We start from the raw sequence: 142408 nt of genomic DNA on the forward strand, positions 1-142408 counted from the left end.
AAGCTTAACAGGATTGGAACATCAGAGGTACCACGTAAATTAACTCTGGCAGCATAAAAGGAAGTAAAATTGCACCTGTGACTAGTTTGAAGTTCCTCGGTTTGGTAACATCACTTTTTTCAAGGTCTCTCTAAACTCTTAATTTTTTCTGAATCTCAGGAATACCAGCTTTGACACTCATTATGTAAAGGTGAAAGGAGAGAAGGGAAAATTGAGTTGTACTGTGTAGTTCAGAGAAGGAAAATTGAAGTCACAGAACACTTCAACCAAATGTCATTATAGTTAATTACATGAAGCAGAGAATCATTCCATACCCATTCCTCTCAGTAAAAATACAGCAGATTAAATATCTTTTTTGCTAAAATAATTTTAACTGGTAAACTCTTATGTAAGATGGGGGGGGGCAGGGTGAAGACAGAAATCAGAATCTGAAAATGCAAGTACAAAAAAAAAAGCACAGCTAACTACTCTATGTCTATCCACATTTGAAACCCAGCCAGCAGCAAGTAACACCCCTCAAAAGCATAAATTAAGAATGAATCATGCATTCACATTTTAGGCATCGAAATGCATGGAGGCACAGGGAAAGCCATTTCCTTCCTGCAGCTGCAGCAACGTTATCAGGACTTTGCCTCTTAAGCTCTTCCCTTGTTCCCTGCCCCTTCCAGCCCCTCACCCAGCCAGGACCAGGCAGGGACAGGAGTGATGCTCACGGTGTATTTCTGTGGGAATGCTCGCCCGAGGGGTCACTGTCTGTACGTGCCCAAGATGCAACCCGCGATCTGTGAGCTGGTGTCGCTTGTGCTGGGCAGTTGGGTTTAAAATGTTTGTGCCACGCACAAAGCAGTAATTTCTTTGGCAAAGAAAATTCTTAGCAGTGCGAAGGGATTCTGTCACGGGCATAGGCTGGCGTGTGGCGCTACAGGGAGGTGAGACCTGGACAGTTACTTGCACAGAGCTCCACGCATCTCCATGCTGAGCCCGGTGGCTCCGCAAGCAGAACTCTTGAGGGCTGGCACTGTGCCCCTGCCACAGGTCCCCAGCGAGGCCGAAGGGCGTAGCTGAGGGCTGGGGAGATTCACAGGGCAATTGGCTTTGAATCCCAGACAAAACCAAGAATGACAAACACAATTACATTGGAGGGATCGCCCCAGAGTAATGCCTTGCACTATATATTTGTTTTTAACCTCTGCAAAGAAAAACACAGAGGGCAGTGTCATGGCGGAGACTCTCGTACCTTCTGTGGGAAGCGGACACGACTGGGCGCCTCTCTGAGGTGCACAAACGTGCACAGCGTGGGCAAAACCCAGGAAGAACTAGAGGTCTCTGTGCAGTTTCAGGGCTACCGTGTCATTGGGATCACAGAGGCTTGTTGGGGTAGGTCACCCATCTGGAGTACTGCAAAGGATGAACGCAAACTCTTTAGAAAGGACAGGCAGGCAAGGAGGGGGAGCTTTTGTGAGTGACAAAGCAAGGGAAATGCACGGAGCTCTGCCTAAGGCTGGATGATGAGCCAGCTGAGAATTTCTAGGTAAGGATGAGAGGTCAGACACAGGTGGCGACATGCGTGTCTGCTACAGATGCCCTGCTCAGGAAGAACAAGTAGATGAAACCTTCTTAAGACAAGTGGAGGAAGCCTCATGGTAGACTTTAGCTACTTTGTTATCTGTTGGAACAACGCAGGAGAGCGTCAGCAATTCAGGAGGTTTCTAGACTCACTGCCACAGGTGAGCTTCTGACACAAGTGACCGATGAGGGAAGGTGTCCTGCTAGACCAGACAAGAACTATGGATGTGAAAGCTGGGCACAGCCTTGGCTGTAATGACTGTGATGGTGGAGTGCAGGAACCTGAGGAGAGGGAACAAGGCCAAAAAGCAAGATCACAGCCCTGGACTTCAGGAGACTGGACTTTGTCCCATTCATGGATCTGCCTGGAAGAATCAGGGATAGTGTCTTGGAAAGAAGAAGGGTCCAGAAGAGCTGGTTGATTTCCAAGGATCTCCTCTTCCACCTTCAGGAATGGTCTAGCCTCATGTGCAGTAAGTCAAGCAAACATGGCAGGGGCCTGCACAGATGAACAAAGAGCTCCTGGCTAAATTCAAACATTAAAAAAAAAAAAAAATACAAGAGGTGGAAGCTCAGTCAGGTCACCCTAGAAGCAGAAACAGGGTTGAAAAAGCCAAAACCCACCTAGAGTTGCATCTGTTGACAAATAAGGGCTTGTGCAAGTACATGAGCAGCTAAAGAAAGACTAGTGAAACTGTGGGTCTGCTGCAGAATGGGGCAAGGGATCTGCTGAGAAAGGATAAGGAGAAGTCCAAGGTACTCAGTGCTTTCTTCGCTTCAGTCTTTGCTAATAAGAATCATGCTTCATTAATCTCAGGGCCCTGAGATCAGTTGGAAAGTCTGGATGAGTCTAGATGAAGACCTACCATCGGCACAGGAGGTTCAGCTTAGTAAACATTTAAACAAATTGGATACACAGAAGTCCATGAGATTTGATGTGATGGATCCAGGAGAGCTGCGGGAGCTGGCCAGCATCATTGCGAAGCCACTCTCAAATAGTTCTGAAAGTCATGGGTGACTGGGGGAGGTTCCTGAGGACTGGAAGAAAGTACATGTCACTCCTATTCTCAAGAAGTAAGGGATGGAGGATGTGGGAGGGCTTGGTGCATCTGTCATTGCCATGGTTAAACCACAATAGTCATATAAGGAGAAGCTAAAAGAGCTGAGGCTGTTCAGTCTAGAGAAAACAAGCCTCAGTGGGAGCTTATCAATATGTAAAAATACCTGATAGGAGGGAGTAAAAAATACTTTTCTCAGTGATATCCAGTGAAAGGACAAGAGACAACTGATACTAATTGAAATGCAGGAATGCCATTTAAACTTAAGAAAAAAACTTTTTACTGCAAGGGTGGTTAAACTCTGGAATGGGTTGCACAAGAAGGTTGTGGAGTCTCCATCCTTGGGTTCTGAACGTGTTCAACTAGACATGGTCCGGAGTAACCTGCTCCAGTTGACCCTGCTTTGAACAGGGATGGACTAGACAATCTCCAGAGGTCCCTTCCAAACTCAACTGGAGTTGAGTAAATTCTGGGACTCTGGGAATAACTGAGACTAGAGGTGGTTCAGAAAACAATCTGATCCTCCATTGGCCTTGCCCCTGTTACTCAGGAAACCTGCCAAGATGTGGGGTTTGCAGCATTAGAAAAACACCATCTTTCTAAGCCTTTCAAATGGGAGCGCAGCTGCTACATCTGACTGAAAGCCTTCAAAATTGGGTGAGGTAATTGCAGAATTTGTTTACAAGCATCCTAAAGTACTGTTTCTCTAAAAAGATCCATCTAATCCTCTCCTCACTGCACAAAGACAAAGCCATTTATAGGACTTACGTGAAGGCGGGAGTCCACAGAAAAGCATTAGTTCAACTCCAGCATAATTCCTGATTTAGTATGAACAATTATGCTATTGAAAACAGTGAAGTACCTCTCAGCTCTAGCATTGGCCGTTGTTTCCAAGACTCTGGCATCATCTCTCTTCTAGTCTGGAAAACAAATTGGCTGTTGATGAATTTCTGAATGCTAGAGATGGTGAAGGGTACTTCTGGGTGAAGGATACTGAAATAGTGATCCAAGCAGATGCCCATGGTCTGGAGGCCAGGTACAATCTTTTGAATGCTCACCCCAGCTTGCTTCACTCTGAGCTTAAAAAGAAAACACGGACAATGCGTTATAATTCAGATCCAGTTTGGGTTCAAACCAAGCTGTAGCTATCACTGTTCATAGACGTACACACGCTTAGCCTTGCTATGCCACGTGGCTTATTTCTGAGCAAAGTTTCTGTTTTATTAGTGTATTACTGCAAAGTTCTGAATGAGTGTCCTTCATAGCAAGACAAAGCCCCCAGAAAGGAATATTATCCAAATGCTCTTCCATATCAATTCTTAAAAACAAAACAAGCCAAAAATATTTGCTATTACCCTTGCTTGCACTTGTGTAGGGCTAACAAATAGTCCTACAGGTAGCTGCAAGAGAAAATTAGATACCAGAGCACATCCTGCATGCCAAAAAGAAAATAACTGTGGCATACAACATTGGCAAATACCAATTTTCTATTGCATGCCATGGGTTACCTTCTCTTAATCATTGCTGTGTAAAGGTTTAGTCACTCTCTTTAGCCTGCTGACCATACACAGGCTCTTAACTCCTGCAGAAATGTCCACCCTGCCTTCGCTGCTTGTCATCAGTTATTGAGGCTCTGATGTAGCTACCAATAATGAGTGCAGGACTTGCCCTTTTTCCACGCTAGTAATTTTATGAATTATGCAGACTGGGTGTCTTGAAAGGTTTAAAACTCTGAACTTTGTTTAATGTAGACAGTGGCATGAAGCAGACTATGCGCTCTGGAATCTCTATCAGTCAGTGATGCCAAAACATGTTTCCTGAGTGGATGTAGTCAACTTTCTTCTGCTGTCCTGTTCTCAGCTTCTTCTTTCTCTGCTCTTGTCTTAAGCTAATATTTGCTGCACAGAATTGGGAGCAAGAGGAGCTGTGGCTTGGTGGGAACCCAGGCTAGCTGGAAACCAGCCACAGGGCAATGCCTGCCAAGAGAAGGGCAGTTCCATTGCTGCAGAGTACGTGTGCACAGGAGAGGAGACCTGATCCTCCCCCAGAAGATAAAAGAGATTTTTGGGTCCAGTTCCTACTAGATGGGGTTGCATGCTGCCCAAGGCAGTAGGTAGCTAGACTTTCCTAGCAGAAGCTTGTAAGAGAAGACTCAGGAAGCAGACAGAGCTTCAGTTGCCAGCAAAGCCTTACAAAAGCCTTTGGATACATTAATAACTGGGAGGAGAGGGTGGCTAGCTGCAAGTACAAAGCCAGTTTAAAGGATTCTTTGTGACTTTGGCACATCCAAGGATGGGAAAGTGGCTACAAACCTCGGAAAATTCTGCTCTGTGTCTGGTAACAGATAGATTGCTGCAATAAACCTTGCTGGCATGTCTGCAGGTGTTTCAACATGGTAATCTCAATAAATTCAAAGGAGATCCTATCTGAAATGATCCAGATCCAGTTAAGAGTGACTTTTATTGCATGTCTCTGTACAGAGCACTTCTGCAAATGAGCGTGCACCGTACACAGAGCACACACAGCAGTGAACTGCAGGGCAGTCAAAACAGAAGAAAATTCCTGTATGGTTTATGCAGACTAAAGCCCTTACCATATGCTCGTCCTACCTCTTTGTCAAAAACCATATGAAAAGGAAGTCCATTGCAAAATGTTTTTGTGTCGATCCAGAGGCTCTTGGGATAAACAGGATCAAATCCTCTCAGGAGCTTACCTGTGGCAAGATAAGTGTGTAGTTTTTAATCAGGTTGCACCTCATAAAACCAGTCTGCATTACTTCTTAATGCTCAGTGAGGCAGGACCCTATCCCATAATGAGTGAAAACAAAGGAAACAGTGTGTGGGTCCAGAAGCATGCATACATCTGTGTGAAATGCTCTGCAGTTTAACACGCAGCTGATTAGCAACTGATCTGGGTTGGCTGAGAATTTAAAACTTAACCACATAGAAAGCACAGAGCATTAGATGCATGAAATTATGTGGAAACAATAAGAACAGACTAACAACTGTAGAAGTTGCTGCTCTATGAATCTGCAGATGTCATAGCAATATAACACAGCTACATCCCACAAAAATGTACATAAAAGTGGATGTAATATACTTTGTTAGCTACTAAGAAACACTTATGGAGAAAAAAACCCAGCATGATCTGGGCTTTAGTCTCTTATACAAAGAACTCTAGTCCATGGCACAAAGACCAAATGACCGTTCGGTTTCTATTTCACTTACCCTGAGGGTTTTTTCAGAATGGTCACAGACCTACAGATCAGATTGTGCTTGCTAGTGAAAGATATTTTTGTAAAATGAATAAAATGGGTAAAATAGTCAAAAGGGCTCATCTGGCTGAAGCACCCAAAGCCTTTGATCTTCACAGCATAAACTTGGATCCTCCAGTAACCCACACTAATCAAAAGGATGATTATTTCAACTGACCTCTTTCCCCCCGAAGGTGGCTATGACAGTTACTCTAGTAAATTCTGCTTGATAACAAGTACTCAAGTCACTTAGGAGACTGGTGAAAAAGATCACAAATTTAGGACCCAACTTTTAGACTTTTTACTGCTTCAAGGCAAGTCAACGTGGATTTTTCATTTTTCAAAGTCTGGCTCTTGATAACTCTTGCATTTATTGTTAATAGATTATTAATTTTTTTAAGTAACAATGCTACTCTAAAATTTTATTTTTAATATATATTAATTTCTTACTCAATATATCTGCCCCTGTAATGCATGTGGAATTGCACCAGGTGATAGCAGGTTCCATTTTTCACTCCTCCTAGAATCCAGACAGCTTGGCAAGAGTGAGCTGGATTTTCATTCCTCTTGGGGAATCAAAAGATCCTAACTGGAAAAAACCTTCCACTTTATGAACATATATAAACACATAATACATAAAGGTAGAAACAGAGATTACTAGATTAGCAGTAGATTTTTGGTAGTGGAGGGTGTGCTTCAGCTTTCAGAATTTACTACAGCTGATGACTTTGGAAAGGAGTAGCAGCTACCAAGTTAAAAAAACACTCTTTTAAATTCATCCTCTTAGACCAAGTGACAGAACAAGGAAGTATCAAATGTACCACACAATGACATTTTACAAAACACTTTTCAGAAGAAAACCCTGTTTAAGAGACAAAAGTGACAGGTCATATTCCATTTATGTATCTGTCATCACTAAGCATGCTTATTACTGCAATTGTTCTTTGATTACCAGCATCTAACCGAAATAAACTTAATCAGAAACGTTTTGAAAAGACGCAGAGGAAATATGAATGATAACTTCAAAATGGATGGGTGGGTGGAGGAAGGGAGGCTTACTGACTTTCTTACTGAAGAGACTCAGAAATTATGACAAGCTCCATCTGAACGATCTCTCACCTTTTCCTAATGTGATTATTCCTCTTATTGTTTTCCAGTGACTCTTCTTCACAGGACAAACAGAGCTTCCTCTGTCTCCAATTGTATTCTTGGCTTTTTCAAGATCCTGTTGAAATAAATCCAAAGGGAAATGCAAGGGTATTTTTATTTTAATCCTATTTTAATAATACAGTGATAATGAATACTAAAATACCTCTTTATTAAGTTGGTTCTCAATTTGTTTTACAGAGTCAGCAAGATATTGAGGTGAGGAACAAAACTCATTTCTTTCCTTGTATGAAAATACAGGGTTTTGAGTGACAAGAAAAACAATATGTTCCTTTTTCCCAGTTCTTTCTTCTTCTTCTTCTGTTTGATTGACTATTTCCATTGAAATCTCAATGTTAAAAAAATCCAAGGCTGCTGCACCGATGATTCCTGAAGAGGAAACAAAAGACAAAAGTATTGCCAGGAACAAACTCTTTCCATTTTCCCTTTTAGAGAGCCCACAGTGGAATTTCACTGTTTCAGAAATCACTTTTCCAAAGGACTTCTGGGAGAAGAAAACAACCTATGTTGTTCCTACTACCATGAACACGGTAAGAATATGTGCATAGGAGATAAGCTTTAAAGTTACTGTTTCTTTTGCCTTGTCTGATGATAAATGCTTCTTTTCACTAGCAGCAGCTCAGCAGGATATCTGAAGAATGTGTCCAAACAGTCATACACAGCAATAATATGAGTTCCCATTAACCCAAAAAGTGCAGGGGTTCTAAAGAAATTCTGCTATAACAATCTATTTCAGTCATTGCAGAATATTTTCTTTTGAAAGGAAGGAATTATCTTTCATGAAGATGCACAATCAGTTCTCTCATTTCTGCTTAGCTATTAGGTGAAATACTGGACAATGACATGAAAAGCTCTGCCTGAAATTCCAAATATTCTGTGCTTCAACAGGAATATGAAATGAGTTTTGACAAAGGGGGTAGTTTTGGTACTTCTAAATTCAGCAGCATCTATGAAAGAAAGGAATATCATCAAGCCTTACAGCTCTTTAACCCTTGCATGAGTACAACCATGGAGATCTCTATAAATGCTAGTAAAAGATTCAATTTTGATCAGGGTTTAGTAGCAGTTTTGCAGATTGCATATACTACAGGCTTATTTATTACAGGATGGATGGATGTCTTCAACTATAATTTGTATTTCACTGTAATTTAAAGAGCATGAGTCACTGAGAATTAACCAACAGACACAATACACACCGTGAACTTTTTCTTCCAGGAAATTCTATAGGAGTTCTATAGCAGGAATGGACAATTATGACCTGGGTTGTCGTATCACAGACTTTGACTGAAGCTACTGGGAGCTAGGAGTAACCAGGCAGTAGGGAAATACTGAGGTCAGATGTCTGGTGACTGAACTCTACCAGGCTTCAATTCCACGGCCAGTCCTCATCTGAAAACAGATTCTGAAACCTGAGCAAAGTCTAACTGCAGAAGTATGATTACTCTGAATATGTACTGTACCACCAGCTCATCTGTACTCTGCATTCCATCTGATTACCTGGCACAATATGGCACAGACCTCTTCTGTCTGAATAGTAATGTAAATGCATTGACCCGTCTTCATTCTTCTCTACTCGAAAAGATGGTGCATTCATCTCCTGAGGAAAAACAAGCAAAACCAAAACCTCAGTATCTTTTTCTGATAAAGAATTCTGGTGAACTCCACTTGTACAAAAGCATCCCACGTCTTAATAAAAGAAGCAGTAATATGAATAAGCTGAAAAACAGAAAATTAAATATGCTCACCTGTGAAGGAAAATCTGCTATGCATTAGAGCCAATGTACCAAATAATATCTAATATTGAGGTCTACTCAGAAAAAGTTCTTTTAAAAAATTGTCTTAACATTTTGGAGTAATCTATTTCAGAACATAGGAGAGCCTGTTATGGCATGGCATCTTTCTTCATTATTCATTCATACCTTCTGCTGCCAACTCTGGCAGAGTCCGCCCATATCTGCTCAGTACTCGAACTTGCCTGGTAGGAAAGGGAGAGGTAGCTGTGCAATGCGTCCAGGTTCTCTATGAACTCATAGAGATTCCCACCCAGTGTCCTCAGCATGTGGTCATAGCCTGAGCGTTTACAGAACTCAAAGAAATACTCTCCAAACTCTCTCAGAACCGCGTCGGCGGGAACACCTGGCAAAATAAAGATACTTTAAGGAATAAGAAAGGGTTGGAAGTTCTTGAAATGCTGTCAGGTGGTTTAAGAGTAAATGCAGATCTGCAACATAGGGAGGGCATTGCAAAGAACACAGAAGACTAAAACATGAGCTGCAGTCTCAGGCTTGACCCATGATGGTGTATTTTTTGAGGCACGGTGACACATACCTAATATTTTGCAGGCTTTGTCAATGAGCTGCATTGTGATCTCATCTTTGTAAACCTCAAAAGTCAAGAAAGAATCCTGGACTCCAGCCTGCAGCCTGCAACAGAGAAGGCAATATTCTCGTCTCAGCAGTGCTCTAAATATGATGTGCTTGGGTGACCCTACTGGCATTCATTAAGCACTGTTTGCTACTAACCCACTCCTCAGCCTCCTTCAGGCGTTATACTGGAACGCACTACTTCCCCTGATGGTTTGAGAGTGTTGCTTTGACATGGCTGACTGGTGGTGTCCACCTCTCCGTTTCTGCTGTTTCACCTTACATATTACAGTGAACTCTTCCAAGGATTAGGGCATCATAATGCGGTGTGCTAGAGCAAGTGGAGTCGCAGTTTGTTTTCTGGTCTGCTGGCTTGTCATTCAACGTGGCCAAAATATCAAGTGTTTGGGTCTCCACAGACCTGACCAAAAACTTGGTGGATTTTGGTGTTTGTTTTTTTTTTTTATATTGGCTTCAGTGGCTATGACAGGTCTGTATCTAAGTATCATTTATATATCTTTATATCTTGGAAAGTACTATGTAGCTTACAAAGACAAGACAAAAGCAGAGAAGATAATGTATTTAGCCGCTTTCCTAAAAGCACTGGAATCAAACTGACTTGATATCAGGGATGTCATCTTTTCAGTGTAATTACTTCTTGATATTGTCACAGTGAGATGGTGACTCCATTGCACAATTGTCTATAAGACTAAATGTCACCCTTAATTATCTGATATAACAAATTAATTGGGACAAATTAGTATCAGAGTATGATGTGTTACAAGGTAAGAAACTCTTGCTTTTGCCCTGCTAGTTACTTCTGATAATTACTTGAGATACACATTGGCTGCCATTTGCCGCTGAGAAATTACAGTCCTCCGCTGCTAAATTCCGGACCATTTTCTTTCAATACACAACATTTATTGGGAACATATTACCTTAATCTTTCCCACGTTTCTTCACCATACTTTTCAACCACCAAAGACTTCAGGCATGTATTTATAAATCCATACTGCAAAAGCAAATACACCAACATGGAAAAGCCATACTGATTTTCAAAACGCAGCCCGACCATGCCAGCTTTTTAAGATTCCACCGCTAATGTTATATTGCAAAAGAGAAAGTAATGATGTTTGACAGCCATTATGTCTTTCAGCGAACAGTGCAGCGTGTCGTGTCTCGCAGCGTTTCAGGAGCACTCAGCGGAGCAGCCAAACGCTCACCCCCGCCGGGCGGAGCGGGGGCAGCGGGGCCGGGGGTCGGCAGTGGGGCCGGGGGGAGCAGAGGGGCCGGGGGTCGGCAGTGGGGCCGGGGGGAGCAGAGGGGCCGGGGTGCAACAGGGCCAGGGGGGAGCAGCGGGGCCGGGGTGCAACGGGGTGGGGGGGGGGGGGGGAGGGGGCAGTGGGGCCGGGGGTCGGCAGTGGGGCCGGGGGGAGCAGAGGGGCCGGGGTGCAACAGGGCCAGGGGGGAGCAGCGGGGCCGGGGTGCAACGGGGGGGGGGGGGGGGGGGAGGGGGCAGCGGGGCCGGGGGGAGCAGCGGGGCCGGGGGGAGCAGAGGGGCCGGGGTGCAACGGGGGGGGGGGGGGGGGCAGCGGGGCCGGGGGGAGCAGTGGAGCGGGTCCCAGCGGCTGGCGCGGCGCAGCACCGGCAGGTAAGTTGGGATGTGCCGTGACTCTCATGTTTTGCGGTAGCACGGGCAAACCCTGCCCTCCAGGTGGGTGGGGGGTGGGGGGGTGTTAGGGGGATAACCCTCAGCAGCACTATCACGGCGGCAGCAGCCGGAGGGCGGTGCGGCCCCGACCCCCCAGAGCAACGCGGACGCGCAGCACGCCTGGCCCCCGGGGCCGCCGGTCCCCGACAGGCGCCGTCTCTCCCGAATGCCCTCCCCCGCTGCGCCCCCGGCGGCTGCCCGGCCCCGACCCTGCCGGGCCCGGCCGCCCGCCCGCCCGCCGCCCGCTCACCATCCTGCCGCCGCCGCCCCGCCGCGGGCTCCCGCAGCCGCCGCCGGCTCCCGGCGCGCCCGCCCCGCTGCCCCCCCGCTGCCTGCCCGGGGGGCGGCGGCACGGCCAGGCCCGGCCCCGCTGCGCTCGGCGGGGACAGCCGGGGGCCGCGGGCAGAGGCGCTGCCGCCGCACGGGGACTGCGGGCCGGCGCGGTTCCCGGTCTCCCTCGGCCGCCCGGCTGGCGGCAGGAAACGCGCGTTGTCGGTAGTAGCTGCCGGTGCGTGCTGCGGGCATCGCCTGCGATGCCGTCACATCAGCTGGCGGCGGGGCACGGCGGGTTCCCGATCCCGGGTTCCCGATCCCAGGGCCCCGCTGCCGGAGCCTGCGGGCTCCCGGGGCCACCGGGGCGAGCAGCCCGGAGGGGACAGGAGAGGAGCGTGCCCCTTGCCAAGGCTTTCCCCGAGCCGTGCGCCGCTGCTGCGGGCCTGCGGGCAACAGGCGGCGCAGCCGGGGGCAGGGGGCTGCCGGCTGCCCAGGCTGCGCCCCGGCGGTAGGGGTGTTAGCGGGAATACAGCGATCGGTTCTCGGTGCGATGAATTCGTGCGGTTTAGAGCCCGGCACAGTTATTTCCCAGGTTTGTTTTTGGAATAATTTTTTGTAGGTCACTTTCGGGAGTGACTCCTGAGTGGATGCGGGGGAGAACACTCGCCCTCCCTGGGTAAAGATGAGCTCCCGTCCTCAGTCAGCGAGCAGGCAGGGGCAGCCCCGTGGGTGACGACAGCCCCGGGCCCCCCCCCGCCGCCGCTTGGCGCAGGGGCTGCGGGACGGTTCGGGGGACCACGCTGCGCCCACCCCCTGTGCCAGCCGGGCAGGGAGGGTTTTTCTCGGGCCGTAGCAATTCCCAGCCACGCCGCTCGCCCCTGTCCCCAGCCTCCCGGCCCCCACGGGTGCCGTGCGCGTTCGGGGGGCGCCGCCACGCCTGGCCCCAGCCCCCCGCCAGCCCCGGCCCCCCGTGTGTCCCCGCAGCCTCTGTGCTCCCCTCAGCCTTTCTGCCCGCAGCCGTTGGTGACTCCCGTGATAAACAGGGTTTCTTCTCCAAAGCTGTCCCCTCAGCCCGGGGCGGGAGCCAGGCCCAGGAGAGAGCTAACCGCAGCCCGTGCGCCTGCTGCGCTCCCCGGGGCCGTGCGGCGGCCCAGCTCAGCACAGACGCGCGCAAGCCCCTCTGATTCCTGGCCAATATCAAATATTTATTTCAACATACACCTGCCCGGCTAGGTTAGCCAGCGCTCCAGGCGCCCTGTCTCTCGGCCTGCTGTCCGTACTGCGGCTGTGAGGAGCGCCCGTGCCCGCTGCTGCGCCAGAGGTGGTGCCGAGCCCCCTGCCCCACGGCCCCATAGAGCCCGCAGACCCCAGACCCACAGACCCATAGAGACCCCAGCCCGCAGACCCATAGAGCCCGCAGACCCATAGAGACCCCAGCCCGCAGACCCATGGAGCCTGCAGCCCCATAGAGCCCCCAGCCCCGCTGAAACCCCAGCCCCGCAGAGCCCCCAGTCCGCAGCCCTGCAAAGCCCGCAGCCCCATAGACCGCTAGCCCACAGCCCCATAGAGCCCCCAGCCCCCTGCCCCGCAGCCCCATAGAGCCCGCAGACCGCAGCCCCCAGCCCTGCAGCCCCATAGAGCCCCCAGCGCCGCAGAGCCCCCAGCCCCCTGCCCCGCAGCCCCATAGAGCTCGCAGACCGCAGCCCCAAGCCCTGCAGCCCCATAGAGCCCCCAGCCCAGCAGCCCCGCAGCCCCCCAGCCCCCCAGCCCCATAGAGCCCCCAGCCCCCTGCCCCGCAGCCCCACAGCCCCCCAGCCCCATAGAGCCCCCTGCCCCACAGCCCCCCAGCCGCAGCCCCGCCGACCGGCGGCCCCTAGGGGGGGCCTCTCCCCGCCGGAGCCGGGTCCCGCCGCCCCCCCCCGCCCCGCCGGCCGCGGCCGCGCTGCGTTGCGCGCAGGTGTGCGGCGCCCCCCAGGAGGGGTGAGGGCACCCTCCTTCGAGGTGCCTTAAAAATAGCCTGTCACTTGCAGAGCTGGGCTCGCTGCTTTCCGCAGCCTGCAGAGTAACTAAAAATAATCGGCTTCGGAGTTCATGGCTGTCAGTGCCGTCACCACAAACGTAACTCGCTGTGAGGTTACAGGGGGAGTTGTGTGCAAATTTTACCGCATTAATCTGCTGTTGATATTAATGCAAACAACTTGACACTAGAAATGACAAGAAAATAAAGCTAAAGGAAGTGGAAGCGGAATAAACACAGCATCATCTCAGAATTGTGAGGGTTTGTTTATTGCCTTCAATTTATAAATTAATTTCTATTATATAATTTTCAGTTTTATAAAACCTGGATCACTGGAGGGATCAGCAAATCAAATAAGTACTTTAAATAAAGTAAGCATCCTCTCTTCTAGTACTTGATTACCTTTTCTTTCTTGCTGTATGCGTGACACCTAAATAAGCAACCCAATGATTTTTAGTAACAAAGATTAGCAACTATCTAAAAGGCTTGGAGACGCAATTCAGATAAACTGTCCAAAATTCAAATTAATGCCTGTATACTAAATCTATATTGCACAAGGTAATTCATACTGGAACTGAATTTATCATTATTGCTTTAGCCCTTCTTTGGTTAGTGACTTAATCCTACTATTTTTTCTGGTCTTTTTGTTGTTATGAGAGAAAAATTGAACACAGAATCTTCAGGTCTGGATTGTTTGTGTGCAGGTCGTTGGGCTGCTCACCCTTCACAGTCCCTGGCCCATGATGTGCCCTCGGACACCTCTGTCATCTCTAGCTGGATAACAGAAGCCTTCCAAGTAAGAGAAAGAAAACATAAGAAAAATTTATAACACACTTCTGCTGTGACTCTTTTTAAAATGTCTCTATTTCTTTGGCACAATGTAATCAGTGCTTCCTAGAATTTTGAGATCAGCAGCTATTCCTTTCATCAAAGACAGAACACCCTACCCTACACATTTCTGTATCTCAGCCCACTCTGTGTAAATGAAGACAACAATACTCCCCTTCCCAATCTGTTGCTGTGCTCCAGCGACGGTGTTTATGGTCTCTCTTGGCACAGCGTATTCCAGTCCCACAGTCTACACTGGACCCCACTGCAATGGTCTGGCACTGACACAAATTGCCACCTGCTGCAGGGGCAGCAGAGCAGGTGTATTTGGGTATGTAAAGGAGAGGATGGAGCAGGATGTCTTTAGTTTCAGCTGGTTTCTTTCTTCCCAGAACTCATAGGGTGGATGGGGTAAGTTCAGACAGAACCGCGCATTGGTGTTCTCCTGGGCTCTATCCTGTGAGGCTGAGTCTCACCGTGAGGGCACAGGATACCTTCAGTTGAAGTATGTCTGAAAAGTCCTCTGTGGGCTTCACCTGTGCCCAGCCTACCCTTCCTCCCATAACCAGCTCGGTGTCCAGTGCTGAGGGTGGGGTACGCTACTCATCAAGTGCATTGGTCCCTTATAAATTGCTAAAAGTGATGTGTCTGGAGGCCAATCAGCAGCCTAAGGACTGTGCCGCAAATCCTGTAAAATTCTGCAACCTTGCCAGCAGTTTGCGAGCAAGTGTGTCTTATATTTTTTCCACCTTTGTGGCAAAAGACCTGTTAATTTGGAAGGGGGGTGCTGTGGCCTTGCAAAAAAGATACTCATCCATACCTGACAAAAATAATCACATCAAGAGCCAATTTCCCCTGGCCTTTTGTTGTGCTCATACACAGCTAGCACTAAACAGCATCCTTGAGCTCTGTGCAGCTCAGCAAAATAAATGGGCTAGCTGCAAAAACTGTAGATGCTGTTTTTTTTCAATTAGATGAGAAGTGAAAATATGCAGTAGAGCGATTTATAACTTCTGGTTTATAGCCTTGGAGAATGCAGCCATAGACTTTCATAATTTGTGTATGCAAAGACATCCTCCTTTTTTCTTCTTTTTCTTTCTGTTGCGTGATTATTAGCAACAATGCAAAGCCATATGTTAGTTGCCATGGTGGAGGGGCTGCCTCCATAACCGTCTGAGCAGAGCACATTCTAAACATTGCAGTCTGGAGTCCAAAATACCACAGCAGTAACAGAATCCGTTCTCCAAGTGGTTGCTAGCACTCTCTCCTGCTGAAGACCCCTAGGACGCAGTGCTTTTCAGCATACTTCCTTCAAACACAGCCCCACATCCGTTGTTCAGATATCATGTGTTCACATTTGTCTTGAATTAGCCTGCAGTGACTTTTTAGTGACTCGAAGAGAAAAAGCATCTGTCCTTCTACCAGTGGGAACCAAAAAGGAAGTTTTATATATATGTATTGGTAGGCTTCCAGTACTTCACGCTACCAAACCATGAGGACAGCTGATGTAGAGTCTAGATTGGGAATAAAAATAAACACAGAAGATGTGCTGCCCTGCATAGTTTGGATGGCTCCAATTTTTGCAATATATACTTAAAACCCCCAACAGTTATATTTGAATTCTTATTAAAGACCCTGGGCAAAATTAAAATGTTGTTAATGTAGACCAACTCAACAGCAGTGAAATTGTACTAGTGCAGCCTTCTACCCTCAGGAAAGTTTTCAGAACCCCAGCTCCTCTGGTCATCTGTTAAGCTGAGCTGGAGATGGGAGGCTGGGTCAATAGGATTTCAATTGGCTTTGCAAAACTGTTGGGAAAAGTTACTGGCTTGGGTCCAGAACCTTTTCATAAGTGTACTTTACGGCACTGATGGGGAGGGAATTGAGGAAATGAGCGATTTGCTCTGAGAATTGGATGGGCTTTAGCTTTGTTCCCTCTCTCCTGGCTTTCCACAGGTGCTGCCATGGAGTTCCTCAGTCCCTCTGCCCTGGCGCTTTCCCTCCCGGGCACTCATCTCCTCTGAGCTGGGGAAGTCAGGGCTGCATCCATGAAAACGTGTGTCATGCAGAGGAGAAACAGGCCCTGTGGGTGCATCTGGTGCGTGAAAATTTCTGGTTAAAGTCTGCATGTTCCTGTGGTATTTTCTTCAGCTTGCCTCTGGTGTCACTACTGACATTCAAGAGCTAGCATCCAGTATCTGTTTTCTAAGTAGAAAATAGCTCATTACTTGTATTTTTGCTTCTGATTGCTAGTTAATGAAATTTGTTCAAGCTTTAACATCACTGCAACAAGCTACAAAGAATCATTTGTCTTGATTGCCTGGGCCAGGCTCGCTTCTGCTGCAGCTCACAGACGGCTCAGTTATCCAGGAGACTGGAAGAATGCAGTCAAGGATAATGCAAAAATGGGTAAAAGTCAAGGCTCATCCATCTTTGGCACTGTACTATTACATCTGCATTGTATTCCGAGCCACATAGCTCAAATGTATTAGCATATGGAGCTGTTTGGTTGCTTCTGGTGTCTTGTTCCTTTGGAAAAGCAACTACAGATTTCAAAGTCCTTGCGTCAAATGAAGAAATAGCGTAACAGCAGCTCGTGCAGGCTGCGCTGTTAAACAAGGTTGGGTCTGAGGGGTCTGTGGTATATTTCTCTTCCATCCCACCAGCAGCCCTTCCCGGCGCTTTGAAAAGAGGGCCTTTCAGGTACTACTCCTGTCACCTAGCATCTGTTGTGTAACCCAAAAAACTCCAAGGGCCCACCCAGTTCAAGAACCCAAAGCAATTTAGCGGCACATCCCAAATATTGTCAAACCAATGAGCGGTAAAAGATGGCACTAGCTTTATTTGGCTTTAATATTGTGACAAATTGCTGCTTTACTTTTGGAAATAAAAATCCAGCTACCCTCCATTGTGGCCCATTAAATATTTGGGTTTCTGTTCTTAAGGGGTGGAGTCAGGTTTCCTGTGGCTGCATGTCTTAATTAGACCTGTAACTGTTAAATTCCAAATCTAATTGAATACGCTGATGGTTTTACTTTCCTCTTGCCTGAGTTCTGCCCCAGCCTCTGTCACATCCAGCCTTATTCAAATCAAACAGCTTTCTTCTAGGGAGCTTTCTGCTTGGCTACCTTTTCCCACCAAACCACTTCCCACAGATGCTTTCTTGGTGCTTTAAATGTAACAATCAGCTTCCCTGCTGCTTTTACTCCCCTGAGTAATATTTTGCAATAGTATTAATTACACAGCATGCTTAGATTTCTCATACCATTATTAACACATACATGTTTATCTTTCCTTGTTTGAACTGAATCTGTGAGCTATATGCCATGTGGCATCTTTGGCTGGAAAATACCTGGATTCATTCTGTGCAAAGATGAGGTTCAACATCCTTTGTCGTTCATAGGGACAAACTGTTCTACAGCCTTAGGGGAGGGGCACAAGCCCAGCATGGTCTCAGTTTTCAGAGCACTGCAGCTCCCGTGATCCGCAAGAAGGACTGGACCTGAGCTTTGACAGTGATGCACTTTGGGAAAAGGAGGAGGTATACAAAATATTTCCCTTGCTTAAGCAAGAGAAGTAAAGTTTGTAAATAATTAGGGAGTGCTAAATAGGGAGTAGTAAACTGTCTTGGAAAATCTAGGTGGAAAACTGTGATGGTGATACGAGAGAGGTCCAAAGGGCTGAGAGAAGTGGCTAAGGAGCTTCTTCTTTGAAACTTTGGAGATTTGTCTAGTAGAAGGGCTATTAACCAGGAGTTTTTAAATGTCCAAGCAAGGATGGCTAACAAGGAAATTTAAATTCTTGTGAAGTGGAAGGAAAAGGAAGACTGAAATAATGAAGTGCTTGCCTCCGTGCCCAGTGTGTGCCTGTGGGTCTTTAAAGGAACAGTGGGATAAAGGCTCCTATTCTTCCTGCAGAGGGAGAAATGCCATGATCAGGAGCGAGCAAGGCAATAGGTGCTGGCTGGTTGAAGCTTTATTTTTTGTAATGGGCTCTGCAAGGGGTAAGGGCTTAACTGGAGAATCACAGTGACTCGCCTGTCTGTGGTAGGGTGAGCTGGTGGGATAAGAAACTCAGATACAGACTAGCTGATAGCAAGTAGTAAGAGGTAGCTGAAGGTAGCCTTGTGTTTTCTGCATCTCCACCTACAACTGTAATCTCCTTTATGATCTCTCCTTTCGAAACTGTAGGTGTTGGTGATGACCTAACTAGCACCTGACTCGCCAGCCATCTGTCCTTGGAGGGCTGGGTAGGGATGAGGGCAGCTGCATCGTGTGATGGGGGAGTGGCTGCCACCCTGGCAAATCCCTTCAGAGAACCACCCAAAAATCTCCATAATTGTCCTTTCACCCTTACACCACCCCCTCCATCCAGTCAATGATGAACAGACTTGAAAGGCATGGTCCGTTGAGATGATGTGTAGAGCAGCGAAGGGCTAAGCTCTACACTATCGAGAAAACCAGAGAAATGATCACTTTGATGCACTTTTTTATGTTTATTGTGTATTCTATCTCCCCTGTGTATCTCTATATAATGAATTTATATCGTAATGCAGGAAGGTCCTTCCCCCCCAAATCAGAACAATATAGCCAAATCAACTAGCATTAGCTCAGGCTGGCTACTGAAAATGCACTGCACCTTTTTTCCCCTCTGTATAATGTACCATGGCTGTCCAATAGCTTTCACAGGTTAATTTGGGGACAGTAACGGTCTTTGTTCTGGTTTTGGATTTGTGCTTCGTTTCACACTGATATGACTACTGGATATAATACAGCTGAGCTTTTGAGGTTTTCAATATTAAATGTAGAGCTACATATGTTTGAGATCTCCAGCAATTCCCGTTGAGATTGGTTTTTCCTCCGATAATTTGTTTTGCCAGATCCAGTGTCTTCCATTCTTGACATGGACCATCTTGGTTTCATGAAAGCTGGTTCTAGATAGCGTGTCTTTGGGTGAGGCTAGGGAATAAACATCTCTCTTATTTTAAGATGAGTTATTTTGCTGAAAGGCTATTTTGTTTAGAATAAGAATGTGTATCTGTGCCCCTCTCTAGTTCACCTGAACTAGTTCTGCCCAGCTGGATGAAGCAGTTTAGTTGTAGCTACAAAGAACTTGATGAAGACTGTAGAAGCAGCCCCAGAAGCAGGATAAATAGCTTGAGCTCAGCTCTAGGCCACTAGTAGGATCAGAACTGGCCAGTTAGTGCGAGCATGTCCCATGCTCCAGTGTAGATTTCTCATACGCTTGGAAACTGGCATTGTCCTCACGATGGACGTAGCAGAAAGCTGCCCAAATCAGGACATGTCATCGACCTTTTAAGCAAATGTTTGCAACTGCAGCTAACCCGTTACTGCTGTGTGTGTGCACCAGCTTTGCTCCTTTTTTTTCCTGACCAGTACTACTGCATTCACTGCTGAAAGCAAGGGAAATCCAAGCCTTGGTCTTTGATGGAGAGCGGGAGCAAGAGCTAGGGTGGGACATGGCTTTGGAATTAGTGAAGTGGGATGATGTGTAAAACATGTAAAACAGGAGTGGTACTGTAATATGAATTACAGCTCAGAGATGCAATGCTAACTTTGGATGCATGGAATAACACGGAGATAGCAAACACTGTATTTTGTTTGTGTAGCCAGCGAGCACACTGTAATTTGTTTGCGTGAATGTAACAGTTTCAAAGTGTGCAGGATCACCTTGCTGTTTGAGTCATTTGTCTTCTCTGCTGCATGCACAGCAGTGCCTACAGCCCCTCAAGGAGCGTGCTGTGGCTTCGCTCACTTCCTTTGTTGCTGCTTGGTTAGTTTCCCCCTTTCTCTTTTCCCTTCTTTTTCCTACCCTGACAGAATGGCTTTCTGGGAAGGGGAAAGCACTGCAATGCAAGTAAACCGGCTCCAAATGAACCTTGACTGGGAAAATCTGTGCCACACAGCATAGCCATCACAGTGTGCAGTATGTATCAGCTGCTAGAAAAGACTGCCAGGCTGGTGAGGAGCCTGAAGGACCAGGCATCCTCACAATCCTTTGCCAGTAGCAGTGTTTGGGAGAAATAGATGGAAACTAAGTTGTGAATTAGTTTTAAAATGTTGATTTATTTTTGCTTGATGGGCCTGTACACTGTATAAAGTAAACATCAGTTACCAGAGTATGCCATACCAGCTCTCCAAAGCCTCACACAAGTTATACTTGTAACGCCGGTGAATGGTGGTATCCACATTTTCCTAAGGGAAAACAGAAAAGCAGTGCAACATGCACTAGGGTAGAAGGGAGATGATCCAGCATGTAACTCCAGAGCTGCTGGCCATCAGAGCTATACTCTGGACTTTCTTTTGTTAGCTGAAACAAGCAAGTACAAATGTAAAACTGGAGAGATGTGAGTTTCTAACTGAGAAGCACAACCACCAAGCAGCTAATTGGGAGGAGGCTAGCTCCAACTTGTCCAGCTGTTCTGTCCCAGCAGCTTGCCTGATGGTGTAATACATTAAAAACAACAGTAATCCTGCTGTCCGGTAACGTGTATAGGCTAGTTACTATAATCTTAACTACAGCTGAAAGCAGCGACACAGGAAGGAATATCACAGGTAACGCCAACCCAAATCTATAGCAATAAGCCCTCCAAAGGATTGACCATGGAGATGACAGACTCTAAGTTACGTTGGCTTCCACTGCTGAGCAGATTTCTGCTGCCCCGGAGCCAACAGCTTCATTCCCCGTTTTGCCCTGTGGAAACATCCACTTCCATGCAGTTTTGTGTATGGAACTTGCTGGGCCTTCTAGGGCAACACATCTTCTCTCACCTCACCTCTGAGTATGGGCATTAAAGAGAAGGTATCATTGCCTGCTTCCACACCTAAAGTGAGAGAATTTGTAATTGAGTAAGAAATATTAGACTACCTTTTGAAGCTGTTTTTCTAACGTAGGCTAACATCCTCAGCTAATATGCCTTGCTTCCCATGCTCTGGGGAAAAGAGATGGGAACAACGATGGACTATTCTGATGCCAAAACAGCACCTGGCCCTGAGCAGCAGGGTTACTGCTGCCATGCAGGCTGCCTGGGCTTTGGGCTCTTCTGACAAGCACTGCTTATGGCATAAGCATCTGAAAATCTGTCCCATGTTCAGGATCATTCCTGTGACCCCTGCATCTTCTTGTGCATTGCAAATATTTCCTTGCGCAGTGCTTAAACAAAGGGAAAATGAAGCAGAGCTGTTTGAACAGCCATTCAGAACCACAGCACTTTGCGGTCAAAGCAATCCTAAAGAATCTTTCAAATCCATGCATGCCACCAAAATATAATTAAGATGCAGGATTACTCAATAGAGCTCTTGATTCATAGGACTAGGACTGATGAGCACCAGGAAAGTAATAGATTTTATTGGGTAATCTGTGTGTTTGGACGCACAATCCTTTAAGCCAAGTCATTCTCGTAGGCCTGGGAAATCCTTGAATGACAATTTCTGCCATTGCCACAGAGAACACAGAGCAAAATCCTCTGCATTCCGCCCATCTTGTAATACCAAAATACAAAAACCTGTGAGTAAAAATCCTGCTCTAATGGTTAAATTCCTGCCAACCTAAAGAAAATGTCTTCTTTTTTCCTTTATGGCTGCAGAAATGAGACCCTGGCTGAAGCTCCCATCAGCAATGAGACTGATCAAGCACTGCATGCATCTGACAGCCAGCTTGGCACTGCCTCGCCACACGCAGCAGCTGGGCTCCAGTGGTTTTAGTATGCAAGTAGGTCTGAAAAACATATTAATTTTTAATTAAATGTTTAAATATCAAGTTTAGAAGGTCTCCTTAAGGCGTGTGTCAGTAATATGTGTGCTACTATGATTAAGGAGGTAGGTCTTAAGCTATGCACTGTTGGTAAGCAAACTAAAACTCTCTATTGAGAATAAAGAAATGTATATATACATGTGTAGATGTGTGTGTGTGTGTATATATGTATATTTTTAAAGAAAGACATCTGGCACAAGTAATGTCTTTGCAGTAGTGAGAGCCTCCTGCCTTGCTCCAGTTTGCATTCGGTGCTGTGGCAGTTTCAAAGACCTTGATGGCCGGGGCAGCGGCACACAGCAGGAGGAAGTCACAGATGTTGGTGCAAAGAGTTTCGATCGGAAGGGAAAATCCTAAAAATAATGTCATAAGCTAATGCTGATACGCATGGAAAGAGCTCAGCAGTTACATAAAGGATTGGTTGGTCTGGTGTAGACTTCTATGCAGGGAAGGCTGACTGGGATATTTTTTAATTTATTTTTTTTTTGGTGTCAAATATCTAGGAAAGAGGGGAGAAGTAGAAGACATGAAGAGTGAGACAGAGCGTGTTAATGGTTTGAGCTGTGCAGAGATATGACTAGAAAATTAATCTTCCCTATGGGAAGAATTGTATCTATTTCACCACAGGGTTTTTTTCAGCTATTTAGCCCTCTTCAGGCTGTACTGGCTTCCTAGTGAGTGTTTTAAGAGTCTGGCAGAAGGTATGCAGAGCCAGACTTTGATGCTCCTCTCTTCTTTCTGGATGCTTTCCTGCAAATACTGAAAAGCAACTCTGGAATATCATAGAATTTCTTCTCATAGGCATCTATACATATTTCCTTGTTAGTAAGCACCATATGTCACTCTTTAAACAGCCCAGTACTGTATTTACTGAGACCTGAGTGTATGTGGTAACACCACAGCTCCTGTATATGATGTACCAGCTATACATTACACACAACTTCAATAAACAAGTCACTTTTAATCATTTCTCCCCCATTCAGAAATGCATTTATATATGTGTTCTCCTGCCCACGGTGAAGAAGTGTTTGAAATATGTTATTAAGGGTAACAGATGTATTTGAATAAGGGCTTTTTTTTTATGTCTGACTGTTCATTGGGATAAGTCTTTGAAGTCAGGGCAATTCCAAAATGTGAAAGCAGCATTAAATAAAAAATAATGATAAAAAAAACCCCAAAACCAAAACCATGCCACTCTCCCTGAGTGAAAATCTACAAGGACATTAATCACCCTTTTAACTAATTGGAAAATTCTTTAGACACGTTTCTGCTATGGCAACTGGGCCAGAATTAGGCTGATTGATGGGGCTTGTGAAATCATCTTTAGGACTTTCCACTTTGATCAAAAATATTCCCAACTAATAGTCCAGCTGGCCTGGAGACAGAGCGAGGGATGTCTTCATAGATCCTTGGGATGTGTTAAAAAATGCAGTCTTTCTTTTAGCAATGTAAGTATATGTAACTCTTTGGTACTTTTCCAGCTACTCACTTAAACTTGACTATGTATTGAGTGCTAGGTGTGAAAGAAATATACATGTCTTTAAAAGCTAACAAGAAAAGGATTTTTGTTTGTTTAATTTAGAAACTGGCGTTCTGCCTCGGGCTTTTTCTAGTTGCTAATAGCAGGCAAATTCAATCTCTTGCTAGGTCCTGAGAACAACTAGAGGCCCTGAGTACACAAGAGGACAGGATTTACACCTTTCCATTTGGCTGACTCTGCCTAATTTGGCAGAAGAAAAATCGTTGGCATTCCTGCTTTTAAGAAATCCGCAGACTCAATGAGGTTTGCTGAACTGTTGCCTGATGTCTAGGCGTTGCTAAACTGTGATAGCATTTTGACAATGAAATGGTTAAATTAGCACAAGCATTGCTCCTGTAATTTTTAAGATATCTTGGGACTATCCCAGAATTTACTTGTTTTTATTTTCCTGAACAATCTGGTACTAGAGACAAGGTTTGAAGTTAACATTCATCCCGCATCTCTTTCACTAATGCACACATTTGTTAAATTCTTGTTCTGCTAAGATGCCCGCTTGATTTGAAAATAAGATAAAATTGGAAATCTTTGAGGAGAATTCTTGAAGGTCTTTAGGGAAGGTGAATGCAAATCCCTTGCAATTAATTAAGAGCCTTCTTAGGGACAGGCAGATTGATGGCAAGGTCACAAAAGCACACTGCCTTTTTGGGGGGAACTCTGGTGCCTAGTTCAAAGATTGTGTTTTAGAAAATGGAAAAGAAAAAAAAAAGGAAAACCTGCTCAGTACCTGTGTTTGGCTGGAAAGCACTCGGAGCCTGGATCTGGCACTGGACATGCTAAAAACGGCTCAGGAGGTCTGAGACCTGGCTGCCAGGCTTGTAGGTCAGCTTGGGCTTGGTTGGACCCTCTAGAGAGCAGAGAGAGCAGCAGACAAAGCCAGGCACTGGCATACCTTGGCCTTGCCCCGCTGATGGCTGCTGCTGGTGGGTGCATTTTGCAGAGGGCTGCAGGAGGGTGGTGGTGGCCCTTCCTCTGCTAACCTGCTGCTGAGAGGCAGGGGAGCTGGAGCCCTCTGCCCAGGGGCTGCCAGCCCCCCTTGACCCCACCGGGAGGACTCAAGGCTCCAGGGGGAGAGGGGCGTCTGGAGAGAAAGCCCTGCTGCCTCCCAGTGCATCGGTGACCTGGGTGCCAGCATCCCGGTGGTACCCTGACAGCCCTCCCTGGAGGGGACTGGCCCTGCCACTGCACCTCTTGAACTTGGAGGAAATATTTGCCCAGTGACTCAAGGAACAGGGGCTGGAGCCTCTGCAATCACCACTGTTTTTTCACAGGCAAATAGGAAGTGTTGCTAATATATGTGTGTACATACAGTTGTCCTGCACATCGGAGTCGTCAGAAATACCCCTCACAATGGCCTTTCAAGTAAAATTGAAGGAAATGGTAGGTAATATTGACCAAAAAATGAAACTGTATCATTTTGAAAATTGTCAAATACTGTGATTGGTTTGTATTTTCACCTCCTTTTTAATTTTTATACTACAGTTCTGAAACCAACAGAAAGTAATAAAGCATATAACTAAATCCATATTATTGGTTGAAAAAGGTTTCTGATGATAGCATGTTCCTGTCCCTAGATGTTATAATTTCTCAATTAGAAGAACCAGAAAAGTAGGTGAGGGAGATTATACTTCAGCAATTTGCAGGATTTTTTTTATTCCTCCACTCCCACCTAGACATGTCAGGATCCCATTGAACTAAGAAGAAAATATATTCCAGAAACAATTCTTATTGCCTGTCTTAAATTTACTACTAATATTTTCTCTCCATACTGAAACAGAAGTGTTTTACAGATTCAGATTTTCTTTACAGTGGTATCAAACTTGCTGTTTGCTCAAATTAAGGAACATCATGGATATGTGCAATAAAATATTATTTAAGAGTGCTCATTTGCAACGTAGGTCATTTGCATCTTTCAATGAATTTCAGCTTAGCTCATTTGAATAATATTGCTTGGCTTATGCTATATGGGAAGAATCTGCAGACTTTCCAACACCATTTTAAATCAAATTAGTGATTTCAGTAATGACATGAATAAAACATCCCCTAGCCAGGTAGCTGGAGCCAAACAAGCCTTGAGATGTGGCCACAAGCAATTTCACTCCCTAGAAAGAATTTGGATCAGCAAGAGACAGTAAGAAATGTGATTGCCAACCTGAGTATCACCTGGAAAAGCTATTACTGTTTGTTCAAATATATTTTTTTTAATTTTTTAATTTAAATTTTTTATTTAATTTAATAAAATTTAATTTAAATTTTTAATTTAATTTTATTTTTTTAAAACAGGCTTGTGTGAAGTACGTTAGTAACAATGCACTTTTGTTAATATATGCTGCATTTATATTAGGAAGATTTTGCCATACATCTGATACACCTATCCTGGGAGAATGGTCTTGTATACAGATTTTTATTCTAGTGTATGTAGCTCTTTATCCATTATGATCTTGGTTTTTTCTGCACTTTGTATTATAATGTCTTGAGAAACTGTAGCCATTTCACGGGAGTGGGTCTGTGCTACCCAGTATTAACATACCATGCCCCTCTTACCAGGACATTATTTATTTAGGTACTTCCTGAAGGTAAAACAACTAACTTATTGGCATCAAAAGCTTATCCTTACCTTGCATCCATGTCATGACAGTTCAAAAAGCCAGGCTCACATGTGGACCTCATTTACCCAGCCCACTGGACTCTGCATGAAAGACACATGCATACGTAGGTGGTCTCATGCATGTTCACAGCAGGTTCAAGTTATTTAGTATGTGATTTTTTTTTCTTATTTGCTTTAGGCCTCCCTTCAGACTGAATGTCCAAGAACATAATCACATTCCTGAAAACACACCTTCCTTCATGCCACACCTTCCCCATAACCTGCCTTATCTACAATTTGCGAGCTGTTTTGTAGAAGAGTGTCTATTTTTTTGTGCTTGTCTAGTGACGGATGTGAGTACTGTTTGTTGGCCCTTAGATAACAGTGTTGTAAAGGTAACAGCAGTAACCTTACAGTTTAAAGAAGCATCTTGTCTGAATTTATTGTCATTGTATAAAATTTGTTAAAAGATCACTTTTTGCAGTGAACTCCAGCTTGTGAGTTGAAAGCTGTTTAATGGCTGAAGGACAGTTGTGATTTTCATGGATGTTTCACAATTTTTACGACGGTTGTCGTGATGTGCTCAACTGCTTGGTGGTCATGTGCCATTACCATTTCACAAACACCTTTTGACTACTGAAAGTCTTGCTCTGTCTACCTCCAGGAGTTACCACTGGCACAACTCTGCCAAAAAGGTGTATCCAGGGGAATAAATGCACCTAGTTTGCTTCAGGCCAGTTCTGCTGGGTAAGTTCAACCAGCTGACAAAAGCAGGCTTGCACGAACCAGCATGCTTTGTCTTGGGCAGATAGGGAAACAGCAGCACAATTCCAATTTATGGAGCTATGGGAAGAGGCAGGATTTCTGGGAATGCCCATTCCAGATGCCTGGCATCTTTAGCCTGCAGAGCCACGTCTGGAAGAGGATGTTTACTGGCAGCCTCTAAAATAATGACTGTTTTCTGAGGCTACAGTCACGCGGTCATTGTAAAAATGGCTTTGTGGCACTTGAAGACGTCCATTCCCACCATAAAGTGGAAATTACTCTCTTCCTGGTACAGCTCAGATGTCAGAATAAATCAGCTGGGCACTCCTCACGTATTACAGCAGAAGGGCAGCAGGTTAGTAAGTGCCAGTAGGAGTGATGTGAGTTCCCCCACCTGACTTTCCACTGGAGTTTAAAGACTGATTTTTTTTATACAGTCTTTTATGCTATGCAATAGGGCTGTCTGTACAGCTGCTGTGGAGCAATGACAAACACCTGGATGTCAGTCACACCTTAAACTGGCACAGCTGCTTCTCCAGTAAATACCTGACCAAGACTGAAGATTAGTCACTCTGCTGCACAAGGCTTTCTACGGCAGTGTGAAGGACCTGGAAAATATGCAAACTACAGCCAGCTAGAGACTTCTCCAGTGCATTGTAATTTTTAAAACAATGCATATATTTTAGAAGGAGGAAATTCCCATGTGGGAAACTTAAAGAGTTTTTACCTGAATCTGAAAAGGCCACAAATGTACAGGCATTTTAAGTATGCAAGGTGACCAATTCTCTGTCACTTAGTGAACAGGAAACGTCAAAATAGGTGAGGCATGAAAGTCAGTAACAGCCACAAATAAAGTAATCTCTGGTGAGTATAACTATGAAAACTCTGAAACATGTTTCTCCCTCAACTTTCAAAGCAACTTCCTCCAGTCCCAAAGACACTGAATTGGTACTAAGAAATGAGATCTCCTAAGAATAAAAATTCATCAACCATCTCAGAGCAGACGTTCTCCAGGACCAGCATCGTGAGTGCCACAGCAAAGAAGTGAGTGCTACCAAACACCTACATTACCCACCTGCATCTGCCTATGGTGCCAAGAGCCAAGATGGTTTTACTACTGAAGTGCCTCAGTAAATCTGGAGCTTCTGTTTTGAAAGAAAGTGGTGTTAGCTAGTCCTGACAAAACTCGCCCCATTCGCATTCTGTCTTCGTATTTAGCAAGTTACTGAGCTTCATTTGACAGATTGAATCATGAAGGATCTGTTGCACATGTAGGTAAATAGTTTCAAGGAATAATTACTTTTGGTGTGGCATTGGTTTTGATCTTACTTCATTTTCCAACCGTTTTGTTGAACTGTCTTTTCCTACTTGATTTAAATGGCAGTACTCTCAGAAACCACTTTCCCACGTGGGTGCTTTATACACCAAGATCAGGTCACCCCTAACCTTTTGGCAGGTGTTTGTACAGTATGATGGTACTGGCGCAACCTTTTAATTTTACTTGGGTTTGTGCACAATATTTTCTTCCATGGTTTGCACCAGAAACTTTTTTCCCTGAAAATTTGCCTTGAGTGTTTTAAAGATGGCTTTTTTAGGCCTTCTTCTGACACATGTACACATTTGTTCATCTCTAAGAGCAGATTGTTGTGATGCAGTAGGAAAAATTTCTGAACCTGAACCATTTGTCTAACCTCACCATTGCAGCTTTCACTGTTGACTGCAACTGCTGTAGCATGATTATTTTTGTTTTGTAATGTGAGCACTGCACAAAAGATTTGCTCCAACCAAATCTCCTGTCACGCTCCTGAAAGCCTGTGAAAACTCCCGACTTGGCAGTGAGGCAGCGGTCTCACAGCTAGAAAATGTGGCTGTAACAAGAAGTCTGCCTTTTCTCAATGCAATAGCATCCCCTGTTCTAGCAGTAGCACTGTAGTGAGGACACAGGCATTTATACAGGTACATTGTACTGCTCTAGTCCTTGTTTGACACAGTTAGGGTGCAAAAGCAGCTGATGGTACAGTAATTACAGCAATTGCTGCCGTAAGAGAAGCTGCAGTGCTGGTGAATTACAGGCCATCAGTTTGCTGGTGTATTTTGCAGCCATATTGTGTAAGATGACTGTCAAAGGCATGCATTAGAGATTTGAGTTTGCACTTGAACCCAGACTTGACTTAGTCTGTTAAGGACTTCATTATTATTCGATGTGTTATTCCAACAATCTCGAAGTGGGTCAGGTACTGAAAGGGAAGCCGGTGCTGGTTGGACAGCATTAATGTTGGTTATTATGTGCATTGTCTGGTTAGACCTGTTTTTAAAATGTGCCACTACATGATGCGCTCATTACAGCAACCTCATCATCTCCTGCCAGTCCTCAGCACTCTGCCTGTAAACAGTCCACTCTGAGCCCGCCAGCGCTAGGGGCAGATCTTGTGCAACAAGTGGTGGGGGAGTCTGCTGATGGCATGGAAAGTGATACACAGAGCTCTAAGGGAGAGCATGGGTTAAGCTGTGCCCGTCAGCAAGGGTTTTGTCTGTTGTCAGGTCAGTAATAGAGAACATAGGGTAGAGATAGTACCTCGACACCTCTTTTTCTTCCTGCTTGCAAGATAATTTGAAAGTGCTTCAATCTGTTTTAACTTTGAAACTGTTGAGCTGTTTAGACTGTCATATTTTAGCATTTACTCTGTTTGTGGTGGCATTTAAATACAACAGAAATTAAATTTGAACACAGCCCAGCCAAATGTTCTAAGCAATGAGTTTCCATGAGTGAACAAGCAAATGACTTTATGCTGCCTGTTTTCCTTCTTGCCTTGCCACTCCACAGCCTTTCACTGTACCCACTGGAAAAAAAAAAAAAAAAACAAACAAAAAAAAAACCCAACCAAAAAACCAACAACCCTGCCCCCTGATTCCGGGTTTTAAAAGAAGAGAACTCACTTTTTCCCACCACAATATGCAAAACTCTTTGGTTTCTTTTTTTCTGCAGTACAGTGAGGTCAAGCCCTGAAATGCTTGCTCCTGTGTTTGCAGTATTTAGGTGTTCTGTGGACCAGGATGTGGTCATTCGGTTTCCTGCTGTGATAGAAAAACTTTTTTTTTTCCTTCTTTATGCTTGTGTATTTCAGTGGTGAAATACTACTGAGGATCGCAGGGATGAGGGAATATGTAAGGAAGACCTGAGAATATGTATGTATGATTCCTTGGAAGTGATGTTTACTTTAAAAAAAAAACACAACTTGGTTCCTGGCTTTGGTGGAGCACAATCAAGCCTTACGAAGGAAAAAGTCACCATTTGAGATAAAGAAATCATATTCTCATAGGTATAGAGAGAGAATTTCTCTGCAAGTTAAACAAGAGCCATGTTCCACTTTTAAAGGCCTGATTATAAAAATGTAATTTTAGATTGATTCTAATGTAATGTACTCTTCACATTCTTCTAAAATTTCTTCCACCCTTCAAATGATTAAGGTAAGTGCTAAATCAGATTACAAGAACAGTGTTTAAATAATTAAAATTTGTTACCACCTTCAAGATAAACATGTCAATGAAAAGGGTCATCCTTCTTGCACTGAGATAAAGATGGCAACATATTGCTCAGGTGGAAATACTAAAAATGGATTAGCAGGCACCTGAACAACTTCCACTATTATTTAGTGATAGCATCAATACCTAAAATCAGAGGATTGATAGGACCTTAGAAAAAAAAACCACCATGAAATGAGTGCTTTGGATAATGCTGAGCTCTTCCCTGCACAGCACAAGTTATTTTGGGGGCCTTCACACCTCTGCATGATGTTGTGGTTGGTCGAAGATGAGTTCAAGGCTGCTGCAACACACAGATGTGAACTTTCCAACAAGGGTGATTGTTCTTCTGCACAACTGTTACTTCACTGCCGGACCAACAGAAGAGATACATGTATGTGAGATAGCTAAGATGACCCAATTAAGCAATGGGGTGGCTAACTCTTATGCTAAGCTCAGTTTCTCCACCTGTCTTCCTTCTGGCTGTAACCCACCTAGAGTTAACATTATAAGCACTTAACAAACCTCTAAATTAGTTCTCAGTGTAAGTTCAAAGACTAATTTTTAGCAAAACTTCATTTTGTACATTATGCATGGAAACAGAAAATTTGCACTAAAAAAATAGTAATTGTCTCCACCTTGGACAGTCACAGAACAGACCTCAGACTTGAAGGGAGGAGCTACGGATGAATTTCTGTATAGCAGATGCCCTCACTGGGTCATAAATCTGCACAAAGAAAAGGCTCAGACTGCAAATTCAGCTTTTAGTAATAAAGTTACAACTAGCGATACACCTATGCTGCCGTGTTTTGGCTGTAAGCTCACAGTGTAAAATAAAGCTACTTGATGTGAGAATTGTGATCACTTGGTAGGAGAGTGATTTTATTTTTTTTTCAGCATGGTGTGCCAGACTGAACAGTTTCTAAGGGCGAGTCAGTGCTTTTCTGGCTTTCAAATTAAAATGTGCATTAGTAGCAACTCTAGATGAAGAGAAGGCAAGAGGCTGGTGGTCCAGGGCTGCTATAAGGCATAAGGCCAGCATCAGGAAGCACAAAAGCAGTAATTACAGAAGTTAATCTAGAGCAATCTGCAGTAATGGATACAGTAAGAGTTGTTTTTCTTCTTTCTTGAAAGAAGAAATGCCACTTCCTCAAAAACAGTTTGCGGAGAAATTTTGGTTTTTGAAAACAGCACTAAATTTGTTGAAAAGTACTCTTGTAACATTTCAAAAATGAAAACTCTGTTTCAGTACAAAATTAATTTTTACCTCCGTTTTGTAAACTTTTTACAGGAGTCAAAACTAAATATTTTCAAATTACTTGATCTTAACAGTCACAGAATGGAAAAAAAATATTAACATAAGAGGTTGTCTTCATTTGGCAAAGGAATTACTTTGGAGGAGAAATAAGATTTAAATTATATTGAAATGTGGAAGCCATATTCTTCATATTAACAAATGGCAATCTTTCCCTTCTCATCTTATCTTTGTTTTGTCTGCATTTTGACTATACTGTAATTTTGGAAAGGCCTGGTTCATACTGCACAGTCATGTTGCAATCATTGTTTATTGTGTTGCTGTTATGTAACATCTTCTCTAGGTGTGTACACCTAATTCTGATCAGGACATTTAAAAAAGACTTATATGAGCATGCATAGTCCCAACGGGAAGTGGTTGTAACAAACTCAAGAGACAAAAACGGTGAAACTACTCTTACAGTTGCTTCTGTGCCCTGAGGGCACATGCTACATAAAGACACCTGCAGGAAAACAGTGATGATAGAGGTAAGTGGAGCTGGATGCAAAACGTGCATCACAAGATGCCCTGCTATTAAGAGGACAGTTTAAGAGTCACCTAAAAGCAATTCTCTTCCGGGCTATGCCACGTACTTCCTCCGGGGGATCTTGAGCAAGGCATGTCTTGATCTAGATTTGTTTCATCCACTACATTTTCAGTTAGTCTCCTGGTGACTGGGACCTAGATTGTTTTCTGGCTGACCAGCCTAACTTTCAGAGGCACTATGCTGCTCCTAACGCATGGAATTTGACATTTTCAAAACATTCTTCCCCTTTACAGCAACTGCCTTTTCCCGAATGACCTGCATTTAAGCCTGGGCTCTTATAAGCGCTGCCTCAGGTGGTACCCTCATTTCTCAGGCATGCATTGCGACTAAAACACAAACCATAAATAAATAAAAATGTCTTGCATCATGCCATTCTGCCGCGGAGGGCTACGCCTACCGGTGATATGATTCAGAAGGGCAGAATTGACATCCGGGAGACTTCAAAGGGTAACAAATAGGAAAAGGCACAAACTGCCTTTTCTTTTTTTAGCTGTGCACAGCAAGGTTAATAACAGGTAGCCAGAACACGGGGTAGTCTGGGGGCCGGCCTGGGGCGATGCCCCGTTTTCCACAGGCCGCATGCTGCTAGGCCCACTCACGCTTCCCCCCCGTGGGGGCTGAAACCCGTGCTTTAACCCTAATGAAGCATCTGCCACAAGCCCAAGGAGTGGGATATCCACGGGGGGTCGGGACAGGACGACACCTGCCAAAAAGTCCCCACACGAAGGCAGCCGTGCCCGCACCAAGCGCCCCGCAGACAGACCCGCCGCCCCCGGCCCCACCGCCGCCCCTGTCAGGTGGCACCGCCCGCCCGACTTCGCCACGCCCACCTCCCCGCGGCGTCGCCCTCCGCCAATGAGCGCCGCCCTCTCCTCCCGCGCGCCTTCCCCGCCCTCCCCGACCCGCCCTCCGCGACGGTGACCGTTCGGAGCCGCCCGTCGGAGAGGAGCCGACCGATTGTCTCGCGAGAGCAGCGGCAGCCTCGCGAGAGCGGCGAGCCCCCCCCTCCCCGCCCTCCCCCGCAGCGGCGCTCCGCCCCGCGGCCCTCCCGCCGCCCCCGCCCGCCGCCGCGGCCGGATCTGTCTCTCGCTGGCTGCTGGCTGGGCGGTGGGAAGGGAAAGGAGAGGAAGGGGGGGGGCGCTCGGCCCTGCGCACTGAGCGATGTTTGTCCGCCATCGCGGCGGAGGAGGAGGGTGAAGGAAGCGCTGCCGCCGGAGCGAGGGGCCTGCGCCGCCGCCTCGCCCCTCGCCGCCGCCTCCCCCGCCGCTCCCCCCCCCCCCCCTTTGGCCCGGCTCGGCCCGGCTCTCCCGCCCTCCGCGCAGCCCCGGGGGCCGCAGCCCGGAGTGAAGGTCGCCAGCGGCCTCCCCCGCCCGGCGCCCGGCCCCCGGCCCCGCTCCCGGGGTCTGCCGCCCCGCCGCGCGTTCCCCGGCGCCCCTCCAGACGGGAGGCGCCGCCGCCGCCGGGCCCGAAGATGTCGAACCTGAGCAAGGGGACGGGCAGCCGGAAGGACACCAAGATGCGGATCCGAGCCTTCCCCGTGAGTACCGGGCCTAGGCCGGGCCGAGCGGCCGCGGCAGGCCCCGGCCTCCTCCTGCCGGCAGGCCCCGCGGCCTCGCCGCCCTGTCAACCGCGCCGTGTGCCCGGGCCCGCGGGGCGACCGGGCGGGCCGGCCCCGGGCAGAGGCGGCCTGGCAGGGGGCGGCGGGTGCGAGCGGTGCGGGGAGAGCTGTCAGCCGGCCGGCGGCCCCGGGCACCCCCGTGCGAATGGCGGGGCACGAAGGGGTGTGTGTGTGTCTATGGCGTTGGGGGGGGCACACGGGGACGTGCGGGAGCCGCATCCCGGGGGAGCGGTGCTACCTGCCGTGCGGCGAGTGGGATGTGGAGGAACTGGTCCCCGCGATTATCGTCTCCCTCATCAGTCAAGCAAATCAATTATGAAAATCCACGTACGGCATTGGGAGGAGGGGGGGCTGGTTTCTTTGTTTTCAAGGAAAAGGCCTCAAAGAAGGAGTCGGAGGTTATACGCCTACATCAAAACAAAATTAGCTAAGCCTTGTGTGGTGGGGGGCGGTATTTATTTATGTCTTCTGGAGAGTTTCCTCTTGGTGAATGTATTTCACTCCCTGCTCCGTGAAAGAGGCTATAAGTCGTATGATTGTAAGATTTAGGTGGCATAATGCCAGCTGTTGAGAAGATGTTACTATAAGCATGTTGGCATAGGTAACTTTCATGCGTGTTTGGTAGAACCATGAGCATGCCATCCCTTTGACTTACAGAAGGGAATGAGCCAGATTATTAATTTAAACTGCTCTAAAGCTTGTTGTGTTTTGACAGTTGGTTCAATTAAAGCTTACAGCAGAATAACAACTACAGTACTATTAATGATGTTGAGGAAGGGGAGAGAAATAGAAAAGCTTCAGCCTGCCAGAGGATGGCCAGGAAATGTGTATGTGTTCATTGGTGTGTACGTTAAAAAGCAAGATACCTAGTTGAGTCACTGGCATTTAAGGTTTAGTGTTAACTTTTTGATGCTACATCTGATCCCAGTAGCCAGTAGTGTAGAACTAATGTGCCTTGCCTTTACGAGAAACTGGACATACCTGTTTATCTTATTTCACTGGCAAGGGATATATCAATATATATGCTTCATCAAAACTCTCGCTGGTGAAATTAGAGAATTCTTTATATTCTCGAAAGCTGACTTAATCGTAGCAATCTGATTTATGCTGTTTTCCTCTTTCTTTTAATCATTGACAGTTGCATTTAGTGGTAAAAGTCAAAAGAAGAAAGTGGGCTATGAAATTATGAATTTTAGCTGATGAAAGGTTTTTGATCTCCAAATTGTATTTGTTTCTTAATACAACCTTTTTCAAGAATGTAAGTTTTGTTAGGACGTCTTGGATTGTAGGAATAAAGAAAAAGACTTACTGCAGCATGGCCAGGGCTTTACTAATAAGTAATAGGAAAACTTGTACAAAAGTAAAACATTACATATACAGCATGTATGTTTTATAACAAACTACGCCAGAAATATAGCAGTCTTTTAATTTGGTAAACAGATTCATGTATTCCAACCATGAATATGTAGATATGGGTCAGTCAACAAAGGCAGACTTAACAATGGGGTAAACTTTACTTTTTTTTTTTTTTTTTTTTTTTTTACTTTTTTCACCACCTTTGTAAATGAGCATATGAAGTCAGTTTGGGGGTTGAATTCTACTCACACAGAGCCCTGCTCTTACATGAATATTGTCATCAGGTTTTTTTCTTCTGAAGCTACTTTTGCTAGCATTGTCTTTCTCTTCAGTTGCTTAAGGAATGTCCAGGTTAAAAGTTTTAAAAAATCTAAAAATTACCTTCTGGTTAAACCGCAGCACTCCCTAAAATAATTCAATAATAGCCATCAAGGCCTACAGATCTTACATGTTCGATGACATCTGTTGGCAGCAATTTTTCAGGTGTTCCCTTGAACATACTTTCTTTTCTAAGACAATTTGTTGACAATCCTGTTGGTAAAGTGTTTATAGAAAAGAAGCATATACTTGGTTGAGAGATTTGGAGGGTTTTCTCAGTCATAATTGCAGAAGGCAATAGCTGTAGTTTGTACAAAAATCTTAACGCAAAATTTGTGGAGGCCTAAGTGGTTGTATAGCTTTGGTCCTGCAAATAGAGCCAGTGACTGCCAGTGGGATTATTCATGTCAATGAGGTTGCATTTGTGTGTGGGATAGAGTCTATATTTAGACAATGTACTGTTCGTACTTCAGCTACTGATCTTCGCTCTTTTATCTCAAATTTGGTGGTTCTGCTTTTCAGTTCTGAATTAAAAGTGCTTCCAGAGGTGACTTTGTAGGCTGCTTCAATTTGTCGTCTTATTGATTGTCTTTCCTTAGCAGGTCTACCTGGCTTAGATAAGTTGGCTTCTTGCATGGATGTAGCAATTTACTATTATATTAAACTAGAAATAGCCAAATCGGAGAGGTAAGGTTCCTGTAACGTCACAATATTATGGTAACCCATCCATGTAGGTTCTGTCTCTTTAATATTTTCTATTTTTCATAATATTTTTGAAATTTCTGTTGTTGTATTTTACAGTAGGTAAAGGAAAGGAGAAATAGTAATTTGCAAAATACTACTACTACTTCAAAGCTTCTTCTTTTTCTTCCTTACTAGAATTTAAGTAGAAATTGACCAAAACATTTGAAAACTACCAGTGTTGTACCAAGAGATATTAATGTTTTGGAATTATTTTTATTCTAGATCCCTTCTTTATTATTTTTTTGTAATTGGCAGCAGGTTATCTGTCATCCCAAGTGTCCATTCATACTTGCTAGCTCCTGGTATGTGCCTTGATGTGTTTTTTCTTACTTCAAGGGCGATGACTTTGAGTACAAGGCATACTGTTTTGCTGAAGTGGGTTGTAGACTAAGCAAAAGTAGTTGAGGAAAGTAATTTTCTGTACATTTAATCCATTCTTCTGTTCACAGTAGAGAAAAAAATGCATTTCTTTTCCCAATTTGAAAATTTAGCTTACTAAAAAAAAGTTTTCTGTGTTCTCTTGTTGGGCTTGCATTGAAGATGGTGATTGATAATCATTGTATCAGAAGTAGTCCAGATGAGGATGCATTCTTTTTTGAGACTTCAGAGTTGGGCGGGCATTTTTTCAAATCTAGAAAGAATAATGGAAATTTTTAGTGAAAGTTTATTGTATATTCAGTAGAGAAACTGATGAGCTTAAGCTTGTGGAGTTAAGTAGCCTTACTTACAGCTGTAGAAGACTTCCATTGTGCTACTTTCAATAACCGCTTATGGTACTTTTAATGCCTTCCTAATACATAGTTGCTCTGTATTTATGTAAGGTCTATCTAGATAGCATTTTGAGTTATTATTTGAGTGTTAGAGTAGTTAAAGCAAGAAGTGAAATAGTGTAAGAGGGCTTTTGAGTGAGCGTAGGTTTGTTTTTCTTAAGCAGTCTTTAAAATTTCTTGTTTCAAATTCATACACAACACAACAAATAGGAATATGTTGTATTTGGACACTAAAAAACCCAAAATTTCTGAAATCTCAAGTAATTGTCAGTGATTTCTGTTGGATATAGTTTATAAGTTTTTAAATCATTTGGAGGAGTGCAGTAGTATTTTTTCTGAATACACGGTATGTGTGTTATGCAAAAATGCAAGGATGATACTTCTACAAGACATGAATTAATTGCACTTGTTTTGGAGAAGGATTGTGGTGGTTTTCTTCCTTACCCTGGTTTGAAGTACTTTCAGGGTCTCAGACTGGCTCTCATTGCTTAACTCTCAGTGAGCCCATTACTGCTGGCTAAAGGAATACTTTAAAAGCTCTCAAACAAGCTTGCAGCAAATCTAATTTTAAAATTTAGTTGATTTGTGAAAAGTGGTGCCAAAGAATGCTAGATTTGTACTTCAAACTTTTGGAGAGATGTGATGTTTGTAACAGCAATCTAGCGTGTATAAATCACATTTCCTGAAAATGTATGTGAACTGTTCTGTGTGACTTTAGTTAGTGGAAAATAGTAGCCCTAAATGTGTTTTGATGAAAAAGTGGTACCAAGTAAAAAATGCACATTTCTTACAGAAATAAATAGTATTTGAGAACTAATTTTCAAAATTCGTACAAGTCATGTTAAGCTGTGTTGAATGAACGTTTTCGCAAGAATTCATCCTTCTCTCATTGCAATATGTCAGTTGTCACCATAAAATTGGTTGGTGAGATCTTTCTGGAAACCAGCATGACCCGATGTAGGTTATTGGATTTGATCTTCATGGTTGGGTATTTGGGTGGTTTTTTGAGTGCTTGTAATCATTTTCATTTCCTGCAGAGATATCTTTCCTCTTCAGAGCATATGCCAGAATTGCCAGTTCTCAGAACTATTCCAGTGGATCAGTATTATATAGTTACATTATGAATTCTGGAAAGCGTTTAGAGAGATCCTACACATGCACTTGTAATAGAATGAATCTTTCAAGTGCGTGTATGTGTGTGTGTATATATATATATATATATATATATATATATATATATATGAAAAAGCTTCACTGAATCATATTATTGGCAATACTTGTGCCCCAGAAAATTATCATTTCATCCAGTCTTATGCAAAAAGGCAGACAGCGTTTTACTTCTTTCAACCCCATTTATCACTTGATGATACTTCTTCCTCAAATAAACTTCTGTAAACCTGAAGTAAATGGCTTCAGCTCTTCCATGAGAAAGTATTAAGACTTCTATTTTCATTGCCCCTGCTCCTTTCTCCTGAGCTGTAACAGCCACTTGTTTTAGGCTTTATGTAGGCAGAAGGTGTTTTTTTTTTCTTTTTTCTCAGAACGCTGGCTGCTTCTGTGGTCTGTTTTGAATCTTGGGGAACTGATGATGCAAGTTGAGATGAGGTTTGTTAAATTTATACTTCAACCTGTAATGTGTAGATCTATCAATTCAAGTAGTTGATGTAAATTTCGTGTCTTACCTGAGCATCTTACAACAGATAGACCCTAGAAAACACATTTAATTGTATTTAAATATTTCAGCATTCAGGTTCTGTAGGCAATATATGTATTTCTGTTTTGGCTTATAACCCTTGGAGTATGTATGCTGTATTAGTGAGTGACTGGAGAGGCATGGTGGGTGGGATGAGGATAGAATTGTAGGCTTTTTCATCTCAGATTAAAATCATGTAAAGCCACTGAGTGCTGCAGGACCACCTGGTTAACTTAAGTTTTTACATGTTTGTCTTTGTAAATCTTGATACTTTTATAAAAGTAGGTTTGAAAATATAAAGCAATCTTAGCTATTAACCCATATAGTATATACAGCAGCAATAATGTTCACAACTAAAATTTTAGTAGGTTTAAAACCTAGAAATAAAACAAACCAAAGAACTAAACCACTGCTTATCTTATTCAAAGGAAGGAGTTGTTGTTTTGGTGTCAGTTACAGAAAAATACAGAAATACTGGCTGTTTACTGGACAGTTAATCTTATGAAGGCCTTCCAGTTTTCATAGATTTATTTTTTTTTAAATGAAATATTATGAGCAGACTGAATGCCCTAATACTACATTTAGAATTTTTAAGAGATGATAACACTAATTCCAGGATAGACTTTGAGTAGTTGTAGGTGGTTTTTTGTTTGATTGGGTTTTTATAACACAGTGTACATATTATGTTTTAGTTGTGGTCTAACCTAATCTCATTAGAATTTCTGAGTTATGTAGATGTTCAGGCTTCAGTTGCAAATTTTCTTGGTTTTCCGTGTTAGTTGGGTCCTCAGTTCTGAGCAGTCATTTTTCCAGTTAGAATTGAGTAGGTGTCTCTGCATGGAATTGGAAAGTGTACTGCTGTTTGCAGTACCTGTATTTGAAATTTGCTTGATTTTTGTGCAAGAGTATAAAGTAACAGCACTAGGATTCTGTTAATATTTTTATACTGGCTAATTCAGTCTGAGTTTTTCCATGTGGCTGGGTATGTTTCTTCACCCCCTCATTCTTGTGTTGTATAGCAGTACATTATTAAACAGGATTTACTGTTTTTTCCTTGGTAGTGGTAGTTAAAGGGGCTTTATCAGGGTTGCTGTAAAACTGATCAAGAGTTTTTGGTGTTCTACATGAGGAGTTATAATAATAGTAACATAAAATCGAAGTTTTTTTCTAGAAAAATTATTACAACTTTTCAAGATGTTTCTTTTTTTAATTTCTTCTGGGCAGGTAAAAACGGCATAAGTGGCAACATTGCTCAGAATTTCAAATACGTATTCTGAAGTCTTTGGCTTTGATCTGTGGGACAGGTAGTCTTAGTGCAGGTGCTTTTGAATTTTCATCACCATGACTGATCTGCAGTGTCTGGTAATCTCTGTATGTGGTGAAAACATTTTGTGGTATGACTGGGACAGATCTTGAGATAAATTTGGTCGAGTCCATTCATAAAATGCACAGTGATTCTGTTACAGTCCAAAATATGTTCCTGACCTTGTGTGTATGATCACTGGATCTTTGATTTCTAGTGGGTACACGTGAAAAACCAACTCTTGAGAAGCAGGGAGCTCATATTTCTCATCCTGAGTCGGTTTTTTGTGGAAACAAGTACGAAAGTATTGTAGTAGAAAACTAGCATGGCCAACCATACTTCTTATCATGGTTGTTTTAATTTTCTGAAGTTCAGTTAAAGCCAGTAGAATTTTTAAATCACAAATGGTTCTTTTGTGAAGGTGCAAGTACTAGCATATTGGCAGAATACTGTTAGATGACATAAAAGAACTTCTACATCTGCATTTTTAACATGTGCATTTTAGGGAAGGAAAAAAGTGTGTTTAATACCAGAGTACAACAAGGAGGACAAAACTGTAATAAACATTTACATTTGGATGGTGCTTGCTGTGGAGTTGCTTAGGTTCTTCAATTAGTTGTGCATAAAATTAGTGTCTGAGGGCTGAAGCTGTCTTGCTTGTAATTTAAATAAGGTATAATAGTATGCAAAATGTATGCAGATACTTGCTTTATTTGTTTATGATTATGGATGAGGAGCATTTGTGGAAATGCCAATTTTTGGTTTACTACTAATGAGAATAAACATAAATGAAGACAATAATAATTTAGATTATACATATGAATGTTATAAAACTGGATTAGCTTATATCATCAAAAATTCGTAATGTTCATTTCTTCTACTACCTGTGGTCTGAGAGTACAGGCTGTGCGTGTCTGTTCCTTACTTTTTGCATGTGAAGAATCTTTATTGAAATAAATACTTTCTCTTTACTTTCACGCTACTTTTGGTTTTAAAATGTTGGTAGCATCTGAGTGGATCTTTTTTTTTTTGTTATAGGTGTAGATATAATCTTCCTGTGTAGCTCTGGATTTATTTTTTTCTGTTGCAGTCATTTTAGTGATAGTCTTGTTCTTCCAGGCACTGCTGATTTGTGCATCTGATCATGGTGTATTCACTGTATGGTGCAAAAATCCCCCAGAGAAAGGTTCTTGTCAGCATACAGTGGTATTGATTATTTGTAAATGAGTAAGTGATTTATTAAGTGTATCTTCCATCCCCTCCATGAAGTAAGCTGAGAAAAAATGATTATCCTTTATTGGCCTCTGTCTACCATAAAATTTAATCTTTTATTTACAAATTCTCAATTTGATATGCTGTTATTATGGAGGAGGAGTTGTCATCAAGCCCCCAAAACCTCTGAAGACCCTTCTGCGCCACCCCCACTCCCCCTTTATTCCTTCATCCCCCTGTAAATTGTTCATTGTGTTCCTTGTTTTGAAATAGCTTCAGGAAATGTGTCTACAGTCTAGATAATCTGATAAGTATTTCATAGAATTTCTCTTTAAATAGTGTTGATTTTTGAACATTTGTAAAATATTGACCTACTTGCAGGTTAATTGAAGGAAAAAAAAAACCAAACCCAAAACCAAACCAGAAATAATTCTTGTGGGATTTGCACTGAAGTTGAGTGGGCAAAGAATGGGTCATCTGTGGTTCAGGGAAGCTTTCTGAATCCAGACATTGGGGTGGGGAAGTTAATGAGCTAAAGGATTTTTTTCACTTGGAGAGATGATACTAGTGAGGAGACTCTGTGCCTTCCACAGAAGGTACAGATGTGCAGTACAGCATTGCTCTTCCCCTTGACAGTTCTTAACTGAGATTGAGGCACATATTATTCCGGCATTATAATGTTAATATTATATAAGTCATCACTAGAAAAGATCTGCCAAAAACCCCCATGAATTTGCCTCTTATTAAATTAATGCTATTTCTTTCTACTTTGTAGCATTAGGATGATGGTCTTAAAAGTAATGGAAGTACCATGACATACCGCATCGAAAAAGTTTTAAACAGTTTTGAGTCAGGTAAAAAATAAATAAATAAAAAACCTGTTGGCTTATAGTTAGGAATGATAGCAGTAGCAGGCTGGGATGTAGTAGTGCGGCTTCTGCAGACAGTGACCTGTCATCTGTTACGGCAGTTTCAAGACAACCTACTGCACGTTACCTGGAATGTTGCAGTCCCACACTTGGGTTTCAAAAGGAGTTTGAGAGCCAGGGACCAAAATCCCACTGAAATTTGAGAGTTCCAGCAACTTTTAATCTTTGCTAGTAAATCTTGTGAGGTTATAAGCAAACAAACAACTTCCCTTTCTGCTGTTCAGTCTTTAATAAATTGGAAGTAATTCCAGTGGAAGGGGAATGAGCCACCTTCGTTCTACTGAAGCGTGAGAACCTGCATGTGGCCAGTTATCCCAAGTGAGCTGCTTTGAGGAAATCTGCAGTCGAACTTACTTTGTTGCAGTTTGCTCATAGTCACATAGTCCTCAAGTTTTGAAAAAACTTGTCCTTGGCTGTCCTAAGATTTTGTTGCACTGGAATGCTAAATGACTTGTGTGAAATTTTTAGGATCTGGCCCTTGTTTGTAAATGGGAAAGGCGTGCCCAGTAGTTTATAAAAAAATGTTGTGCCACTGTTTCCACTGTCTGCTGCTTCACCTTTGACAAGAGCCTGTTTGACAGCTACAGGGACACATCTGAGTTCTTGAAGTGCAGAAATGTCTGTCTCTCCCTGTGCCACCTAGACCACCAGGATCCTGCTAATAGATGAGAGAAATGATTCACTCCCAGAAATTCAGCTCTTCTTCATTCCATTTCTGCTGTTCTAATTAGCTTCAAATATTTTAACACCAACTTTGGGATAGAAACCTGAAAGTGATTGTATTTCTTTCAGGAATTGATTTCGTGCTGCTACACAAGCCTTTCAGATTTTTTTTTCCCCATAACTTTTATTTGAGGAAACTTGTTTTAGGATTGCTACTTCTGAAGTGAGTCAAGAGGACTCTGAACTTCTCATTAGTCTTCAAAATACCAGTATTAATTTTTATTCTTTTGGGCATGAGAGAGGAAGTAGGTAGATTTTTGGTGTCAAGGCTTTGTATTTATTCCTCTGTTTCATTTAGAATGGATTTTTGAGTTAACTGATCCTGACCTGATACACTTCCCCCACTCCCCACCCCCAGCTGTTACTTGCACCCTTAAGCAATCAAGACAACTACTGAAACAAGCCAAAAACTTATCTCATGTCTGAAAATGCTTCTGATACCTTGCAAAGTTAAACGTGAAAGGTCAGACTTCTTAAATTGTAAACTTAAATCTAGACTTCAGCTCTTAACAGTTTCCAATTTAGTAAGAGAAGCTTCAGAAGTATAGATGGTTCTTCCTTACTATTGTTAAGTTGAAGTGTTCTTAGGAAATAAGTAGTTTCATTATAGGTGTTTTATAATCCTCCTCCATTTTCAGGCACTATAGTAATGAGCGCTGTAGAAATGTCATTGAATGTTTCTAAAAGAACCTTGCTTAATAATACAGGCAATGTCACTGTTTTGGCTGTACAAGCACTTCCATTCTATAGCAGTGACAACTATCTTTTGAACTAGAACTTCCTATATTTAGCCTCTTACCAATTCAGTTCTTCTAGAAGTTTAAACCAAACCAGTTAATTGTTATATTTTAAATAAAACTTTTTTAAAACAAGCTTCATAGCCTGATGGCAGGTGGGTAGAAGTTGTACCATGGTAGGGGGAGATTTACTCGTTTACAGGTAATGCCTTTTGGTATTTGAAAAGGCTTTTATTTATATTTGTCTGCAGATGCTGGGGTGTGGGGGGGTGCAGGGCAGGGGTGAAGGTAACTTAAAAACTTGGATTTCTGTAGTTTTAGTTAAGTACTATTCTGTTGTCCTTTTTGGGCAAAGCATGTATGTAATCCTAGGATAAAGTCCCTAGTGTAATTAGTAGCGTCTTTGAAAGTTTATGTTGAAAAGAAGTTAATTTTTGTCTGTTTTCTTTGTTTTTCTCCAGTATCCAGCCCTGCTGGAGGAAAACATCCTAAAGTCATTGCTCACTAAAGCCATGAGTATTTCAAGGCGTTTGGGTCTTGTGGGAAATAACCAATAAGACAGATAAGTGTGTAAGAGGCAGAGATAAGCTTGTTATACATGATCTTAGGTACAGTATTTACTGACTTCAGTTACCCTATTTTGTTACTTAACTTACTGATGCAGCCTTTATGCAGAACCTTAAAGATTGGTTTCTGTGAATGCATATATATCAGTAAGTGAATGAAAAATGAGGCTGGTGAACTATCATTCATTTTTCATTGCCTTACTCAGACAAGTAATATTCTGCTTTTATCTGTATTAATGAGAGTTTTGTTTTTATCTGTATTAATGAGAGTGACTGTTTGAAGGTGCAGTTTGTAAGCTGAGCATCATAAATTGCAAATTGAACCCATATGTTCATTTATACACAGTATAACATAGTTTGTGGACTACTCTTAACAGACCTGCAGGAGAGGAAAGAGATTGATAGGTCTTGTCCCCAGACTTAAACGTGTCAAGCAAGAGTCTGCATCTCTAATGGAAAAATTGAAAGCATGGCAAATTGGAGAGTCTCAGTGGTATTAGAGAATAGTGAATACACATGGACCTTCTTTTTGAATGAAGTAGGTGCTCTTACATGCTATGCTTCCGCTAGTTACTGCTGCCTAAATATGTTGTCTTTGACAGGTTGGATATCTGTGAAACTGTTTTATGAAAGACTGTTGACCTTAGTCTTTATGTATATGAAGCATCTTATAGTTGCTCATTAGTAGTTACAAACACTTAATATGAGTTAGTGTTGGGAAGGTGTGTGAAGGTCTGTAAATGGAAGGATATCTGTGTTCACAGAATCAGCACTGTGTCAGTTTGACTTTCAGTTTATATTTACTTGCCTGCCTCTCTGGATTGTCTCCATTGTTTTTGCATTTTTAAAGAAATTAAAAAGGTTTAGATTATTATTTGCCTTGTGTTTATTCAATACCTGATGGCTGCTCAGTTTTACACAGTTCTTAGTCACAGCTGAAATGAAATAGGTGTTTGGGAGAGTTGTTCTCATTTTTTTTGCCCTTCAGGATATTATGTGCCACAGATTTGCAAGACTGAAGTTGAGGAGGGGCATTTGGGAAAAGTGAAGAAATTGTATTAAATAGAAGTTGAGATATAGAAAAACTGAGGTATGTTAGCAGTTCAGGATTAGTCTCATTCTTCTGAAATGGTTCCTAAAATATTGGAAGAGAAATGAGTTTCTGATCTTTCTTCAGATTTGTTCAGTCTTCTATACATGTCAAAACTGTTGCTGCAGTAGGACATTTTCTGTTAAAGACTTGTTTTAAACTGTTCATATAGAGTGTTAAATTGCTATTAGATGGTAAAGTTTCTGTCAGGTCTACCTATAATGCAGACAAATGTTACCTCTTGAGAGGAGGAGCAAATCTGTTTTTTCCGGGGCTTTAAGTTTACTAGGAAAGGAAGTTCTTGGAGGATATTATAGTTTGCTGTAAAGCTTATCAAAACTAACCAACCATACCCCTTGCTCTTCAAGCCCCTACCCCAAAGCAGCATGCACTTTGTGATGAGCTCAGCAGTGCTCTAAGACAATGCCTTGAAGGTAGACTAAATCTGTCAATCATAATGTAGGAGGTTCAACTCCCATCTTCTAAGGAGCAATTATGTTTTAATCTACTTACACCTCTTCTGTTCCATGCTGGCAGAATAGCTTTTTGTGGCTGCAGAACCCATTTAAGCAAAATGGAGAAGGAAAGGGTTTTGCCTAAAATCCTGCAGCTCTTGGGTGTTTCAACTGACAAAGAGGATTCCTTTTTTGATTTAATTGAGTGTTCTGCTTGCTTCTGCTGAGTAAAGCCTGACAGAGCTGGGAAGGAAAGGTGGATACTGCAATTCTTGCATTTCTACTACTGACTGTTTATTGTGATAGAGCCCTGCCTATTCTACAGAGGGTCAAGGCTTCTTTGAGGTCAGGCTAGAGTTGATTTTACTCTTGGCCTTTATGAGATTACTCTCCACACTGGTTACTCAGCTCATCTTCTGAGCCTGGAATGGAGCATGGTGCAGGCCATGAATATTCCTTGCAGGAAGAATCTCAAGAGGCTTAGTGTAGAGGTTGCCCACCCAGACAAGTGTGAGGCTTGGATGTCAAGGCATGAATGAAGAATAAAACACAAATATTAAAAATGGTGTCAACATTTAATGTTGTAAATGATAACTGGCAGATGCCATAAGCAAACAAAGGCATAGATTTCCCCACCACCATACACACCCTCTGAGGGAGTATAATAAATAGTATAGTAGGCATTTCCTGACACTCCTAGGACATGTGGGGTATACTGGATCAACATCTTCAGTTGTTACAGGTCACCTAGGAGCAAAAGCCAAGTTACTAGGATCAGTTTTGATAGCGCATTGCTGTGACTTCCCTGTGACTCTTTCAGCAGATAGCCAAAGTTGAGTAAGCTGCAGAAGAACAGCAGTAGGTCAGGGTGCCCCTTACTTTCTTCATGCTCCTTCTCTTAGCTTACAGTCGTGTTTTTTGGTCTGTAACAATCAATCTATTCAGATAACGCTATTGAGGAATTTTGTGCCTGGTGGTTTTGGTAGTTTAGAGATCGGTTGCTTTTATTTGTGTGTTGTGGAGTTGTCTGCTTTGTGACATACTGATGTTTCTTCAGCAGTGAGGTGTAGCCAATGCATCTTCTTCCAGATATGCTTATCGCTATACAGTGATGAAAATCTCAAAATTCAGAAATGTGAAAATGGAGCTCTCCATTTGTCATTAACAAGAGTACATTTTATCAGCTCTGTAGTTGAAGGATCTGTAGTTCCATATATTAATAGGCCATTTTTCAAGAGATATTCTTGGTGCAAACACTAGATAATATATCTTTGTCACTGTAAATTCTTGTCTTTTAAATTAACAGTATTGGAAGGCCTTATAAAAATTCAAGTAGTGATTAATCTCTGAGGGAGGAAGTGTGCTGCTCTTGCTCTTTTCTGGAGAACCTCAGCCAAACTTCACCCAGAATGAAGGATCCAGGCTAAGGATGCTGAGTTATTCTGTAACAGGCTATTTAATACCACCTTGATGAATGCCCTTTCTTGAAATCAAAGTGAAGACTATTAGTTTTGACAGCCTTCCTTGCCTCTTGGACTGTGGGTCAGGACCCCTGTGGTGGCAGTTTTAGATGGCAGCAGTCAGCCCTTGCTCGTTTTATCTGCTGAGGGATAGGAAATGGTGGAGTGAGAACAGACTGCAATCACTAGATGCAGATGTTTACTCCCAGAGCTGCTGAGTAACTTTAATTGTCAGTATCCACTTGTTTCCTTCAGGGCAGAGCGTAAACACTTGCATTTTGTAATTTCAGTCAGTTCTTGCTCCAGTGCTCTGGGGTATTAGGCCTAAAGGGTGTCATGGAAAGGAATGAGGCAGGTCATGGTTGCGTTTTTTGAAAAATTTGAGAAACATTGCCGAGCGGTAATAATTTCCAAATTGATCTCTTTCACCTGGTAGTGTGTAGAATAGTGATAAATGCTCTGCAGCTAGTCTGTAGAAAAATTGAATAGTAATGTTTGTGACTTTTTGAGGTAAAAATACCCTGCAAGTGTGTTTACAATATGTTAAAATTTCTGAGGATTAACAGTGGTCTGTTTTGGTTTGAGGTCTTTGTGAGAACTTTATTGTCCAGAAACTCTTTGTGCAAAAAGGATGAGAAACTGTGTCTAGTCACCAGTCCTGTGAGTACTAGTTCATGTGCTTCCTGTTTCTGTTGGTTGGTACGCCTCTGTGGATACTCCTACAGAGATTCTGTAGGACATCTATTACCTCTTCCTCACTTCTTTCTTACCATCTCTTATTCAAGAAGACTAAGTAGCTACTTCCGATAAAAGTAAGCTGGTGTAAACTGTCAAGAATTCAGGAGGTTCTTAAGCAGTTACAGAAGTAAACTTTTCCTACAATTCATGGTACTTCAAGCATGTTCATGTAAGTAAGAATAGCAAGTTCTGAGTGTTAAGGGCAAAACGACCAACTGACAAGAATATGAAATGAAGTTGCATACAAAGGAGACAGTTGTAAAGGGTAAGTTGTATAGAATGGAAATTACACCAAAAAGTATTTAATTTTGTGCAAAGTAATCTCGATTTCGAGCAGTAGGTCTGTTTGATGTTCTGCATGAATCTGGGAGTTTTAGCATTGTTCTTTGTAGTAGGTACAATCTGGGGAACAAATGTCTGGTTCCACTGGTGACAAGCAGCATTTTGTTGCTCACCTTTGTTATCCTGCAAAACATTTCAGTTGGAAGAGTGATACTGGCAGTTTTAATAGGTCACACTTGGTCAGGGAGCCCTGGTTTTCTGGCTTCCTTGGTATACAGGTGTAATGTGTATTTCCAAGCACAGAATGATTGAGGTTGGAAGGCACCTCCAGAGCTTATCTTGTACAACCACCCTGCTCAAGCAGGGTCACCTAGAGCCAGTTGCTCAGGACCGTATCCAGACAGCTTTTGAGCATCTCCAAGGATGGGGACTCTATAACGTCTCTGGGCGACCTGTGACAGTGCTTGGTCACCCTAACTGTTAAAAAAAATAAAAATCTTACTCCTCGTGTTCAGAGGGATCTCCTGTGTTTCAGATTGTGCCCACTGTCACTGGTCCTGTCACTGGGCTCCACTGAAGCCTGGCTCCCTCTACTGTACACCCTTCCTCGAGGTATTTATATACACTGATTTGATCCCCCTGAGGCTTCTCTAAGCCAAAGAGGGGTGACTCTCTCCGTCTTTAGTCATGCAAGAGGTGCTCCAGTCAGTTATCTCGGTGGCCCTTCACTGCACTCTCCATTATGTCCATGTCTCTCTTGTACTGGGGAGCCCAGAGCACGCGTCTCACCAGTGCTGAGTAGAGCTCTTGACCTGCTGGCTACACTCCTCGGAAGGCAGCCCAGGATACCATTAACCTTCTTTGCCTCAAGGGCCCATTCAACTTGATGTCCAAGGAGAGTCCCAGGTTCTTTTCTACGAGGCAACTGGCCGGGTAGTTGGCCCCAGCATGTGTTAATGCAGGGGGTTGTTCCTCCCCAGGATGTTGCCGTTCCCTTTGAACTACATGGCTAGAGGGGAGAGAATGATATTTTGTATGATGTTATGTGTTAATACCAAAACTACTTAAGTTTAGCTGTTTGCCCCTTTTGATTTAAGGAAGGCTGATAAAGTTATTCAGAAGAGGTGGTGTCTGCAGTGTAAGCCTGGGGGGGAGGAGAGACTGAGAAGTGTATTTAGGACTGTGCCTAGCGGTGTCATGCTCTTCAGGTGGTAACAGCAATAGATTGCTGACAGTGATTGTTTACTCAGTCTTGGAGCTTTTAAGAGGTTAGACAAACATTGTTAAAGAAAGTGCCTGCAAGTGCCTGATCCTGCACTGTGGCAGTACTGTGGAATAAAGGACCTTTTGAGTCCTTTGCAGACTTCGGTGAAACAATTGCACTTTAATGTACACTGATACTTTAGTCTTATTTCCTCAAGATGTACTTGTGCTACACTTCGAGTTCAGATGTTTTGTGTTCAAGCTGCATATTTGAATCATTAGCATTTGGGCAGCGGTTTCTGGAATTTTTCCAACTAGCAGATTCTTACAAACAGCTATCTCTTCTGCCAATAACAGACTTGATCTCTCTCCCATTCCCCAAGAAAGGTAATGTTCAGATAAACTGGAGTAGGTTAACACATTTCCTCTCTTTGGTCACTTGCTTGGTATTATCTTGGTGAGTCTGTGTGTAAACACTGCTGAAATTATTTTATTATTATTATTATTGCTTCTGAAAGCTTTTCTAAACCCGGGTGGTTGGGGTTTTGTTTTGGTTTGGTTTTTTTCCAAAGCACCAGCAGAAGCAGTAATCTAGTTTCTGCTTATATCTATCTGCAGGAATAGAAGGCATAAAGAAAGCAACTGTATTACAACTGGAGTTCACTTTTAAATTACAACCATTAGAAGAAATCTGCAAATGAGCATGGAAAAACATTTGGGCTTTGATTCTATATTCATATTTGTGGAAGTGGATGCGTTTTAAATCTGCGTCCAAGCCTGACTTAAAGAAGGGAGATGAAAAGAGATGAACCTGTGAGTTAATTAATCCAAGGGTAGATGTAGTCATTGCATTTCTTCTGTAACTTTGAGGATAATCATGCAGGAAGACCTCTTCTGTTCAAAAGCTAAACAACTTTTCAGCAGTGGAAAGGAAATAATAAATTTTTGTTAAAGCTTTGCTTTAGTTGCACTTACTGTCCAAGAGAGTGGCCATTATTTAGAGTATAAGGAGTCTTTGCTTTGTTAGAAAACACTGTTGCAAACACGGTAGCTATGCTAGATCTTTTTGGAAGATAGCACTCTTCTAACTTGATACCAGGTAACTTGAACAATCCTGTTCCCACAAACCCTCAGAAATCTAAGTCAGTAGCAGAATAGGAAACTGCACCGAGAAGCAGAGTCCTTCATGCTTAATCTTAAAAGGCAGTAAGTTTTTGTAGTACTATTTCTAACGTGTACTCCTTATAAAATTACCTTTTATGGATCTTCCTTGTGCTTTCAGAGCAGCTGGTGGTGAGTTGTTAAGTGGTAGAAAACTCTGTGTTGATGTTTGTATTCAGTGAGTTCGGAGCAAATAAGGTTACAAACATTCCTGGTTTCTTTATATATATATATATATATATATAGCATTTGGATTCAAGTATAAGAATTGCACAGTTCACTTTTAGCTTTTCCTTGAACAGATCTGGATTACTAGAGGTACTGCTTATCTATAACATACAGAAATGTTTACCAGCTGACCAACCCAGAATGCTGTAATACCTCTTCAAACTGGCAGTGGGTGGTTTGCCTGTTTTATGCAGATCATACTTTTTTTTTTTTAATACAGTGAGCAATTAAATTGCAGTTGAGATTAAAAATGTGGCATGTTGGCTGGGAGATTTTTGATTAGCAAGGGAAGAAAAAGGCCCTGGGAAGTGTTGGTTTGAATCTATGCTTTGTTTGAAAACAAAACCTTTTTTTTTTAAAAAAAAAAGGAAAACTGAAAAGCTTTTACTTGGATTGCTGTCCGCAATTCTAAATGGTTGCCTTCATTATCAGTACTTGTAAAATTGCTTGTTCAGGAAGGCTTTAGAAAATAATTTCCCTGAAGAGGCACCAATGTAGCAAATGCAAATTAAAAGATAATAACTGACCTTTCAGTATTATACATAGTAGAATAACCAAGTGAGAGGGAAAATGTTCCACCATTTTTCTGTTACTTCGAGGTTTGGGGAGATAGGGAGCTAAGAATTTTTGAATGTGTTTGTGATTTTTTTTTTTTTTTTTTTTTGTGTTAGATATACAGTGACATGAGTTTTGGGCACATACAGATTAGTAGGCTTATGGATCTGGTATCAGGAGAGTGGAAGAAGCAGTGACAGGATTATTTTTATCATTAAAATCTTTGTACTTAACCAAAATGCCACAAGATGAGGAGGATGGAGGAAGATCTGTCTTGTTTTGATTTTGTTCAGCAATTCAGTTCCTCCCAAGGCACTGAATGGCTTATCTTTATTATGAGGTGTACTTTTATAAATAATGCCTAGAAACTTGATATTTTGAAATTGCACGTAGAAATGTACTTTGAATGAAAAAAGTTCTGCTGATTCTTGTGTTTGATTACAAATGCAGGCACATCTAGTCTTCCATGTCTTTCCTCTATTCACTTAGTGGTTTCTGGGTGGAAGGGGAGGAAGAAGAGAGATAGACGAGTGCTGGTCATGATTTTCCTCTATAATGTCATACCACTATTCTTCAGTCTTTACTACTTTCAGATCTTATTTTCAAAGATTCTTTGACAGTATTGGTAGACTCGGGGTTATTTTTTCTCTCCACAGTAATTCTGGGAGTAGTGGCTTTTTCCCTTTCTTCAGCCTTTTTCTTTAGATATCAAATACTAGATCAGTTCCTTTTTGTATAAACTATATGAAACCAAACTTTAAACAATGCGTTTTAAACCTGGTTCAATTAAAAAGTGGTGGGTTTTTTTTCAGTTGGGTGATAAAACTTCGCTAAGTCACAAACTTTAAGCAATACTGACATCTGGTATTTTGTTGCTGTACTCATTTGCCATCCCTGAATCTGCTTTATCTCCAAAGCATCATATTTTGAAGCACCTTTGCATTGATAAAGCACAATTGTAAACTGATTAAGCACTGGACAGTAGAGGACAAAAGTTGGTTTGCTATTGAGACTGTTTCTTATAGGAATTTCTTTCTCAAAAATGACAGCAATAAAATTTCAATTTGATGCATTTAGTGAAGTATTTAGTTTCTCAGTAAAAGATCAAGTGGATGCATATTCCGCTTAGTGCTTGATGCATATCCTGTCACAAGTTATTTAACTGTATTTATGCAATGGAAGTATGTTCAATACAGATGTTTATTTTGGATGTTTGTGAGCGTTTTCAACACCACCTGTAAATATTTAAATCGTAGACACATAATTCTTTGGCCATTAGTACATTGCTGTAAATAAAGAATACCTAGTTAGCTCAAGCAGATGAGTAAGTGAGTTTGCTAACTCTGTTTCAGGCATTATTATCTCTTATTGTACAAGTAATCAACTTGGGGTATGGTTAAGCAGATGGGTGTTGCTGTATGATTTATGAGGTGCTAAGTAGCATGTTGGTATGGGAGGAAAGTTAACTGACTGTCTTTGTTAATGCTGGAGGAAGAGACTCATGGCCACGATTACCTGTCTGCCTACCTGCACAGACTCTGGAGTTGTTCTGTGCATTTGCAGGTCTGGAGGAGAAAAGCATTAAACTTTTACAATTATAATTTTCATAACTATTTCTTGAAACGCCTACTAGTTTCATAAATACTGTTCTTCTGATAAAGTTTGAGAAACCTTGTGGTAGTGGAATCAAGAAAATGTGGCAGAAGCAATTACTGGTCCTGGACTTGTTTCTAAAGATAACTTTCTGTAGTGGTCTTTCTTGATTCCAAACAATAATGTGTTGTTTTATTTTTACAGATGACTATGGATGAGAAATATGTGAACAGCATTTGGGATCTTCTAAAAAACGCAATCCAAGAGATCCAGCGTAAGAACAATAGTGGTCTCAGTTTTGAGGAGCTATATAGGAATGCATATACAATGGTGTTGCATAAACATGGTGAAAAACTCTATACTGGGCTAAGAGAAGTGGTCACTGAGCATCTAATAAACAAGGTATGTAATTTTATGAATTAAAATTGAAGTGTCTTAAATGAATTCTGAATAGTTATTTAAATGACAGAAAAAATTACTTCACTATGTTATGTTGTCTTGTGTTGAAATTGTATTGCTACCCTCAAATTGGTAGCTTAGAGCTAACATCAAGCTTAAATGACTTCATATTCCGGATACTGTTTGTTGTAAATTACTGATGGAGGGCGGACCACAGGAAGTATTTAAAAGTGTGTGATGGGAAACAACTTTAGCTGAAGCATAACTATTGAGAGCTGGGAATTTTTGAAAAAAGATTTGTGGTATTTTGGGACTTTCTCAGAACAAATTTTGGGTTGTTTTCCAGTCAGTTTTTCATCTGTGAAACAAAATAAATACCGATGTAAGAACCTGTTTGTTATGGGCTAATGAACTAGTTCACAAGTTAATAAGAATGTCATACTGGGATTATGCTGTTTAAAGAAACAGTAGACAATGTAGAGAAACATGAGCTCAGCAACAACAGAAGTCCCGAGTAGTCTGCATTCTATCATTTCAGCCTTTTCAAAACCATATAATTCAGTCAAAATGACATTCATAAAGTTCTTACTTCTGAAGATGTATCATCTGAAAAAAGGGCTCTTCATCTCTGTTAAACCATTAAAGCACCTCTTCAGTCTTTGTGAGGAAAGTTTAAGGTTGATTAATGAGTATATAATTGGAAAAAAAAAGTTAAAATTCACTTTTTATGAGTCCAGGTAATATTTAGCAGTATTAGAATCCTATGTCTAGGGAAGATGCTTTACTCCTTGCAGTAACATCCATACCTCTCCATCTTTGAAAAGAGACTGGCTCTGGGTCCAGGTGGAATATCAGGGTTTTGTCCTGTTAATACATTTAAAAAGGAAAGCCAGACACCATCATGTGTCTTGGATGATTACTTCTGGCTGAATTAGCAGATGGGAGGTTTGTTTCTATATAATGCTTGGAGACTGCAATGGCAGAGAAGTGTGTTGTTTCTTTTTGAAAATCTTTTTAGTTTTCAAAGGTGTGGTCTAAAGAAGCATAGAGTATTTTTACTGTTTGCGTGAGAAGAAACATCCTGTATGAATGGCTCTATTCTATAACTGTAGTACATCTGTGACTCTTGAACACTTCTTTCATTATCTCTGCATTCATAATCTGTACTATTAATATAAAATGTGGCAAATGGCTCAGGTTTTTTGTGTTTTGTTGTTGTATGTGCCTGTGTTTACAGTCTGTACTTAATAATCATGACATTAAACTTTTCTTACTGGGCTTTAGTTTGTCCTTGTTTGAGGAAAGTGTCTTATCTTTGTTCCTAGCGATTCTGTATATTAAAAATTATTGATATATAAAAATAAGATTTCTAAAGTGCTAATATTGGTAAACTAGCAGAAGAGCAGAAGATCCTGTGAGTTAGTACTGGTGCTGCACTGGCTGAGAGGGTTACACAGATACCATTGTAGAGAAATGCCTTTCTGGCACTTAATGCTATTGTATCTGATGCTTTAAAGAATAAAAAATCAAAAGACTTCTCCAATGATCTAATATTCTGATTTTTAATGTGATTAATCAAATTATGTGAGTGGGTAACAAAAATAGATGACCTAAAGTTTTTTAAATGAAAAGCCTGACTCCTGAGGTTTTTTAGTTAAATGCTGTGAAGTTAAAATATAATTATTCAAATGTCTGATTATGCTGTCCTAGAAATTAATCCCAGGAAAAGATTTTTAAAAAAAAAGAAAATTTGACTTCTGTCAAAAAGTTCTGCGCAATAAAGATGATATCTGTAGGCTCAAAGCTACTCCTTGTCCTTTTTGATGGTTTGCTTAGTGTTGTTACTTTGAGGCAGTTATAGATGGAAGTACGGAAAAAATGGTGCATTGTTTCTTAAGAATAGGATCAGTTCTGTAATGGCATCTTATGATTGTGCCATTAGTACTTCTTGTAAGATAGATAAAAAGAAGGTTTTGTTTAACTTCACATTTTATATAACAGAAATCTTAGAGGAATCTTGTATTTTCAGTCTCTCTTTCCAAGAGTAGTTCTGTTAAATGTTAAGTAGCTAATTAACATAAATGCTCTCATCACAAGTCTTTGTAAACTTCTATTCAGAGAATCAATGGTGGATGCTAGAGTTTAGAAGAGGGGGATTTTTCCAACTGAGGTGTTGTCCATGAAATCTGTTAACTCTTATCAAAATGAAAATGTGTAGAAATTAATAGATTTTTAGTAAACGACTACGATCAGTTCAAGAAGAGCTTCTGAGGAGCCAAAGCCAAATTTTTAATTGCTGAAATCCTTGAAACAGAATTGCCATTTGCTGTCTGTATATGCTCGTTATCTTTCTGCAATAAACAGATTCCTGTAGTATTCCAGTCATGCCGGTTAATTAAGAATAGGTGAAAAGACTATGTAGAGGCAATGTATTTGTTCATATGTTTTTACAAATAGTTTTCAAGCTTGGAAAGTGAAAGATTTTATTTTTGGCATGGCATAGTTTGAGTTATATTTATGCTTTATGCTTATTTAATTACTAGATGAAAGTTGTGTTTACTCAGCATCTTCATTAGAAAGAAACAAAGCACCTTGAAGAAAATTATTTAACTTCTCAACAAGAAAACTTAATATTTTGTATTGTTTTTACAGCCTGTTTAATTCTAAATAAAATGATAGGTGCAAACATGATCAATACAAGATACAAGCATGCAAGCAAGTATGCTTGGTTTTGAACTTGCAGACCCTAATGGCTTGTAGTTACATTTACCAGGTTCTGGCTGCTTGATGAAGGCAGTAGTAAGCCAGGTAGCTTACTGTACATCATTGACAGGAGCCAGCTGTCTTGAACTACCTTGGTTTTACTATGGGGTAAGGATGTGCTAAAACTTGCCTTTGCCTGTGTACTTGACATCATTATTAAAGCTGTAGAATTGAATTTAAAAATACCATTGAATAAAAAGTACTGTAACCTTTCATCTTAATTCAAGCATTTAATTCTTGTACATCTGGCACTTGGTTGACTTCTCCCTTTCTTCAGCATTCTTATAGCTTGATGTGGACGCTCTTCTTTCACAGTTTTCGAGCCTAGCCCATTACTACCTCACACAAATACTGTAAAAGTGTTTTTAAAAAACAAACATAAAAAGCTTGGTTTATAGCTGTCTAAACCAATTGATGATAAGCAGCATCACTTGTGTTAGAAGTAAAATATCTTGACATTAAAAAGTTTGCAGGATAATATTTTTAAAATTCCCTTCATTTTTATGAACATTTTATAGGCAGGGGTCCTCAAACTACTGCCTGCCACTTCATCTGCATGCCGGCCCCCTTTTTAAAAAGTTTGAGGACCCCTGGATTAGTGAAATCTAACCCCACAACATGCAACATAACATGTATACGTTCTGTAAATTGTGTGACAGTTATTGATTGGTGTGTTGGCCAAGCCCTATACAGGTCTGTTGTTTTTTCTGTGCAATGTACATCAGAGACTGAGATGTAAAGGACTGTCCTGAAATTAAATGGGCTGAAACATACTGGTTTGGTGAAAAAACGATGAGGTGCTTGGGTTACTCTCATGTCCTGTAAGATTTCTTGGTCTTGCTGAACACTTAACATTACTGTTTGTTGCTGGTGTGCCAGAATGCCTTGTGACATGGTGGTTGGCTGATACAACGGGTAGAGTTTGATAGTGACTGTGCATGCTGTTTCAGAATAATAATGAAGGCAGGCATGCAAGAAAACCTTCCGTGAGGTGGGCCCAGAGCCAGGTAGTGTTAAGTGCAGAAGGAATTGCATGGGCTGCTGGTACAAAAGGTCTGGGTTGAAAGCAAGCGTATTTATCCTGGGTCTTACAAACATGTCTAGGATCCTTGGCCAGTTTTAAATTTGCTGTCAGTGTCACAGAGAGAAGGGGAGAGAGAAGATAGGAATCTCCTACAGGAGTATGAAATTATTTCTGTAAGATCTATGCAATAGGAAGGAATGACATGAGGAGTCCTGTAGGAGACATAATTAGTGAGCATTAGGGTGTACTGTCAGCCTGACAAGGTATGAGATGTTAGCTGTCTTTATCTTTCCGTAATGATGTTTTAAGATGATCCTGTGCAAGTGTGCAGTTACATGGAGGGCAAAAGGATGTGAGAGAATTGCCAGAAAGTAAATGCTATTCAGAATCATTGGTAATCTTCAGTGGGATTTTTTCTTTCAGCAAGAGGGTAGAAGCTGCAGGGGTGAACAGACTTTTCTGGTAAAGTCATAGTTAAATCTGTTAACTTAGTTGGAACTCTAAGAATTTAGAACACTATCTTTGGACTTCTGTGAAAGGTGAAGAAATTCCTTAAGGACTGAGACCTTGAGGCCTTAATTCAGAAAGTGCTGTTCTATACTGCTGCTCCCCACAGAAGGTTCTGGCTGTCCTTACAGTAGTGGAAATTATGTAATTGAACTATTAGTGCTGCTGCATCAGGCCAGGCACTGTGAAAGAGAAAATACTAGGCTATAAGTCTGCTTTTTGTGCACTTAATAGAGAGTTATTGAAAAGTATTGCAAGCTTATGCCAATAAACTATTCTTAAGAGATTGGTAGGGGAAGGTGCTATATTTCCTTAAGAGCTATATCCAGTATAAAATACAATTGAGTCTGAAATTATATACAAGATTTTATCCTTGCAAATATAAGACAACATTATGTAGATTGTAAGGCTGCTAATTTATTTTTGAGACTGTATATGGACAGTCCTATTGAAGCTGAATATCTGACAATTTACTGCATAACTGCAAAGATTTGTCATAGAAATCACTGCAAGCTCAGCTAATTGAAACTAACATTCTGCTGATAATCTTTGAGACTGAAATTTTCTTAAGGCTTTGGAAAAGTAGCAGCTGTGTCTCTGAGGGACTTCCTTCTCCATAGAAGAGTGTGGATATCTATGGGTTTTTACAAGTCATTCCACCAAAGTGGTTTGACTCTGCGCCTTTGCATGGCTAAGATGTTTTGTGCATTGTGGTAGTTTTCCTGTAATACTGTTGTATTCGTGGCCCATACAGGGAATGTGTTCAATGCTTATTAACTGGACAGCTGTTGTAAGCAATAATTTGGTTGGGTTTTGCAGCAGCTAAAAGAACAGCTTCCCAAACCTGTCTACAGCTTAAAATAAACCTAGGAGAATGTCATTGAGGAGCTTCGCAGAGAGACTCTTACAGTAGTTTTGTTGTACAGCACCCGTTCCTAGATGTAAAACACATTTCTAGAAAGCCACATGGCATATAGTGCAGAGCAGGAGTGGTACAGATCTGAGCGTTCCTGTGTCTGCCGGGAACAAGTCATCATTGCTACCTGGTGGCAAGCACCCTTTTTTTGCTACCAGTTTATGGGATTTGGCACTGGCTGGTTTAAGAGGATTATTGTGATTGATGCATGTGATTATAAAAGCACACTGCCTCTGTGTTGTAAAAAAAATAATTATATATATATATAAAAATATTTGATCCTTGAAGAGTTCTGTGATGGCCTCATATACCTGGGTAAAATTGATTAATTCCTACCCTGATTATCTGCGCTTGTAAAGTAATCAGGCTTTTAAGTTTGCTTGGGTAAATTTCCTGGTGTGGGTGATCTACCAAATCCAAATGATGTTTCCAGTGTTTTTCCATATTGACTGAAGAAGTGAAAGCAACCATGTCCTGTTTGTTTCTTTTGCTCTGAGAGATTGTGTCCCCTCTTTACAAGTACAGCTGGTGAAGTTTTTAATGCATGCTTACATTTAGCTAAAATCTGCATAGGTTGGATGAGAACAGGGCACACATTTGGGAGACCAAAGGGTAAATGCTGATCACTATCAGAAAGAGCGAGGCAGCTAAGCAGTACTGGTTGTAACTTATAAATGCGTGTTATGTTTTCCAAAAGCAAGGAGGAGAGGCCTTGCTGGGGTCTGGGGAGTGGGGTATGTGAAGGTTTCAGAAAGCTTTGAACAACCTACAAGCATACCTGTATCACCTAGATTCAATAACAACATGAATATTCTGGGGTTATGTTTCCACAGCTTCTTGAGAACAGGTCACTGTGTTCCTGTTACGCCATGCTACGTTTCTGGTTTGCTCATCTAAGTTTATGGAGTATATATAATCATGTGACAGACTATGAATTTTTTGTTAATGCTGGGTTTTGCCTGATTACCTCATAAAACTTAAATGACAAAGCGAAGCCTGTCAGGTGGTTGCATCTGATGTTGGTGCAGCTTGTGGCTGCTTGTCAGGTGTGTTTTGTTTTCCTCTTTGAATTCTCTATCCTGAAATTTACGCTATTGTGCAAGTATAAATGCAGATCTATAAATGTAGAAATATATTCTGTTTGGTTACAACAGCAGGCAGAAAGTATTCTGTATGTTATGTCAAAAGTCAATTCACACATTTTGTTAACCCTGGAATAATTTTTTTTTATGTTCCTTCAGGTTTCTTTTACATGAGTTTAAAGCTAGAGCACTGCAGTATATGCCTATTGCATATACGAAATCAAAATATGAAACTGAATGTTCTTTTTTATTAGTAGGGAGTAGCAGTGTCAAAGAAATAAAGCCTGAAGTTGATGGGACAAGTGAGGCAACTAGCAAATACATTCATGAAAACAATGATGACTTCCTTTTGTTCTCTGAAGTCTTGATGATTGTGGACTATTCGTATAAGAGTCTGGTCTTTACCAAATGATTGTTTCCTTTCAGAACTGTTGTTTGCTCTAACTTTATACTACCTCAGCTTGTCTTTCTAAATGTCATCATGGCCGCTTTTTCATCTGTACTTGTTTCTGTTTCTAACAATTACCGGTACTACCCTATATTCTGAAATTACTTGTTACAGTAAAGTTAACATTAGTTAAAACACTATAGTAAAGAAAATTAAAGCTTTGAGGATTTGTAAAAAAAATATTTTTAACATTTGGGATTTCAGGTGTTCCTTTGAAATTGAATATCCATGTTTATTTTGTTTCTCTTGGTTTTAGCCTGATTTTTCTTACTTGTGTGAACTCTTTTTTTTTTTTTTTCCACAGAAGTGAAATACGAGGTAGGGATGGTCAGCACCCAGGGAAAAGCAAGAACTTGTTCATAATGTTCAAGTTCATAGAGAAGCAAGGAGGGGTGGGGGGTGTTGTGTTTGGTGGTTTTTTTTTAAAAAAAAAAAAACAAAGCTTGTTAAGATTTAAATGATGCAGGAGAAACTGACGGATTTCTGACTTCTTTTTTTTTTTTTTTTTTTGGCTTCAGGTTAGAGAAGATGTGTTAAACTCCTTAAATAACAACTTTCTACAAACACTAAACCAAGCATGGAATGATCATCAAACAGCAATGGTGATGATTAGAGACATTCTGATGTATATGGTGGGTATCTTCTCTTTCACATGTTTAACTTGATACAGTAACTTGTCTTTTGACAAATGTAAGCAAATAAGCTGGAGGAGTAAAAAGCAAGGCATGCTTACCAGTTGTCTTCCTTAGACTACTGTATGTCCCTTATTTTGAATTCCCTGTGTGCATGTGAAACTATTGTGGGCGTGTGACAAATTATAGTTGGACTCTTCTTTCAAGTTATCTCATTACTGCTTGAAAAAAGGCTGAATTTTGCAATTCTTAAAAAATAAGCTAATAGGACCCATTCTGACAGGTTATATATATATACTCGCACGTTTCGGTTCACGTAGTAGTGGCTTGTTACTGTGAAAAGCATGACACTGTAAAGTCTTCTCAAACTTCCAATATAGCTGTTCTTTAAGGTTAAAGGTTTGAAGGGGATAACTTCGCTTAGGCATAGTCTGTGTCCTTGAATGTTACATTCTCATTGAATCCTTTGCTGTTCATACACTGCCTGGGTACGAGATTAAGCAGTGCGCATAGATAAGAGTGCGATCTGTGGTTGTAATTTTAGATGTAAAAAAAGCATTCCTTACCTGATACCTAACAGAAAAGGTCTTTTTTGAAGAGAGTGGAGAGGGCGTTACATTCTTGTGTCTGGATTGTGTTATGCTTTAGGTGGTTGGTATATGTTTAAATTCCCAGAACGGTAGGCATGCTCTAGGATGGAGGAGAGTGTATTTATTGCATAGCTCCTAGCCAAAGGCTTTAACTTCAGAAGGAAAACAAATGTGTTGTGACACTGTGGGGGTTTTATGTAAAATCTCCTCCCCCCCCCGCCCCAAAATAGCATACTGAGGATAGTACTTCATGCAGTATTATACAGTGAAGGACAGATAATGGTAGTGTGCCTTTTTTTTGTCAAAAAAGATGATTAACTGAAATTGTATGCTTATCTGCTGAACAACTGGAGTTAAGATCTTACCTGGTAGCTTTTAAAGATCTCATGCTATGAAATTGAACCTGTTTGTATTACCTGTGAAGAAATCCTCCTTGGTTAATAAGCTACTAAAAGTTAAAGAATTTGGAATAATTATTGTAGTGACATAGCTTAATTGTTTGGGGGGTTGGTGGTTGTTTTTTTAATGGATTTACTGACTTTTGCGCTGTAGATTGTGTGGGTTTTTGGTGGGGTTTTTTTGATTTTTTTTAAGCTGGGAAAAGACTGCATATCTAAAGATAGAGGGCTGGATAAAATGTGGCACTTAATGATGTGTGTATCTTATCTTGCCAAAAGGAAGATTGGGATGTTATTTTGAAGATGTACTGTCTTTGCTATGAGAAATCCTGGAATTGCTGATCTGTTTGTAGAGGACAAATACAAATCAATGGCTGATAGCTGCATCTGGGCAAATTCAAGAATAGGTAATGATTAGAATAATCTACCAAAGCTAGTGGTGAATTTTCAGAAACGTTTGAAGATGGAATCCAGAGCTTTCTAGTGGAGTAGCCGTTGTGTTTTAGCAAAATACTATGTATTATTTCACTACAGGAGGTGCTGCATGCTCCAAGGTACATAGGTGGTGAGAATAGATAATGCGATGTTATCTGCTGCTCTTGAATTCAGTAACTCTTTGAACTTTCAAACAATGTCAGAGAAAGCTGGCTTATCGGCTGGCCCTCTTTTAGTATATTGACCAGTATACTGAGGACCAAGAAGTCTCCTCTTTGTGGAAGGCTTACATGCTTCAGTTAGCACTTCTGGGGGTAGATGAGAGCTCTTTTCTAAGTACTTTTTGTGCTCAGGAGAGCAATGTCTTGACTTTTGTTTGAAGCTTGCCAGTGCTGTTAGAGCAGACAGCCTTTACTTTTCCACCAAAACTCCAGGAGATGGAGACCTGCAGCATTCCTCCAAGTGCAGATTGGACTTCATTGGGTTTTAGTTTAGATTCAGAATATAATCGTAAATAAGTAAACTTTAATACTTCTGGAATTATATATATGTCTTTCATGTGCTGTTTCGCAGTTCCAGGCAATTTCAAGTGGCTGTTCAGTCGAGTCCTCCACTTGACTGATTATTTGCCTCCCAAAGGCTTTTTATCTTGTACCAAAATGAGACCTAAAGAAACAGAAAAGATATATCTACAATAACATGTATTTCTACTATAATAGTAAAAATAGAATACAGTTTTCTTTCAAGATGCTTGTATAAACTTGTCAAACTTAAGGAGCACTGATGTCTGTTAAATATCTATAATGTAACATGGTTTTTCTCATTATACATTTACTCTTTTTTAGTTCGAACTATCTAATGCAAGGAGCTTATACAATGGGCAGGCTGCCTCCTTTTCTTTGATGTAAAACAAATTGTCATTAGAAAATATGTGCTTTGATTACATATTACATATTTACATATTTAAAGTATAAGCAGTGATTTAAAACAGGACTAGTGTCAAAGATTTGCAGTTTCACTTTTTTTGTTATTGGGGTGTCCTGTTGATTGAAACGTAATTCTGTTTGTTGGAAAGAGACTAAGAGCAGAAAACTTCTAGTCTTGACTATGTGTTAATTCAAAAAGCTTGAAAAAGCTGCTAGTACCACTAAATTATAAAGCAGAGGAACATCTGGTAAAAGACGAGACCTGACTGCTCTTCAAAGAAACAATTTTCAAGAACTTTATAAAATAAGGAATGATTTGTTCTTTATGATGTTGAGGCTGAATAAAATGTAGTTCTATAGTAATATGTTTGTCAGAAGTTGTTAATACCTTTTTATTCAAGCACAACTAACATGATTTACATAGTGTTTTATCTTAAAAAAAACTCACTGTATAAACTCAGTTACCAGGCATTGTTGATTCATATGCTTGTGTTCCACCAGGAGAAGTATATGCAATTATAATATATTTATTAATAAGGGATAACCCAGTCCTTCTCTTATTTTGTAGGCCGTCCCAATTACTTACCCATCAGTTTCAGGAAAGGTACCTGTTGGTATCCAGCAAGCCACAATGTGACATCAGTGAAAGTAAAATATTTAACATCCCCTTGAATTCTGATCTTCCTCTCTGCAATTCTTGCTTCAACCTAGTGATTGTACATCTTAAACTAAACTACATTTGTTTTAATGCCGTGTTTGTTTTTCAGCTTATATTCACCCATTAACTCCCATATCATCTATGTCAAAACACTGCTCCAACCCACCTTAATATCTTTCCTCTGTTTAATTTTGCCACTTCTAAAATAAAAATTAATTCAATTAAGTCTTTTTTAGAATACATTGTATATTTTGTACAATGAGGTTTGTGCATTATTGTATTTATTGTTTGAGTTTTATGGCAGGTTTTCACTTTATGTGCAGAACCTCTTCCACAAGACACTTGTAAAGCTTCCCTTAGCCTTGCATTTTTAAAAAAGCGTATTACCTTGTCTCTTGTATTGTGGTTGCTGTCTGGTAAAGTCTGCTTGGTTTCAGGTCTGTTGCAGTTCTAGTGTGAGGTTTTGCAACCTTCAATTGCACAGTAAAAGCGTGTGTAACTTTCTTGAGATATTCCAGTTTCCACAATTGAATTTCAAGTTTAATAGCTCCACTGCATCTTGTAGTATATGTGCACAATGTCTCCTCCTTTCATTTTATGTTTAGGCTACAGTAATCCGTGCCAGAATAGATGTAATACTGTCTGTAAATTCATGGCGCTGTATGCAGCAAGCAGTGAGGTCATGTCCTAAGCACTAAGTCAAGTCATGTACTAACACGTGTTGACGTAGTGATGTAATGTACTGCATTTGGGCATATCTGAAATTCAGTTTCACTTACAGTTGCAGTACAGGTAAGTGCACATATGGTAGTTTTTATTTAGCTACTGTATGCAATAGTAGCAGTGGAGGTGCAGTTGTTTGTTCTTCAAGCTCCATGAGCATGAATATTCTTGGAATGTCTTGTGGAAACTAGTCTAAACTGGATTCTGTGGTGACCCTTCTTTACTACTTGTACTTGCTAAATTTAAAGCAATTTCAGGTATGCAGGCACAGCAGTCACACCCCTGGCTGCATTATAGGCATATGGGTAGTGCCAGTTAAACAGTCAGTAGCGAACAATGACCCCGGTGAATACAGCTGTGTATTTTGCAGAGGGCAGAGCATTCCCTTCTCATCTGTGCAGTGCGTAAAGCCGGTGTCTTGATTTAGGCCAGCACTGACAGATCAGCTATGTGAGTTTTGTCCTCAGGGCATATGACTCTTTGCTCATGGTTTACGCACAAGGTGGTAGGTAGAAGTGTTGTTTTTATTTCCAGAACTAGGATCAGAGACACTTGCGTTATAGGTATACATAACGATGTCTGAAGGCTACATCATCCAGGCAGTGCATCCGTGCAGAGATGGGCAAAAAGCAGTTGGTGATATGTTACAGTAGGTAACTTGCTTTAGTTGACAGCAGAGTTATTCTGCAGTGTAAGCAGCATTGTAGTTTCTGAATAATTGCTGTCTGAAACTCCACCCTTGTCTCCTGAGAGTTACTCTTTAAGCACCTGCTGCTTCTCCCTGTGGGAAGTGATTGCTGTTCAGTAGCATGTAGCCCTGTCAGTCAAACCTGTTCCCAAATGCGGCTTCCTGTCTCCACAATTATTTTTTTTTAGGTTGGGAGAGCTTGCAGTAAACAGTGAAAGTGATCTGTTACCAAGGGTAAAGCAAATCAGCCATATCAGAAACATTAATGCTGCTACCCTAACTTGGGTATTGTAGAGTGGTCTGGCTTACTAAAGAGGCATTGCTGTTCCGTTGAGAAGAGTTTCTAGTGTAGTTACTATTTCCTAATGGCAGTGTTTAGCACTGGCAGAACAGAAGCTATGCAGATGAGTCATGACCATGGCTTTAATCCATTTTGATACCCTTCTGCCTGTGCTGCTGAGACCTGAATGTTCTTCAGCAATAATATATATGTGTATTTTTCTCCTCAAGTTATAGAGTATATTAGACACTACTTTTTAATGTTCTTTCATCTCTTTGAAAATGTATTTTAAGCTTCTCATGCATCAGAATCACATTTACTTCTGTTCTTGATGCAAGTATGCAAATAAGGGAGTGAAGTAAATAACCCTGTTTCTAAATAACAGGAAGAAAATAGTGACATATGGTGGTCTAGATCTTTGCAGTGTGTTGCTAAACTGACTTCATGAGACCAATTAGTAAACTTTTTGCTTTGAGGCAGAACTGAGCTTGCTTCATGAGCCACTGAGTAGGCATATCTGACCTGTTCCCATCTTGTTTTTTCATTTAAATTAAGTGCTGCCGATCTGAGGGAGTGAGTGGGAAATCATTAGTGAATTGTGGAACATGGTGTTTCTTTCCTCTGGTCATTGAGTGTCAATCTGGCATGTAATTAGTATATAAATAATTTTGCCGTGTAAATTTAGCTGCTAAAACACTGAAGGGTATGGAGTCTGTTCCTCCTGATTTTTTTGTAATTGTGGAATTTATATAAACTTACAATTGTGTAATCTTTTTTCCGTAGTCTGAAGCATGCTTTTATTTTTTTAATGCTTTCGTTTTCTAGGTGTTTGAGCACAACACTCAGAATTGAAGCCTAGTTAAAGCACTTAAGTAACTGATGGAACCAGTGCAGAAGCTAATCTTTATACTCAATATCAAACATTGACCTTCATCCTTCCTGGAATTTGATTTTTATTTTGTTATAGCTATGTAAATTTTAGGAAAACCTTAGCACAATCAGATCTGTCAGTGGGTACAAAACTCTTTTTAACTTTTTTGACTATCATCGTCGTGAGGCTTAAATGGCTGTAAAGCAGTATTTTTAGTAATTACCCAAACTGTTACATTAAAGGAATGTATTATACCCTGAGGGGGGGGGGGGGGATGATAATTGCTCATCTCAGAAAAAGTTTGTAAAAACTCATAGTTTTTCCTTCTTAATGTTTCAAATGGTGTTACCTAGTACAACACTACTGGATATTAAGTGATTACGCTAATTTTCTGTCTGTTTAGTAACTCTGTTAATAGTCTTCCTTTCTAGAAGGTTGGTAAGCTGGGAGAGAGGAATAGAAAAGGGGAGACATTTTTAGAGCGTTTCTGTCAATAGCAGTAAGAAACTCAAGTTGTCTGCTCAGCAGTGTCTCAGTCAATTCTGTATGTTGGTGTTTGAGCTACACAGACTTGGAATAAAGTTCTGAGGATCAGCCTTGATTTGTAAACATAGGCAGCATGGGGCTAGTGGGTAGCTGAGGAGCTTAATCCTTCCTATAGACTGAGATCATGTATGGAGGTAGAATTTAAATCCATATTGAAACATTAAAAATATTCTTTCTTGCCCCCCTTCTTTTTTTGGGGGGGTGTGTATGTGTGTGATTTTAATAAAACATAACCAAGGTATCAAGATACTTGCTCAGGCTGATTGAAAGTGAGTTTGTGGGGGTGGGGGCTTCAACAGAAGTCCTTATGTACAATTTTTGCACTACCAATCCATAAATGTTTTGGTTGTAACTGTTCTCATTTTGGCTTGACACTTCCTTCTGTTCATCTAATGATATTTCAGCAAATTCCACTGAATATTGGGGGACAGCTGACTGTCTAAAATTAGTAGTAGGAAGATTCATGGGAGTTGGGGAAAAATTAATCAATTTTTCCTGAAGAACAAAAAGGGGCAGATGAAAGGGGTTTGAGTAGGTGACTAAAACCTCTCTGAGATGGTGCCATGAGTTTTGTCAGTATATGGAGATTACCCTGCCCCCAAACAAAAAAGTGGCTTAAATGCTGTGTTTACACTCTTAAGCAAAGTAGACTTTCTATGTAAAGGAAGTTTTGGAAAATGGGACTGATTTTGAATTTTGAGGTTATTCATAATTTCTTTCTATGAAGAAAGGAGAGAAGTTATATTTGTTTATTTTTGTACAGTGGAAATATGACCAATCTTCTGCCATTTTTAGTAGCAATGTGTGTACTGAATTTAAAATTTTATTGCTGTGTATGCCTTCCTTGTAGGACCGTGTGTATGTACAACAAAATAACGTGGAAAATGTTTACAATTTGGGCTTGATTATTTTTCGAGACCAAGTTGTACGCTATGGCTGTATTAGGGATCACCTGCGGCAAACTCTGCTGGATATGATTGCAAGAGAAAGAAAAGGAGAAGTTGTAGACAGGTAAGATGTTTGTAAGTGACATCTTTTGATGTAAAGAATGCCAATTTACATGCCAATTTTTAAAAGTGAATCAAGAACCTATAGAAATAAATCATTACTTAAAGCTGCATTTCTGATCACAAGTAAAATTTCTTCATAATCTGGAATAACATATTTCTTTGTACATTTAGGTTTAGCATAATGGTAAATGGGCAAGCTTATTAATGTATCTTTTAATATCTATCTTGTATTTTTTAAACAACTTTTGTTAAATCTCTCCATTACTGCTGTGTGTCAGAGCATTTGGTTATAAAGCAGAGTTTTGACAGTTCCTTGCCTCTTGCTGCCTTGTATTTCCTCTGTCCTGAGAGGCTGTTTAACATTCTTGTACCTGGCTTTTTTATTACTATTTTTGAAGTTTTCTTTTTTAAATCTGTTTCCCTTGCTTATGTTTTGATTTGTCTGTTTCTTGATAGTTCAGTTGCATCTCTGAGCTTTTAAATCTGATACTCGTGTTCTCCAGCCAGTTTAGTAGATCTGGAGTTTTGTGCCACACGCTGCAGATACTGCAGTTGAAGTAACTTTGAAAATTTAAAGTTTTCTTGTGTATCTCCAGTTTCAGAGCAGCTGTTGGGTGTGGAGATACATAAACTCCATGCTGCTTTGGCAGCAGTTCTGTGACTGAGATTGCCCAACATGGATTTATGAAGAGAATACTCCTTGGCAACAGCTGTGTATTGTCCCCTACTGCCAGAAAGTGGAATTTTTTTCTTGGATGCAGTTCTTTTGTTTTCACATTTTATTGATGTATTTCTATGCCTAAACAAATGCTTAACTTGCTGATGCATTTTCATTTTGTGGCAGTGTTTTGTTTTAACAAAAAAAACAAAACCCAAAAATAGCCAACAAAAAAAAAAAGCCACCCCAAACTTTGCACTTCCATCTGTGCAGTTGTTTTGAATTGCTCAATTCCAACTTTCATGTGCAGTTTTCAGTTTGCTTTGAAGTAGTATTTTTGGTTAATTTCTCTTATGTTGAAATATATTCTTAATAGTTTTCTGAGTTAGTAGAACTTGAGACCTGTTTTTCTATCGTTGTATTTAAAATATTTAATAAATATTGTCAGCTCCTTAGTTTAGAACAAAAACAATCAATCTTCCTCCTGCAATCTTCTTGAAAACTTGTCATGTACCAAAACATTTAGGATCGGCTTTTTATTACTACATTTTCTTAAGTTGATATTATGTTCTGAATTGTTATTCTGCTGTGTACTCTTTGTCTTCCAAGCATGTGGATTTCTCAAGTTGTTAACAACTTACTTTTTGGCAGAGGCGCAATAAGAAATGCTTGCCAGATGTTAATGATTCTAGGTCTTGAAGGAAGGTCAGTCTATGAAGAAGATTTTGAGGCTCCATTTTTGGAGATGTCTGCAGAATTTTTTCAGGTACAGCAATGTTGTAATATCATATTTGAAATGTTATAACTGTCTGGAATTGGGAGAATTGGTGGGGCTTTAACTGCTGCTTATTTGATCAGTATGTCCATGTCTCTTAAATTACAGAAAAAAATTAATAACTTGGGGGAAATTTTACAGAACTACAATAATTTGAATGTAATTTTGAGCTATGGGTGCCAATAACTTGTAAATTAATCATCATGCTACTTTTGTGCCTGCTTTGGGCTATTTCATGCAACTTAAGTCTATCCCTGCACTGTAGCCATAGTCTTTGAAATCACGATATCATGAGAGGTTCGAACAGTTTCAGGCTGGGAATGGAGAGGGCAGACTACCTGTCTAACTGCCTTTGAGGAAGCTGTTTCCTTCATAGTTTCTACATTTGTGAGTTACTTTTTCGTAACAAAATGAAATGAGTCAAAGAAGTCAAGTCTAAGTGGCTATCCAGTTGTTGTCCAGATGCTGAATAATGCATTTTAAATATTTCCTAGACTTTTTTTGTGAGGTAGTTTCAGGAAAGAAGGCACTTGAACAGTGGTTGAGTGTAATCAAGCTGATCTACTGTTGGAAATTGATAGGAATTGTAAAAGCATGTTAAAAGATACCTAAATAAGATAATTTGTTGGCCTCCCAATTCTTACGCAGGATCAACTGTCTGTCATACCCTCTGATCTCCAAACTTCTTTGAAGATCAGAAGCATATATTGCACAATCATTTAAAAGTCATTGTATTCTGTTTTTCATTGATGCTACATTAAATTAAAAAAAATAATTACTTCGAGGGTTTTTTCTTAGCTTTGCTTTAAAAAAAATCTTCCTTCCAAAAGACTATGCTGACCAGTATGGACAGAAACAGTTTGATGTGAAATAATGTGCTCAGCATTGTCACTAATGAGAATGAGAACTGTTGATCCCCACAACTCATAAATATGCCATAAACTGGTATTTGAAAGGGACTTTTGTCTCTTCCCTCTCCCCATCCTCCTGTATTTCTTTGAACCTGTGGCTAAAACTCTGGTTGGTAACTGGAAACTAGGTTGGCTTAGGTTGTTCTAGTGCAAAAAATACCATGTTCATACTGCTTGTACCCCCTTATGTATGTAACACAATTAACATAATAGAACCTTTATTTTGTGTTAAGCATGTATGTAAATCTTGGGGATATAATCATCTTACTTGTTTTACATGCTGGGTTTGATTTGAACTTGCTTATAAATGTTGATCTGAAATAACTAGTATGTATCTTTTTTCCCCTTTAAAAAAAAGTCTAAAGTATTAATTTATGTTAATCACAGATGGAAAGTCAGAAATTTTTAGCTGAAAACAGTGCTTCTGTATATATAAAGAAAGTAGAAGCTAGAATTAATGAAGAAATAGAACGGGTGATGCATTGTCTGGATAAATCAACAGAAGAACCAATTGTGAAAGTTGTTGAGAGGGAGCTTATTTCCAAGCATATGAAAACTATAGTGGAAATGGAGAACTCTGGGCTAGTTCATATGCTGAAAAATGGGAAGACAGAAGGTAAGACTGCATCCTATGGGAGACAGAAATGCTTACGATACTGCTTAACTGTTTTTAAATATAGGATAAGTTGAGCTTAGTGTTTGTGCTCCTGTGTAATTGTAAAAATACTTTAGTGGCTCTGTTTTGCAAACATCTGAGATTACTTCAGAGACTTTTATAACAGAGCCTGTGTGTATAACTTGTTTCTGTTTAGTACCAGATACAGGTACGTACTTGGTAAGCCAAGTATCTCCTAAGAAAAGTAGGAGCCTGTTATAGTGGTCTTTATCACCTTTCTTCCATGAGCCGTTTTATTACTTTCATTCCTCTAGTATGTAGCTGTCAAAATACATTGATGTTTTTGGCCCACAGGCAGTCATTTAAAAAGTGCTAGTGTAGATGACTTATTAAATGGAAGTATTGTAGGACCTCTTCTTGGGAAGAGGGCTTTATTGCAGAAAGAGTCAGCTGTAAAGGATAAGCAGCTTATCAAAGTGGTTAAAAAAGAAGAGCTTGGCTTTATTTGGTTTTCCCTAATAGGGGTTAATGTGGGACTGACTGAATGAAACTTACTATGGAAAGAAACAGAACATAAGTTTCTAAAACAGAATAATGAAGAGAGTGATCGTAGTATCTATATTTAGAAATCAGTGCTCATGCTAAAGCTGTGAGAATGGGGAACAGACTTGTTGTTTAGATGAATAGCCTTTGTTCATTAAAGCACCTTCACAACCTACTGGGTAGAGTGACAGAAGTGAGCAAATTTCAGAAAGAGAATTACTGTATTGAAAAGAAAAGTGATGGTACTATACTTTTTTCTCTTTAATATCCAGTTAAGATAGCCTTCAGGCTGAGTGTACAAGGATGTTGAAGGGTATTCATAGGTGCAGTAATGAGTTTAACTTTTGTAGGCCTTGAGTTTGATTTAGTTAAATTTAGAAAGGAAATAGTTGCTGCATTGTGAAGATAAGATTTTACGTCAATGTACAAAGATGGACTGCTTTTTCAGAAAGCCATGTTTAACCTAAGCCACTTCTCATTATTTTAGATGGATGAAACAAAGTCATATAAGATTATGTGGCTGACTTTAAGATAAATATTAATTAAACTCCGATTTTTACCAGGTTTTGCTTTTATTACAGAAACAAGCATCTCGTTAACATTGTCCTATTTGCTTTAACTTATATTTTACTTGAGAACTTTTAATACAGTATTTGATTTTGGGGATGATAATCTTAAAAGCTATGTTCTTAAATATCACTGGAAAACATAATTTTGCTGAAGCTTTAGGCACGCTATCCTTTCACACAGGCTTCAACTTTTGCTGGCCTGGGGATCAGCAGTAACAGATTCCATGCTATAGACAACCTAGAATAATGGAATACAATCTTTCAATTTTCTGGCTACTGCAGTCAGTATGTTTGGGGTAAAGGAAAGGGGACATCAGAAGGTGCTAGCGCCTGAGCTGTTTATGGGATGCTTTCGGTGGCTCAGGTGGCTGAACTTTTACTGCCGCCTTTTGCTATGAGATGAATGAGTTACAGAAGTACAACAGATGTTATACTGTATATATATCATGTATATATATTGCATTCTGTATATATATGGAAGTGGAGGATGTTCTGCATAATATCTCGTTCTTGTTTCCAGACCTTGCTTGCATGTACAAGTTGTTTAGTCGTGTGCCAAATGGTCTGAAGACAATGTGCGAGTGCATGAGCTCATACCTGAGAGAGCAAGGCAAAGCACTAGTTTCTGAAGAGGGAGAAGGAAAGAATCCAGTTGACTACATTCAGGTAGTTATATATTTGAACTTTCCTTTCTTCCATCTTTCCCACATTCCCCTGAGTAGCAGTTATGATTGATGAGATTGATGAACACACCGCATGACTGATAAGGTAAACCTTAATATTGATTCCAAAGGGATTATTATTATAAGATACATTAATAGTTTTGTTTAAAATGTACATTTTTTTGTGTTTTCAGACATGTTTAGGACTCTTACCTAAGTTGCTTGGAAAGTACATGCTCAGTTCTTGTGCTTTTGATAGCTGGTTTTATTAAACAACATATTCAGGCTAATTACCTAACTTCTGGGAACTTTTTGGATAATCCTAAATGATAGTTGCCTCCAGAGTGAGTTCTACATCCGCTGGCAAATAGCTTTATAGTGTCCATTTTGTTTAATTTTATGTGATGTTAAATGTCAGTGTTTATTGTGACAAAAATCACAAGACAGTATTTCATGGCAAGATTAACTATGACTGAGAGGTGAATGTGTTACAAATCATAACAAATCACTTGCTTCATTCTTGGTCACCTGGAGAAACAGACCACTTCTGCGTGTTAAAAGATGTAAGTGTTCTTCCTTGTTCTCCAGCTCTCACGAAGTGATGTGTACCATTAATTTATCAAGATCAGAAAATATACTTCAGGAGTGTTTGTCGTGTGTCATCTCCCGTGGTCTCCGAGAAGATGGTTTTAAATTTGTACATAAAATTGTTAAATTCATTGCACTTTAAGGAAATGCTTTTATAGCTGGAAGATGTTTTATACTTAATACAAAAATGTGTATTCATTAAACATTTGTTTTGTGGTTTTTTAAATGTGTAGAAGTCCTTGTTTCTGGTCTTTATGAGAAACAGTGCTTTATGTCTGTTATCTCTGCTGTTTTGTTTGAAATAAATAACTTTGCTAGAACTGGTTACTATTAGAAGAAGCCATTTGAGTATAAAAACTTTTCTTATTGGATTATTAATTTTCTGGCAATGCTGAAGCAAACTTCTTACCAAGCTTGGACAAGAATCACTTCTCCAGGGATTGTTAAAAAGAAGAGAGATAGCCCTGTGAAATTTATTAGGCTTAATGATTAAGGGCTGTTACATAATTTTTTTTCTTGGTGGTATGATTTATTTTTTTAAAAGAAAAAAAAAAGCAGCAAATGATGTGGAAAATAAGTGTGTGGATTACTTTGAAGTAGTTTTCACTCATTTTAAATCCTGGTGGACCTAAAGGCGTATCATAAAAAATGTAACTGAGAATGAGTTAAAAACTTAATTATGAAGATGCTATTGATGTTTCCCACTACAAAGGCAAGTAGCATAACGAAGCTGAAGACTTCTGGCCATACTTCATGTGCTTTGGCAGATCTCATCCACTCAGTATGCACCCTAGCCGTCTGATGAAGATGTCAAGGGGGAGGGATTGATGATACTTCATTACCGCTAAACCACCCAACAGGTTTATCCTCCACTTCCATTGACATGAAGGAAGAAGAGAAAAATACTTGTGAATTAAGAAGCCATCTCACTCTTCTCACCTTGGCCATGTTCATCTGAATCTTTCAAGGACTTAAATAGCAGTAAGAAGACAAAGAAGCTACATTATACCTCCAAGAACAAAACTTCATCATAGTCCAGCACTGGTTCTGCAACGTGACATCACCAAACCCTGAGCATAATTAGCGAGTTAATTGCAAGAGCATTGCCAGGGGATTAGATTTAAAACTTCTTAAAATAATTTGAAGGGATGTTGAAATGCTGTTGTAATTTAAGGTACTAACAGTTTCTCCTGTTTAACACCAGGTTGTTCAGATGGTGTACTCCTGGAGAGGAGACATAAGCTAACCTTGGTAAACAGAGAGATAGTGGGATTTACTTTGCATTTAAAATTTCTAATACGCATTAATTAGCCTGTCTAAAGACCATTCCTTTAAGTGAGATGGTGAGTTCCTAAGAAACATTACTACTTCTTTGAGTAATTCTTGAATGGCTTCTTTAAGTAACCACATATAAACAAATTTTTAAGAAACCAAGGATTTAAGACCATTTAACCTGAACAGTTTTTCTGGGCAATAGTTGTTCATGATAAATATAACTCCTGAATGAAATTTTTAAACACCATAGCCCACCCCAAACGCTGTCTTATTTATGCCTAAGCCCTGTGCATATCATACATAATTAGCAAGGTGCTTAGGTGATTTTAAGAAGCTTCCCTCTCCTGCACTCGGTGGTTTTAACTCTGAGTGAAGATGGTACAAATCCTAAAAATGATGTTAAGCATCTGATGCTTTAGCTCAGAGGAAGCGGTTTGGTTCAGGGCCATGAACATGACACTGGTAACTGGAGAACTACTGCATGTATCTAAGTTTCGTGCATTCACAGTGACTCTTAAAGATTAGTAAGAAACACATGGTTAAATAATGCAGAACATGTCCATAGATTGAAAGTGGGGGGGGGGGGGGGGGGAGGGGGGGAGGGGAAAGCCTAACATGTTACATTACGCTTGTTGTCGCAGTGTATTTGCTCCTTAGACTTGTTTAGTAGCTCTAGGGGTGAAGTTAATGGGTGCTTAGCCTCATCTTTCCCAGATCCTGTGTTTATTATAGTGACTTTGTCTATGCTATTTGAAATAGACACGGCTTAACAAGTACAACAGATACCTCCTCTAAGTTGTGTAAATCAGCCTGTTTAATAAAGGTGTTTAAAAAAATGTTCTTACTCTTTGATTAGCCTATCACAGAAAACTGCACCAGTATTTGACACCAATACTTTAGCCAGTTTATCTGAAAAATGACTTGTATAAGAGATTTATGGCAGCTATATATATTTAAAATTTTGAATACTTTCTACATAGAGAGCTTTGCAAAATCTCTGACTGTAGTGTGGTTTTCTCTATGACTTCATCTATTATTACTGTTTTACAACTTGCAACTTCAAATCAGTGAGAAGTTTCTGCCTTTTTTTAAAGGGTTTGCTGGACTTGAAGAGTCGGTTTGACCGCTTTCTTCAAGAATCTTTCAATAATGATCGACTCTTCAAACAGACTATTGCGGGTGACTTTGAGTACTTCCTCAACCTCAACTCTAGGTCTCCAGAGTACCTCTCATTATTTATTGATGATAAGCTGAAAAAGGGAGTCAAGGGAGTAAGTATAAACAAAATTAAAAGATCGTGCTATTTCCAGTGTAAACTTGTATGAAATGAAAGTAAGCTACTTTGCTAAGAATCATTTTTATGATACAGTAATACTGCCTTAAAAAAAAAAGAAGCATATGTGACACATCTGAGCTTATAACGCTTCATACAGCAACATCTCAAAGATGTTGTGTGGCTTGTCCCCCATATCTGAAGCAGTATACCTGCATTATTTCTGGCAGATGCCCCCTCAAAAAAAAAAATAAATTAGGTTGTAGTAGATTCTGCAGATCCCTTCCTTCAAAAGCTTAAATATAATTTCCTTAAATATATTCTTATAATTTGGCAATTATTCTCAATACCTAGTAACTTCTTTTGAAAATTGATTCACTTGAGTAGGGGAAACAGTTTGTCTTTGCTTCTTTTTACTGCTTTTACATATCAGAGGACTACTACCATATCTGTCTCTTGTAGCCTAAGTACAACTGTTTCCTTCAGTCTTGCCTCATAGCTTTTTTTCATGATTTTTTTTGAGGTATGGCACCCAGAACTGGACAGGATGATTCAGCTGAGGCCTCAGTGGCTCTGATTAAAGCTGAATATTATTGCATGCATCTTAATGCTTTGGGACTCAATATGTTCTATTTATTTATAAAATAAGTAATCGTCGTATTTGTTGTGGCACTAGGCAGGCTTTGCAAAACGAGTCCTAACATTTAAAAGCTTTCCTTCAGAGCTAACTTCCAGTACTACTGACTGCCATCTGTGCTTTTTTAAAAATACTTAAAAACATATCCAAGAACTTTTACTGTATTTATCCAGGCATTCTACCCATCCTTTGTCTCCCTTCTCCCTCACAATTGTTTTTCCCTGTATTTCAGATCTATTCCTTTCTCTGCTCTGTTGAGTTTGTGCACTGTTCTTTTGGCTCTGTAGTTCACATGTTGGACCAGTTTTGTTGGCTTCTTTATTAGGCTACTATTAGACTATATGCTTGCTGTGAATTACTTTTAAGTATTTAGGTTGTATAAGACACTTGTGCTGAAGGTTAAAACCAGCAAATTATTTATTTTACAGCTAACAGAGCAAGAAGTAGAAACTATATTGGATAAGGCAATGGTTTTATTTAGGTTTATGCAAGAGAAAGATGTCTTTGAACGCTATTACAAGCAGCACTTGGCAAGAAGACTTCTTACAAACAAGAGCGTTTCAGATGACTCTGAGAAAAATATGATATCCAAATTAAAGGTAAGTCTGGATACTTTTTACTTCATTTTTTCAGCAATAAGGTTTCTTCTGTTTTTACATAAGGGTTATATAGATAACGTAAATCTCGACTGCTGTTAAACACAGATTTGATTTTAAATCCCCAACAGAAAATATGAAAGGCTTTTCTGAATAATTCTGTAAATACTGGAAAGCACTTGTGGTGAGAAAGCAGTCTAGAAAACAAAGCTAATTTTATTTAACAAAGCTAATTTATTTTTTTTTACTGAATTTGTTAAGAATTCCCAAGTGAAGACAGCTCTGGTTATCCTAGTGACTGGATTTGCAGACAAGAATGTATTTTGTCCTAGATTTTCTGTCATTCACGGTAGAATTCTTTTATTGCATGCCATAGTTGTTTTTTAGTTGCCTCCATCTGCAGACTACTGATAATGTTCAATTCCTTTTTGATTAAGTACTTTGAGATAGATTGGGGAAAAAAAATAATCTTCTCATCAGTGTCTGGAAACGTGTTTTCCTGAGTTGGTTAAATTTATTGATAAAATAGCCCAAGAGATTGAGAAGAAAGTAAAGCCTAAAGGTGAACAGTCCTTGAAGCAAGTTCTAATGCAGCTTCTTAAGTGGCATGATTAATGGTTATGGAACTTCTGAACCAGAGTGATTTGATCCTAAAATCAAACCTTTAGTGATCCTTATTTCTGACCTTCATATTCCATCAGTGAGCAAAGCCTGTTTGCATCAAATTTCTCCAAATTACCAGTATTCATTCCAAATTATTGGTATTAATTTCGTCCCAGTTACTTCTCCGCCTCTTATAGCCTGGTGATTTAGAAGGCACAGGACATATATTTGCAGGATGAATCAGTGGACTGGAATTGCTCTCTTTATGGATTTGCACAGCAATTAGGATGCTGAAGCCAACATGCTTGCCTTTACTGTTATCTTGTCTTAGAAACAGGCACAAAGTCTTGTATGTGCAATTGAAATGCATTTGTTTGTGCGCATGTATCTGTATGTGCATATGTTCCTGATTCTCAAAAGGTCTGGAAATCTCTACATGGCAATCTGCAGAAAGCCATTAAAATTACACACTTTAGGATGACGGGGTTTTTTTCTGATACAAATAAAGGTTATCTGTCTTTACAGTATCATGCTAAAAGAAAAAGCAGGTGAAATACATTGGCTTGGTAAGCTTTCACAGACTTTTTTTTTTTTTTAAGATGAGATAGGAAGCTAAAAAGATATAAAAAATACAGTGATGGAGAAAAGAGAAGGAAAGCAGGTTTGGATGTGCTTAGGGTTAGATCCTTATATGGAATACAAATGCTAAGTTCTGAAGGTAATGCAAATGGGAATCCCAGTAACCAAATGTACAGTAATAGAATTTTTGAGATTTATAAACTAACTCTTAGTTTTGCAGTTCACATACCAGAAGCTCTGTTTTCATAGTGCTGGCACAACAAGTTATTTTGTGTATTTTCAGACTGAATGTGGATGTCAGTTCACGTCTAAACTGGAAGGAATGTTCAGGGACATGAGCATCTCAAACACGACGATGGATGAGTTCAGGCAACATCTTCAGGCAACCGGGGTAAGAGCATGGGGTTCTGTGTGCTTGTCCTTTTACTTCAGCACAAACCCTAGACCTTTATCATGGCTTGTGGGTTAAAAGCTCTTTGGAATCTGCACATGGAATGAAGGATTTTGTTAGCATGCTCGGATTGTATTTCTTCTGCTGTGTTTCTTATCATACATTGATAGTATTTCCAGAAATACAGAAGTCAGTTCGAAGCTTGATCGACAGCTTGAGTGGTGCCGATTTACTTCCATAAAATCCTATTTCAGCTCCTCTTATCCCTGCGTTGCTCTGAGCGGGCCCTGCAGCGGGCGCCCAGCTCGGCGGCCCTTACTGCTTGTGGCCGGCAGGGGGCGAGCTGTGCCCACCCAGCTGTGCCGGCCGCCCCTGGGGCCAGCTGTGCCCACCCAGCTGTGCCGGCCGCCCCTGGGGCCAGCTGTGCCCACCCAGCTGTGCCGGCCGCCCCTGGGGCCAGCTGCCCACGCTCATGGGGGTTTCCAAAACGCCATGTTACCAGCAAAGTTTCTCATTCTTTAAAAGTAGTCTTCGTTGCAACCCATATTTTACAATAACAGCAAGTAGAAAGTATTCCGTGCTGCAGGGATTGGAAAAACTTATCACCTCACGTTTAACTTTCCGGACACAATTAATACCTTGATAAAACCAGAACTGCGATTTTATTCAAAAGCGCCAAATATGGACTTAGTTGTTCAGTCGGGAAGTGTTACACCTTGGTGTAAAAAGTGGGTGTCTGGAATCCTGCATAACGGAGAGATTGCTTCAATTTTGAGGTATTAGTTTGCTCTGAACACTTTTTTCTATATTGATACTCAATAGCGCTTAATAATAAATAATAAACAGCTAAGTAATTCTATGTCTGCCGGTAAGTAAGTCTGTATATCAAGCGTGTTTGAAGCAGTTTCAGGAATCTGAATGCCAGAAATGTGTTCATGGATGTATTCTGTCCAGTGTCCCTGGTTACACAGGGTGATCTGAAATCTTTGCTGTTTTGAAGCAGTCGGCTGAAATCTTTCTCATCAGCATACTGTGAGTCATCTTGAGAGAAGGAATGGGATCTCCTCAAAGTGGTTTCAGAAAAGGTTGTAGAGGATATGGACAGTTACAAAGGTGTTTGTGGACAGGCAGCTTTACTACTGCTTTTTTTCTTTATAATGTTTTCCTTCTAGAATGCCTGAAATATTAATTTCAAGAAAAATTTGCTAGAGCACTGCCATTTTTTAGGTAGCATGTGGGACTTGTATATGGTGTGTGTGTGTTAATGATTAATGTACTGTACATGACAGTTTTATATTGAGTGAGTTAATAAATGATGTCTCTTATCTTCTTCTTAGCTATGTACAGCTAATAAAATGAATTTAAAATGTTAACAGATACTCTGCTAGGCCTTATTTTAAACTTCATCTTATTCTTGGCAAGGGACCAGCAGTTCACCTGATGATTGCCTTTTGGGCAGCCTGATCATGGCCTTTTAATGAAATTTCTGGAGTACTTATTTATGATAGAAGTGAATATATTTCTATTAGTGTCAATAGTATTTGAGAGGAAATACAAACCAGAAGATTTTGGCAGGTTTGTGTTACTGTTAACTTGCTGGTGATGTTGTGTTTTATATGAAATAGTCCGTTCTACTCCTTTTTAAGCCTTGTGTGTACCTTGAATATGTATGGTACCTTCTAGGTGAGTTGGGCATCTGCTCTTCTCTAAATAATCCTACCTGCAAAGTTGCCTGCTTGATCCTATAGCCAAAGATACAAGTAGTGCCAAGGATGGTTTGCTATCAGTGAGTGGAAAGCTCAACGCTAGTGAAAGTCCAGGCTAATAGATAATGAGTAATTTCTACAACTGTGATCCTGAAACTTCAGTTTGGAGTTTTGTAAAGATTAGATCACTTCAAGAGACTTTCCATTAGTTCATACCGTTTTTACACTGAAAAGACATCTTGTAAAATAAAGTTGTTCCAAAACTTCTTCAAGTCACAAACTGCTCAGCACTGTGTATGTGTGGTGTGAGGCATTCTCAGTTAGTGCTGTGTTCTGCTCTGGCTAAAACACACAAAAAATTAGGAAGTGGTTGCCATGTCAACTAAGATGTTTCAGTTCCAGATAAAGATACTTTCTGTATCTTTCAGTCTGCATTGATGACCCTTCCCTACACTTTGGCTAGAGGGAGAAGACTGTTGAAGCTTTTGGGTTTTTAGGTGATACACAGATCAACTAGTTTTCTGTGTCGAAATGGCTGTTTGAATTTCTCTTGTAAACCTTATGACACTGGTGGTATGAAATTAGAAGCACAGCAGTAATGTTGGCTACAGAGCAAGCTTTATATTGGTCTTTACACACTTTGGCAAATTGTTCCTCTTAAACCTTAATGAAATTCAGTCAGAGTGATTTCTGTGTGAATAGTCTGTTACTGGGCTGCCTAGGTTTTTCAGAATTTTGCTAGGCACAAGTTTGTTAATGCACACAGGCATTCAACACGCACAATACAAAAACTCTTCCATAGCGCATGGAAATGCTACTCTGCTATTTAATAAGGAAAGTTTCTGAGTTCATATGACAGTTTTTGATCCTCTAAAATATAACGTACTCTTATTTCCATGTGTCCTTTGAAGGTATTAGTTACAACCCGTAGAGCTGAAAGTAGTCATTTTTAAGTTTAATAATATTCAGCTTAGTTGAGATACCTAGTGGGGATTATGCCTCACTGATGTAATGTTTACCAGATGTCTATATATTAGCATTTCAGTTGCAGAATGTTTCCTAACTGGTGCTGAATATATATAGTAATGGCAGTCTTCAGGGAAAGTAGCTAGGTTGTGCATGTACAAGTGACTGTTTACATTGCTGTCCAGAGGTAAACTGCAGAAAAAGTTTCCTATGGTTTAACATTGTATATTTAGTATTTACTCTCTGCTTCCAGAAGGTAAATTTATAAACAGTTGTTTTGAAACTGATGCATTTAGCAACCTGGCTTTGCTATATGTTGTTAAAAGCCTGATTAGAAAGAGTTGTTATATGTATTGTGAGTTCTGTTTATGATCACGAACATTTCATTCTTGGTTAAGGATGTATTTTATTAAACTCTGTACGATCTTAAATGCTAGAGGGGAATGATGTGGAGAATTTTTGCTGTACCATCTACTCTGATAATGAACTCATTTGTCTGGCTTTGTAAAAATGTTTATAGATATGTCTTAATTTTTTTCTTAGTCTGTGAAAATTCTACACATTCTACACTGATAAGAAAAATGGTGAAACATCATCCTGTTTTAAAATAGCGGCTGTTTTCTTCCAATTGTTCTTAGGTCTCATTAGGTGGTGTTGATCTTACAGTGCGGGTCCTCACAACAGGTTACTGGCCTACTCAGTCAGCCACACCAAAGTGCAACATCCCTCCGGCTCCCCGACATGCTTTTGAAATATTTAGAAGGTATGTATTAAAACAGATTTGTAGGTAGAGGTTTTAAGAAGAAACTGTCTGAACTTAACTTACAGATACATTTTACCATTAGAGTTAAAGACACGCTAGCATACCGCTCTTTTTCGGTTCATGTGAAAATAAGAGAATGCAGTGATCGCATTATGAGGCTTGAGGTTGGAGCTTTTAAGCTCTAACTCTAACAAGAGTTATTGTTTTGAAAAAGCAGAAGTTAGAAATGTCTCAAGAGTGTCCATAATGGCTATGAGAAGTCTATGTAACTGTTTAAAGCAATTTCCTGTTAGATACACAGTGTGAAATATATATAAAATTTTCAATTCAATTATATTACAGATTTTATTTAGCCAAACATAGTGGGCGACAGCTGACACTCCAGCATCATATGGGTTCTGCAGATCTCAATGCCACTTTCTATGGGCCCGTTAAAAAGGTAAGGTGTCAAGATTATGAAAATATTGTCTCTTTTTTTTTTTTAAATGTTAGCAAATACATATTTGTAATAACTTTAGAATTGTGTAAAATAAAAGCTTACCCATTGATAATAGAAGAAATATGCCTTCCCTTGGCTTTGTAGTCTGATTCTTCCTTTGTAGCTGTTTTGTTTTCACTGTTTTTCCCCCCAGTAAATCTAATCTGGATGCATCAATCAGTATCGTTCTTTGTTAACCTCGCAGAGAAATAGCAATTTTGATCTTAAAGGAACCTCAATGGTTTGAGTGTTTGTGGGGGTTTTGACTGTGAATCAGTCAAAAGTGAAATTAAACTTGTTTCTCTTTAGAGTTTGTTAATGTGAAAGTGCTGTTAAGCCAAGTTCAGCCTGCTTTTCATCTGCACAGTGCTAGCAATGTGAACAACATTTTTTTCAAACATGAGAATCTTAGAGGCGTTTAGAGGTACAATGTTTAGTGTTTATGTCTATAAGAAAATAATTTGATGGTGATTTAGACCAGTTTTAAAATGCTAAACTGGAAGTAGTAATGGCGTGATGTTTAGGAATGTATGACAATGCATAAGGAAAACAAAATTCTTACAACAAAGTATTAATAATGTGCATTTGTGAGGATGTTCAAATTGTATTACTGTAGGGTAAATATTTTGATAATTTTAAAGGTAAGAATGAGAAAACTGGAGGGTGGGCAAGCAGTGGAACAGGGGCCAGCCAGAGAGGTGGTAGAGTCTCTGTCTTTGGAGATGCTCAGTATTTGACTGGACACATCTATGCATCTTGCTCTAGATGGCCTGGCCTTGAGTAGTGACTCACGCAAAGGTGGGACCTACAGAGGTGCCGGTCTCGGGCACCCTGTGATGCCAGGACAACTACCGGAGAGACATTCTGTTGATGTCACCAGGCATATACTAGTCTGTCCCTTGTGTAGACAGGTCTCCTAGATAAATATTTTGCCATATAGCCTTTGTCTTACTGAGGTAAAATATCTTGCAGTGGAGAATAATCTAATAGTAGTTTTGGAATTTTAAAATAGGAAGATGGCTCAGAGGTTGGCGTAGGAGGTGCCCAAGTAACTGGCTCAAATACACGGAAGCACATATTGCAAGTCTCCACTTTCCAGATGACGATATTAATGCTCTTTAACAACAGAGAAAAATACACATTTGAGGTAAGTGTTGTGGTTTTCTCACTTGAACGTAAATAACTGTTCTAGGCACGCTCTTTTCTCTTGAACAGACCTTTGAAGATCAAGTACCTCTCATTCTATTTGAATGGGGATCAGGCCAGTAAATACAGGAAGCAGATCATTAGCAGTGCACCTGGGAAGCAATCCTAAGTAAGGAAATTATTTGGGAACAGAAGTTTTCAAAAACACAGAAGAGTTGTGTGATTTATTCCTAGGCCATACAGCTATGGAGATGGGTTTGTCTCCTGGCCTCTTAAACACTAAAGTGCTTAAATTGGCAGGCTGGAGTGAGCTGTGGGATGAATCAAGGAACTGTCATCCTTTCTCTGAGTGGGTCAGCCAGAAAGGACAATGAAGAATGCCCAGATAGATTCTTAACAAGGAGACTAGAAGGGTATTGCTAGGAAAGGTTCAAGTGGTCAGCTGATAGACGATGATGAAGGCTTTAGGAGTAGTGGAGGAGGATCCTGTAGTGTGAGGTTTGAGGATTGTATTGTTAATGTCAATTAATATTCTCAGGTTTGGCATTGTCTTCTGTTTGAGAGAGCATTGGCAGCCTTGAAAAGCGCTATGGGTGCAGTTTGAAATGGAGTGGATTTCCAGGTTTTTTTCAGCTACTTTTGACTGTGCTATGCATAGTAATCATTTTGCCTTTTTGTTTGGATTTTGTTTTCAGCTTATTTGGCATACTTCTGACCTGTTAATGAAGAATATTTCGTTGAAACAGTCTCAGTTGGGATTAAGAAAGGCAGGGTTTGATAAGAGGCTCTTAGTAAAATACTCGTAGTTCAAAAAAAGATTATTTTAGAGCACAAAGTCCTGTGTGTTGTGAAATTTGTTACAGGAGCATTACAGCTTTGAGTACTTTCTCTGCAGAATACTGGGGGGGTGACAGATGGACATGACTTAACAGCTTATTTTTTCTTGAAGTTGATGCCGGGCTGGTGGCTACCTTATTCCACAAAAAATGTAGGCTTTTTAAGTAGTAGAGCCTTACCTGTATATGAATAAATAATACTTGCTAGAGCAGTGAAAAATTATTTTTTTAATATATGCTTTAAGTTACAGTTTATATTACTAAGACCAGATGATAGAGCAATGTCCATGTGCTTCTAGGTTGTGTTTTGTTCAATTCTGGTTTGGGAGTTCTTTTACTCTGTGTCCCATTGTAACTAAAAAATTAAGAAGGCATATTTGTTTTGTATGGTTTCTTTGGTGAAGTGTCTGGGAGTTGTCTTTAACTCCAGCCAGGAAAGCTTATGAAAACTTAAGAGTAGAATGAATTTTATCTTTATTCTTTGGTTATTGAATACATGATTAATTGCTGAGTACTGGGCAACTGTTATTTCTCTGTCATATCAAATCAGTGCTTTTACTGCAACATAACATGAGAGATGACTTGTGGTGTGTGCTTGTGTAAGCATAAAACTGTCTGATATACAAGTGTTTCTGCAGGTTCACAGCTGAACAGATTAACTGGAAGTCGCTTCAGAGTTGAACAGATGTTGCTGTTTTGCATTCAGTGTGATTATTAATTGCAAACTTGACAAGATCTACACAATAATCGTAATAGCCATTAAGCCATGTGATTGAGAGAAAAATGTGATAATGATGATGCAAAAATTATGCATAAGATGCTGCAGAAACTTAAAGGATTATTGGCATAGCAAAATTCCTTCACAAAAATGTTACGAATTTACTGTATCCCTCCCTGTACAGCAACATTTATATATGCAAAAAGAACTGGTGGCCATATGGGTCTAGGTTAGTGCTACTTGAATTTAAGAGGAAGGATCTTCATACAAGCCTTCAAACAATGCTCATTTTTTCGAAGAATTCAATTTCTTCAAATCAAGTCTCATCTAATACTCTAAATATTTTTCTGTTAGTTTACAGTACATCTCGGTGTTTAAAAAGGTGAAATGCACAATTTTTTAATGATAACATGGAAAATAAGGGGCACATTTTTGCTTCTTTCTTTAGGTTTAACAAATGAGAAATACATATGCAACTGTAATAGAAATAAAGTTGTTGAATAATTCCACAAAAATGAGAGATTAGAATTTAAAACCGGCTTAACTGTTTTCTTCTCTTTTGCTGATCTCAGCTTTGGAAGATAGACATGTTGAAATCTGTAAATAGAAATACAAATACTTCCCTTTTTTGTCATTTCAACAAGATGTCATAATGCTTTTCCTTGTAAATTTCTTCTCATTTTCCTTTTAATAAACTTTTTTTTCTGGTGTAGAACCAGACAGAGGCAGTTCCATACCTAGAATCTTCTCTTTTATAGCCTCCAGATAGAGCTCACTTGGCAATATTTTTAGAACTAAGGTTGTGTAATCAGTACTGCTCTTGTGCACAACTCTAGTGTGGTCTTTAAAATAAGACATTTTGGTGGTGGGGAAAAAATGTGTGCATTTTTCACTGTTACATCAAATATCTATGTAAAAATATATTTTGAAAAATTATATGCTACAGACTGAAGGAAAGAGAGCACAGGAACATCTGTTATCCCCGTTTACATTCACAGCTACACTTTTTTTATCCAACTTGAAGTTTTTGCCTGCCTCTGAGGCAGCATATTGCAGTGCAGTTCTTCCTGTGGTTCTTGTTGTAAAGCTAACTTAGAAATTCTGAAACCTAAGTGGTTCACATAGATTGGTGGCTGAGTTAGAATGCTACAGAATGAAGTAAAATAAACACAGAAATCCGTAGTAATTAGTGTAAGGATGTGTAGCATCAAAAAAGTCAAATTCCATTTTAGATCTTTGTTTCACTTTCATCAAAAGCAGAGTATATCTGTTTCCTTGTAGAAGTAATTTAGTTTTGAAAAGATTAATTTTAGGTGTTGATAAAAAAATCAGAGTTTGAGAGCCTGCATGTCACAGGCATTACATCAGTAATAAGCTGGTTTTGGTTTGTAACCTTGAGGCTTTACATTTACCTAAGTCCTGTAATCTAAGTGTCACCTTCCTTTGGTTTGTTTAAATTTATGCTGATCAGTCCACTTCAGTAAGACTGTTTGTTGTGACCATGTGGAGGATTATAGTGTTTTGAGGTTGTGGTGTTGTTTTTTTTTTTAATACTACTTTGTGCTGGATCTAGGAGAAGAAAACAGTGTGAAGGTGAAAACTTAAGTAACAAATGAAGAAATAGTAACTTTTCTGTGAGCTACTTGGAAAGAAGCATTTTGATACTAGGAAATAGTTAAAATACATGGATACACATCACTTGAAATATTATGCTAAGAATACTCATAGTTAAAAAATGCTTTATTAGTTCCCAATCATCCATAAGCAGTATGTATCAAAAATTCTGATATTTTTAAATTTTAGACTTACTGAATTTTTTTTATTTACCTCATTCAAATGAATTAGAACTTGTACCAAAATCACATTTTCACATAAAGTCAATGTTGTACATGTGATATTGGGTCTGTAGTTGAAAAGTGAGGCATATTCCGCCTTGGTGTCACAGAGACCTAGTGAGATATTGTATATGAGATGCGCTGTAATTAATTGCAGAGTCCAAGTAGAGGCCAGTACATCCAAATTATTTTTATTGCATGTTGTCAGTGGTGGATGACCACAGAAGAGCGGCATTTATTTTTCTGGATTGATTTTTAAAAAACTTGAGCACACCCAAGAAATAACATAATTTAATAGAACCTGGTTGTACTCTGACGTTTGATTTTTCTGGTCACAGTTCAAAGAACTTTTAACAAGTTCTTTACAGTTCTTTACAGATCGTAGCATTTTGATCACTGGGAGTTGTTACTGCTGTTTTTAGCCTGAAGGTCGTCGGTATGACTTGTGTGCCATGAGAACTAGGAACTTACGGGGGCAGTGTAAGAGCTGGACGCTGGCCTTGGAACTGAAAGTGGAGAGGCCGAGAAAGTGACAGCTCTTGTGGACAGTTGTGTGTCTGTGAGGTTTATTTTTTCTATTTAGTAGTTTGATCTTCAGCTGCTAGAGGTCCCTCGAGTCTGAACGGGAATGTGAAATCGGAGATGTCCACAGTTTCCTCAAAGTAGAAAAAGGAAGAGAATAGAGATAAGGCTAAAATGAACTTCTAATGAATGGGAGCTCGGTAAACAAGTTAAGTTAGAGGAAGCAGTAGTAGTTGGCCTGCTCCTAGAGCATGTTAAGAGAGCATGTTAAGACATCATTCTCCATCTAGTATAATCTGATTACTAACTCATGATCACTAGTGACTTACCTAACATACAGCTTGCAGCTGAACTCCTAAGTATACCGACAGAGATGCAAAAAGTTATGTACATGTTTTTACAAACATTCTTCTTCAAAGTTCATACCATTTGATGCACTATGATATTTGGGGTTTTATTTCACCTGGAGAAGTCCTAGCCAAGGGCATCTGGGCTGTAAATAAATTGTTTCAGGTTATTCAGAAAGGAGATGTAATTAATCAAGAGCATCTCTATCTTACAGTGGCCTTGTTTGCTTCCGTTTGTAAAGATTTTATTTTTAACAGTGCTCCTGAATGTAAAAACGTTTACACAGTTTGTCAGAAATGCTCATGAACAGCGTGGATGTTTTCCATCACTGAATTACTTAAAAGGTTTGTTTTCACTCTGTTCGGCAAACGTTGGAAGCAGTGAACAAATCCTTTCAGCCTTCTCAAAAATGACAGTGACATGAAGCAGCTGGTTATTCATTCTTCTATTTTCAACTCAGGATGACTGTTTACATGATGGAATTTACTGCCTATGCATTGACTCAGGTGGATCATTTTGCATATTATGTATTGAGACTGTGCTACTGAATTAATTCTAACCTTTCAAGCCCTACAGCTGCTGTCATAGCAGTAGTAGTTTGCACACTTGAAGGTGTACATTTAAGCAGTCAGTGCTGCTGTTTGCAAAACATGATACTTCTGCTGTAGCCATAAACTAACTAAGATATCTTTCTTTAGGAAATTCAACAAGAAACAGATATCCCTGAAAGAGAACTGGTTAGAGCCCTACAGTCCCTTGCATGTGGCAAACCAACACAACGTGTTCTCACAAAAGAGCCTAAATCAAAAGAAATAGAAAATGGTCATATATTTACAGTGAATGATCAGTTCACATCTAAACTACACAGAGTCAAGATTCAGACGGGTAAGTGAGCTTTATATTCTACTGTGTTGGAGTCCTAAAACTGCCTTAAAATGTCAAATTATCTTTTGCAAGATTGATGTCTATACATGTGAACAAAAGAAAATAGTATTTTTTTGTTGATGATCAGTTGCATCAAAATGAAAATTTAAATACTGAGAAAAGCGTGGAAGTCATAGTTAAGCCTTTTACTTTACAAAATTTGTAATTATCTCTTAAAAGGAAATGTTGAAAGAGAAATAAAACTCAGTAAAATTAAAAATATGCTACTGATCGATTTAGAAATAGAAACATTGCCTCATGAGTTGTTGCACTGCTGTGAAACTGAGTGATGTTTTTAGCCCATACAACAGTAATTTGCAAGTGCCAGGTAGCTATAATGTATTTGGGCTTAACAAATAAGAAAAACGGGTTGTTACGATACAACTTTATTAGCTTATAGAAATGCTGGTTTGTCTTGTGCATAAGTAATGTTGATACCTTTTGTCTGGAAAACTCTCTGGAAACAATTTCTGAGTTGTAGCATTGCTGTGGATATACCTTCTAGAGCGCTGGAAAATTAGTTCCGAGTTTTAGTACATCTAGAAGTATTCTCTGACTTTGCAGATCTCAGTACATAAAATACACAGCAGCACTGGCAGTGTTTTAAATGCAACATCGGTGATTCATGTGCTGTTTGTCACACGTGATATAAGTTCTGTGCATCACTCTGTTCAGGGATGTAAGCATGTAAAACCCGTTAGTACCTACTAATTACATTACGTTGCGTGTGTCCCTCTGCGTGAGTGGTAGCTGGGCTCTCCTCAGGCGCACGCAGAGCGCTATGATGGCAACAATTTGCCATGTCTGCAGAATTTTTCTGGTGAGCAGGGGCGCAGCAGCCAAATGAGGATGTTAAGAAACCTCTCACCAGGACCCAAGGCACTTCCCTGGCATAATCAAAAGTAAATTCTGTGACATCTATTCGAGGTTTAGTGGAATTCTGCTTTTTCATTTCCACTCCGCAAATGTCTGTGAATGGGGAATATGACTGGGGGCTCGGCATGGTTTCAGAGCAGATTTGATACTTGTGGTTTTATTTTTCTGTATCTCTTTAAAAGTGATAAATACTTGGGGGTTTTGAGTGAAGAAGGGTAGGGGGCAAAGTGGTGTAGTGGTGTGGGGGGAGGGCTTGATTATGACAGCTCTTGGGTGAAAGGGTAAGAAAAGCTAGAATAAGGGCAGAAATAAAACATAAATAGGAGAGCAGAATACAAAGAATGTAATGAGTTGGAGAGGATAAAGTTGGACTGTTTCTTCCAACTGATGAACTTCCCAAGTATGTAACTAGTTTCTGAAGTACACTTTCAATCCTTTTTCTGTTTTAATTAATAGATTATTTGTTATATTAAAGGGAAAAATATTTAATGGAAGCGGGGGGGTTGGTGGTGCCAGTAAGCAGATTTGCATACTGTTCAGATTTTAACATAGCAATAATTAAATAACAGATTGTTACCTTGTCAGTTGCTATCAAAATATGCCAGAAGGTGTTAATATGTTCTGGTGGCTTTTCATTAAAGAAATCAAGTTTTAGAATGTCAAAACTCAGGAAGATAGAACTTGATGTCTAGATGAAATAAGTAGTGAAGCTAACACACAATGAAATTAATTTTATTTTTGCTAACATGCTTTACATTCTGCTTCTTTTCTTTAAGTTGCTGCCAAACAAGGAGAATCTGATCCAGAAAGGAAAGAAACAAGGCAGAAAGTAGATGATGACAGAAAACATGAGATAGAAGCTGCTATAGTTCGGATAATGAAATCTAGAAAGAAGATGCAACACAATGTGCTAGTAGCAGAGGTATATTTACTCATATGATATGGGCTGGGGAATTCTTCTTGCTTTTCCTGTTAATTCATGAAAGTTACACAGCTCTCACTAATGTGATTCTGAAAGGCTTTTGAGAGATGCTGTATTAAATCCATCCTTTTGTTCTTTCTCCCTGTGTATATGAAGACATCTAAATCCTTACCCATCAGTTTAGGCTGTACCATTGGGTGTATCTAATTTTCATTCCTCCTTTTAGTGCTATTATGATGTTACCAAATTCCTTGAAATAAGTTGGCAACAAAAACCATTGTACTTAACATTAATTATTTTCTGATTTGATCTTGTTACTGACTGTTGCGTCCAGGTTTGAGCGGTTTGAGCTCTTAGCAGGGAGGTTTGAGCTCTTAGCTGCTCTTAACTCCTAAGTTCTGACAGCTTCAGGGATAGTTCCCATTGTCCACTTTTGAACCCCCTTCGGGCTCTGCAGTTGAGAGCATTCTCAGGTTGGGACCATGCCTCTGTGGAGGTCAGTACTTGGAATCGTACCCAGGGATGAGCAATCAACTCATCAGGGGCTAACAACTGTCAGCAGTTTGCAGACTGCTTCTTATGCTTCATGGTTGTAGCCAACCCTGTCTAAATATGTTTTTTTCTGACTATTTGGTTCGGTTAGGCCACTTAATGATCTTACTTGCCTTGTGGTCTTATATTAATTGGTTTCGATCTTATGTTTTAGGTCACTCAGCAGCTGAAGGCCCGATTCTTACCAAGTCCAGTTGTTATTAAAAAACGTATTGAAGGACTTATTGAGAGAGAATATTTGGCACGAACACCTGAGGATCGCAAAGTATACACTTACGTAGCATAAAATGCGTTCAGAAAATTTGATTTATTCTTGGACTATACTCTTCGCATGAACTGGGAAGTTCTTTTAAATCATTAATATTAAAGACGACCATCTCTTCTATTAAATTACAGTACATGTTCTAGACCATTCAGATCAAGCCTTTTACTCCTTTTGAGAGTTTTCAACATCAATTGATTGAGCTTCAGGCTTTTCAACGTTATCCCTGTAGAGATCATCCTTACAATACTTCGGGAAAATGTGAATGTGCCGCGTTTGTTTTCAATACTGTATGAAAACAGAAAAATAAAATCAAATTTAGAAAATACAGCTCATTTAAAAAAATAAAATTGTTGGAATTTCATATCCCCAGATCTTCAGTGTTGATGTAAATGTGTTTCTGTAGTGTTGCTTAGCACTTCGCGCATTGTATAAGTTGGGTTTAAAAGAAACCACAACTGGTAAGGCAAAATTCCCAGTTATATTGCTCTGCTTCAAATGTTTCTTTAACTAGCCATGTTTAATTTAAATATTTGGTAATCTTTTGAAGACCCAAGAAGACAACTTGAGCATGTTTCACTCTTCCACCTGCACTCACTGTTCCAACAACATGATTTAGGAACTTCTGGGGGCTCAGAAAAGACCGTAATAATTTTGGCTTTCCCTTCTGTAATTTGAGTTCTTCTAAATTAAACTCTATATTGATTAGGTTTGTTCTGGTTTCTTTATAGAAAAAAGGAGAAGATTTTAGTGTGTATAAACTGTATAATAATTTTTGCTGTTGTACTCACTGCTGATAGTGGATTGTACAGGGCGATGTTTTTATTTCACTAAATGTAGACAAAATAAATTTAAAATAAATGGATTTAGTGTACACAAACAACTAATTCAAGTGTTTTAGAGTACAGGGTTGACAATCTCTTGGAACTAAATACTGTCCCCTGGGGAAACATACTGGGATTATATTTTGTTAATAAACATCATATATGGATCTGTAGCCCCAGGGCTTCCCATCATAAGTGCATATTTCAGGAGATTAAAGTGAAACCAGTGTGCACTATTTGTTTTTAAAAATGCATTTTAAATGTGTGCTGGTTTTGGCTGGGATAGTTAATTTTCTTCATAGTAGCTGGTATGGGGCTACGTTACGGATTTGTGCTGAAAACTGCATCGGTAACAGAGGGATGTTTTAATTACTAGTGAGCCGCACTTACAGTCAGGGCCTTTTCTGCCTCTTGCCCCACTCTGCCAGCGAGCATCAGGGGGTGCACGAGAACGTGGGAGGGGGGGACAGTTGTGACAGCTGGCCCCAGCTGACCTAAGCAATATTCCATTGCTGTAATGAAATTTTTAGTTCTTACCCTGGAACTTTTTTCTTGTCAGTGTGCTGCAAAAATACTTTAAAAATCGCAGTTTAGTGACATCATTATTCTCATGGTTAGAAATTGTGTGCATTGTACTGCAGAGTTTTTATTAAACAGTATTTTTGACATTCCAATGCACGTATTACACGCTTTCTCTGCTGTAGCTATTTTTCTGTTTTAATTCAAAACAATATTTTATTTTATTTTTTGCTTCACATTATTTTCATCCATAGATGCTGAAAAATATAGTTGGGATGGGCTTCCCAATGTGTAGATCTTGAGTTGAAACAAAGAAAAACTTGGTTGTAGAGCACTAAGATACTGCCAGAGCATTTCTTAATTAGCTTTATTAAACAAATACATGGTGATGGTGTAATGTAGCAATGATTTGGAGAGTATTTTTCATAATGTGTCCCCACTTTCACCCCTCTCCAGCCTGTTAAGATACAAATCCTGTAAATTGCGCGGTAGTAGGGTATTTCTCCTACAGAGAGGCACTGGAATTAGGGTGATATTTTAGCATGACTAGTCTGAAGCTTTACTTCAGTTTTATGGCACACCCCCAACACACACAGAGACATATATTAGCTTTTATAAGTTATCAGAGGGGAGGTTACTGAGGGACGTTTCTGCCTTTGTTCATCAAGAATTTAGCCCCAAAAGAAAATAGCTGGGCTGTTGGCCATTCCAAGTATGTATTTGCTCACCCTTATTAAAACACCTGTGTGTCTCTGTACAGTATGTACAAAACCTTGATAGAAATGTCATTTATTGTTTAGCCATAGACCGATACTAAATGCAGGTTGGATGACATCTGGGTTTTGGATTGTCGTAAGTCATCAGAAACTTCTTCCTCAACATTTAACTCTGCTCCGTGTACCAGTATAAAGATTTTCTTTTATGCATATCTTAGTGGCATGAATGTGATAATTGCACGTTAATGCTTTCCCATTGCTCTTCAGGGAGAAACGGCTTCACATCCTTTTCCTTGTGAAGCTTTTAGAGATATTAGTGCTGCTATCCGTGACAGGAGGACTTCGCCCTCAGCGTTGTGATGGTACTTTTGCTGTGCGTCGCCTGAAGCTTTCTGCCGCAGGTGGCTTTTGGAAATGCTGAGCCTGAATGCTACATGACTGACTGTATAATTACATGTGTAAGGGCGGTTTTGTTACAAGCTGTGTGGGCAAGTGTTCTTCAGTAACATGTGCTAAGAATATTAGTTTCCATTTTAAATGTAATAGAATTTTGAAGACACTAATTATTCAGGAAGGGGCTTTTTCTGAAGCCACCTTTTGGAAATACGTCCTTTACCATTGGACAGTGAGGTCATGATACTGAGGATTTAAAGATGAAGAATGTGAAAAGTCTGGTCAGAAAGAACAAGACATCACTAGGACTCTGAGTAAGGTGAGTTTGTTGCTTGTGCCTTTAAGTTGTTTGCATACCTTAAGTGAGATTTCTTTTATAGTCCATAGTAGAATTCTGCTATGCCTTATCTAATTTCATTTTTGCTTCCTTTCTAATTTTCACTTAAAAATCTTTGTAATTCGTTAGAATTTCTCAGTAAGTTTGTAGTTAGGTGTATGAGTGTAGTTATTACTAAGTTTAGTTTCTTTGCATTGATGGGCAGTTAAATGCAGTAACAGCATAATAAGCATGGAATTTAATTCTTCAAACAAAAGTTGGGTTTGAGTTTTATAGCTATTTGGAGGTACCATGGGCATGTACTTTCCTTGTAGACCAGTTTCTTTTAAAGGGTTGAGAGTACATTTACCATTCATAAGAAATCTCATTTGTATCCCTGATTTAGTTCTTGCTCTTTTCAATGTTGGCTACCTTTACAACTTTGATTTGCTCTGTCTTCTAGAATTAATCTGCGCAATTTCCCCATTTGCTACAGAACAAATGAATGTTAAGCATGTCTGCAAGGCAGGCTGAGTCTTGGATGCTAAGCTACTCCTGAATGAAATGTCTCCTGGCTCCCTTTCCTGAAGAGGAACTTTGCCCTGCTGACCCTGAAGCTCTCAAAGTAGTTGTGTCTGTTCTTGTTACCTTTGCTCATTGAGAATTGGCAGCTGCCATAACATTTACTTTTTCGGAGACCTGTAAAAACAAAGAAGCACTAAATATTCTGGATAAGTATTTTTATTCACATGTATTGTAAACAAATTGTACGGTACCTGATAGGTGGCACATACATACATATATATGGCAATAGAGCCTGTTGTGATGCATGGTTTTGGGGACGTGCTTGCACAGAGATGGGGTTCTTGTTTTGTCAAAAGTAGCAAAAATTGGAACTACTTGTGGCCTTTAGTTGTATGTCCAAAATGGGTCAGAACCTTTGTAGCTCAGCTGAAAACCCCTTATCTGTGCTTTGCTCGTGATGGTGGTGGAGGCAGGGTGGGCTCTGACCGTTGCTCCCAGTCCCTCCGAGACCCTGGGGCTCACCACAAGGATTTGACAGTCTAAAGCTCGGCTCGCCGGAGTGTGCAGAGCTGGTAAGAGGTGTTGTTTGTGTCAGTACTGGCGTCTAACTTCTGTTAACACTCATATTGGTGTCTTTGATAGTAAGCTAAATGTGCTCCATCTGAAGCGTGAGTTTAATGGCTCCTCTGTCTCCTGAAACGTGTCAGGTGAAAGGTTTGTGAAACACAGAGCTAGCTTTTATCCAGCTTTCAGTTGAATATATACTTCACAGGAGAATAATTCACTTTTCTGTCCTCCAGTACATTGGGAAGCATTCACAGAGTGTGCCCACAAATGGGATTGGATATTCTGGACCTTTCAGCTGGCTTTCTCCATGTTGTAACTCTGTATCTGGTATGGCAGAAATGAATGTTCATGTAAAAATGTAAAGCTGCTGTTTAAATGAAAACAGTGGCACACCTTTGACAAACAGCTGTGATAAACGGTGCGCCAAACCCACCCACATCGGTGCAGCCCGGCTTGGTTTGCGGGTGCAGCGGTCTCTGTCTCCCCTGCTGCTGCCTCGGCGTTAGTACGGGTAGTGTTTGCAAAACGGCATCACTTCTGTCAAGGGCTTGCTTGTTCCTTCATTTCTTTTCCAAAACTGGAACTTTGGTAGGGAGTGAGGCTGTGGGAGCCGGTGTGTGCAGTATCGCTGAGATGAACATGAAGTTTATGGATAGGAAAAGAAGTAACGCTTGACCTTAGAGCAATAATGTTTGATTATTCTTTCTCCTGCAGTTCAAAACTTGGCTTTTTTTCCAGGTGCAACAGATGCTGAGGAACCCTCAAAGACTGCTCTTCTGTTCCTCCTCCTTGAAGAGCGGACTGCTGCGGTTCTCTGTATGCCTTGTCCTTCCAGTGCTGGCAAAGTGCCCACGTTTGTGTTAGAAGCTGGAGCTCAAGCTGCAGCGGTGCAGCGAGTGCGTTGTGTGCCCTTGGCAAAGAAGCGTTCAGGCAGCTGAGTGGTGTGTTTGTGACGAGGGGCTGCCCCGCTGGCATGGCAGCCTGTCAGCTGTGGGGCAGGGAGGAAGGTGCATTCCCGGGGAGAGCAAGGGGAGGCGTTCCCAGTCCTCAGTGGGGATGGCGGGGCAAAGAGGTGGTTGAACCTCCTGCAAAATGTGGTTTCAGTGACTCGTATTTGTCACGTATGAAGATGGTAAGCTGTGCTGGTATCTTTGTGGCATCCTGGATGACTTCCAGCAAGGAGCAGGTATTGCTAGGGACGCCTTTTAACCTAAAAAGCAGAGTCCGCAGCACCAGGCTGCTCCAGCAGCAGAAGCCGTGATGATGCTGGCGAGGTGGCCGAGCACACTGCTGCACAGGGGACCCAACGCCTGGCGGGGGACTGGGGGGTCCCCACTGGGGCTGGCGGGGGTCCTGCCAGGGCAGGGGCGGTGAGCTGGGGCCCCAGGGATGGCCTTGAGCGGCTGGGGCGCGGGTGCAGCCCCCCATGCTCCAAGGAAGGCGCCCCAGCAGGCGCTCCTGTGTGCTTGCCTGCTTCTCCTTGCCCTGGCCCGAGCTCCGTTAAACGCTGGTAAGGCCTTCCACAGGCTGCGCCTGCAGGTCCTGGCTGGGAGCTTCTCAGAATGCGCTCTGGGATAGCATGGAGGCGGGTGGGAGAAGCAACTTCTCTTCCCATTTAGCGTGACCTGTTGAAGGATGAGGCAAGCGGCGACTGAGTCACGTACACAACGTCAGGCAGTGGAAGGGGGATCGCGCTAGGTCTGTAAACTGCACCTGAAGACCGTGGGTTTTCATCCTGGTCCTGGGACACCTTCTTTTTAAGTTATAAAGCAAGGTTTTATATCTTGAATATGTCTCTCACAAGATGAAAAAACTTGGGAGACTTCCAAAGTCCACAGAGGGTGTTGGGGTTAGGTGGTGGTGATAAATACATTTGTTAGGCTTATTAATTACCTACTCATCTATTTTCCCTCTCTCTGGTGTGAGCACGGTTGGGTAAGGGCTGCGGAGCTGGGTAACCCGTGAGACGTAGCGCACACTGTGGGTCTCGTGCATGCTGAACTTGGAGTGGGATTTAAGGAAATGAATGGGAAAATACTAACAAACCCAGTCTAGACTGGAATCCTGGTGTCTTGAGCAATGTTGTTCCAGCAGCTGGTCTGCAGCTGGGTGATACGACAGCACATGGGCTCATTAGCTGTTGGCTTTGTAAGGGGACAGGCAGGATGGGGATGGGGAGGGAGTTAGCCCTCTCCCAAGGAATACTTCCTGGCCTCTTGGAAATGCCCAGTATCTCCTGTGCATTTCATGGGTTTTGAGTGATGTGTTTGCATAATAAACTATGATTTTGCAGTTTATAGAGGCTCTTAACATCAAGCACTCTGTCGGGCAGCACCACGGTGATGTGTGGCATGTCGCACCCTTGGTCAGGCAGAGGAGGGACACTGCTGGGTGCCCCATGACGCTCACTGGGTGCTGTGTGGGAGCTGGGCAGCACTAACACCCTAAACAAAGGTGCTCAGGGCAAAGGGGCCCGCTGGTTGCTTTCACACTGAGCTCTTGCAAGAACCCTGTAACGTGCATATTCACTACGGGCACTTCTCTCCTGCTGACACTACACAGTGCTGAAGTTTTATATGAACAGCACTGTAACAGCATGCTGGCCAACACGGTGGCTGTGCTTCGGTTTGTGTGTCATAGCCTTCACTGGGAAAAATGCCTACTGAAATCTATAGGGATTCATCCCAAGCCCCAGGCTGCATGATTTAGGGCTGGGTGCTGAGCGGAGAGAGATCTTGGTTGCTTGTTCCCTTGTTGGAACTGCTACTCATGGCGTTCTTGGGTGAAGCTGGGAATTGCATTCCTCCAGGGAAGCAGACCTCACAGAGAAGTGAGCATAAACTCTAGTTCTAGGAAGTCTTGATTCAAATTGAGCTGATGGTCTTTCCTGAGCTGGAACCCAGGTGAGGGACCAATGTCTGAAACAGCATTGCTCTGTGCTTGTCTGTTGGTTCGATCCCAGAATAATATCAACATGGAATAATATTTTACACTAAATCTGCTCAGGCAATAATGGCATCATAAAATGAAGAGCACAAGAAAAATGAGGTTTTAGCAAGGAATTGGTGAATAATAGACAGAAAAGAGTGAAAACACTGTTCCAAAGGGTAGGAGATAAGCTCTGGGTTCTCAGATCACTGTGCTTTTGCTTTAAGCATCTTTAACTTCTTTGGCACCTTCTGCACTTTAGCTGCAGTAACAGTTGTGCTCTGAAAATCCAGTATAGATGTGGCTTTATTACTCGGGGACAATTACGCTTTCTCTGCAGGTGGGCTGTTCGAACAATGTTTAGTCTGGTGGGTTTTTCACCTTCGTTTTTAATCTTAGTTATTATTCTCATTAGGTAAGTACCTGCAGCCTCAACTGTGGTCACATTGTATTTAACCTGTATGTGGAAAGCTACAGCATTGGTTCTTGCTTTAAGGAACTTAGTGTATTTACATCTAACGTGAATTCTTTATATTTTTACAACATTTGAAATTAAGCCAAGTTTTGCAAGGACAGCCTGGCTGTTTCGGGGAAGTACACTCACAACCTGTGGTTCCGTAGCATGGTATTTCTGCCTGATTCTACTCTATGGCTGTGAGGTTCAGGCAGGTGCTTCTGGTCCTTCAGTCTTCTCATACCAAATACAACCTGACCTTTGTTTTCACAGTTTTTGCCTGCAAAGAAAATCTTGCAAATGTGGTGTGGCTGTAACTAGCGCAGCAGTATCTGCCTGGGTCTCCAGACAGCCTGACGCAGTCTGCCTGCTCTCAGCAGTTGTTCACCCTAAAGCCAGAAGGTGTGATGCTGTTTAGGGGAGACTGGCCTGTTTCATCTCCTCGAGTCCTGGAACTGCTGACCTGGATTAGCTGTGGGCAAGGCAAGGAAATTGTCTGGTGAGATGATAGTCTGGGAGCCACGTGCTCCTGTTTGCCTGAGGAGAAGCTGGGAGGGAAGGGGGATCCAGCAGTAGGTGCAACTTCCATTCACTGTTCATGGATAGCCTTTAGCAGTCCTGTTCTTGGAAGGAAAAAATGACAATGGGAAGCCACATCAGAGTCTGATCGTGCCTTACTATGGCCTTTGAGTTCATGCACAGCTTTTTCTTTGCAGAGATTGCTAGAACATGTCCCAAATCCCAGTAATGCCCAAGCTTCTTAGACCTGATACTTGTTTGCCGTTTGGATATTGCTGCTTCTGAAATTCTGTTAAAGATGAGGCTAATAATCTCCTGCAGCTTGTCTGTCACAGCGTTTGTTATCAACTTAATTATGCAAATCCGCACCTCCAACATAATATGGGACCCAGGCCAAGGCTGTTTTTTTTAAATTAAAATTTGGGGTATATTATTCTGTTCCTCAGGAGGGCTGTCCTCAGGAAAAGGGAGTAATTAGAAGCCTTCACACTGTGTAGGTCTGACTTGTTCCTTAAGCTGGAGCCTGGACTCGCTGGCGAGCTCACCGTCTCCTGGTGACTTGCTCTTATTAACGCTTGGTAGGGTGCAGTTTCTCTTGGCATCTGCTGCTGGCCTTCCAAGAATTTTGCCTTGAGTTGTCTTCAACAATGCTAAATGCAAGCTGATTAAGTGAACGCTTTACTGGGCCCTGCAAGTCTTGGTTTGGTTTAGATGTGCCTGTTTGTTTTTTTGGGTTTTGTTGGTCTTTTTTTTTCTGGAAGGCTTTTAATTCAAGTGTAATTTATATTAAAATTGCTAGGTAAAATCTTTCAGAAATGAGGCCCTGAAGCTAGACACTTAAATCCACGTGTAGGCAAGCTGACAGCCCCCTGGTCCCACATTGACCTGGGTGGGAGGGGGCTTGATGCTGGGGATGTGGGCAGAGGGCTCCCAAAGATACTGTCTCATGTCAGTGCTGGATTTTGGCTCTGTGTAGTCAAGTCAACAGATGTAACTTCAGTTTTTTTCGGTTTTGAGAGTTTTTTTTTTAAATATTTTAACCAAACTTAAAACTGAGGAAGAATCTACCTGTCTGCAAGCACCGTGTAACTTGCAGAGGAAACAGCTGAGATTTGACTGGAGCTGCCTCCGTCAGGTTGTATAAATCCAAACCTCACAAACTTTGTGTTCGTGCCTGTGGTGGGATGTCTGTAGCCAGGCAAGGATGTGCAGTGCCTTTTGTGACACATTTGTTGCTAATGGGAAGCTATAAAGGGCCAAGTGCCTTCCACAGCTTTCTGGGGTGTGCGGCACGTGCGCATTGCCGCGGGCCAAGGCTCGCTGCTGATGGCCATCGGGACGGGAGCCCGGCTGCCAGCTCTGAGCCCCAAGCCGGCTAGGAGTCTCTGCAAAGAAACCTGGGCATCTTTGGTTACCATGCACTTATTTGGAAGGTTGTCTACTTTTCCCTGTGTTCAGACTGCCTGAATTTGAACCACCTGAATGACTAGAGCCGGCTTTCCGCTGGTCGTGCTTGCTTTGAGATTTCCCGTGTGTGTGGCTGTAGTGCCCATCAGCCATGTAACGGGAGGGGTACCAGCATATGTCAAAGGCATCTATATAAACACATCTCGGGCACCTTAGGGCATCAGGAATGGGGAAGCTGACTTAGGCTTCAGGTTTTTTGTTCCTCTTCCCAACCTGATCTTGCTGCTGGCTCTCGTGATGGGGAGGAAAATTGGAAAGGAATGTAAAACTCGATGGTTGAGATAAGAACAACTTAATAGGTAAGCAAAAACCGTGCACACAATCAAACCAAACCAAGGAATTCATTCACTACTTTCCACCAGCGGGTGGGTGTTCAGCCATCCCCAGGGAAGCAGGGCTCCGTCATGCATAACGGTCACTTGGGAAGACAAATGCCATAATGCCGAATGTCCCTGCCTTCCTCCTCCTTCCCCCAGTTTATATACTCAACTTGATGTCATATGGTATGAAATATTCCTTTGGCTAGGTCAGGTCAGCTCTCCTGGCTGTGTCCCCTCCTAACTTCTTGTGCCCCCACCCCCCATCCCCCACCCCACCCTCTCAATGGCAGGGCCCAAGAAACTGAAAAGTCCTTGACTTGGTACAAGCATCACCCAGCAACAACTAACAACATCAGTGTGCTGTCAACATTGATCTCACACCCAATCCAAAACACAGCACTGCACCACCTACTAAGCAGAAAATTAACTCTATCCCCGCTGAAACCAGGACAGCCATGATTGTTTTAACCTGAGCTTCTGCAGGGTCGTGGTTTGGTCCATCGCCAGTGACCTCCCTCATCTCTGTCTCAGTGGGGCTCTCCCAGTCTTGCACTTGCACCAAAGTCCACGTTGCTTGAGGATAACTATTTGCTTTACTTCTGTAAATATAGTCACTAAGTGTACAGGGAAAATGTAGTTTGTCCTAGTTGTCCCTCTGACGTTATGTGCTGTAGTGCTGCCAGGCTGCCTGTTCCCTCAGCCACTCTGGCCAAGTGTTGGGAGGAACCTCTCTCATTTTAGTTCGCATTTTATCTCCTGCGAGTCTTGAAACTCTATCTTGTCTAGCGTAGTGTTTCTCACGGCCAGAGTCTCAAGTCGCTGGGTCCCGTCAATGGGAGGAGTTGCAGCCCGCTGTACCGATGCTGCTGCCAGGTCGGAGCTGCGGCTCCCGCTGCGGCCGAGGGTCAGCCCTCCCGGTAGCTCGGCAAGGTAAGATAGGCTGCAGCCTGTGGCAACCTCCCCGTTCCTCTCCTTTTTATAACTTTTGTTTTGTTGGGGATTTTTCCTTTTCTTTTTTTTCTGTGTGTATGTGCCCGGATACCGATTTTGCAGTGTGCAGCTCTCCATTTTCTGTGTCTGCTGACAGAGCCTTGCTCGATTTCTGCTCTTTGTTAGCTGGTTAAAGAGAAGAAACAAGAACCATTTGGGAGAGAAATATGCTTAAATAAATGCAGGAGGCGAGATAGCTTTTTGGTCAATGGGGTGTTACTTTCCTCCAAACTGATGATGAATTGGAGTCACAAGGTTTGCAGCAAGAGAAACTCTTTGGAAAAGCTTACTGTAGTCAAGGAGACCTTAATCCTCATTTTTGGCTCAATACTGTCTAGGCTGTAGATAATTGTCATCTAGCAGGTTAATTTAGTATTTTTGGCCTGGTTATAGGCAGAGCTTGAGATTCAGGTAAAACAAAAAAAAAAATGTCTTTTAGAAGTTCGTAATCCCAAGACATCGCATGTATTTAATGAGGCCTGCTCCTGAGATGCTTAGGTAATTCACACCCAGTCTCTCTGAAGTTAATTATGTGCTAGTATACAAAGCCTAAATCCTTATAAAGCAACTTCCTTTCAGATGTTACTATGAACTTATTAAATCCTGTGATGCATTGTCAGTCTTGTTGGTGTCAGCGAGAGCGAAGGGCTCTGAGCACTGCAGAGGACTAGGCACATCTTCAGAATTCATTATGAAAAGGAATTTTTAATTATTTTGCTCTGCCTTTCCACTGTAAGACTTTAAACATATAGTAGGCAGTATTCTCTGAGGCTTCACACAGCAAAGTGTTTGTTAGTTGACTTTATTTTATGCAGGGCTTGCTGTATGGGTGGTAGATGCAAGCGTTGGTGCCTGCCCTGCTGTGACACACGGCTGGCGTCCCCTGCTCTGCCTTCTGATGTCTTGCCAGTCACCGCCAGCTGGGAAAGGGGCTCCAATGTGCTTTCTGAGCACCGGATCGGAATTATTTTATTTTGTTCCCCCCTCCCCCCCCCCCCCCCAGCAGAGTGAGTCTTCACTAAGATTGAACTACTATTTTTCTAACCTCTTAACGAAATCGCTCTTGGCGTGTTCAGCAGGTCACTGTGAATAATGTGTTTTTCCGTTTGGCAGCCAGGCTGGAAAGCTGGGGGAAGGGGAAGCAGAGAGGAAGGCGAAGACTCATGACGTTCGGGGATCAGAGTGAAACCAGCATCTCCCTTTTCTTACAAGATCCAGCAAAAGCTGGCACTTTGTTCTGTGGCAGTCACCCCTTTCCACCCAAGACCTTCTTGGTGCCTCTGTAAGAAAAGCAGTGGACGAGGAGGTCTGAACTCACCGGGAGCAGCAGCGAGGGCCATGGCATCCTGGCTTTAGTCCAGGGTTTAGGGGTCAATAGATTGGAGACAACGTGAGGTCATGAGATACCCTTGTCCGAGGCTGAGGAGCCTGGCTTTGAGCCCTTCCCTGGGGGCCTTTAGAAGCAAAGTGGAAGAGGAGCAGAGTCTTCCTCTACTGGACAGTGCTTAGCTGGTGGTGGGGCTGCCCTCCAAAGGAGGGGATCGGGCAGAGGCTGACGTTCAGTTCATCTCATGCTCCTCGTGGTGGGAGGGGGGTGCCCCTGACCTGGAGCTGCTGGAGAGCTTATGGATCTGAGGACCAGGCCTGAAACTGTCACCTGGCAGCTCCATCGGATGGTTCCCACAGGTGAGACTGATGCCCCGTCCCACCCCAGTAACGGAGTCCCACCTGGTCACGGAGGCAACCCCGGCATGGTGGCAGGGTTCAGGATCTGGCCCTTTCTGTGTGTAGGCTCAGTTTCTTGGCTGTCGTAAAACCTGGAGACACTTGGAGTGGATGGTGGTTACCTCAGACCCCACCTCTGCGCAGGAGAGATGCTGGTCCCCTTCAGCAGCTCTGTAGGAGGCACTCGCCTATCTGGAAACCAGTTTGGCTCCCAGTGGCTACAGCGGGAGCTGGAGGGAGACGTGGTATCTGCATTGTTTCCTAACACCCCCTCCTCCCGGCTCACCAACGCTTACTCTCTGCAGCTGCTTTGCTAGAGTTCACATCACCAGTGCTTTATCTTCCTCACTATGATGCTGCTGCTCCTGCGGGATTTTAAACAGCCAGGCTGGTGGGATTCGAGTGGGGATGGGGGCCAAGAGCTGCGCACGCCTGTGGCCATCGATGGACTGAGCAAGGACAGCAGTGCGGGCAGCGCTCGCCCCCGCTTCCTGCCCGTGGGACAAAGGGCTTGTGGGTGGGGGGTGCCGGGGGGCTCCGCTCCGCGGGAGGGGGCAGGTGCTGGGCAGCTCGGTGTAGCAGCAGCCCAAGGGGGTGGTCACCCAGGGGGGGACCGAGCGTGCAGGTGGGGTGAGCCCGCTCACATGCTTTGTGTTCTCGGAGGCAGCGCAGCATGGCCCTGAGCTCACTGCCCAGCCCCTAGCAATCTGGTAAATCCTACATCCCTGCATGTGCTCAGTCATCTTCCGAATTCCAAAAATCTTCTGGTATCACATTGCCTGGTGGCAGGCTTAATGACACATGTGGAGAAGTTTTCCTTGCTGGGAAAGGGGCGTTGCTAGCTGCAGTTGGTTCCTTCGCTGCTTTTTGGGAGGGTCCTTTGACCTGTGTCTGCCCTTTTGCCCTCCTGATGCCATCCATAACCTCACAGCTCTGTAGCATGTCCTGCTGTAGTTCCTCCTCCAGGCTGAAGGTGCTCATCTGCTTGCTTCTCTCACTGAAGTGGCATCTTCCATTGCTCCTGTCTTTCTCCCTAAATCTCCACATCCATCTTATTGAAGGGCAGCTGGAACAGCAAATACCATTCAAGATACAGATGTGCTGTGGATTTATAGGGTGCCGAAGTACCTTTTCTCTTTCCCTCCTGCTCCTTCCCTAGCAATAGCATAGTTTCAGGTGGCTGCTGCTGGTGGCAAAGCTGCTGCTTTCACCCGACCGCCTGCTCAGCCGCTGGCAGGCTGCTGGGCTGCATGCAGCAGGCAGCAGGGCGAGGATGGCTTTCCCCTGCTCACCACTCCTATCCCCCGCTTTGGCTCTTACTCTGCTCGTTTGCCTGACCCCGAGGCCGTGCCACCGGGGTGCTGCCCTGCTTCGGCACGGTGCCGCCGTGGCCGTGCCAGGCATCCCTGCCATGCCTCCTGCCAGCACAGGGACCCCGAAATGCAGCTCGTGCTTCCAGCTGCAAACCCAGCCCTGATGGGTTTCTTCGTTTCAGTGCTTTCCTGTACAGGCAAAATTCCCCTTTTCCTCGCAGGCGGGAAGGCGGATGGCTGCTTGCCGCTGCCCTGCAGCAAAGAGTTGATGAATCATTTCCTTTTCCATATTTTAGCAAAACTGTGTTGTTCAGAGCTCACCTAGAGCATTTTAATGTTTTGAGCACTTGCACTCTTCGCTTGCTTCCTGCAATTGTCCGAAGGCTGGATTCTCTTTGTCTCCCAACAGTTGTTACTTGCTCAGGAGTGCTGCGGGTGGGTTAGTCTCTGTTAGTGCAAATTATTTTTTTTTCTCGTTGTCTTAGTCAGCCTTTTTACTTTTATTGTACATTAGTGTCAATGCGGTTTTAAAGCATGAATGTGTATTTCTACCAGTAAGAGCGGTTTTGTACACAGAGGAGACAAAGCACCACTACTTGTACCTTTAGACCTTGGAGATTTCACTCAGCTGAATATAAAGCTGGGGTTGTATTAAAAAAAAAAAAAAAAGAAGTGTTTTGAATTCAGAGTTTTGAATAACAGACTTACTAGAGCTGGGATTTCTGCATGGTGAACCTCTGGTTTGTGTGCTTGGCTGTTTGAGAGGGAAAATCGGTATGTCAGGAGGGATACATGTGTTGCTCTTAATTAGGCGGAGCTGGATACATTATCAGAGGCCTTGGGTCCAAATTAAATACTGGCTGTATAGAAAATGGGGGTTGGCTTAACTTGTATTGCTCCTGGGCTGAAAAAATAAGGAGATGAAAGAGCAGTGTGATTTATTGTCTGGACACTGGAAGAAGCTTGGCAAGAGGTGTATCTTCAGCATTCCTGTTGTAGTTTACACAATAAGCTAAATTAAGTACCAATATGTAAACGTGAGGAGCAATGGAAAAAAACTGGAGTTTGCCTAAGGGTGCTAATCACAGGGATACCTTGGCATTAAAATAAAAAAAACGCAGGAGCAAAAAGAGGCAGACAGGGCCCTGAAAGGGGGAGACCTGGTACCCAGCTATTATGGGCTGTGTTTAATAACCCAGGAGCTGATTTCTGGCTAGGCAGCAAAGCTACCTGTGTTGTGAAGTGTGTAACTAGGAGTCGAGGTTTTTTCCCAAAGCTCCTCTTTCCTGAGGCTGATTCATATCTGTCCTTATTGTTATCTATTGTGTTCACATGGCTGGTTTTTTTTCTTTTGTTAGCCTGTTTTCCTTCCTTGTTTTTAAAGAATAGCTTATCTGTATGCTCCAGAAGGGTGTGACTCACAAAGATCACAAGCTTTTTTTGCAACGAGCTAAAGCCAGCCTGCTGACTACGAGAGAATACGCTGAGGTTTTCAAACACGAGTGCCACATCGCCTTTGCAAAAGGTGGCAACGGCACTGAGATGAGCAGTGGTGGGATTTGGCCAGATCCAGAGTGTCCGTTTCCACCGCTGCCAGGCCGGAGTGCTGACAGCACCACCTCACCCTGGGGAAGCGCTGCCCCTGTGTTTGGTGCTCTTCATCTCTGCCACTGGTGCCAGGAGGGACAGGAGCAGTAGGACACAGAGGTGTTTCTGGACGTGTCGGTCGCATGAAGCCAGTGACCACAGCTCGGGTCTGGGAGCTGGAGAATGAGCCTTCAGCTGAGCTCTGCCGTCGCATGAGTCACCCGGGACCCGGCACGTAATGCCTTGTCACTCCTCACCTGCCTCCCCATGTGCATTAACCATGCGTACCTGCCTATTTCATTGGGGTATTGCGAAGCTTGTAGAAGACTGACTTTGGTCTAAGTTCTAAAGTATACCCCTCGTGTTACTGAGGCTGCAGTAGCAGGAAAGGGAAGGCACCAATTTGTTTTTATTTTTTGTCAGGCACCTTTGCAATGGATGTTGGAGCAGATGCTGTGATGACTGTGCATCTCCTCGCCAGTTCAGGACACTCATTGCTTCTGCAGCAAACTCTGGATCGGCTTTTGGAGTGGATTTGCCCAGACATTCGCCTTTTCCTGGTGTCTGAGCGAGTTACTCCACTGAAATACTATGAGAGATGTCGTAAGAGAAGCTGCGGCTTTCCTGGAATATCTGTTCTTCTTTTTCTACATGAGGACTTGGGAGAAGAACGGATTTTCCAGATCCATGAGCAATTCCAACGTCCACCCTGGCGCTACCAGTGTGCCCAGATTGCTAATGGGCAAAGCCACCCCTACGCCCCAGCTCCCCAGGACTTCTATGGCCTGGATGACCAGATGCCTGTGTGGGGCATCAGGCGGGTGCACTGTGGCCCTGAAATCCTGCGTGTCACCCTCTACTGCAGCCTCGATAACTACGAGGATGCAGTCAGGCTCTACGAGATGATCCTACAGAGAGAAGCAACTATGCAGAAAAGTAACTTCTGTGTCTTTGTGTTGTATGCAACCCAAAATATTGCTGTCCAGCTCTGTTTGAAGCAGCTGCCCGTCGGGATGGCTGCGGAGCCGAAGGAGTCAGCAGCCTTGCAGTTCAAGGTGCAAGAAATTGGGCAGCTGGTGCCTCTCCTGCCTAACCCGTGTATTCCTATCAGTAGCACCAGGTGGCAAACACAAGACTACGAAGGAAATACAATTCTGCTTCAGGTATGTGTCTGTGGTGCTCTGAGAGGAAGGGGTTTTTTATTGTTTTTTTTTTTTTTTTCAAGGAAAGCAGGACTGGTTTAAAATGGAAATTAAGATTTTGCTTGTTCATGTTTTGAATTTTTGAATGCAGTAATTGGTAGCTGTCAATGCTGTGATGCTGTCGATAAATATAAGCACAGATCCTTGGAATGTTCTCATATTGTTAAATTAACATCCCTGACAGTGAAAGTATGAATGCATATTTGAGCAGGCTAGTTTAACATCTTGCCTTCCCTGCTTGAATTAAACAACCATAGCAGCCTATTCATTTTTTTGCTAAGTCATTATGTTATAAATGTTCTTGAAAGCAAATTTTTAGCATCCGAAACCAGATGTATTCTAAGTATAGTCTGGATACAACATTGCCTGCGATAGGTTTGTGTGAGTTCTTGAGTCAGTTGCAGTTGGGTGCAAGTGCCAAAGAAATGTCCTAGGAAATCTCTGCCTTTTCTGTTCAGGTGTGTGGTCCAGAGCTTGTATGAACACACACCAATTAAAAATGACAAAAAAAGTCTCTGCTGAGATAATACACAGCGGGAACTACATGTGAGCAAGCGGGCAGTTTATCTTAGTGTGCTTTCTTTCCATTGTAACAACACCTCCCACCTCTGATTATTTTCTGTTTCTTGTAATTTGGATATTTAAATATCTTGCCCATCCTGTGTTTTTTAATTTTTCTTTTTGCTTCCAGAGCTCATTTGTCACGAATCAAGTTACTAATTCTGCACGGCCTATTTTTATGCTGCTCTGAACACTAATCCCCCGGGCAGCTTTTGCATGCCTCTCATTCAGTATCACTTTATAAACTGGTTTCCACCCACTTAGACTGGACAAGGCCCTGAGCATCTTCATGTAGATTTGAAGCTGACCCTGCCTGGAGCAGGGCATGGGGCCAGGTGACCTCCAGAGGTCCCTTCCTAGATTACTCTGTGGTTCTTCCTGCTGCAGGTACAAGGTCTTTAAGCTGACAGATGTACATGAATTCACTGGCAGGATGTTCAGCAGCTTTTTTTGGGGTGTAGCTGTGCTGCACTGTGCTCCTGGTGAAGGAAGCTGGAGGCTGCTTGAGCCTGGGGATGCATCTCCTGTGGCCACTCCATGCAAGGCGCTGGCAGCCTGGCACACGGCTCCTTGTTCTCCAGTTCATGCTGTCAATCTTTATTCTAAGTACCTGTAGATCATTTATTCTGCCTCTCACCTGCCCCAACTTTCTGCCTTATGGCAAATCAAACCCAAGGGTCAGCTCACGGACTACTACCCACGCAGAGCTGTCATTCCCCCCTGAGCCTGCAAGAACTCTTTTCTTGGTTTTATTGCAGAAGAGATAACCCAAGCCACCCAATTTGATAAAGTAGTATATAAATGACATCCTCTCTTTTTTTTTTGCTGAAGCCGCTCACTAATTACTATTCTATTCCATGTCCTTTCTTTGAGTACTTACAGGAGATCCCTGTTGTTTAAATTTTACAAGTTTAGCCTTAAGACTGATGTAGGAGTCTTAAGTAGGAGAGTAGGACCATTGCTTTGTAAATAAAGACATGAAACATGTCTCTAGCCTTGTAGCGGCTTGGTGAGTGGGTGCCTTGCTCTGGCTGGGGTCCCAGGGGTGATGTGCTCCACGGGAACCGGTGGGACATGTATGTTCAGCCGGTCCCGGTCCCATTGGCCTCCCTGGTCTGATGGGTATCTCCCCCTGGATTAGTCTGTCCGTGTGTTGCCCAGCCATCAAAGGGAATGCCATGTGATCGATCCAGAGCTTCCTGAACAAGTTTCTTTCCAAAAACACCCAGTCTGCTTTTGCAGACGTGAAGGAGCTCTAGTAGGTCTGATGCCTCCAAGAGGGTTTTGGGACAGGCACAGCTATTTGTGCGTGCGGTGTCTAGGTCACCTGCAGCAAATCTGTGTGTGTGCTAGTCCTGAGATGCCTCTGGAAGGTGGCCACGAGCACCACAGCGTGTGCGTGCTGCCATCAGGAAACCCCCAAACAGAAGTGTAAGAGCTTCGTAGACGCGATGTGGCAATTCAGGTTCTTTGTCTGAACTGGGGTTCAGCTGGGTGGCTGCCTTGGCAGGAACAGCAAGAGGACAAGTGCATGTGTTACACCCCACCAATATACACTCCCAGACTGCCTGCTTTAAACTTGAGGGTCTTCTGAAACTAGCTGTGGTAATTCTTCTTTAAGTGTTTATCTAGTCTCCCCTTGAATCCACGTCACCTCCTTGTATGCAGGGACTTCCCCAGGCCTACTGCCACCTTCCTTTAACTGGAGCTGGCTCCAGCTGGCTTCATTTGATGGCTTCTGCTTCTTGCATTGCAAATGGCAGGGAATGGACAATCCTTATCTGTTTCTCCAGGTGGCTCGTGGTGGTTTAGCCTTTCATCCTCTCCATTCCAAAATGTTTTTTCCCCAGGATACATGGGTGTTCCTCTACTGTATTTGCAATTACCCTTATCCATTTCTGAGCGTTTCCAGCTCCATGATACCCTCTTGTGTGCTGCAGGTGAAGGACAGGCATCATAGCCCAGCTTTGGGACCAGGGCTGCACCGTGCATAACAATGTTCTCCATTTCATTTGGAATAATTCTTAAGATTTCATTTACTTTTTAGACTGCTTCAGGCACTGAACTGATGCTATCATGCTGCTGTCTGTCACAGAAATGAGACCCTGGGTTACAGTCACCTCACAACCTAGCATTTTGTGTGTAAAGCCAAGATTTTTTTTTTTTTCTATGTGCATCACATTACCTACATTTTCATCTGCTATCGCTTAGGCTTGTAGGACCACTTTGCTGTTCTCTAGTGGGGCTCTGACTCATGCTGCAGGCGATTTCAGCACAGTGAGGCTGGGTGAGAGCATCACCACTTGGCCAGGCTAGAACGATCTGTTAATGAGGTTCTCTCTAAATTTTCTTCAACAGGTTCAAGACAGGTCCAAGCCCCATGAAGCACATGTTGGGCTTTCCCATCAGCATAACGCAGGCAATGAAAAAGTCCTGCAGGACTCTGTCCCAGCCCCTCTCCCTGCAAAACAGGGTAATCCTGGGTGGAGAAGCCAGGAGGTCAGAGCCGCAAAGGGTAAAATAAAATCTGACCACAGCGAAGCCCTTATTCCTGAGCAAGCTGGCGGTGAGCTCCACAGGCACAGGCACTTCTGCTCTTCTCACAGTGGTCCAGCCGCCCGGCCGTGGTGGGAAGCCACCCCGCTCCGCAGGCGGGCGAGCAGCAAGCAGCAGGCTTCTCGCCAGGAGAGCCACGTCCCTCGGCACGCGGCGGAGACCAATGTTGACACCGGGCTTGCCGTGGCCAACGCTGTGAGTGGCCGCTGCCCACTGAACCGCTTCTCCAGGGACCTGCGGAGCAGCCTCTTCCAGCTGCGAGCACCCACAGATGGGGCCAGCAGCGCCATGCCCACCCCGGGCAGGACCCAGCTGCTGTCTGCTGCAGCCAAAAGGAGTAAAGGAGCAGGGCAGAGCGCGGCAGCCTTCCCCCCACGACCGCCACAAGCCAGCATTGCAAACAGGGCAGAGGATGATGAGGAGGAATTCTTTATATGACTGAAAACAGACATGCTAGACAAAGTCAGTGTTTCCAAATGGCAGCAGGGTGCTTTTGTGTCTATTGTGCCTCCTCGTGCTGTGACCGCTGATGCTCAGCTTACCTCTGTAGCTGTCACATTTTGGTAGTGGGTTCACCAAAGTAGACTCTTACCTTCCATGGAGCAATGCTAAGGAGGCTGCAGACAAAGCAAGAAAAATAACACTGAATTTACAGAAAGCTTTATATTTTTTTAATGTAGAATAGATTGGAGGATTATTGTGCAATGAATAGGAATAAGCCGTATGGCTCCTAGAGCTGTTCTAAGATGCTAAAAAACAGCCAGTGACATCTTCAGATGGGGTTAGATGGTGCAGTTTGCCTAAGCTGCCCAAGCTGCTAGACGCCCCCAGCCATGGGGGCTCATCGTCCTTCCCTGGGACCTGTTGGAACAAGGTAGTGGCATGGTCACGGTGGTTATGCTGATTTTCCAGTGTGTTCCTTCTCTCTTCCCTTGTTGGTATTTAAAAGCTATCAATGTCAGTTTTATGCAACATGTGAAACGTAAGCATGTTCTTTTAAAATATTTTTGAAGAAAAGATTTGTAGGCGCCTTTTCCCCAAATGAGCACAGTACATGCAAAAACGCAATCACTAATAGTTTGAGCTATGTTTATGCTGCAGTAAGACCTGCGGTTGCCTCTTCATGTGACGCTTAACAAAATAAACCCAGCAACATGGTGGGCTTTGTTAGACCAGTGTGGAGTTACCAGCAAGCAATCATAACTGGGTTTTAATTAACAGAAGACAAGAGAAGCTAAGAGTCTTGGAAGGAGCTGCTGAATGCTGGAGAGTAAAAAGTGCAGGAGAAATGAAGTAATGTTTCGGGCACAGATGCTGAAGTAACTCCCATCTTGATCAGCAGTTTTCTTTTCTCAAGCAGGATTAAGTAAATCTCAAAGGGAAAGAGATGGGAAGGGTATGACAGATGCACGACTTTATTAAATGAAAAGCCAAATCTGATCATACTTACTTTCCAAACAGCACAACATTTTCCCCTTAAATACACCTGAAGTCGACTTTACACAGAAGTGTGAATGTGTCTGGTGAGTGCCATCTCGTTGCCTCTCCTTAGGTCACAACTCAAGCTTGACAGGTGATGACTTCTTGTGGCCAGAGGAGAGGCAGAGGACGATGGGCGGCAGCAGCAAAGCCTTCCTGGGGCTGCACAATGTTATGGGTATCTTCTGGTACTTGTGCCAGCTGAGCACAGCTCACACTGCACTGCTACAGCGTTGCTACCTGGGGGGGTCCAACGCCTGCCTGTGCTGCGGGTGGGCTGTGCGCTGGGGGGCTGGGGAGCCATGCCACTGCTGGGTCTCCGCTCAGGCTTTGGGAAGGCCCCACGTTCTGGGGAAGTTTGAAGCCCAGTTGGTCTTAGAGCTGTGGGTGGGAGTAGGGCAGTCCCTGCTCTGCGCCCCCACAGCTGGTGCTGCCCTGGCAGTGATGCTCACGTACCCTTCAGTGTGGGGCCCGGGACCTGCAGAAAGCTGAACTTATTTCACTGCACACTTACGCACCCCCACCGCTACGTTTTCACAAGCTCCATAAATATTTTGGGCATTTTAATAAATCACACTGTGATATTTTACATCTTTAAAGGGTTATTATTTAATCTTGCCTAACATGCTAGAAATCTAGCCAGCACTTTTCAGAGCCGGAGGAAATGTTTGGACAAGAAGGCAAGCGGCAGAGGGCTGGCAGGGGGGTGAGCTGTCTGGGCTCGCTGTGGTGTGGCTGGGGGCAGCCTGGGAGGGATAAGGAGAGAGAAGGGGGATTGGGGTAGGGCCCTTGGCAAGGTAGTTGCAACCCTGGCAATGCTGGCAATGGGCATGGACAAGGATAGTCGTGAACCCAGGAGTGAAGCCAGAAGTGGGATTCCTGGGAGAAACTGCTTTAGAGATTTCATGGTATTATCTCTATTTTGATGCCAAAGGTACCTATTTGATGCCTATTTAGCATCACCTCATTCTACTTAAGAGAAAGAGGGTGCGTAAGAGGTGGAAGGTCAGTATCTAGCATGGGGGAAATGCTTCATCATTTAAAACAAAAAAGAAGAAAATGTTCCATGAGGTTCACCTGCCTGCAATAGATCACAGAAGAGAATGGCTTCAAGTCAAATGAAAACTGCTCTGAAAATACTGCTTGTGACAGTGAATATATAAAGTCCATCTATTTTAAGTGCAGGATACACCTCACTTAAATTCTGTATTACCCAGGCAGCTGTTGGGTCTGGGGGTGCAGTTTCTCCCTGGTTGGATTCAGTAGTGAAAGGCAAAGATTCGCATTTTCCATAGACACTTCATATCTCTGCAACCTTTATTTTACAGTTCCTTGCACGCTGTGCCATTTCTTTCAGGCTTTTTAAAAAAGGCTGGTTAGAGCGCGTGCAGGCTGGCAGGGGTCTGCTGAAGCTCTGTGCCCCCAATAGTGTCCAGGCAGCCTCCTGGGAACGGGCGGGTGTGCGGGGTTGGCGATGCTGGCAGCAGGCTGAGCCAGGGGCTTCCCTCTTCCCTAGCTCCCATACCACATGTTGGTCCCAACAAAGCACGCAGGGGCAAACAGTCTTGGTGGAAAACCAAAGAGGGAGTTTTGAAAAGTTATGCTTAGAGGTATGATGGCGTTGCAACCCTGAATGAAAGGAAGTGGTGTGGGGTTTTTTTTACCGTCTGTATGTGTCATGCTTGATATAAATGATTTAGTCTGGTGGAAAGGGTTCTGACTCAGTTGTGACCATCAGGGGTGATGATGCTGTGGATACAGAGCTGCTGATTCCTCCAGACACCTTGATGGACAGCAGCCAAGGTGGTCAGCATGGGTTGGCACCCGCTAATCAAGATTTTAATGTTGAGATGTGTACTTTTAGAGGGTGACGGGCATCCTGTGTTGTGCAAGTCTGTTGGGTGGTATCACACCTGGGAGCAGGAGCATGGCCCTGGGATTCCTGTGAGCCATGTGGCTGGGTGACCCCGTTCCCAGGAGGGAGCAGAGATGCTGCTGTGGCTCTGCTCACAAGGGATGATGGTGAACGGTCCTGGCCCAAAGGGAAAGGCTTTTCTCCTGGGCTGATTGCACAGCCTGGGTGATGAAGGCTAGAAATCTCTTCTTGTGGGAGTGGGGCGCATGCTGAGAGCGAGAGCTGCTGGCAGCAGGAGTTGTGCAAAACAGGAGAGCTTGCTCTGGAGTCACCTTAAGCCAGCCTGCAAGGGTGGCTGCTGTTGCTTTTCTTGTTTTGGTCCCTGGCTACAAAAGTGGTGTCTCTTGTCTCTGAAGCAAGTGTAGCGGCATTTGTGAGGGACGAGTTGCCAGGAAGGAGTGGAAGCACTCCCGGATGCCTGGATACGGGCACAAAGGCAGGGGGTGCTCCCCCCACTCCCTGCGCCTGGCACGGTGTGGCGGCACAGGCGGGCACCCGGGTAACCTTGGCCTTGGCACGGCGGCTGCTGGAGTCAGTCCTGACACCGCAGGCTTGGCCCCTCATACTAAGGAGAAGCTGGCAAGCTTGATTCTTTCGGGGAAGCAAATGCTGAATGCACTCTTCTTTCCCAAGTTTTGGGCCAAATTCAGCTTTTGTGAATGTCTTGGTAAATCCTGAACTGGTCCAGCGAGCACAGCTGAGCTTTCCAGATTTACACTGGTGGGTCTGGGGTGGGAGTTGCTTCTCTCAGCTCTGGCAGGATATTCTCCATCTGTGTTGGTGCTGCGCTCCGTGCCCAGGATAGGCAAAGCTTCACAGCCACTCGGTGGAGGGAAAAAATGTTGCACGTAGCAGAAATCCTTAATTTGTCATAGGGACACGAACCAGAAATTGTCTCTTTAGCCAAAGATGAGCGTGGCAGCCCCAGCTCCTCCGCGGGCTGTGCATGGTGCGCTCCTGGCACCCATGGCCGGGCCGTGGGCTCTGCCTCGCTGTAAATTGCGTGGGCAGGGTGCGGGGCGGCTGCCCGTGGGTCCCTCTGTCCGAGCACGTGTAGCTGCAGCAGTAACAGAAATGTTCTCTGTTGCCTGTCTGCTGTACCGCGTCCAGCCAGGTGGGGACAGCGGGGGGGTGCCGGGGGCGCTGCCGGGGGTGCCGGGGGGGCTGCCCGTCCCTGGTGCACCAGCTCCGCCTGGTGCCCGCCGGTGGCATCTTCCCGGCCGCTGCCGCCCCCGCCCCTCGGCAGCAGCGGGGACCGACGGCGCTGCCCCGCCGCCCGCCCGGACTGGCACCGAGCGGCCGTGCCCCAGCGGGCGGCCCCGCACAGCAGGGAGGGGGCAGCTGCCGGCGGCCGGGGCTGTGTCCCCCCGCCCCCCCTCCAGGCTTTGCCCTTCGGCAGCGGCAGGTGCCACCCCCGCCGTGCCCCGGTGCCCCCGGGCTCCTCACCCCGCTGCCTGCCCGTCCTGCGGCTTCCCACCCTCGCTCTCGTTAGCATGGAATTAACCTGGTACAGAAGAAAATAATAGAGATACCGATACCAAAGAAAGCTAACTTAGCTCTCGGTCATTCATTTTCTCTGCCAGCAAACTAAATTAAGGAGATCTGCCACGTGAGCGACAGGGGTGAATACCGTCCGTCCTTAACGCGCTTCATTATTCCGATGGCAGCCTCAGGCATGGATGCGCTGCAATTCCATATGCAGCTGTTAATGTGTATCTGCTGACTGCAGAGAAAAATCAAGGCGCAGTGCTAGCACGCTTGTTACAAAGGCGTTTTGCTAAGAAATGCCATGGCAGATCAACTTTTTTAGCTGTAATAACAGAAAAAAGTAAATCATTAATTTTAACTGGAGGTAATTTTGTTTCAAAGGTTAAAAAAATAGACTTCTCCCTTTTTAGTTGAGCGCCAAAGGATCACTCTTGGCTTGTCGTGAATTAATCCTGTTCCCCTTCGTGGAGGTGACGATCCACAGTGTGATGGAGCGGGGTGGGAAGCAGGACCTTTGCCTTGGTGGGGTGGGGCGGGAGGAGATGCGGGGCGGGAGGAGAGGTGGAGAGCTCTGGGGCGGTGGGGTCATGGCTGTGGTCCCTCTCCGCCTCACTTGCAAAGTGAATTAGGAAGCTCAAAGGCTCTTAGGCTTTGCTTTAATAATGAGGAACTGGAAACTTCTGTGGAAGCCAAGGAGGGGTCTGGGCTGTGGGAGGGAGGCAGAGGGCTCAGGGGTCCCCATGGCACACTGCGTGGAGCATGTGTCCTTCTCCCCCACCACCCCATGTGGGTCCACAGTTCACCCCTCTCAGCACAGCAGCAACAAAAGGGTGTTTTGGGGGGGGGGATTCTCTGTGACCCCCTTTGCCGGGGTGCTGCAGACGCTGCCGGTGGGGCAGGAAGGTCACTGCTCCCTTGTACACCAGGATCTCCCTGCCCAGCCCTGCTGGCACCTCCTGCAGCCAGGCGCGGCTTTGCTTGAGCCCAGGTAGTGGGGGTGGGAGGTCTGGCTGCTGGATTTTGCCAGTGAACCCTGAGTGACCTCCCAAACACTAGTCCTGTCGGCCTGCCAGGCCGGCTGGCATGAGGCGTGCGGCAGCGGAGTTGGGAGTGTGTGCACATCGGGCTGGGGCTCAGCTTGCACGGAGCTGCCTGCCCTGCATGTGTTCTTTAAGGGGTTTTGCTTTTGTCCTCTTCTCCAGTAAGTGTTCTCACGCAAGGCTCACCAGGACCTTTCTTTTGTCCTTAGGGAGATGAAAACTCATTTTTCCTTCAGTCTTTTGGGCCATGATGTGGTAAGTGCAGAAGCTGCATCCCTGCCTTGGGATGCCGCTTACTTGCGGACATCAGGGAACATTGGGAGAGGGAACTTGCAGCAGGAGCTGCCTGAGGATGGGGCAGGATGTACGGAAGGAACCGGAGATGCCCTATTTGGGCCTCAATAAGAAACCTGGAGTATGATGTGCTTCCATTCAGCAAAGTGCCTACCTGGCTGTGGCTTTTCACCCAGCGTAGGGCTGGCTCAGCCCTGCGGGGGCTCAGTGCCTCAGAGATGCTCTGCTGCTTCATAAGCCAAGTAGCCAAACACACTGGGGAGCAAAAAACTGACATGAGATTAAAAAAATGTCTTTTAAAAGACCTGCCTGAGAGCTGCAGTATAATCCTCAGGGTGGCAAGTCTTAGTCAGGCCCCTCTTCTGCCAAAGGCAGGTGTGCCTGCAGGCTGGGCTTCAGCAGCAAGTGGTGTCCTGGATCTGTCCCCTTCTTGGTGTCAGATGTTCCCCATCGGTTTTACTTTCAGGAAGAGCTGCTCATTTCCAATGGCATATCTCAGGTGGAGCACCTCATATCCTTAGTACCTCATTGAAAAGAAGCATCAGAGGTATTTCTCTACACCCAAAATGTAACAGTAGTTATACAGAATAACAAAACGTAGCAGCTGTTACAGTGAGCAATTTCTTTCCTGTTCCTGTATAGTGGGTTTCATTAAGCACAGAGGATGCACCTGATCAACCTGGATTAAAAATTCAGTTATATTATATTTTACAGGAGAAACAATGATTGCACCCAAATTTGGAAGGGTGTCTGGAAAGAAAATTCAATGTGTTGGGAAGCAGTCGGTATGGGTTTGTGGTCCTGGGCGCTACCAGGAGGCAGTGATACTCCCGCTGCATTTCCCCACCTCCTCTTTCAGCAGGCTTCCCCTGACACTACAACTGCATTGCAGTTTGCTGCGCTGCTCTTCTAACATTTAATTCTTATTATTCGAGAGAGGTTTTGAGAGGTTTCCATCTCCCATGGAGCACTTGCATTAATATTCCAGTTCAGGATCTCAGTTCTGCTGCTGATTACAGGCAAGGACAGATCCGATTCCTATTAGTGTGAATTAATATTCTTTAAGAGTCCCAACAGCTTTCTTCTCCCCTATCACCCTCCTTCAGGCACTGGCAGCCTGGCTATGCTGGGAGATGATTAGGTTTGTAGATTTGTTCCTGCAGACACTCGGTGACACCATTAGTTTTCTCATCTCACTTGTGCAGCTGAAATTGTGACAGCCTCACTTCTTTAATTGGGATCATCTTGAGTTGCATCTCAGCATCAGGAGCCTTGTAGGGCACAGGCCTGGCTAGGCACGGAGCAGGCAGGAGCCACTGGGGCTTTTAGCTGTCACAGCTGGTAAAAGGTTGATCCTTGCTTTCTGAAACGGGAAGGTAGGATGAGAGATGCCCTGACAACTGACTGGATGTGGAAGATGTTCCTTGCTCTGAAGTAAGCCCCCTCCTGTTGGCATGGCTGGGATTCAGTGTCTTGGTGTGGAGCAAGAGGAGAAAGTCCCTCCTCCTCCTCCTCTTGCCTTAGGTTTGACTCACTGCTGCTCCCTTGGGAGTGGCAGGAGAGACATCCCAGCCCTTGTGCCACTGTCACATGTGCTCTTGTGTCACTGGCTGTGTAGTGCCGGTAGCTGGGATTGCCCCTGGTGGATGTGGTGACTGGGTCAAGTACAGATCCTGCATCATATCTCTGCTCCAGCGTGGGAAGGGGCGTAGCTGGAGTTGTGACTCCCCAAAGGTCACTTGCCCTGTGCCTGGGCCACCTTTGTCTCTTTCTTCACGTGGTGACAGCGAGCGCTTCCACTGGGCAGGAGGACCAAAGGTCTCTGCAGAGCTCCACACGGCCCTGAGTCACCCTCGGTCCCTGTATGGCAGGGAACCACCCTGCCACCTCTGCAGGCAGCGACCGTCAGCCGAGCGGCTGCCTTTGCTCTGCCAGCTCCCAAGTCTGCTGTGGGGACAGGGCTCTTGTGCAACGCTGGGCTGCCCTCACTGCTGTCCTAGGACCACTGCTATCAGAGCATCTCTTCCTGGCCCCAACTTCATATCCCAGCATCACCAATTCTCCTCCCCTGCTCCATCTCCCGCTGTCCTGCAGAAGATGCTCGTTGGGTCCCACAGCTGGTGTGCAGCAGGGTCCAACTGGGACCTGCAGTGTGGCACATGGGGGCAGCTCCCTGCCCCTGCTGTGGGCTGAGGGCCGTGCCCTGCCACTGCTGCCGTGTTTCCAGGAGGAGGGAAGGGAGTGACCTGCTTGTGGGAGAGGTCAGCCTTAAATCCCAGTGTTTGAGCACCAGTAAGGAAAAACCTTGGGATAAACAGCAGCAGTCTCTGCAGTGCCCCTTTTAATCTAGATGGAAGAATTTTTCTAAGGCCTGAGAATTACCAGCTGGTGGGACAGGTGACTGCAGCTTAGAGAGATACTACATTTATATGAAACAAAATGTTAAACCGCAGCCTAAGTCTCCCCTTGGATCTCATAGTTTATCCGTTCCCATCCACCAATGTTGTGCTGCTTGGCCAGAGGCTGCACAGCAGGGCTGTCAGCAGCCTCCAGCTGCCGGAGGGCTCATAGCCTGCATAGGAGTGACTGAATCAGCTGCCTGGGCCATAAACGCTCATCTGTGATCCTTTCTCTGGGCAGGCTGGGAACCCCATCCTACCACTGGCTCCTCCCGGGCTGCCCTGGCCTCCCCTGCCCTGAGCTGCCCTGATGTGTCTGGAGCCTCCCACAGCTTCTGTGCCCCGAATCCACTGGCTGTGTGGGGAGTCAAGGCTGCTCTGGGGGGAAAAAGGGTGGTTTGGGGGGCTGAGAGCAGAGAGGCTGCAGAGAGCAGCCCCATGGTGCCGGCAGCAGGGCTGCTGGAGCTGGGTCTCGGGGCACAGTGCGTGTCCCTGCCGGCTCGGTGGCTGGGCCAGCAGCGTGGGCCAGCCCTGGGCATGGGCACGCAGCTGTGGTTATTAAACTGCTGCCTGTTCCCGTGGGCTGCTCTCTCACCTCGCCTCAGAGGTAAGGCTTTCCTCCTCTTGCATTTATTGCTCAAACCCGGAGCTAGGAGACCATGTATTGAGCTGGAGTGCCTGGGGCACAGTTACAGTTATTGCCCACCCTAGGTTCTGGCAATGAGCCCGCCTGGCTCGTCAGACTTCCCTCTTCAGCTAGCTGCCGTGGCTGAGCCAGCGCCGCTGCCAGCGCTGCGCTGGGTGCCCGGCTGTTGGCTCCTGTGGCTCCGTGCTGCTCCGAGCCGGGGAGCACCCTGGGGAGCACGGCCACCCCCTCTGCCCTGCCGCCCCGCGTGGGCAGTGCCCGCTCCGCCTGGGAGAGCAGCAGTGCCACACGGGAGCTATTCACTCGCTGGTGATGGAGAGAGGTACCTGAGCCACGGTGTTCCCACGCTGCTTTTTGATTCTGAAGCTTCACTGGCTTATGGTTGGAATGGAAGCAAGGTTTGTGGTTTTGCTTTTGCTTTACCAGAATTGGCTTAAAGCGCCCCAAGGATTCTCAATTAAAACAAACAAAGGAAATTATATTCAAGGAAACTCCCAGGACAGTACAAGAGATGTGATTCTGATGTGCAATGAGTACAAAGGGAACGTGTTTTGGCCATCCCAGTGGCTGGAAGTTTTGTTTCCAGCCTGGCAGTGGATCTAAGCAAGTGGATTTTGGTTGTGTTCCTCTCCCTCCTCTATTTGTTGGTCATGTTAGATGGAAGCATCCTTGCAGGGCCACCACATGTATTAGGAACAGCACCAAGAGCAGCTTCCTTCAAATGCAGCTGTGGGCAAACCAAATAGCCACTGTGATGGAGGTAAGCAAGTGGGATGAAGTAAATCAGTGTTATGGAACCTTGTCATGTAGATCAAATGCAACATTTCACAGCATTGATACCCCAGGGCTTCCTTACCCATTGGGCACGGTGGTTGTTGTGTTGGCCTGCGTGGCCTCCTGCCAGTCCAGCCAGTGCTTAAAAATGTAGATGTACTTTCCAGAAGCGGGTTGAGTTATTGGAAGGTGACTAATCAAATTGGTTCTGGCACCACTAGCAGCATCCTGGTGGATCAGATGCTGAACTGTGATGCCTGGGCTCTGCTGAAGGCCCTGCTGGGCTGTCGCTGGCCTTGGCGGGGGCGGTTTGACCACCAGCTGGTTTCAGCTGTAGGGTCAGTGGCTTCACACTGAGGAGGGCACTGGGCTCCCAGTCCCTCAGCCTGACTCCCCGAAACCTACAACGCCGATGTAAGCCAGGCTGTGAGGGTTTCCAGCCTGTCCGTGTAAGCTGGGAGACCAGAGGGAAGGGGTGGGCTGGGAGCAGAATTTCCCTGAAAATTTCGCTGTGTTTTTTCATCTTGATTTAATTCAGAGCTACTAGGCTTTGTGGAGGGAATAGCTGATTGCAGAAATGTCTCATGCTGATGTTTACCAGATACTCTCTTTAGATGGGAAAGTCATTCTGTGTCACGAGAAATTTTGCAAATGTTAGTTTTTGTTGCAAATCAGAGTGAAACCAGATTTCAGGAGATTTAGACTTCTCACAGACTTGGAGTTTTAGCCACCCTTAGCTGCAGCTCTCTGACAGCCTGCTTGAGCTGCTGAGCCACCTCCTTCAGTAGCACATGGCACAAGGAGTTAAAATAATTGGAACAAGATATGCGCCATGGGAAGCCAAGCATTTTCTATTAAGGAAGAGCAAACCTTCTACTTCTTGTAGCTGTTTTGATTCAGCAGTTGTCTTAGTGGAGACTGCTTTTTTTCCCAATTTCATTGTTCAGCTCTGGTAATAACCACTGTTGTGTTTGCAAGTTTTAAGTGATGACAGGCCAAATGCCTTCCCAGCATTTCATTTCTTCCTGTGTGAGTGTGCTGGCTTTGCCTGCCTTCATCAGCACCATGGGCTTTCTCTCTCTTGCTCCACTTGACATGTAACTGAGCTGTGGACAAGCCCTATCTTGTATGATGCTGGCATGGCATACGCAGTCGCTGTGCCTCCCCAACAATCAGTGTCTTGAGGCACCGCTCATCCAGAGGGATTGCATTCAGTCTGCAATTTTTTCGGCATCAGCAAAGTGGGTTCTCAATGTGGGGGTCCTTAATGGCCTTCATGCTCCTTCTGTGCCCTGTGTTGTATTCGGTTCCTGAGTTTAGTTTGGAAAGAAAAAAAAAAAAAAAAAAGTGCTGCCAGGGTGTCGGTGGGAGCAGGGATGCGTGTGGGTGTCAGAGGTGCAGCAGATGTGGCAGGCAGGCTCACGCCGAGGGCTTGGCAGGAGCGGGGATGGTGTTGGGAGGACATGCCAGGGCTGAAAGTGGTCCCCTCTCCACGTACCAGAGCAGGCTGGCCACGGCCATGGCATGTGCCAGGAACAGCTCTTCCTCCTCCTCCTCGTTGTCCACATGCGCTGCCGGCACAGCCTGTCCCCACCGAGCCTGCCCGGGGGAGCACAGCACGAACCAGCCCCGCCGCAGCAGCCGGTGCCACCCAAGGGGACTGTGCAGGGCGGCCGGGAGAGGAGACTCCCGGGATTCCAGTTTCAGGGTGGGAGCTGCGAGTCACAGGCTGACGCCAGCCCAGTGGCCCCTGCAACCCCAGTCAGCCCCATCACGGCTGCTTGCACAAGCTGGGTTATTTAAGCTCCCGAGTGATGTGGAAAGCTGTGTCCCAAAGAAAACCTTGTGCGTTTAGCCAAAAAAAGACCCAGAAAAAAAGGAGGAGAGGAAGGAAGGAAGGAAGGAAGGAAGGAAGACCCATAAAACACTTCCTTCTGCCTTGCAGACTCAGAGCCCTTGCCCCACTTACCTGGCCACTGGGTTTGAATTTCAGCTGTTTGATTCATGAGAGCGTGTCTCGGAGCCTCTGGAAGCATGTGGACTGCTCCCACCCGCAGGGTGACTGCCCGGCGGCACTGCCACAGCCTGGCTCCCCGGGGAGGGGAAGGGGTGCTGGGGGTCCTGTGCCCCGGGGCCCTGCAGCGCTGCCTGGCCAGGTGCCTGCCAGTGCCGTTGGGTAACATGCAACTGTGCAAAAACAGAGCGGGATGGATGGGTTTTTTTTTTCCAGGTCTAATGTGAGCTTTTCATGGTTCCAATGTAACTGTGAGGTTTTATGGACTCCTGTTCACTGTGTTCTGCTGTGCTTTTATGGCAGGAGCTATGCTCACACCATCACCAAAACCTGTTTTTGAGTTGTTTGTGAAGGAAACTGTACCGACAATGAAAATACTTGGGAAGTATTGCAAAGCCAAGGTTGAATGGAGATCTCCTCCCTCCACACCCACCACAAGGATCTTGGACCTCCAGGAGGCGGGTGAGGACAGCAGCCGTGGCCACCCATGAGCAACTGACCCACGGTGCACGGAGCGGGTGGCCTCCTGGGTCTTTGTCTGAATTTCCCAGTTGCTATTCTGGGTAGGAGTTGTCTGCAAGAGAATCTGTCACGGTTTTGATTCAATATGCGGTTTACTGCTTGGAGGTGATTGAGAGCTTTTGTTCTATGTTTTTCTCCTTTGTGTTCTGTCTTGCTTGACCTATACACAGAAATGCACGTTGGCAACCTCAGCCTATCCATCTATAATCATCAATGCTCCAGCATGTGTTTTTACTTTACAGAGGGTTTCAGTGTTGCTGATGGTAATGGGAAAGGAGATGTTATGGGCATGCAGCAGGGCCTTTTAACATCTACAAAATCTCAGCCAATTTTTACAAGCCAAAGCAGTCACCCGCTGTATGTTCTAAAAGCTATTTGTCTGTAATTTTAAATTGTAATAATAATAATAACCTTGCTGATGCAGAGGGTGTGTGGAAGAAACAGGCATCCTTGAAAATTTCCTATGAGGCTTTGCCAAGCTTGAAGTGACTTTTTGATATTTTTTCCCCTTTTTTTCATGACTGAAAGCCATTTCTCACAGCGGTGGGTAGCAGTTCCAGCTGCTACATGTCAAAGCCGAGCACAGGATCTGGCTCTGGAGGCAGTGCAGCTCTCCGCTATCCTTTTGCAAAGCGTGCAGGAGGCAGCAATTTCCCCAGAAATGTGGGAAACGAAGCCCTGGATGCAATTGCCCTTCGGTCCAGCAAGGCTGTCAGCAGAGCAGTCCCATCCCCTCCTGGCCCAGCTGTGCGCTGCACATCTGCAGTTCACAGAGCGCATGCTTGGGCTCAGCCTTTCCTCAGCCACCCCCAGTTCACCCAGCATCGAGGCTGAAAAGCCACTGATCTCACTGGAAAGGATGCAATGCACCAGCTCGCTCCAAAGAGGCGGCAGGTTAAAACTTGCTTACCTCTGTGGTACCGTGGAGGTCTCGGCTGCGTAAATGCAATTTAATGCCTTGGAATCCATCAGGCGCGTGGGTGTGCAGGGCAGCAGCGTGAGAGCTGGCGGGGTGCTGAGCGTGCCCCGGGCTTCAGCCGCCCCCGGGATGCTGCGCTGCGGCACAGGATTGATGAGACTGTTATAGGTGCAGCCGTGCGGTCACAGTTAGGAGGTGCTCCCATCCGCAGCCCCTCTCCCGGGGCTTCCAGGCTCTCCAGAAAATTACCCTGTAGAGCATCGCTTCACATGCTTATTCTTAGCCTAACGGTGTGTAGTCATTTGGGGGTTTGGAAACTGGGTGAAATTCGATTCATTTGAGTTTAAAAATTCGGTCAGTCCGATGTGGTTTGTTGAGTTGTTTTTTCTTTCACCTTGTGCTTCATAAACATTTTGGTGGCGGGCATTGTGAGCATTAGGGCCGAAGTGATCTAACCCTCTCCACCGGGCAGGAAAATAGAGTTATTCCCATTTTATTCAAAGGGAAATGAAAATAAAGGGATTTTATACAGCTTGGCCAACACTGCAGGGAAAGTCCCTTTAATAAAAACCAGATCTCTCATCTCTTAATCTTACAAGTTAACTGCAACAACATCCTTCTTCCTTAATCTTCCTTTCATGCACTTCAGAACTTTGCACTAACAGTTTGCTTTTATTGGGCATGGCCTTGATAAGTGATTTCTTTGAACAATAGCCAATTCACTGGCTATTGTTCGGTGGTAATGAGCTGGCTTAACATAAAGTCAACAGTGAGCCAAGACTTCACACCTGAATAGGCATCCAAGAGGTCAGAACTGGTGTCTGGTATTTGAAAAAAAATCCCCATTACTATTTGGAAAATAGGATGAGAACAATTAAGAAGAGCCCTGATGCAGGTGTATGACATAAATGCAAACTGCAGTCATCTTAGGTGCTCAGGCTGGTTTCTCTGTTTTCTTATGCTGGACCATCACTGCCTGTTTCAGTCTTTATAGTTACTCTTTGTCAGAGGGATGGTGAGACAATGATGTTGCCTTTACCCAGGGATGCTGGGGGCTGAGAATGGCTCCGTGAAGGTTGGTCAGTGGTGGGTGGGAGGGAAGGAAGTTTTGGCATCTGTATGAGAAGGGGCTGTGGATGACGGTGAAGTCCTCTTCCCTGCCTGGAGGAATGACGAGCTATTTAGTGCATCTTTCTTCCATCTAAAGTAGGAGTTGGGAGGCCAGCTAGACCACAGTTAAGGCACTTCTGGGTGAATCTGGGCATTCCCTGACAACAGGATATCTCAGAGGGATATGAATGATGGGATCAGAAAGAACTCATGAATGTTTTTATCTCTATGCTCCTTGGCTCTTCACATGTGTTAATGGAGCTATTTCTGCCTTTTTCCTGCCTTTTGGAGGTGCTTATTACTACAGGCTGCTGGAAGATCCTGGGGAGTGAATGGTCCTACTTTGACAAGAGCATTGATTATGCTTGGAAATTGTTCTAGCAGCACTTAGTTATTTATCTTTTTTCCCCCTGCCCTTCCCCTAGGCAAGAAGTGCTTGTTACAGTTGAGTACTGTACAGTGATTTTGGATACTAGGGAGGCAGATCCTGAGGTATCTTTGCTGTGCTCATCTCTTGCATATTTAGGTTAGTCAGCTAACGTATTGTTGATGTTGCCTTTTAGAAGTTATACAACTGCAGCGGGCTGGCCGCCTGCTTCAGGTGCTCTGGTGCTGAGGAAGCCACACGTCCACCCATGGGTGCTCCCCTCGGCATGCAGGCAGGGCGTGCTCATTCCCCGGCTCCTACCTTCTGGTAGCAGAAAACAGAAGCTGATCCAACTGGGAATACTGGGGCTGCCCCCACTCACGTGTTGCCCTGCAGAGTTGTGTTGCACTGCTGGTTCTGCAAAGCATTACTCTAACTGACTTTGTTGTTACTGATAATTTTCTCCTGGGGTCATAGATTAGGCAGTTTTGGTTTGCTCTTTTTTCAGTTTGGTTTTAATTACTGTTTGACCTCCTTGCTGCTGGTTCTCTTCTGCACTTGCTGTATTGTAGTAACTTCGCTCTGGGCTGTATTCTGAGAAAAACTAGGACATACTCAGTGCCTTTGGTAGATGTTATGCCTGGAAGGTGGCCAGTGCTGTAAGAAATGCTCCTGACTGAGTAACAGAAGCCAAGAAATAAAAAGTTATGACAGTGTTCCAGTTAAAACATGGCAGTACCTCATACAATTTCAAAGTGGCTTAGCCTGTGTCATCACAGTACCAAAAGAAAGGTGCGTCCCGAGTACCGCTGTTCCCAGGAAATCACTGGCTGCATAAATAATCACTCAAATGAGGAGTTTTCAGTGATAGCCTAAAACCACACCTTCTGTCATGCCTGTATTCTTTGCTAGTCTACTGGCAGACAGGCCAGACCTCCTTTATAAGACTTACATGCAAAGGATATTGCTGCAGGCTCAGTATTTATCGAGAGACAAGGTATTGCTGGACTCTTTCTAACGGGTATCATTTTAGACCTAATGTTCTGCTCTGCTTTCTGTGTCCGTACTTATTTAAATCTCTTCCATGTGTGTTTCCCAGAGCGATAAGATCTCAGTGGCACAACCTCAGCAACAACAATTGCATTTAGCCCATCATCTTTCAAAAGCCTCTGCTGTCAGCAGCAGCCAGCAGTTCCTCCTCGCCGGGTGGAGGAGCTCCCTGGGAGAGCTGCCGGCAGCGACATGCTCTGCGGGGATCATGCTCAAGCAGTGAAGTTGGACCTGGCCATCCATGAAGGCAAACAGCTGGCAGCCAGTGATGGAAATGTTAAATGAGGTATGGTTGTGCCTTTTAAACGCTCCTCTGGGTTACATAGAAGGTCAAGTGTTTGTTTGTATAAGGTAAACAAATGCCATTACTCTTAGCCCATGTTCAGAGGGTGTGCTGGTCATGACCTCCAAGTCAAAGTTATGGGATATGCAGCTCTTGGTTTGACACGAGAGTTGGAAGTATCCACCTGGAATAACAGGGATCTAGGTGGGTAAAAGCAATGGCAAGAGAACGTTTGGTGGAGATGCCTAATTTAATTGGGATTTGCTGTAGGTGACTATTGCCTAAATCAGCCAGGCTCCAATGTACTCTTGTCCATGTGACTTCTCTTGGCAAGAAGTGGGTCTTCTGCTATAGGTTTGTAAAGTTCCTCATTTAACACTGTTCTGACTCGCTGGTGATACCACTATGTGACGGGTAAATATTGAAATTTTATTGTCTAGTGCTGAACAGGCATAAACTTGCTATTTTATCATCCCTATTCAATTATTATTAAAACGTTGTTGAATAAAATACTAACTTGTCAGCATGACTTCATTTTGGTGGTATTTGTTCATTGAATCTAACCTACAGACAATGGTGAACTTTGCCCTGTGCTGTGGAAACGCTCCTATTCTTTGACTTGTGCCCTTTTAAACAAAGTGATCTGCGAAGTGTTTATCTAGAGGCATAAACCCCCCCCTATAAATCGATGCATATCCCAACTTTATAAGACTTGCATATTAATTTGCTTATTTTCCATCTGAACAAAGGATCTCAGGAACCCACAAACATGGTCAGAATCATCTTGATCCAATTTGCTACATAGTTTTGTTTGACTGCGCAGATGTTTTCTGTGTGTTTGGCAAAAAAGGGGTCAAACCCTCTATCTGGGCCTACTATTTCTGGCAAGATCCCTGAAGTTTTTAATCCTTTTTGAACATGAATCTTCTGAGAGTTTATTTTGATTTATTAACCTGATTGTTTGAACACAGGGAAACAATCTGGAACTGCGACCTTCGCTCGGGAAAGTGCATGCTCAAGTATTTCTGCTCTAAATCTCTCCAAGCTCAGTGCAAAGCATGTGAAGGACCCTGATGGCCACAGCAGGGCTCATCAGAGACACGGCTGAGCCTGTGCATCCCCCCTGCAAGGTCTGGGTATGGCTGTGGTCTGTGTGGGGCAGTGGGGCTTGCAGTTACCCAAGAGAGTTCTGGTGGAGGGCCCGGGCTGTATCGACAGAGCTCTTCATGGATGAGCAGCCCCAGCCCGGCCAGCATCGCTTGGGGATTTCTGTTCTGGAGCAATGTTGACAAGGGCTGAGCTCGCCTGGAGCCTGCGACAGGGTACTGTGCTGCACGTACAGGCTGGCCACTGGTGGGGTAGCCGTCTTATCCAGAACAGCTGGGTTTTGGGGGATGTCACCCCATGCAGTTTCATTAAATAACCCTCTCTGTCTCTGCAAAGGAGACTTGGAGATCTTACGTGCTTTGGGAATATGCGCTGACATAGCCTTAGCGCAGCTCCCATTCCTCATTTGCCCCGTTGCAGCATGTGAGGGGTCCATGGGCACTCTACGGACAGGGTGCAGAGATGGACACCATCCCTCAGTGCCTTGCAGTGAAAGTGTATCTGGCTGGTGAGTGGCAGGATGAATAGTGCTCTTAACATTTTCTGCGGAGCTCCACAGCCCGTGCAATGAGGCAGCAGTCATCTGGGTCATTATACCTCCCTTCCTGTTACTCACAGAGTTACTGACTAATTCACACATTTCTGGCCAACGTTTTTCCAACTCAGCTGCCTCAAAGAAAGCACCTCTGACAAGAGCAGCTGGGTTTCAGAAGGTGCTAGGGAGTCCCTGCTGCCAAGCAGAGTCAAATCCACAACTGCTGGCCTACATTTGCTTTATAATTGCAAACTCTGTAAGCCTTGCCATTGCAATTGGAACTGTTGGGTTTTTTTGTAATCCAGTGGAGCTGATCCGAGTGTGCTGCAGACAGCCCGGGCGGACCCAGGAGCAGCGAGGATGTGCAGCAGGATGGTTCCCAGCCCATGGCAGAGCTGTCTCTGTGGGTCAGACCACGGTGCCACGGCTGCTGACAGGGTACAGCACGCAGCGATGGCTGGGGAGGTGTCTGCTAGATGCAATTAGTGCTTCTTCGGCAAGCCGGCTGTTGGAGAAGCAAACCGATGGAAACAATAACAGGAGCCAATAAGCAGCCTTGTATACAGCAAACTTTTAAATTCTCCATTTTGTAAGAAACAGCAGTTGTTCAGGGCCAACATCATAAACGCCCATCTCGGAGTGCTGCTCTCCACGCTGACGATGACCAGATGTTTAGTCAAATCTGACTAACCTCTGTTTCACAAGTTCAGGCTTTTCCGGTGCTCTGGGCCAAACCCAAAGCTCACGGGTGTGATGGAGGGCCTCTGTGGGACACAGGGGCTTTGACATGTTTTCAAAGCTCCAAGGTTGTTTGTATAAATATTGGAAAGTGGTTCTCAAGCAGCTCTTGCTTGTGTTTTGAGCGCTGTTCTCTTCCGGGCTTTGCAAATGCGTCAGATGGAGACATCAGTAAAAACCCAGCACTGAGTGGCACTGGCATGAAACCTGGGGATGGGGACAAAGAGGATAAAGAAGCTGAGCTCTCACTACTTGTGTTATGTCTTGAACACACTTCTCTCCCTCCCTTCTCCAGAGAGGTCACTGTGGGCATCACAGAGGCAGCTGTGTTTCAGGCCTTAGCCAATGATTTTATGTGCTGACTTAAATTTTGGCCCTTTGTGCTCTTTCCCAAAGCAGTGCTGTAACTAGATTTTTCATTTAGGGAAGATTTGCCGTTGCTTTTAATTACCAGTCTTGGCTGATCCTGATGTGGCTTTGCTACCTCAAGAAAGCCCTTTTTGTCACAAAAGCCATCTCCAAGACGAGCCTGCGAGTGAAGTCCAGAGACGCAGCAGGTCTCATGGTCTTTCCTTCTCACTTCTAACCAAGACAAGCAGAGCTGGCTGGCGGGTGGCACACAGGCGATCGCTGCCTTTGGCTCCCAGGGACAGTGAGTTATCATGCAGGTGTTTCCAAAAAGCCTTTTCCAGCCAGCAATGCTCTGGGTGGTGGAAGTGGCTCTGAAGGAGGACCTGTACACAGATTTGGATTCATCTCTGTGATGGTCTGATCTGCCTAATGTCCAGGACTGAGACATCCTCAGCTGAGTGGAGACTGGAAAGGACATTGCATTTCATGCCTCAGTTGCCTCATAGTCAGCATACAGCAGCACAGTGTGATTGGCTTGGGCTCAGAGCTTGTCAAGGAAATTTCTCTTTTAATCCAGAAATGTAGGGCACCTGTCAGATTTACTCTGTTTTCACTTATCCCACGGTGCCTACTGTCACATCTTTGAAATATGGCTTGGGGTCCCTTTGACAGTTGTCCAAGGTGTAGGTTCCTCATGGACATGCTCAGCAAAAACCCAGGATATTATAGCACAAAACTTCAATGCCCAAATTTCTTTAACTCCCCTAATTTACATACTCATCTGCAAAATCCTCAAATATTTCCACTTTATTATACTCCCTCTCCTGCCCCCACATTCTCCTCATCTTTTACTCCTTATTGTAACGAAGGTCAGCAGGGTCAGCAGAAGGTTTGCCTATAGCCTCTGCAAGGTCTGGGTCTGTAAGCGTACCTGAATTATTCTTCACCCATCTAGGAGTCCTTAAACTTTTTGATATTGCATATGGACACCAAACAGCACCTTAAATTACTTTCTTTTCTATTAAGCTCCAACAGAGACAATCTTGGGGGTTGGATGTACAAGGGTTTTTTGAACTACCATGTGTTTTCCAGAATTGCAACTGTCATGCCTACAGCTCATTTCCAACGCAGGAGAGCCACATCCAGGAGATCGAACTGTGAAGTGACGAGCAGAAGCATTGCCCACCCGGTGTGTTTCTCCCTGTAGATGAAGATCAGCACAATGAAGCTGGCTGGTGTCTCCAGGTAAGCTAAGAAACGGTTTAGCAGGTCAATGAATAGCCATCTGTTAGAGAAACTTGGGGTGGAGATCTTTGTGGTGGAGAATGAATCATGAACTTGTGGACTACCCAGTGTTCTTGTCTAAGAAAACAAACAATTTGTTGCCAATCTGGACAAACTGATTTTTTTTTGAGCAGGCCTTGTTCTAAGCCAATGATGACAACATGTCTCATCCCAGGTTGTTGTAAGAAATCCTACATTCAATTCAACTCTCTTAATAGACTGCCTACTCATCTGCTAGGAACAGAAATGATAGTAAATGTTTTGTATAACTTTGCCACCCAGTATTTCATATAGCAGTACTGGCACCGATGGCTTGCACCACACTGGTGTGTCCTAAACCCAGACCATAAAAGCAATGTGCTGCTGTTGACAATGACGCTAGCAGGATTTGAAAGGCTGGTTGTTGCTCTTCTGGCAAGCTCTTTCAGATCCCTTGGTCTCTCTGTACAACCCCATCCCCGAAAGGCCAGCTGTTGCCTCTTGGACACATCAGGCTGTACTGGGCAGTGGGGAACCCAAGGGGACCAGAGCTGTGGCCCCTGCCACCTTCCTCACCAGCACTCAGCCTGTGCCTCGAGCCACCGCAGGGCAGAGGAGAGCCGATCTCAGCAGCATCAGGGGCCACTGGTTCTCAGGCAATGATGCCATGCAGTTGTTTTGGTCCACACTGAGCAGTACCAAAGCCTGCAGACAGCACAAGCGAAAAGTATCTCCATGTTCTTCATATGTTGATTGACCGGTGTTCCTCTGGGATGGATAAAGCTGTCCTGTAGGTCTGGCCTGGACTCTCACTTCCTCTTGGCAGAGGGGAATGGAGCTATCGGTATCTGTTTAGTTTCCAATGACTTCTGAATTTACCTGTATCCTATGGAGGTGGAGCCCTTCGCGCCCCCCCTGATGTTAACTGTGGTAGGATGAAGCATTAGTTTTGCTCCTCTCTACTTCCAGACAAAGTTTCTGTGTGTGGGCAGAAGGGAAGCAGGTGCAGGGAGTGCTCATCCTTCCTCATGCCCACGCATTGGGGTGCACGCTGCTCCCTCACCCCTGTTATAGGGAGGTGTATGAGCTGGCGTCACACGTAGCTCTCCATTTCTGTCCATGGGCCTTCCTAAGAAGAAGGATCTCTCTCTTAGCACTGACTGTAAAAATCGGGAAATGCTGGTGTTTTATAGCTTGGCAGGCATGGAAGCTGGGGCCTGACCGCTGTGCTGTGAGGGGACAGCGTGTCCTCCCTTTCACTGTTTAAAATAGGTTGATTTGAACACTATAACAGATTAAGGCACTGTGGGTGTTTAAACTTTCAGGATGATTGATCACCTCTCGGAGAGAGGCAGATGGCACTGTGATGAGTTCCAGATCCTCTCAATTGAGCATCTCCAGGGAAAGCTTTATGGACCAGGCTGGGGGCAGGGTGCTCTTAATTTAATTATTTCTTAAAAAACAATGTAGGATTTCAAATTAAATCCTCTTGGCTCATAAACAGAAGTCTAAAAATTGACTCCTTTTAAAATAAACTGCCTGAGCCACTCTAGGACAAGGGCCAGACAAAAGGGCCTCGGTTCACAGCCCCCTGAAGGCTTTGGGAAGGCTTGGCACGGGTCGGACTTTGTGCCATGCTTTCACCTGGGCGCTGCTGTGTGGCCCCTGAAGGGAGCCCAGGTCTCCTCCCAGCCACGTGGCCTTGGATGGTGACCACTGCCAGCTGCTGGGCTCTGCCAAAAGCATCCACATTAGTGCCCCTGTTTGGATCACCCTGCTTACAGGCTCCTGATCCCTGGGGTAGGAACGTGCTTTCAGGCCCACTTAAATATTCCAGCAGCTGTACTGGAGCCGTTAGCCCAGTAACCCTGTAACGGGGCTGATGCTCCATGAGCTGTCATTGATCTTCATCAGTGAAAAGCAATAAGCAACTAATGAGCAGAGCTCAGCACTTTCCCAAACACATCCCAATTCTCTGCTAGCCTTAGTTGCCTGAGGAGGGGGAGAATTGATTAGAAAGGGTCATTTGCCTTCTTGCTTTCTGGCATAGGTTTTAACACTTCCAAGCAAGGATGCAGTCAGTATTCCCTTCATCTGAAGCAGGTTTCCCCCAAGCATCCCCTGTGGCTCGGAGCAGAAGCCTGTATCTCCATGTCAGGGGCTGCATCTCCACGTTCCTCTTGGTCCCCACCGTTTGCCAGCGAGGCTGGGAAATCACGCACTGGCTTCAGTTCAGGAACCATTAACTGTGTGGGTGTTAAAGGAGTCGGTTAGTTTTTCGAAGGCAGTTTCGGGGCTTTATGGTGATGTAAAGTTCCTCCGTAAGCCAGTTGGCAGCAGCGCCTGGGTAAAAGCCCGTGCTGCGTCACTCTTCCTTGAAGTGCACTCCCAGCCTGCCCAGGCCCCGGCTCTGTGACTGTTTGGGCTGTCTGGCTTGACTTCTGCAATTAGTTAAAGGTTATTGTAGGTTTAAAATGTTGCCTGCTTTGGCAGTATCTGCAGTCCCTTAAGGCAAAGATGCCTGTTTATTGTTATAACACCGCCTAAGCACAACAGACAAAAAGTCCCTGTAGAAAAGAGTATTTCAGTGAAGTGGATTTAAAAAAAAAAAAAAAGTCTTGGCTGGCCTCTGAAACTCAGATGCCATTGGAAACTAATACTAAGTTTATGGGTTTTTTCCTCCATAAATCACATCTCAGAGCTTTTGTTATTCTGCTCTCATCCTGTGGTATCTCCCCAGCGCTGATAAAGAGCACTTAGATGCCCAAGGGGTGAGCAGAACTGCCGGGGCTGCTGGCGGGTTTCCCAGGAGCTGAGCAAGCCCGTGCTTGGGCGCCAGGCATTGCAGGAGGCCGGCGGTGCTGCCGGCCGGGACGAGGGTCAGCCCGTGCCACCGGGACGATGGTCAGCCCACGCTCCCACAGCCACCCAGCACGTGGTGGTGCTTTACTGGTGCTGAGGGCTCCACCACCGCCAGCACGTTGGTTCAGTCGCAGTGCTTCTGCCACCCGAGCAGGCTTGCAAACCAGCTTTGCCAGCACCGCGTCGAGCTGGGAGACATGCTGGCAAGTGTGACAAACTGACTTTACGCTAGCTGCCAGTCGGTCTGCACTGGCATCTATCAGCTGTGTTTTGTGCTTTACCCAAGCATCACTGCTGTCAAGATGGTCTGCTTGGGCTGTCGCCGGAAAATGGAGGGAAAAAAAACTATTAATCTCACTCTCCTGCTAGTCCTGGTTCTCTTTAGCACAGCTGCAGGTGGCCGGGGCGGCACATGCGTGGTGCTGGGGGGTAGCATGGCTTTTCTCCCGCAAGGCCAGGAGCTACGCTTGTGGCTTCTTGGCACTTGCAGGAAACGGAGGAGACAGCATCGCTCCCTGTGTGCCGGGGGCTGGCCTGTCACCCAGCCTGCTCGGGGCACCCAGGGGTGTCTGCTTCTGCTGGGGGTCTGCTGGGAGCCACCACTGCATCCCAGACCTGTGGGAACAGCTGCTCTGGGGCTTGGTCCTTTCAAGGCTAAACACCCAGCCACCTGAGAGGCCATCTCCAAGGGGAGGAGATCCCATTGTGGGGTGGGCTTGCTTATGAATTAAAAGAAGCAAATGCCTTGAAATCCATTTTGGGTTTCTCTTCAGAGGAACTGGAAGATCCAGTGTGAAAATCCCTGTATCCCTCAGTGTGAAGCAAGGGATGGCTGGGAAGCGAGGGCCTGTCTGTTTGGCTGTTTCAAGTGTTTGGATGTCTGTGTTTTTTTATCTGTAAGAGCAACACCACACATATATATATATAAAATAGATGGGTTGTTTGGCCTTTTTCCCTCCAGCACCCACCTTTGAAGCTTTCCCTGCACTCTACTTGGGCCGTGCAGAGGAGGAGCCAGCCCAGCGTTACTGTGTGGCTTCATTTCACACACATTGACGTGAAGATGCTAAATGACAGGACAATTCAGCCCACCCCCCACTCACAGATGGGCGGGTGCAGGTGGCAATCCTGCGGCTCGGAGGGAGCAATCACACTTTGCTGGGCCCCCAAGCATTTGCTCATTTCTGATTACTGTAAGCCAGGTCATCCTGGATCTTTGCAATCATATGGAATAGTTACTGAGGCCTTTTTAACTCTCCAGCTCACTGTAGAAGACATTGATGCATCATTCTGATCCTTTCCTACTATTAACCAGCAGGGTAATCACAAGAGAAATGGAAATATCCCTGTACGGACAATGCCTGACTGTACAGCCTGTGTGCTGCCTGCCTGCGGTACCTATTGAAGATTTTCCAGTGATCTGGCACATGATGAACTGGAATGATTTCTGATTTCACTCCTGACCCCCTTCATCATGCATGAATAATTTAGCAAGAATAATGGGCTGGATCATCGTGTCTGCTATGATGCACCAGCTAATGAAGTGGCTTATCATCTCTGCAGCTAATAGCACATCCTGGTGCGAGCAGTGGCTTGAATGTCTTGGCTTTTACTGAGAGCACTGAAACTTCTGAGTGGATTTATTTCACTTTTCTCCTTGCATTTGATGTGAACTTTATGCTAATGCATTTCAACTCTCTTGATGTTCCTGTCAATATTCCAACTTTCACATCTTTGCCAGTGAGGAGCAAATCAGTTAGGTTTCTCAGACTTCACAGGAGTGATGTTTTCAAAGCAATTGCTTGTAAACTCATTATTCAAGGAAGACTATTAGCAGAATATTCATGATTTAGGTTTATCTTCCCGAAGGAAAAAATTCAAGCTTAAACACCTCTGTGTGCTTTATCTGCCATACTTTCCCTTTTGGGTCTCTGTAACTACTATATGAGATTCTAATATTATATAAACCTAAACTTCTTGAAGAAAGAGAGATAGGCGAATTATCTGCTTAAATTCTGAATTGTAGTGGGGTTTTTTTCCTGCTTTGTTAAACAGCAACTGTGGTTATGATCTTTTTTGAGGATGAGGTTTTAATAGCAGTGTATATTATACCAATGTTTTCCTAAAAGCATGAACTGGAATTTACACTTAAATTATCATTTGATTAAAAGTAGGATTATGTGAACTCACAGTAATGATCTTTCAGCGGGGGTAATTTCTCTCTCATCTCTCTGAGGGAAAGTTGGAAGGAACCATCCTAGAATAAGCAAGGTCACAGTGTTATTGTAAACCTCCCATGGTTTCCAGAAGAACTTGAGACAATATTTATTGGAAATATAGTGCTGATACATGCCTATAAAGCTAGAGTGCATCCATTACCCTTACTTATGGTGAGCTGCAAAAATCCCTTTAGACCTCTTTTTGGTAAAGGTGAGTCTGAATATTGTGATTTATTTTTTTTAAGACTTTTTATGGGGGTTTAAAGATTTTTAAACCCTTCCACCAGCACTGCTGGGCAGCAGAGGGCAGGTTCCCCTGCAGCCTCCTGCTCAGCAAAGCCCACCACTCCGCTGCTCTCTCTGTGCAGTTTCAGGAAGAATCTGTATCTGTTGCCCCTCTGGGTGTGCAGTTTGCCAGCGCTGTGCTGCAGCCCCCAGCCCTGGATGTGATGTTGTGGAGCCTGTCGAGCCACTTGAACCAGAAATAGCTGCTCTGCCTTCTTTGGCCTCTCTGGTTTTAGAGAAAAGTTGCTTTTCTCCAGGTCTAGATGCCATCTTCAGAGCCTCCTCCCTGCCTGAGAAGACCCTGTAGGTAAATGCGCCTCTGGTATTTCCCCTCTCATTAATATATGGATGCCTTGCGTGCCCCAGGCTATCAAAGCAGACTTTCACTACTTTGTGCTGGGGAATTATGGAATCTTTTGCCATTGTGCACGCTGTGCCTGAGATTCCATCGGGTATCTCTGTCCCACATGCTGTTAATTGACCATGGGACCAGTTGGCATTTTGCAGGCAGCTGGGGGGTGACTACCCTTGCAGCTTGTCGTTCACAGCTCACTGGCTTGTGCTAGGGATGTAGCTTGTTGCCAACATAGAAACTTCTCTGGAAAGAGTTTGGCAGGTTATGTCCTTTGAGAATTATGGCTGTGCCGTGGGCTTTGTAATAAATTAACTTTGATACAAATATTATTTTATTAAGTTTGATGGGAGAACTAAACAAAATGTTTTTGGGGTAGTTATGTCAGCGTTAAGCTGCTTTCCCATGTTAATACCCCATAAATAAAAACCTGACAACATATTCTTTGTTCAGAACCGTACACAGACTGTTGCACAATATCCTTGCTTACTGCAGATGGGCTTTATTTTCTATGACTTGCGACTCACCATGGTTGGAGCATGAGCAGCCAGGAGCTGGGTCTGAGCAGAAAACAGCCCCACGGGAGGGGGTGAGCCCAGTGGCTGCAGTGGGGCTGGGACAGAAGCAGGGTGGCCATGGTGGCCAGGGAGGGGTGTGCTGGCTCTGCTGGTGGTCGCCGTTGTGGGTACATGGTGGGAGCCATGCCCTGAGGGACGGGGAGCAGCTCCCTGCAAAGATGCTCCTGCACACGCCCAACAGCTGATGGTGTGCGGTGGGAATGGCTGGCCCTGCGGTGCTTCCTATGTCAGTCACAGCTGTCGGTGTAGGCTGGGGGTCGGTGAGAACTCAGGAGAGAGGGGACACCTCTGTGCCCTCGCCAGCTGACCACCAGCCCTTTGCTGTATTGCAGTACCGGTCTGCTGGTGTGCCTCGGGTCCCCGGGGCTTGCTGGCCAGAGCTACATCCATCTCCTTGCTGCAGCGGGTGCTCATGCGGGCTGGTTGTGCCATGCCACCCCCCCACTCTGCCCTGTGGCGCACACCCTGGCACCACAGCCCCCTTCCAGCTCTGCTGAGCTGACGGCTGCTGGCTCATGGGGCTGATCCTGTAACGCTGAAGCTCAAAAGGAACAATTTGACTGCCAGCATTTAGATGCAGGAGAGACCCCTAGTCTTCACAAGTTCTGAGCAGCAGCAGCCAACGATGGCTGCAGAGCAGGGCCCTGGGAAACAGCTAGCTGATGGGGACGTGCTGCTGGCATGAACCTCCTTGCCCTCGCGCTTTAGGGCCAGTGATTTCCAGATTTATGCTGGGGTATCCCCAGAGTTAAACCACGTGCGTGGAGCTGCTCTTGCAGGCAGGCAGCAGGTTCTGCTCACAGTAAGTCTGTCTGTGTAAAGCTCCTTAAGTCTGTTAGTCAAATTATTTCCATAGTCAGCATAAAAGCACTGAAGCGATGTAAGCACACTCGGGCGTTAGAGGCAACCCCAGGACCTTGCGCAGGCTGTGACCTCAGATGTCACTGGGGTTTTCAGCTCATTTCTTGTGCTTCAAGTAAATGCCAGAGAGTTGAGGGACATGGACAAAGTGCAGGAGGATACCCAAATGAGCTGCCATCACCTGTGCGGTGAAGCCTTACACAGGCAGCGGGACCTTGCTGTGCTTGCAGGATAGCACGGCTCTGATGAAGGGATGGGTTGCTCCCTTTGCTGGCTGCTGGGCTGCTTGCCTGGAGATTGTTAACGTCCTTCAAGCGAAAGTCGAACAAAGCTGCCCTCCCTGCTCAAAAGATCCCAGTTTGTCACTGCTGGCAGCATGCTGTTGCTAACGGGAGCTGGTGATGCCAAGCACCGGCAGATCTCATGGCAGTGCAGATGGAAAATCCAACGGGGAGGTGAGCACGTGCTCTGTGCCTCGCTCTCCAGCTCCAAGCTGATGTGATTCAGCTGCCAGTGCCGGGCAGAAGCCAGGGAGAGCCTGTGGCTCGGAGGAGGCTGAGCCAAGTTTCCACGGGAGGGGTCCAGCAGGCTGTCCTCCAGCTCCTGGCACCGCAGAGGCTCCCCAGTTCCCACTAACCTTCCCGTGGTGTTGCTCATGTGCTACCCCAGCCCCACAGCCTGAAATGCAGTTTGTATGCTCTGCATGTTTTGCTTCTTCCCACCATCCTTCAGCTAGCCCTGGAGCAAGCAGTAGCAGAAGGCTCCCAGTGTTTCTCCTGTGGGCAGCGGCCGGGAGCGATGGGATGTGTGCTTCTCCCTCAGATGTCACAGGCCAGCGGCGAGACAGCCAGCTTCAGGAACTGGCTCTGTCTTTGGGGAGATACGCAGTGATGACGGCTCCGTCCAACCCTGCTCGTCCCAGCTGATACCCCTGTGCTGTGCTGCTTTCCTTCTTATCTCTGCATCCCAGATTTCTCCTCCTAGCTCCCTGTCTCTCCCGGTTTCACACCCCGTCCTGCAGTCGGGAGCCAGCTGCAGCGGTGTGACCGGGCTCCTTTCTGCAGAGGTGTAGGACGTGCTCTGCTTGAAGCGGCTTCTTGCAGAAACACTGAAGGCTGCTGAGACCACCCCTCCAGGATGTCAAAATGCTGCTCAGCATCCTGATAAACCACTGTAATGTTTTAAGTGAGCCAAAATGAGGAATTTTCCTTTTCCTTCCCATTCCTGGTACAAACATTCCCACTAAAACCTTAATGAAAAGCTCAGCCTCAGGGAAACACCTGGCTTGGGGGGAAAAAAAAAATTGATGTGACTGGTTTCAGTTGCTCAGCTTTACAAGCACCTGAAAAGGAAAGGTTTGGAGGCAGAAAGCGCTAGGCAGTTGGTGGCTGCAGCTACCCACAGCACCTGGGAGTGATGGGGAAGCAGCTGCCGGCGGCACTGCGCTGCTTGCATGGCAGCAACGGCCGAGGCCAACAGCAGAGCTCCCCTCTGACCTCCTCAGGAATTAGACTGAAGTCAAATGCTATTAAGTTTCCCTTTCTAATTTTTGCTTTTCAGGGGGCACACACAAATAAGCGTTTAGCATACAGTGTGCAGAGCTTTTAGTGCCTTTTGAAAGATTTCTTTAATACCAAGCCTGACTGGAAGTAGGTCAAGTGAAAAATGAGTAAATTACACTTGTAAAAATGCATTAGGAGCTGAGGTGTGCATATATCTAGCTGTCATTTAGCAGAGGTCCTAACAAATTAGAAATTAAAGTTTCAGATAGAAAAGTTTTCCTGGCTACAGTAGGTGAAGCAGCCTCTGCTGCTGGGCTCTTTGCCTGCCCTGGTGTTACTCTTCCACCTCACTTGGAGACCTGTGGGAGCAGCGTGTGGGGCAGCTCATGACATGGCTTTCTGTGCCAGATGTCCCTCTTTTTTGCTTTTAAGGTTGGATGATTCTATAAAAACTTGTTTCTTGGTGCACTCATAAAAAGGACTAATGATGCTACCACTAGCAAAGCCCTGTTGAGGGATGAGTGCTGGCGCTCTTCTGAAAATCAAAACCTGCAGCTTATGTTGAATGGAATTTAGGCATCACCAGCGTTTTGAAGGTGGAATCCTTCCAAATGTTTCCAACCTCGGTCACTGAAACGCCAAACTCTAACTTGTGACTCTTGCTCTTTTTCTTAATGGTAGGGCGAGTGGGAAGGGGCTCATGGAAATACAGTTTCAGCAATGTAAATGTAACTCTTGTTCTATTTTCTTTTTAGAGAAAAAAACCCAAAACACATGAAAACCCACCCTGTTAAAACTATAGTCTGAGTATGCTCATCCAGAAACACCAGGAAATCTGTTTCTCAAAGGATGTTCTTTAGTCTCTAACAAACACATTAAATACCAAGTCTCCAAGAAAAAGCAAAGCAGTTTAATGTAAATATGTTGGGTGAACTGTGATAACAAATACTTCGAAATATGCATTTTTTTGAAATAAGTATTGTTTTCTTGTCCTCAGGCTTATAGTTCCTGGGCCAAGCACCCTCAAACTGCAGAAAACCAAGAGTTTTTTTCCTCTCCCTCTCCTCTCACCTAATTTGAACGTTGTTCTCTTTCCCTCAGTGTGGTGGTTCTCCTGCTGTCTGCCAGGCATGCCTCCTCCTCCAAACACATATGAAACATGTGATGTATTTAAAAATAAATGTCTGTTGTGCCCTGGCACCTATGCTCATCCAGCTCTCAGATTCATTTGAAGGGTAAGAAGCACCTGATTTTCTTTAAAAGGTAGCAGGACTAGCAGTCAAGAAAATAGCTTTAAAATGCACCTCCCTTCAAACACCGTTCTGGGTGCTTGTTTTACCAACCGTACACATCCTCAGATAGCCAGTAGGGAATTTCCTTCAGCCTGGGCTGCTGAAATCAGGTAGATGAGCAAGTTTAGTAAGCGCTCATCTGTACTGCAGATATACAGTAAGCACTGTTGCTGGGGTGTCCCAAGTGTGGCCTAGGGCCGTTGGAAAGGAAGACTTTTAATTGCTATCCAAGTTCATCCGATACCTTTTTCACCAGCAGCAATGGTATGTAAGCCTGGAAAACTTCTGTTTAATTCTTCATTGCTGCTAGAGCTTCCGTATGCTTGCAGGGTGAGAAATTTCACCCCGGTACCACAGAAGGCAATGTGAAAAACCCACACTGCTGTGTTAAGTCCTCTTGTAAAGCAGAACCATGATTTAAAATGTTAAGAGGCTTCTTCCTTGTCTGTCTTCATCTCCTCCTCCCTTTCCCCAGCTGTTTGTTCTGCAGCGAGTTTGTCACCCTCCTTCTCGCCGCATCGATTTCTAACGCAGGGCTGCAGGGTGATGCACCGCTGCAGTCGTCTTTCTGATCAAGGGGGAAGTATTTAGCTGAGGTTTGCTCACAACAGCCTAAAAAAGAAGCATACACGAATACTGCAAAGTTGTTTACAAGCGCAGCTGGGCTCCTGGATGTAGCATCCCTATGACCCTGAAGAGCAGGAACTGCTTGCTTGGCCGGAGCGATGGTTTGTGTGCTCTATGGAGTCCCGAGTGCTAAATGCACGATAGTCAGCACCCGAGTGAGGAAACCCAATTACAGCTGCAGAGATTAATGTCCTGCCAGCTCATGGGATTGCTGTGCTTTGTAACCGTGACCCACATGAGGCAATGAGGCCTTGTAATGAAGCTCAGTTGCTTACCAACACCCTGCTGTCACCTGTTCTTTGACGCAAGCTGCATTTTTCAGCAGAAGCTTCTACTTTCACTGTCTTGGGACCTTGGTCTGAACTTCCAAAATACCTTCTTGTGCCTGAACCTAGGGTTTGTATTGGTTTATTTCATAGCTTTAGGGGACACCCCCCGGTTTTGTGAGGGTGAGGGAGTACCCTGCACAGTTGTGTTGTACTGGCTGTCCAGCCTATATCTTTGATTTTCCACAAAACCATTGAAAACAAAATGAGTAATTCTATTCCAGGTTAAATGCTGTCTTAAATGCAGGGAGGGAATTACAGGTGTAGACAGCTAGCAGTTTGATTGTATTTTAAGTGCATTTTCTCC

General features: G+C 43.4%; 3 protein-coding genes and 2 long non-coding RNA genes across 16 annotated transcripts in view; 4 read left to right on the plus strand and 1 right to left on the minus strand.

The window, feature by feature from the left end:
• LOC308072713 overlaps positions 1-8542 on the plus strand; it is a 9310-nt gene extending 768 nt beyond the window's left edge. The window contains exons 2-3 of the long non-coding RNA XR_013931761.1: positions 1-124; positions 7477-8542. The exon at positions 1-124 is cut by the window's left edge and continues 22 nt beyond it. This is a non-coding gene — a long non-coding RNA (uncharacterized lncRNA). The remainder of the gene's footprint in view (positions 125-7476) is intronic.
• Positions 1-12844, minus strand: part of LOC308072699 (guanylate cyclase soluble subunit beta-2-like) — a 25493-nt gene extending 12649 nt beyond the window's left edge. For 6 of the 8 annotated variants that reach the window (XR_013931745.1, XR_013931746.1, XR_013931747.1 and 3 more), the window contains exons 1-8: positions 10346-10664; positions 9373-9467; positions 9020-9180; positions 8542-8641; positions 7190-7413; positions 6997-7102; positions 5234-5337; positions 3487-3703 (exon numbers count right to left, since the gene is read on the minus strand). Coding sequence is in view for 4 of the 8 variants with exons in the window: in XM_080409929.1 (XP_080266055.1) it covers positions 3487-3703; positions 5234-5337; positions 6997-7102; positions 7190-7413; positions 8542-8641; positions 9020-9180; positions 9373-9467; positions 10346-10482 (1144 nt within the window). In the remaining 4 variants the exon portion in view is untranslated. Of the gene's footprint in view, positions 1-3486; positions 3704-5233; positions 5338-6996; positions 7103-7189; positions 7414-8541; positions 8642-8963; positions 9181-9372; positions 9468-10345; positions 10665-11368 lie in introns of those variants that run through there. The other 2 variants (XM_080409930.1, XM_080409931.1) reach the window with 2 other exon arrangements.
• LOC308072709 lies at positions 11943-25746 on the plus strand. Of its 4 annotated transcripts, XR_013931751.1 has the most exons (4): positions 11943-12067; positions 13722-13779; positions 14113-14204; positions 16193-25746. It is a non-coding gene; the product is annotated as an uncharacterized lncRNA (long non-coding RNA). The 4 variants fall into 4 exon arrangements; XR_013931750.1 differs by having other exon boundaries at positions 13722-14204; XR_013931752.1 differs by lacking the exon at positions 11943-12067 and having other exon boundaries at positions 13233-14204; positions 16193-17777; positions 21843-25746.
• A 7558-nt stretch (positions 25747-33304) lies between these two features.
• On the plus strand, positions 33305-91795 carry CUL3 (cullin 3). 2 transcript variants are annotated; one of them, XM_080409307.1, is made up of 16 exons: positions 33305-33798; positions 53200-53397; positions 60653-60766; positions 67732-67892; positions 69201-69315; positions 70623-70851; positions 72484-72629; positions 75583-75759; positions 76827-76997; positions 78460-78567; positions 81878-82002; positions 82345-82441; positions 83493-83627; positions 88584-88770; positions 90462-90607; positions 91314-91795. In XM_080409307.1, exons 1-16 carry the CDS (start codon positions 33733-33735, stop codon positions 91443-91445), a joined length of 2307 nt encoding a protein of 768 aa, XP_080265433.1. In that variant the 5' UTR covers positions 33305-33732; the 3' UTR covers positions 91446-91795. The 2 variants fall into 2 exon arrangements, with proteins under 2 accessions (XP_080265433.1, XP_080265434.1); XM_080409308.1 differs by lacking the exon at positions 33305-33798 and adding an exon at positions 50239-50271.
• An 11927-nt stretch (positions 91796-103722) lies between these two features.
• On the plus strand, positions 103723-112404 carry FAM124B (family with sequence similarity 124 member B). The gene is made up of 3 exons (XM_080409009.1): positions 103723-106889; positions 107008-107747; positions 110706-112404. The coding sequence occupies exons 1-3, from the start codon at positions 106823-106825 to the stop codon at positions 111339-111341; spliced, it is 1443 nt and encodes a 480-aa protein (XP_080265135.1). The 5' UTR covers positions 103723-106822; the 3' UTR covers positions 111342-112404.
• The last annotated feature ends 30004 nt before the right edge of the window (positions 112405-142408 follow it).

Source organism: Falco punctatus, assembly GCF_963210335.1.
Source record: "Falco punctatus genome assembly, chromosome: 13".
Classification (NCBI taxonomy): Eukaryota; Metazoa; Chordata; class Aves; order Falconiformes; family Falconidae; genus Falco; species Falco punctatus.

Excerpts from the sequence above, each read along its gene's own strand:
- CUL3 (XM_080409307.1), top strand. The coding sequence starts at position 33,733 with ATGTCGAACCTGAGCAAGGGGACGGGCAGCCGGAAGGACACCAAGATG. Across the intron at positions 53,398-60,652 it reads CTGAGCATCTAATAAACAAG|GTTAGAGAAGATGTGTTAAA; the intron begins GTATGTAATTTT and ends TTTTGGCTTCAG. Across the intron at positions 70,852-72,483 it reads GAAAAATGGGAAGACAGAAG|ACCTTGCTTGCATGTACAAG; the intron begins GTAAGACTGCAT and ends TCTTGTTTCCAG.
- FAM124B (XM_080409009.1), top strand. The coding sequence starts at position 106,823 with ATGCCTTGTCACTCCTCACCTGCCTCCCCATGTGCATTAACCATGCGT. Across the intron at positions 106,890-107,007 it reads TACCTGCCTATTTCATTGGG|GCACCTTTGCAATGGATGTT; the intron begins GTATTGCGAAGC and ends ATTTTTTGTCAG. Across the intron at positions 107,748-110,705 it reads GAAATACAATTCTGCTTCAG|GTTCAAGACAGGTCCAAGCC; the intron begins GTATGTGTCTGT and ends TTTCTTCAACAG.